This window comes from Mustela putorius, unplaced genomic scaffold (genome assembly GCF_011764305.1).
Source record: "Mustela putorius furo isolate JIRA1106 unplaced genomic scaffold, ASM1176430v1.1 tig00000430_pilon_pilon_pilon, whole genome shotgun sequence".
Classification (NCBI taxonomy): Eukaryota; Metazoa; Chordata; class Mammalia; order Carnivora; family Mustelidae; genus Mustela; species Mustela putorius.
The window spans coordinates 15,556,935-15,701,113 of NW_025421377.1; the positions used below are offsets into that span (position 1 = coordinate 15,556,935).

The window sequence follows — 144,179 nt, forward strand, 5'->3', positions numbered from 1 at the left end:
TAAGCTAGATTAAACAAAACATCTAGAAAAGAAGACTAAATTCTTAGAGACTATAAGCCTACTCTTAAATAATCCATGAGTCAAATAAGAAAAATATAAATTAAAATATATTTTTACTAAAATGTAAAATGTAAAATAATAAATGCATGACACATCACAACTTTGGTACCACATCAAAAGCTGTGGTTAGTGAAACATTTATTATAAAATTGAAAATGTTAAAAATAATTTTGGGTCCATTCTGAGAAAGTTAGAAAAGAAAGAATGGGGGAAAAAAAAGAAAATAGAAGGAAAAATATGATCATTACAATAGATGAAGAAATCATTTGAGGAAACTCAATACTCCATCATGTGGGGGCCAAGGGCAGGCAGCCCCAAGATAGGTCACTTTGACATGAACATTATTTTGAGTTAATATCTATCAAACCCAGCAGATTAAAGAAAATCTCTTTACTTTCCCCTCAATTGCCTCTTTGTACCAGGAAGAGAGCTATTAACAGAGATTCCTCTTTACTAAGAAATTTATCTGCACAGTAGGACAACCTTTGTTTTGGAAACATCTTTTACCTTCCTGACAAGGATCTTTCTCCCCTTTGTATCCTCAAGTCCCTCTCTGAGCATATGTAAGTATCATGTTGTCTGTCTTTGGAATTTCCATATCTGTGTGGAGTCTCCACTTGTTTGCTATCAAATTAGATTTGCTCCTGTTAATCTGCCTTATATCAATTTAATTCTTCACCAGCTAGAAGAACATTGAAGGATAGAGGAAATTCTTCCTCTTCAACTATCATAAACATTTAACAAACTAGATATAGATGTAATATTCCATAGTCTGATAAGGAAGACTTACAAAAACCTAAAGGAAACCTTATAATCAATGATAAAACTTTGGAAATGTTTCTAAGTAAAAATGAAAATTATCTCTCATTTATACAATATTGTACTGAAAATTTATATATTTGCACATTGCATGATTAATGCCAAGAAATTCCAAATTATCTCCAGAAAACCATTAGAAATAATGTAACAAATAGCAACAACAACAAAAAGAATAATGCAAATACTTAAAGGTAATTTTATTTTTCAGATTTTTATTTATTTGACAGACAGAGAGATCACAAGTAGGCAGAGAGGCAGGCAGAGAGAGAAGGGGAAGCAGGCTCCCTGCTGAACAGAGAGCCCCATGAGCGGCTTGATCCCAGAACCCCAAGACCATGACCTGAGCTGAAGGCAGAGGCTTAACCCACTGAGCCACCCAGATGCCCCATACTGACATGCCCCATGTTCCCATACTGACAAGTGGAAGATTAGAAAGAAAAGATATACATTAAAATAGTGATAAAAATATTTGTTAAAATATATCTAATGAAATTCATAAAGATCTCTACATGGAAACAATTTTATTGATAAATTGTAAAGACCATCTAAATAAATTGAGAGATTGTGAATTATAAAACCCAGTACCTCAAAGATCATTTTTTTTTCTTAAATTAACCTAAAGATTCAATAAAATTTCCATTTAAATTCCAGGAGATTCTTTTTAATTTACAAAGTGATTCTAAAATTAAAAAAAAAATATGGCCCAAATATAACCAAAACACTCTTTAAGAAGAGGAAGGAAAGTATCACCACTTCCTCATTGTATAAATTTTGGAAAACAAAGAAAAGTCTAAATAAAGAATTAAAAACTAAAAAAAAAAATAAAATAAAAAAAAATAAAAAAAAGAAGAGGAAGGAAAGTGTGATTAGGACAAATGTCACTTGGAAAGATGATTAAATGAAGATAAGGTAAAATTAGTGCAAGGTTAAACCTGAAGCCAAGCACAAAAAGCATGTCTGACCAGTGGAATAAAATTGTGAACCTCTAAAATAAACTTACATATATAGTCACTCAATTTGTAAAGATATATATTGGGGTTAGGGCAGAGCATGAATTCCTCCAAAATACCTGGATGCTTAGTAACATGGAGGTCGCTGGGGGCAATGGAAGGTTTTGGAGAAGGGATAGACCTTTGGAATGCCAAGGCTTGCGTGATAACTCTGCTGTAGGAATGACCCATGGAGTTTCTTCCCCAAAGCTATCTTGGGCCAAACAGCAGCCCTGTGATCTAAGAAATGTATGCGTTGTCTCCTAGGCTATGTTTTTTTAGAACTCTTAGAACATGCAAATTAGCACATCATATCTTTCATTCCTGTAAACTGATCCTCCTAGTTCCAGGAAAACCCCATGATGCACATCACGTGCTTGAGAAACAGTGTTAAAGACTTAAGATTATCCTAAAGGACCAATAAAGGTGTGAGCAAAAAGAACAAAGGGTCTTCATCTCTGACCATTGACCCTGTTGTCTTTTCCTCTCTTTGAAAGCAAATTTGGAGTAAACTTTCTTCCATCCACACAGTGAATACTGGTCATTCCTGGCAGGTAAAAGGCAATGGGCATTTTTTTTTTCTTTATAAACAGTTTTAGGACATTAGCTATCTGTAATAGAAATGCATTTTGGCCTCCATCTTAATCTGAATACAAATCTATCCATTCCACATAGATTAGAGCTCAAATGTGTAAGATAAAATATTAAAGTTTCTAACAGAAAACTTTAAGAGGCAAAAAAACTTTTGAAAAAGACACACAAAATATATACATATATACAAGAAAATGATTAGACTATATTAATGTTAATGTTGCTATTAAAATATGCATTGAGGGACTAGAAAAGCAACTCACAGAACAAGAGAACACACTAGTTCATAGATCCATAGAAAAATAAAGAGACAACAGAGAAAATATAGATGGGTATAAAACAAGGAACTCACAACTTAAATACTAAAGATATCCTATATATCAATAAGAAAGAAATTCAATAGCTTTTTGGGTAAAAGACAACTGTTCACAAAAGAGGATACCCATATGACTATTAAGCATATGAAAAGGTGATTAACTTCATTAGCTACCAGAAAAATGCAAATTAAATACACTGTGATATATCAGCACATACTCAACCAAATGTAAAATGGAAAATACCGTTTGTTGGAAGAACTGAATGTGTGAAAGCTATTTATTAAAGCTGAAAAATAAGGATACCCATTATACAGCATTATATAGCAATTCAGCTGCTAGATACATATTCAATCAGCCTATATATAAACTATATATAAACTATATATAAATTCTAGTGTTAGGTTATCACAAATAGCTCAGCTATGAACATACTAATACTTTTTTGGATATATATATATGTATATACCCATGAAATTTAAATACCCATTAAAATTAAATGCCCATGAAAATTAAAACCGATAAAAAAAATCAAATAAAAATCAAAAAGGTATCACACACTAGTTAGAAGAAAAATATGCAAAAATACATGTAACAATACTTATTAACCTTGTATGGTTTGAATAAAGAAACACAGGAGTAACTCTTAATACATGTAAAATTAATCTGTGCTATTAGAAGTCACATAATTTTACTTTTAGGATGGATAGGGACTATAAGGTAGGTAGTGGGTAGGGTACTCAGGGCTGCTGGTAATATTCTCTTTCTGCAACACCCTAAGTACATTTAATATGAAAAATTAATTAACACTTAGAAAAATATATATTTTTTGGTATATGTATATAATAAAATTTCAATATAAAGTTTAAAAAAACTTTAAAGGAGTTCCTATTGTAAAATAATGTATGCAGATATTTAGCCATATAAAATCACATGAAAAGTTCAACACATGTTAAGTTGATCGGTGATTGTATGAACATATAAAATATGAGGAAATATATTTGTAAAAGATGCTAGAGAAAGAAATGTAGGAACCAGCCTATGAAGAGTTTGGTATGTTTAATGATGGTTATTCTTTTCTTTATTTATAGTGAAATAGACCATACTTGTACATGCAAAAAAATATAGAAAGCATAGGACAATAGAAAAAATATCAATCTTCCTAATCCAAAATAATTCTTAATATTTTGATATCTTTTTGTGGTATTCTTGCTTTTATATTATTACTCTGTTTATATATAAATATGTTTGATCTTATCATCTTTGATAATTTTTTTTTTTTTTTTACTTTGGTGTTGTAAAATGCCTGTAGGTTTAGATAAAGTGCTTATCCAGTTTTTCACTCTGTTTTATTCATTTAATCTCTCACATGAGGATTTAATTATGCCAATTAAAATTCATAAAATATATATTTTAAAGCTACATGGTACTCCATGATTTAGAGCATGAACTGATTTGTTAGATCCAATAGCCATTTAGTCTACCTTTAATGTCTGCTTATGTATTGTAATCATGCTTATGCATATATATTACTATGCCTGTATCAATACTTTCTGGATGAAATTCTGGAGATTGAAATATTATTTGATGCACAGTGTTAATTTGAATATATATCCTAATTTTAAGATATAATAATAGCCTGATTGATTTTGGTGAGAAAATGACTGGAGATTTCTTTGGACCTAAAATCAATAACTAAGATTTAATTAATTTACCTGAATTTATTTTACCTATGAAGCTGTTATAGCACTTTTTGTCCTCATTATGTCCAGCTTTTTGTATAGCAATATTATATGGCTAGTCTTTCCAGAACAGTTTGTATTCATGGTTGCACAGTTCAGATTGGTCAATACATATGAAACTGTTTAGATATGGGAGCTATCAGAATTTTCTGGAGTGGTATCTTCTTCAGGGACAGTTTATGTACCCAGAAAAATGAGGTTTTGTGTCCTTCCAGGCTTTTCAAAAAGATGCATTTTCAACATGGGGGCTTAAGTAAGTAGGAGAAGAATCAATGAAACAAGATGGGATTGGGAGGGAGACAAACCAAAAGAGACTCTTAATGTCACAAAACAAACTGAGGGTTGCTGGGGGGAGGGGTTTGGGAGAAGGGGGTGGGGTTATGGACATTGGGGATGGTATGTGCTTTGGTGAGTGCTGTGAAGTGTGTAAACCTGGCGATTCACAGACCTGTACCCCTGGGGATAAAAATATATGTTTATAATACATAAAAAATTTTTTAAAAAGATGCATTTCCCATAGGCTTTAATAAAGTTCTGCATATTCTAACAGAATGTCATTCAGGGACATGTTTGGCAAATACAGGTATGCTAGTGGTTATGGGAAGCTCTTACGCTTACAGATTAGACTTATTGGCACAGGAATGGTTTTAGCTCTGTTCACTCAGTCCAGTAAATGACTTCTTAAAGATTCGAAATCTAGGTCCACCTTGCCTTTACTTCAACTCTTCCCTAGAATCTCTGACGTCCCATGGATGGAGGTAGGGCTCTTCCAAATTTTCTTCTTTATAAAATGAAAGCAAAACCCAGAGCATCCCATAGCAACTAAACATTTCTCCTTTTGGATATTACCGGATTCTTCTAAATGTCCTGCTGTGTCCTCTCTTTATCCACAACTTTTTGCACATAAGAAACAATTAATTTTTAAAAGAATATCACATCACATTATATTATTTATTGTCTTGCATCTTTTTTATTTCAGTTAGAATAAAATCTAAATATTGGGGCAACTGGGTGACTCTGTTGCTTAAGCGTCTGATTCTTGGTTTTGGTTCAAGTCATGATCTGAGGGTCATAAGATGGAGCCCCAGGTCAGGCTCCCTGCTCAGTGCAGAGTCTGCTGGAGATGTTTTACCCTCTTTCTCCCTGCCCCTCCATCCTCCCGCTGCTTAGTCTCATGCCCCCCCCTTTCTCTAAAATAAATACATACAATCGTAAAAAAGATCTAAGTATTATCCTCTTGTAAATTAACTTGATGCAATTTCTTTATGTGTCTCCTCTAACACATATGTATTCTCATATTCTATAGCAGAATTGAGTTTTCTACAATAATGCATCAAGTAATGTGAGATTTAGAGGCCTATGGGTCATGCATGACGTGTGTCTCCACTATTTCTCCAAACTCAGTGGCTCAGTGGGCATGACTCATTCTCTTATTAAGTATATTCCATTTAAACTGGATAGCTCACTGATCTTCAAGCATGCCAAGTTTTTCCTGTCTTGGTGGCTCTACACACACACACACACACACACACATAGTGACTATAGGTGACTGAGTGTGTGTGTGTGTGTGTGTGTATAAAATTTCATTTGCCTAAAATATTCTTTCTGCCGTCTTTCACCTTGCTAAATACTCTGAATGTCCGCTAAAAGGTCATCCCCCTACAGAGTAAATTCTTGACCACAATATCTGCCTCATCTTATCCCTCAAATTCCTATTTTACTTTCTCATAGCACATAAATCATTTCCTTATACCATTGATCACAGTCCAAATTAGTTTGTCACTCATTTATTTATTTATTATATTCCAATTTTGTATCTCAAATGCTCCAAGAAAGAAGAAATTTTAATTTGTTGAGGAAAGCTCAGCCCTGTATTTTAGGTACCACATACTCATAAATATACTTAATAAATTAGTAGAAATTATGTTATATAAAAAGAAACTTGGCCATATAATTCAAACATGGATTTTATGATATATAATTTTTGAGAGCAATAAGAATTGACAATAATTTGAAATAACAATTTTCTACAAGAATATTCGGAAAGGATATTATAGGTTACTTACCTCAAATATCTCATTTTATAGATAGGAATGCTCATATCTAAACAGGGCAAACTTTAGCCAGTGTCAGATATTTCACAATAATTCCTAAGGGATTTACTTCTTATTTCTATAAACTTCTTAAAGTAATAGTATTTGTTTTTTTTTTTTTTAATCTTATTGGATTATAAATCCTATTATATTCTCTTTTGAACAATAGATAAAGTGTAATGATTTCCTCTACTCGGAGCTTCTGTCAGGAAGCGTGAGAAAGCTTGTGGAAAATAAACCATCTGGTGACTGGTTAGTAGGGAGGAAATCAGGAGGGGAAGAATGAACTGTAAGAATTTATCATAGAAATAACACTGATTTCCAGGCCAGTGGAATTACAAAATACACAGGAAATTATTCTTTGTGATTGTTTTGAACAATTTCTTTTTAAAGATTTTTATTTATTTGTCAAAGGGAGAGAGAGAGAGAGAGAGCAGAAGCATGGGGAGGAGAAGGTAAGGGAGAAGTAGGCTCCCGCTGAGCAAGGAGCCTGATGCCGCACTGGATCCCAGGACGCTGGCATCATGACCTGAGCCAAAGGCAGCTGCTTAATCAACTGAGCCACCCCAGAGCCCCGGTTTTGAACAATTCTTATATTTGTTGTAAATAATAACAATTTCCCCCTACCAGTCTTACAGAACCTCATTTCTCAAATAGTCAAAGTGTATGTAAATATGTCTTCTTTATGTCTTCTCAATAAAATTAATCTAGGATGATTATAGTTTCATTTATTAAAAATATGTCTGAGCATTTTTCCTCACCATTATCAAGCACCATTATCAAGCTAAAGTTAAAAACCAAAATCTCGTTTTAGCAGGGAACTTCTGCCTCTGGAAATGCTTTTATGCATTTCGTCAACCAAACCTCCTCTGAAGGAAGGCTAATTATAGGCTTCAGTATGCACCTGGGTGAAAATTAACTTTTAAGCAGCCTTTAAAATAAATGGTTTTTAATTATTATCATTATGCAAAAGCTGCATAAATGCCCTTAATTGTGCTTATAAAGTAACATTTGCTATAATCACTCTTAATATCCAGGAGGAACAGAAAGGTTTTCCTTTCTTCTTTACTAAAATAAAAGTAGAAAGAACCTTATTATCAATTCACAGGTCATTTTATTTTATCTTATGAGAGTAAATGTTTTAATTGCAATACATCAACTACTAAAACTTAACATGTACTGAATACTAGTTACTTAAAGTTGAACTTAAAATACCTTGAAAATATGCTTAATTACTGAAGATTAAAGGTCAATATACAAGATATTCAACTATAATGTTATAATTTCTGATTTGATAATGTTTGGAGATTAGACATAACATGTCTATAGGGAAGATAAAACATGCACATTTATAAAATAAGAATATGCTTCATTTACTTAAAAGTCATTTGACTTGACATATTTTTTTTCTCTTAAGAAATGATAGTGCCTGGAATTGCAGTGTGTGTGTCTGTGTATGAGTCAGAGAACAACTTTTGTTTCCACAAAGCTTACTAAAAAGCAAAATGCACTAAATGTCTATTTTTATTCAAAATTAGAGGCAAAACATTTTTTTTAAAAACACATGCAAACAAACTGAAAACACCTATAAAATAGCAGCTTGAGGTAGACATGATGAAGGGGTGGAGAGCAGGAGCAGTATGCTGTGATAATTTGGGGTAGCATAGCAGCTGACTTAACTTTTGTTGTTCTCTTTTCATTATTTTCTTTCTCCAGCTACTTTTTATAAGAAATATGTGAGAGATGAAGATGTGATATTTTAAAAACACTGTTTGCAAATTTTTATTTGGAATTAGAGAAAGTATTATTCCAGACAGTGATTCAAAAAAGTAACTATTAGTATAATTATTAGATTAAATGAACTATATTTTAATATAGGTAATCACAAATCCAGTATCAATCAGAAAATTCTGATTGTAACTAAATGTAATTACTGTGTATTTTAATGATTAATTATATTCATAAAACTGAAATCTGTTATTGGCTACCATTCTTAAAAACTCCAAATGGAAGGTGCAAAGCTATAGCTTAACAGGGTTCTTAATAATTATATTCTTTGGGTAAACGGTTTTAATGATAGAGGCTAAAATCTGTGATTATATTTTTGCCCTCCTACTTAAGTTTATTTCCAGTCTTTGTTGGGAATGGGGCCCTTATTTGTGAAGACATAGTAAGTTCTACGTTAATGGAGGGACCCATTGTGTGAGACTCATTTGCCAACCTGGTCTTTTCTACATTGCATAGTTTCATCCTCCCAAAGACCCTTAAACTGAGTTTCATCCTCTTAAAGACACTTAAACTGATCTGTCCCTAGATGTGTAGAAGGGAGTTATAAAACATCAATTAAATCAATAAATAACTCTATGAAGATATCATTGGACATGATTTTATAGATCTATAACCATTAATAATATATTTTTATTTTTTAGATTTTAGGCGGTTTTGTTTTGTTTTTATAAATGGTATGTTCTGCAAAAGTGATAGAAATGAAGAGCAATTTTAAGATATTAAATGGCCTGAGAGAAGACTGAGCATATAAATCAGATTCCCAGTTCCATAATTTGAACAGGCGTTTACAGCTTGAGGTAATCTTTATTGCTTTTTTATCCATGCAGCCAAGTAAATAAAAGAAAAAAAACATAAAAAAAAAAACCTTATAGTATCTTTAGATGTTTGAAATCAGAGTGTAGATGATATTTGGAGAACTTATGTATTACTTTGAAATAGTCATGAAAATACTACTATCAGGCTATTTTTATGTTGTGTTTATTAACCATAAAGGGCTGGTCGGTAGTTCTATATTACTATGTCAGTTCATGGAGAGGAAATACTCATTTTACATGTTTCCATTTGTGAAATATAGAAATAAAGGACACAGACACTGTGTCCCTACAGAAGATTTTTTTCTGTTCAGTTTTTCTTCAAGCAAACTTAGCTGTTTGAACATCTCATTCGTACAATATCCTTTTTGCTGAGGCATCATAACCACTCACCCATTTTAGAATAATAACAATGTGACTGCTGAGTTACTGATTCATTTAGAATAATTATTATTCTTTTTTTTTAAGATTTTATTTATTTATTTGACAGACAGAGATCACAAGTAGGCAGAGAGGCAGGCAGAGAGGAGGAAGCAGGCTCCCCGCTGAGCAGAGAATCCCCATGTGGGGTTCCATCCCAGGACCCTGAGATCATGACCTGGACCAAAGGCAGAGGCTTTAACCCACTGATCCACCCAGGTGCCCCTAGAATAATTATTATTCTTGTATTAAGGATAGATCCTATAGCCTGCTTTGAAATCCTAGGATCCAAGTTTTTGTTTTGTTTAATTTTATTTAAGTTTTTACTACTTCCAGTTAGTTAACATACAGTGTTAAATTAGTTTCAGGAGTATAATATAGTAATTCAACAGTTGCATATACTCATCATAAAAAGGGTACTCCTTAATCCCTGTCACCTGTTTAATCCATCCTGGCCCCGGTAACATCATCAGATGGTTGTCTTTCCCTTTGCTTGTTTGCTTTGTTTCTTAAATTCCACATAGGAATGAAATTCTATGGTATTTTTCTTTCTCTGACTCTTTTCACTTAGCATGATACTCTTTAGCTCCATCCTTGTCATAGTAAATGGCAAGATTTCTTTCTTTTTTATGGCTGAATAGTGTGTCTGTGTGTGTGTATCTGTGTGTACATATACCTATATTCTTTATCCATTATATCATCAATTGACAGACATTTGGGCTACTTCCAAATCTTGGCTATTGTAGATAATGTTGCTTTAAACATAAGTAAGTATGCATGTGTCCCCTTGAACTAGTGTTCTTATATTTGGGTAAATGCCTGATAGTGGGATTATTGGTTATATTTGCAGCATTAATGCTGATAACAAAATGGTGTACATTTATCAGGTTCTTCTTTTTTTTTAAATTTTTTATCTTATTTTTTTCAGTGTCCCAAAATTCACTGTTTATGCACCACACCCAGTGCTCCATGCAATACGTGCCCTCCATAATACCCACCACCAGGCTCAGGTTCCCTTTTTGAGGCGATGATTCCTCCAGGAAATAAAAATTAAAAAGAAATAAATTTCAAAAAGCAGGTCATAACCCATTAACCAAGGTGTGATTCTCAACTGTAAGGAAATGACTGGTATGAGATAGATATGAGGGAATGTAGCACCATGGGAAGAGAGATGTCTGTCCTACATGTATCCCATTTCTCCTTGCTGCATCAAAGAGCTTCTAGTGCTGTAAGAATGTGCAAACTTCCTGGATTGGCATCAATTAGGATCTAGTTAAGAATACATAACATATTCTTTGTCTTTCAACAAAGATAATTATCACAGGTGGTTGATTACATAGATGTATCTGGCGTATGTGGTTTAAAACATTAGTACCTCCTTTTAAGACTTTTGCATGATTCTGTGCTACTTTGCTGAATAGGTATTAGGGAGTTCAATTTGTTGTCTTCCTCTGAGATATTTTAATGCTATACATTTGGGAATGATAACAAAGCTTTTAAAATGGTGCTTTTGTTATCTTTTGAATAATTTGACACACATATTAATGATAGATACCCACAGATGAATACATACTTACACTTACCAAAATATTTAGTCAAATATGCATATAATCTAACAGCTTTAATAAGGCTATTTTTTTTAAAAGATTTTATTTATTTGTCAGAGAGAGAGAGAGGGAGAGAACGCGAGCACAGGCAGACAGAATGGCAGGCAGAGGCAGAGGGAGAAGCAGGCTCCCCACTGAGCAAGGAGCCCAATTCGGGACTCGATCCCAGGACACTGGGATCATGACCTGAGCTGAGGGCAGCTGCTTAACCAACTGAGCCACCCAGGTGTCCTGAGGCTATTTTGATATATATGGAGAAATTTGAAAGGCTCTAGAACAAATCTAAAGAATCCCAATTTAAAAGTGAAAAAAACTCAAATTTGAAAAATAAATATTTAACGATTTTTCTATCAGTCATCTCCCTGTCATATACATGCATATTCAAATATACACTCACACATATGCAAACAAGCTTTGAGAGGACATAGGACATATTTCCACTCTCAATCTCAAAAGATCTTCAGTGTATTCTGTCATCACATATAATCAATTTGAAATATATATATATTTTAATATATATTTATATATAAAGATTATTTATATGAAAATATAAATATATATTTAATATGCAGTATACATTCAAATGATTTAGTAAAATGTCTAGAAAATATTTTAATTTTTATAGTTTCAGAATGGCAACATAGAATGTATGTATGAGTAAATGAATATGATAAATTACATGTTTAACTTTTAATATAGGTAGAATTTTCATAAGAAATTGAAATGTACTTTTCAATAACATGTTGAACAATAAAGAAAATAATAAATTACTATCAAAATATGTAAAATTCAAGTGACTTAAATGTCACAATTTTTTTTTTAACCTTAGAATTCAGGTGTTTAATTGTCTTAAGCAAATAGTATTATAAAATATTGAATGAAGTAAAATCTTGTTTAAGGATCAACCTTTTGAAAATATATTGGGTACTATTTTTTATTAGTCATATTTGTAGTTTCTACTTTTTATTTGCCTCAGGTTTATCCTTCTAAAGATTTTTATTTATTTATTTGACAGAGAAAGATCACAGGTAGGCAGAGAAGCAGGCAGAGAGAGAGGAGGAAGCAAGCTCCCTGCTGAGCAAAGAGTCTGATGTGGGGCTCAATCCCAGGACCCTGAGACCATGACCTGAGCTGAAGGCAGCAGCTTAACCCACTGAGCCACCCAGGTGCCCCTGTTCTTCTAAATTTAGCTAGATTCTACCATTTAATACTTCTACTCAGTAAAAGTACTGTAGTTTTTTTTTTTTTTTTTTTAAGATTTTGTTTATTTATTTGACAGAGCGAAATCACAAGCAGTCAGAGAGACAGGCAGAAAGAGAGGGGGAAGCAGGCTCCCCACCGAGCAGAGAGCCCAATATGGTGCTCAATCCCAGGACCCTGAGATCATGACCTGAGCCGAAGGCAGAGGCTTAACCCACTGAGCCACCCAGGCGCCCCTCAGTAAAAGTACTGTAGTTTTTGAAATTCTGTTAAGTATAGTCAACAATTGCCCATGTCTGATTTATTGAGATTGTATAGTGTTCTTCTATACACTTTTCCTACAGTATGAATGGAATCATTGCTGATTTTCTATGCATATAAGAACTGAATTTCTTCAAATAAATCTTATGTTTCTTTTGTGCCCACAGAGACATCTGGATACTCATCAGAAGTGTAAAAATCCCAACTACAAAAAAAAAAAAAAAAAAGAAGAAAGAAATAATTATTCTTATTCTTTCTTATTCCTATGATAGATATAGCAAGTTATATTAGAAAAAAAATACCATATTTAGCTCTGAAAATATTTCTCAAGTACTTCATACTTCCATATCAATTTTCTTTACTCATATTAATTACCGAACATAATATATGTTCAACTATTTTTATTGTATGATTGAATAAACATAGAAAGTACATAGCAGAGGTCAAAATAAATCCACATTTTTGTTTAAATTTCTGACACAAAGTATTTCCAAATAAGGAATTTTTAACTCTGAATTCTTCAGTAGGAGCTTTCTGTATATATATAATATACATCTGCACACACACATGCATATGGCAAACTGTATTAATTATGATTCAAAAAATTTATACAGTGGAACAAATAATGGATGAAATGGATGTAATACATACCCTTTCCAATACATGCAGCCCATTTCAATTTAAATCTCCTATGTGTGTTAAAATGCCCAGCATTTAAGATCACACACTCATGCTCCCAGCCTTCCCTTCAGAGACATCATGGACACTTGAAGGACACAACACATACACATGTCTGTGTTCGTGCACAAGAGAGAGTTTCAAGTGAAGTGCATTATTACCACCATTTCTGTTAACAAATTCTTGGTGCTTAATAAATATGTTTGGGCTACATTTTCCAGGTTGGATTAAGCTATGGTTACCTAGATAATTTTGTTTCATTATATTTTAATACTGCTAAAAATATCCAAGATAAAAATAAACATAGAAGCCCCAAATCCTTTTGCATAAATGCCAAACTTTAGCACTATAGAAATTTGTTCTCAGAAACCACTTCTCCCAAAGGTGCATTTACTTAAACGTCAAAAAACCTAGGTCTTACCTGGCAGAGTTTGTGTCATGATTGTGAAACTAATCCATGATCCAATCTATTAGATTAAAACATAAATTAATAAATACCTAGATTAATATAGTAGTTTTTTTCATTTGTGATATTATATAGGTAATGTGAAAGCTTAAAACACAGTAGAAAAACTATGGGTAGAAATAAATTTCCCCCAAATAATACTTTTGTTGTTAAAAATGATAGTCATAATTCCATAAACAGCATCATATTCATAAAACAAAATGAAAGATTTTGTTCCAAACACTTTGAAGATATAAAAAGGAATCCTGAAATATCTTAAGACATTTTATATGAAGATTATATTTTTAAGTAAATACATGTGAAAATATTCAATTTTTGCAGGAAAAATTGTGGTTAAATGTTCCAATTTCCTATGTTTATAACTTGAATTGAAATCATATATCATAATTTATATCCCTGTGCCAAATCTACAGATAAAACCTGTTTATAATCATATATATTAAAGTTTAATATATATGTAAACACATAAACATATGCATTTAGCATATCATGGGATAAAGTTTAATTATTTACATAAATAAATAACATACCTCATAGGTGTAGTTAGGACATGAAACCAAGAAAAACATCCATGTGAAGGGGTTATAATTTGGACTTGGAAAACATGCATTAATTCCTTTTAGAAAGAAGGATATAAAATATCAATGATGATACATATTGCAAATTTAATCATATGTCTTATATAATTCTAAATTCCCTGGAATAACTTATACTACATAAAATGTCATCACGTATTTATAGAAACCTATTTCCTAAATTACTCAGAATCCCAGTTTCAAATGTTATGACCTTTTGACTCAAACAGAATATCTGTCATTTTGTATGTCTATAGCTATGTTACAATAAAATTACAGAATATACCATGATAATCAGTTCTTTAAATTCCAATATATAAAGGTTATTTTGCATAATAGATGCAGCTGAATTGCATAGTGAAATAGTAAATGTGCTTTAACAATTGCATGCCTCTTCTTTTTTAGTATCAAAGAAGATGATGTTTTTGGTTGAGATTATTAAATACTTCAAACCTCCCTTTCTATTTAATTAGTGAAAATCCAAAGGGAATTTTATAAGGATGTCATTTATATTAGAAAAGTGTGAAAATCTCTCATAAGAGGATTACAATGAATATTAGCATAGTTAATATTCAGAAATACCACATAAATTACTTCTGCTTAGCAATCAGAATTGTTATTTACAGGTTTCATTATACTTAGCATATTGTCACTTGATTTTTGTGATTTTTTTTTGCCTTCTAATTTCTTTCAAGAAATGTTTTAGATAACAAATTTATAGTGATTTCAAGTTGAGCTTTGAGCAGTGACATTTGTAAAAGTAAATATGAATTATTACTGTTTATTCTCCATAGCAAATTTAATCAGATAACACATCAACTAATCTGTTTTAGTTATAATTCTAAAGTCATAATGAAATGTCAGTATGTTGTTTTCAGAAATGTAACTATTGTTAAAATATCAAAGTAAAAATATATATTAGGTACTGTGCAGATTTCATGTACTGCTTATTCACGATAAGGATAAATACATATACCATTTAATATTACAGATTCTCTTGATAACGTACATGCAAGTGCCTTTTTGTAACATCCATATATTCATCAGAAGAAAGCTGATTGAGAAACCTACTATCCATGTTATAAAAACTGCATTTCAGAGGTGGAAGATGCACAAAAGATAATCTGGGTTAAACCTAGTTTATGACTGTTCAGCCTCTAGTGGTAGTGGAAATGTTCAGGGATTCACAAACATGCATTTCGTCTACTTTGTAGATTTAATAACCAATATGTCTTGGGACCCAGAAAAATATATGTATATAGATACTATCTCCTGTATCTACTTACTGTTAATGTTAAGATGTAAGTCTAGAGGTTACTAATTTAGTACTTGCATTCCCATGAAAGGTTTTCTCAATCAATAGTTACTATTTCTAATAGAACTTCTATTAAATAAAAGTCAGAAGATTTTTTACATTGCAGTGCTGCACTTCCCAGATTCTTCTTCAGGTATGAATTTATTCCATGGCTTCAGCAATAACTGCTGGCAGAAAACTTTAAACTCTCAGCATCTTCTATGAAGATTGTCAGGCAGAAGATATCAACCTCACACAAGATCATACTTAATCTTTGGTGTAGCCACAATCCAATATTTGACCAATGTGGTAAGTAAAGGATTCATCTCAGAATAACACTGATTGTTCACTGCACCTGTAGCATGCCCCATAGGTTCATCTGAAACTTCCCTTGAAATTGCAGACTCTCAATTTTCTCCCCAAACATGACTATTTTTTTTCCATTCATAAAATCACTCTCTAAGATACCTCCTGAATGCTAATCTCCACTTCAGCATCTGCTCCACTTCAGCATCTGCATCCCAGAAAACTGAACCAACAGCACTTTTTTTTTTTTTTTTTTTTTTTTTTTTTTTTTTTTTTTTTAGAATGGCATTTTAAAGTGGAATGACCTACTGAATAGCCTGCAATGAGTACTCCATCGTTGACTGTAGGTCCCAGATAGGGGTGGGGGGTACAAGAGTAGCTCTGCAAATATAAAGACTTTCACCAGTGGTATGCTGGCTGCTATACTGGTGGAAAGGAATGCTTTATTTGGTCCAATGAAATTAAGTGGGGATTACTCTCAGTGCTCTTGATAAAGACAGCTGAAATTGAAATTGACAATTGGCAATTAAAATCCAGCTGTGAGAAAGTTAGAGGACCTCATCTGAGAAGCTCTAATCTCTTGCAATGAGAGAAAGACAGAGAGCTGAAGACCAGGACAAGGACTTACTTGAAAGAGTAGTCAGGCTTCAAAGAAAAGAGAACTCTGATCCAAACTAGGTCTGCTAAGCCAAGGTTGTTGTTCACAAAATCTTGGAATATATAGATTTCCATGTACTCTCTGAACCTGCAGAAGTCATCCACTCACCCCTATTAAAAGTTAGCACACTCCCTTGCTTAAAGGCAATACATATGCCACTATGTTGCAAGAAAATCCCCTCTAGGATATTCTCCATGCCCTCTCTTAACTCCTAAGTTATAGGCTAGGGTTCCCATTCAAAATAACCTACTTGAGTTTGCTCTGGATCTGATAAGGGAACAACAACAACAACAAAAGATTATGCCCCAATGGACATACAAAACCCAGCTACCATGTGGTAGCACATTATGGCATATTATAGCATGTGATTGGGGTGCTTGATGAAAAAGGTATAATATAAAATTGGACAAGAGTAGGTTTATTATGTTGACACAGTCTTCTGAGATAAAGGAAATAATGTTCTTCTAAAATGGTACAAACACACTAATGTGCACCTGGAAGCATGAGCAGAGTAATGGCACACAGTAAGTGAGGAAGAAATGTTGGAATTCCATAGCAAGCAGGGGAAAAGGTATCAAATGGTCTGGAAGAGCAGGGATCCTAGACTAGTCTATATAAGGCTGAAAAAGGAAGACTCCTTTCTATGGGAAAATTTTTTTTCATGTCCCATATTTCCATGTTTTTTTTTTTTTTATGTTCTTAGAACTTAGAGCATTTTTCAAAGCTATAAGGAATGTTTTTGTGAAAGGGGCACACCAGCACTAAGATTAGTGTTGTTTTTCTGCAGTTCCAGTCTGCATATAAGTGATGTCATCTTAGAATTAGGATGAACTAGTAGTGATCGAGATTTAAGGATCCATACTTCCCCTTCTCCCAAATCAAGGCATTTTTAGTGTCAGTACTTAGCTGTCATAAGCCAGAATGTGTAGTAAATTCAGAAAAAGTTTGATCCACAAAGCATTATGGACAGTTAAAATAATGAAACATTCGTAGCAACTAGCTGATGTTTACTCAAGAGATTTGGGGCAGCTGACTTAATATAAAATCCTTTCCCAGTTTTTGGACTTCAACCAGTTGTAAGACACTAACCTCATTGGTGGAAGAGCACCCTGGGACCTCAGGAAAGAAGACCCTGCAACACTAGAACAAGTATCCATGAAAATTTTATCCTCCAGTTGAGGATTTAGTAGGGGCACCTGAATGATTGGCTCAGTCAGTTAACCATCTCTTGATTTCAGCTCAGGTCATGATCTCAGGGTTGAGAGAACAAGCCTCATATTGGGCTCCATAATGGGCATGGAGTCTGCTTAAGATTCTCCCTCTCTCTCTCCTTCTCCCCTTCCGCTGACTTAAAAAAAAAAAGAGAGAGAGAGAGAGAGAGAGAGAGAATATCTAGGTTATGCCAATAGATAATCCCTGAGACATTAAATGAGAATGTTGAGGGTAAAAGGAATCTACCAATTTGTAGAGAAGAAAATTAGCACAAATCAGTTATTTTACCAAGACCATGTACAGTGGTTAAGGCTGTGTACTCTCCCACTAGCATGTCTCTTTTACATTTCCCCCAGAAAGAGAGGCCTACTGGCATCTTCACAAGGCTACTACAAAAAGTATACAAATTGGATCTGTGGAAAAAAAAAAAAAAAGAAAGAAAGAGACTGTGATGGTTTCTGTGATACACTGTCAAGATCCCCAGCAGGTATGATGTACTTCTTCCATAAATGCTGGAGTGCTCGTAGCAGAAAGTTTTCAATTATCAGACCCTCTGAGAGAATGGTTTTTACTAAAGAGAGCTGCCTTATCCTTTGTCATTCACATTTCCCAGAGAGATCCACACCTAAGTTACCTTTTTCCTACTCATTCCAACATAAGACACAAGTCAGCAAGATTATCCTAGCATCAGATACCCCTATAGAATTGACTGAGGCCACCCATGAGACAGCATCAATTTCTCACTTAGCAAAATTCTCCTTGCTTTCTTCTTTTCCATACTTTGTAAGAAACTTCTTTTAAACTTATTCTATATCAGATTGTATCTACCAGGGAACACATTTTGTGACATCTTGTTTAAATAATAAACGTTAAATGATCTCCCTATACATAACTTAGGACTAAAGCACTTCTAAGGAAGAGATATTATTATAAATTTTAATTAATACATAATGGGGAGTAAAAATTCAAAAGTAGCAGAAATTTTTCAAAGCCAACAAAAGAACTGGTATTTTTAAAAAGGAGTTTATGTAAGAAAATAAGAATTTACTGTATTATAGAAACCTAGAATTCATGATAAGAAAAAGAATGTCTACTCTGAGAAATGGTCTGATACTTGATAGGTCAGAACACTGGATATGAAGAACTGAAAGGAGATGAAATGATTTGGAAGCAGTGAGACCAGATGGTTTTCATCTTAGAAAACACTGCTTCCATGAAAAGAAAAGTAGTATCAAAGAGCAGTACATGGGGAAGACATAGCTTGGAGGTTTGGAAGAGAAAGAGAAGAAGAAAACAGTTCTGGGAATTGTGAAGTTAGGATAAAGGAGTGTTTAAAGAATCAAAAGACCCAGTAAAGAAACCCCCCATCCCCTCCAGAATACACTTTAGGGACTCTACTTCAAGCTTCCCATCTGTTATTCCTCTTTTAGGACAATCCATACACTTGAAAATGAACAGAAGTTGATCGGCATTTGTATAAGCTTTCTATGTCAATAAAATAGGAAGGTATTTTCTCCAAGCTGATAAAAACATTCCCCTAAAAAAGAAAATTGAAAAATTTTAACAGAACATGCCTACACAGAAGCATTTGCAGATACCAGAGTACATAACTATTAAGAATTGCAAAACTCCCTCTGCCGCAGCAACATTTTCCTAGGAACAATGCAAAAGGAAAGGGAAGCAAGGGAAAAAATGAACTATTGGGTTTTCATCAAGATCAAAATCTTTTGCACAGCAAAGGAAACAGTTAACAAAATCAAAAGACAACTGACAGAATGGGAGAAGATATTTGCAAACGACATATCAGATAAAGGACTAGTGTCCAGAATCTATAAAGAACTTAGCAAACTCAACACCCAAAGAATAAATAATCCACTCAAGAAATGGGCAGAAGACATGAACAGACATTTCTGCAAAGAAGACATCCAGATGGCCAACAGACACATGAAAAAGTGCTCCATATCACTCGGCATCAGGGAAATACAAATCAAAACCACAATGAGATATCACCTCACACCAGTCAGAATGGCTAAAATCAACAAGTCAGGAAATGACAGATGCTGGCGAGGATGCGGAGAAAGGGGAACCCTCCTACACTCTTGGTGGGAATGCAAGCTGGTGCAGCCACTCTGGAAAACAGCATGGAGGTTCCTCAAAATGTTGAAAATAGAACTGCCCTATGACCCAGCAATTGCAATATTGGGTATTTACCCTAAAGATACAAACGTAGTGATCCAAAGGGGCACGTGCACCCAAATGCTTATAGCAGCAATGTCCACAATAGCCAAACTATGGAAAGAACCTAGATGTCCAACCACAGATGAATGGATCAAGAAGATGTGGTATATATACACAATGGAATACTATGAAGCCATCAAAAGAAATGAAATCTTGCCATTTGCGACAACATGGATGGAACTAGAGCATATCATGCTTAGTGAAATAAGTCAAGCAGAGAAAGACAACTATCATATGATCTCCCTGATATGAGGAAGTGGTGATGCAACATGGGGGCTTAAGTGGGTAGGAGAAGAATCAATGAAACAAGATGGGATTGGGAGGGAGACAAACCATAAGTGACTCTTAATCTCACAAAACAAACTGAGGGTTGCTGGGGGGAGGGGGTTTGGGAGAAAGGACTGGTGTCCAGAATCTATAAAGAACTTAGCAAACTCAACACCCAAAGAATAAATAATCCACTCAAGAAATGGGCAGAGGACATGAACAGACATTTCTGCAAAGAAGACATCCAGATGGCCAACAGACACATGAAAAAGTGCTCCATATCACTCGGCATCAGGGAAATACAAATCAAAACCACAATGAGATATCACCTCACACCAGTCAGAATGGCTAAAATCAACAAGTCAGGAAATGACAGATGCTGGCGAGGATGCGGAGAAAGGGGAACCCTCCTACACTGTTGGTGGGAATGCAAGCTGGTGCAGCCACTCTGGAAAACAGCCACTCTGGAAAACACTCTGAAAAAAACCTTGGGGAGGGTATGTGCTTTGGTGAGTGCTGTGAAGTGTGTAAACCTGGTGATTCACAGACCTGTACCCCTGGGGATAAAAATATATGTTTATAAATAATAAAAAATTAATAATTAAATAAAAAAGAATTCCAAAACTCAAAATAGATATGGCCAAGAAAAAAAGAATATGAAAGGCGATTGTACTCAAGAAAGAAATTGTAGAAAAGGAAAAAAGACTTCTCAGTAATACAGACATTTCGATTTGCCTAAGAGTGGAATGTTTAATAGAAAATGAAAGATATTAACATATAAAGATATAACTTATATATAATTTACCCCCTGATAATGCCCACAATGCAACAAAACAAATTTTAAACTTCTAGAAATTAAAAAAAAAAAAAAAAAAAAAGACATGAATCAACCTCCTGGAAGATTGCATCATGTTTTTGGGAAAATTGTCTTGAAATTATGGACTCTAAAACATATCTGACAAAATTAATAGAATTAGTGGTAAAGAAAAAGTCTTTTGAGTCTCAAGGCAAAAGGACCAAATCAATTAGTAGAGAAGACAAGATTAGATTGGCATCTGCTTTCTCGAGCTACATACAAGCGAGATAAAAGATGAAGTAAATACTGAAGAAAAGTCTTTTTCACATGAACAATTCCAAAGTCCTGTTTGACTTCAGAAACATAATGATTGAAAATTTTCATTTTCAAATCATGATACCATAATCCAAATAGATGAAGAAACTTGAGCAAAGTTTTCCTTTGTAATTCTATATATTATATGAAAAAAAAATATTTTGGAAAATGTTTCACCAACCTGCCAGAAATGTGCAAGTCAAGAAAATGTTAAGACAACCAGGTAGATGTTAAAAAACACTCGAGGCAATGCAGCTTTATATTTGCAACTAGACTGATAACAGCATGAATTCCAAATGTTGACTATCGCCATTTGAAATTATAATTAGGGGCGCCTGGGTGACTCAGTGAGTTCAAGCTTCTGCCTTCAGCTCAGGTCATGATCCCAGGGTCCTGGGATCGAGCCCCATGTAGGGCTCTCTGCTCAGCAGGGAACCTGCTTCCCCTCTCTATCTGCATGCCTCTCTGCCTACTTGTGATCTCTGTCAAATAAATAAATAAAATCTTTAAAAAATAAAATAAAATAAAATTATAATTAAATTATGTATCATACACAAAAAACAGTATGAATCCATACCTATAATTAAACCTGAATGAGAGGATTGATTTATGAAGAATATCATTATATAAACACTGTGAATTTTGTGAAATACTTTAAACTAACTACTAAATTCAAAATGTCCTCCCTGGCATTGCTATTTCAGAGCTATGGAATTTGCCAAACAAAGATCACTTTTATTAGAAAAAAGTTTAAGTCACTTGAAATAGAGTGGGATTATATAAATTTTAATGTAAATTAGATCAAGATTGGGAATCAAGCTATAATATTGGCATTTATCCTGGATTTTGTACTGCCTTAATTCTTAATCCTCTGTTTATTTTTTAGATTTAAGTGAGATTGCCATTTGACGTGAGGGCCATGCACATTTCATTTTAGAGAAACCATTATTAGAAAATATGATTTAGTTCAAATATTTGAAAAATTTAGGCATACAAGAGCTAGAATTGGGACATATTGTCATTAATGTTTCCAACTATTGCTTTAAAAATTGTTTACTAAAGGCTTTTAAAAATAGTAAGTAACATTGTTTAGAGAGAGAGAGAAAAAAAGGGACTAACCTGTATGATTGGGATGAGCCAAGATTACATTGATGAAATGATTTCCAGCTTCACAAATCTGTAAAATATTTTAAACTTTTCAGGGTGATCTATATATTCCTCTTTTAAAATCATATTCTATAGGGGAACCTGGGTGACTTAGTGTATTGGGTGGCTGCCTTTGGATCAGGTCACCATCCCAAGGTCGTGGAATCTAGCCACAAGACCTGCTCCCTGCTCAGTGGGGAGTCTGCCTCTCCCTTTCCATTTGCTACTCCCCTTGCCCCTCTCCCTGCCCCTCTTTCTCTCAAATAAATAAAAATTTAAAAAATTAAAAATTATATTTCATAAACTTACCAATATTCATGTGGTATATTAATTCCAAAGATCCAAGAGATATATTATTACTCTAACTGCAGGGAGAAGGAAATTCGTACCCTAACAATGATGAAAAAAGCCACTGTAGATGTATATTGAATTAACATAATGAGTCACATTGAGCTAGAAACTTTGAAGATATTATTGATCCCTTTTGATAACTGGGTTAAAGTTCCTTTGTTAAAAACCTGGTTGTGCTGATTCTATGCTTTCTACTTGTTTAATAGGTTAAGTTTCCATGCCATGAAGCGAAAAGTCAGGTCAGGAAATACAGACTTGGCATAGGTACGCATGCTCTAAATTCATTAGCACTGTAGCAACCCTGTTACTGCAACGGTGGTAGTATGATGCCCACCTGGTTTCAGTGTAGTTTAGAGAACTGAGTGTAAACCGTACTGTCCTACAAAGACACGTGCTGCTTGTCTGTCATCTGACCTTTCCAGTCAATAGGCCACAATGACCATCTAAGAATCATTAAGTCTTACTGACATCTCCAGGGTTGGGGTTAATAATGTTCCCAGTTTGCAGGAGCCCGAGTGGCTCCGTCGGTTGGGGATCTGCCTTCAGCTCAGGTCCTCATCCTGGGGTCCTGGGATCCAGTTCCATATGGGGCTCCCGGAGCAGGGAGCCTTTTTCTTCCTCTGCCCCTGAACCCCTGCTGGTGATCTCTAGCTTGCTAATAAATAAATAAAATCTTAAAAAAAAAAAGTTCCCAATTTGCAATGTGTCCTCAGAAATTAGTACCCTTTCTTTTGTCATATATACACCTCTCTGATTAACACAATGTATATATTCAAAATTTAATACTTTGTTTATTAATAACAGATTGTTATCCAAAACCGTTATTGCTTAAAGTCATCCAAATTTTCACTATAATATGTCCTATAAATTAAGCATGTTTTTAATTATGTATCTTTCATGCTATTAATCTCTTACCATATATCTGATTTTGTTCTTTTCAACAATTTCTGTATGGATTTCTTCACATGTAATAGTTTTCTAATTTTAGAAGAGGTTCCAAGTTTCTCAAATTATCATTAGGAATAAAAGCTGAATTTTACATTTTCAGATAATAATTTTATAGTTGAACTTATTTATAGGTGAATGTGGGGTAAGAGTGTGAGCCATTGTTGGATGAATTTGTACTCAAATGTCTCATCATTTACTTTTTAGAGGTTACATGATTAAGACATCTGAAATACCATTTCTTCACCTAAATGCTAATATTACATCCTGTCTCATGATGGTTATTTTAGGATGATTAAATGAAATCAAGTGTCGGATATATGAATTACCCAATAAAACTATGATAAATTTAGTTACCAATGTCATTAATTAAAACCTTCTTCAGAGAATAACTCTACATTGATTAATCTTATCTAAATTTCTATCTTACAAAATGGCAGCACTACAAAACATGTAATTACTAAATTAATAATTTGTCGTATTCTTATCTTTTGCTCACCTTTTAGTCAAATCTCATGTCATACTTATTTTTAATCACTCACAGGGCCAAATGCAAAATGGAATATCTGATAAAAATCTTATTAATAAGCCAATTAACTTACCAAATTTTTGTGAACAAACAATATTTTAAAAATTATAGTTTTTTTCAGGAGTGTCTGAGTGGCTCAGTGGGTTAAAGCCTCTGCCTTTGGCTCAGGTCATGATCCCAGGGTCCTGGTATCAAGCCTCGCATTGGGTTCTCTGCTCAGCAGAAAGACTGCTTCCCTCTCTCTCTCTCTCTCTCTGCCTGCCTCTCTGCCTATTTGTGATCTCTGTCTGTTGAATAAAAAAGTCTTTTAAAAAATTATGTTTTTTCTTCTGATAAGACATATTCATTTTATGATTATCAATATTTTAAACTCACTCAACCACCAAATTTTTTTCTCTTTCCTACTTTTCACAACACAACTAAATACAAACCATCAATCTTCTACCCAAAGTATAGGCCATGGAAAAATGAGCATTTAGGCTTCAGTTAGACCACTAGCCATATACTAATGTCATAATTTATCAGTATTTGCCCCTTCCCCATAGCACGACAAATAAAACATAAAACACACTTAAATAAATATAAAAGAATGAGATAAAAAAGTGGTAAATAATCCAACTTTTCCATCTGCTAACTACAGATAAAATGCATATCTATATACATTCTAGGGGTAGAGAGAGAAAAATCAGCTATATCTATATGTTGAGAAATAGTTTATCATCAATTTAGCAAATCTGTAATGTATTTTAAAGAGCAATTGTGACTATTTTCATCTTTCACCTTAAGCACTGGCTTTAAAACTATGAAGAATGAAAGTGTCCACTATAGCTTAATTGACCTGGATAAAAGTGGTTGATATAATTTCCTCTTGGGACTGAGCTGAATAAGATTAGGAAATTCAGTCAGTGCTATAAAATTCAATATATGGTTCTATAACTGAATAAAATTTCAGAAGCACATTAAATGTGAAACATTGGAACATTTTCCAGCATGACTTACACATTTCTCCTGGACTAATTCTTCAGTAAATCAGATATCTTCATTTGGCACATTATATATAAACACAATGATTTCAAAAATAATGTTTGAAGAAGTTGCTATCATTAGGTTTGATTTTTCCTTTACTTAAATATTAAATTATCTTATATAGTAAAACATACAGATGTGTTAGAAGAAGCCCAATTTACAGAGATCCACTTTTATGTAATTTCTCTAATGTTATTTATTGCAAGCTTCAGCAGGTGAATATTCTCTACTATATCAGTGAAAACAATAAGTTTATAAAATAAAATTGAGGGGCCCCTGGGTGGCTACATTAAGGTGTACCTGTGGCTCAGTTCATGATACAAGGATCCTGGGACTGAGTCCTGCATTCAGCTCCCTGCTCAGTGGGGTGTCTGTCTCTCCATCTCCCTCTGGCCCTACCCCTGCCGTGCTCTTTCTCCTGCACTCTCTTTCTTTTAAATAAATAAATTAAATATTAAAAATATTAAATATTATTAAATAATAAATACTATTAAATAATAATAATAATAACCTCAAACTCAACACTCAAAAAACCAGATAATCACGTCAAAAAATGGACATTGGGAGATAGAGAGAAGTGAGTTGGGGGAAATCGGAGGGGGAGACAAATCACGAGAGACTGTGGACTCAGAAACAAACTGAGGGCCTTGGAGAGGAGGGGAGTCGGGGGTTGGGTGATCCTGGTGGTGGGTATTAAGGAGGGCACATATTGCATGGAGCACTGGGTGTACTGAATAAACAATGAATCTTGGAACACTGAGAAAATACAATTAAATTAAAATAAAATAATAATAAAATCTAAACACACTAATGCAAAATTTTAACCATCAAATAGGCTCTGTCATTTTGTCTTAGTAAAATTGCTTTGGTTTCCACAGTAAAAATAAATAATCTTTATTCTGCGATCTAATAACATTTTTATAGGAATGAAAGTGATCTATATTATTTCTGTATATATCTGCTCTGCCCAAAGATTTATATATGTTATAATTATTAGTAATTATTGGAAGATATAAGTTTATAATTTGAGCAATGAAACAGCCATTTTATAAATATAATTTAAAAATTGAATCTGCTAAAATGTTTCTCTGATAATCAGGTTTGTTTTGAATTTTGAAATCAGGTAATTTTCTCTATTTCTAATGATAATAATAATTATTATAAGTCAAGTCTTATTTATCTTAATATTTCAAGAGTAAGGAAAATCTTGGATTACTCGATAGTTACGAAAAGTTTCATCATGATATGCATCAACTATTATAATCTTGAGAAGTTAGTCTCTACTCTAAAGGATAAAACACATTTGCACAGACATGCTATTTGGTAATATAGGCCAATATTACACAGTTTTTGCATCAGGAGTTTTATAACTAATGATAACATATCATGATGATAACATTATAAAAATTTTTCTAAATCCTAATCTCTACTTTTTTAAGTTAGGAAATATACATTTCAATAAAAAAAGGACAACATGCATTGTGTTCCAGAGTAACTATGTACTATGTTAATTATGGGTTTATCAGTAAATATATATACTAACCAACAGTTTTTTCATTAAGACATTTTTTAGATCAGCTTATAGAAAAATTAAAGGGATGGTTCCAAGATTTCTCATATATCCCTTCCTCCTAAACATGCATATCTTCTTCCATTATCTATGTCCTCCAACAGAGTGGTACTTTTGTCACAACTCATGAACCTACATTGACAGATTATAATCACGCAAAGTCCAGAGTTTACATTAGAGTTCACCCCTGGTGTTGTATATTCTGGGTTTGGATAAATATACAATGCCACATATCCATCATCATGGTATCATACAGAGTATTTTCACTGTCCTAAAAATCCTCTGTACACCTCTTCTTCATTCCTTTCTCCACAACTCTTGGCAACCACTGATCTTGTTACTGTTTCCACAGTTGTTTTTTTTTTTTTTAATTTGTTATGTCATATAGTTGGGATCATACCATATTTAGCCTTTTCAGAGATTTTATTTTACTGAGTAATATTCTTTCAAGCTTTCCCTGTGTTTTCTCATGGCTTCATGGCTCATTACATTTTAGCACTGAGTAATATTCCATTGTCTGGAGGTATCATAGTCTGGATGTATCATAGTCCATTCACCTACTTTGGCACGTCTTAGTTGCTTCCAAGTCTTGGCAATTACGAATAAAACTGTTGTAAAAACATCCATTTGTAAGGTTCTGTGTAGACATAAGCTTCTGATTCCTTTGGGTAAATACCCAGGAGCACAACTGCTGGATAATATGGTAAAAGTGTATTTAGGTCTGTAAGAAACTGCCAAACTGTTTACCAAAATGGCTAGTTCATTTTGCATTCCCACAGGAATGAATCAAAGTTCCTGCTGTTGGTCCACATCCGTATCTTCATTTGGTGTTGTCAGTGTTCCAGATTCTTGGCCATTTGAACAGGTGTATAATGTTATCTCATCTCAATTTGCATTTCCCTGATAGGATTCCATTTGGAGCATCTTTTCATATGCTTATTTGCTAACTGTGTATTTTACTGGTAAGGGTCAGTGAAGGTCTTTTGCCCATTTATTAATTTAGCTGTGTGTTTCTTATCCTTGCATTTTAAGAATCCATTGTATATTTCTGATAATGATCTTTTTCAGATGTATCTTTTGTAAATATTTTCCCTAAACTATGCTTTTCTTTCTCATTCTCTCTCTCTATTTTTTTTTTTAAGATTTTATTTATTTATTTGACAGACAGAGATTACAAGTAGGCAGAGAGGCAGACAGAGAGAGGAGGAAGCAGGCTCCCTGCTGAGCAGAGATCCCAATGTGGGGCTCGATCCCAGAACCCTGGGATCATTACCTGAGCCAAAGGCAGAGGCTTTAACCCAATGAGGCACCTAGGCGCCCCTCTTTCTCATTCTCTTGACATCATTGCTCACAGACCAGAAGTTTTTAAGATGAATGAAGTCCAACTTACCTGTTATATCCTCTGTGGATCCTTCTTTAGTGTTTTATCTTAAAAGTCATTATGGTACCTAAAGTCATCTAGGTTTTCTCTTGTATCATCATCTAAGAGTTTTATAGTTTTGCATTTTGTACTTAGGTGTGTGATCCATTTTGAGTTAATCTTTGTGAAGGGAATAAGGTCTGTGTCTAGATTGTTGTTGTTTTTTTTTTTTGTATGTATATATCTAGTTGCTCCAGCAACTTTTTTTCCATTTTCTTCTTATGCTAATTCTTTTTTTCTTATGCTAAGGGGATACATATATCAACAAAACAAAATCCAGGAAGTTGTGCAAACATTAGAAAAATTAGCATTTTCTATTTACTTTATATTATATAAGATTGACCTGTGAATTTCCTTTTTTCCCTTCTACATAATAATGATTATCTTATATGTTGATAATCTTAATTCAATATAATATTAAAAGCACTTGACTTAAACACAGGTGCTTTTCTTTCCAAACTATTTGCATATGTATTTCTTTTTTTTTTTTTAAGATTTATTTATTTTATTTGACAGACAGATTACAAGTAGGTAGAGAGGCAGGCGGAGAGAGAGAGAGGAGGAAGCAGGCTCCCTGCTGAGCAGAGACCCCGATGCGGGGCTTGATCCCAGGACCCCAGGATCATTACCTGAGCCGAAGGCAGAGGCTCCAACCCACTGAGCCACCCAGGAGCCCCTGCATATGCATTTCTTATGATAAATGTGAAAGGCACACACTTAGGCATTCAGTTATTGTGAATGAAAAAAATATTAACCTTGAAATATAGAATGTTATGTTCTCAATGATACAGTAGGCATCTTCAATTTAGGTGATATATGTGCAAACTCAAACAAGTCGTTTGTTTTTAAATCCTGTATTAGAATCAGTTTCCTGAAACTTACATCTTAATACCATATTTATTTGTGAAAATTAAATGTGTTTTGCCAATATGTAACATTATTAAGAAATTCAGGGCTAGCAGGACTTTTTAATTTGTCATCAAAATTTATAATTTTAGGAGATTGCATGACCCTTCTGTCTCATTTCTGAATTTCTATTTGCAACAGAATATAATTACATTCAAAATTTTGACTTTTACATAAGTTTTTTTTTTCATATATACAACAGTATCTATCTCTATATAGTACTATCTCTAAAGGAATAGGTTGTTCTTTTTATATTAATTTAAGTCTATGAATGTAATAGTCAATGTTTGTTATGTGCTTAGGAATGTGGAATTAAAGTTATCACACCTATTGTCTGTATTGAATTTAGACAATGCTACTATTTATCACTATTTGTTTTGATACCTTAGCTACTTACAAGACAGCAACTGTGATAAAATTTTATGACTTGCCTAATTCTCCTTCTTATTTTTCCTCATTTGAAAGGTATTTTAAAAAGTACTGATTAATAAAATCTTGTGTAAAGTTTAAGTACTAGTAGTTTAATTAGGAGGCAAGGTCTTTAAAAGTCTGCGTGGAAAATATATATTACAAACCATTAGAATTTTGCTTGTTTCAATTATGCCTCTTTTTCTCACTTAAAAAAAATACTATAACTGCTATGACAAGTGTTTTAAAATGCAGTAACTTTTCTTGCAGTGCCCGGATGGAATAGTCAGTTAAGCATCCACTCTTGGTTTCGGCTCAGGTTGTGATCTCAGGATCCTAAGACTGAGCCCCATGTCAGGCTCTGTGCTTAGGGCAGAGTCGGCTTGAGACTCTCTCTCCTCCTCCCTCTCCTCCTCCACCTCAAATAAATAAATCTTAAAAAGTAAAACAAACAAAAAACAAACAACAAAAAAACCCTATAACTTTTCATAAAAGTTTTCTTTATACTAGAAACATGGATTCACAGCTATACCATATTAGAGAAAAGGAAATAAATCAAGAATATTATATAAAATGGGAGATGTGTAAATATTTATACAGAAATAACAGAAAATAAGTTTCAAAAATGTATAGTGGCTAACATTATGAGGAGGAGAAAAATGAGGGAAAACAGATATGAATCTAAAATATATTTTTAAAAAAACCAAATATGTGGTTATTGCTTTTTTACCCACTAATTAATTCTTCCAATGGCTCAAATTTACTGAGTACTTACTATATAGAGATCATTTGACTTGATACAAGAGGATCAACAAAAAAGACATCAAAATAAACAAACTGAAACCTTGCTAATTATGAGCAATATACACATGTAGAATGTTAAAATGTGATGATATATTGACAAGAAATTAAGAATTATGAATTAAGAAATTATGAATAAAGAAATGATTTTTGTTCTTCATTCAAGCAAGGAGTATTTCTGTTATGCACAAAACTAGGTGTTTAAAATATTAAAGAAGGACCTGCCCCTGCCACAGCCAATAAGTAGAAGATGTTATTAACTAAAGTATTAATTAAAATACACACACACACACATAAGCATGAGAACTTTTAACAAAGTGGTGTGATCTGTGCCTTGTTTGAAATGGTGGGGTATAAGTTATGCAATACCAGCTTCACAAAGGATATAGACTTATATATAAATCAAGGGAATTTATCAATACATCAGGGACCAGGAATCATGGGAGTTAATCTATCAAGGACAATGAAGAAGAACATAAATAAAGAATAGAAGCATAGGTTACATAGTGGAATTTTATGGGGTAAGAAGGAAAATCTGTGTTTAATGAAATAGTGCATTTTGGAAATAATAATCTTTTGTATTCAGATTGATATGTTCCCAATTCCAACAATGCATATGTAAAGCTAAATAGAATGATCTAAATAACTGGATTGAGAACGCTTAGAAAAGACATTTCATCCAAAAAAGCAGACTGTTTTCATTCAGAATAAGTTAAATTAACATTATGCCAAGGGGCTTTTTAGATGTCCATCTGTTAGGCTCGAAATACTTTTGTTCTTAGAGGTTTGTAAGTGTATAGACAATAGGGAGAATTACTAAGTAGGATTTTTTTCAAATTCTACTAGATTCCCAATTATTCTAATCATCCTTCATAGATGAGTAGAACATTTTGATTAAGAGATTTAGTGAGCTAAAAAAAATTTAGAGAGCTAATGGCTTGATTCAGGGTAATCATTTGACTTACTCCACTTAATATCATGAAGTATATAATACAAAAAGAGATCATATTTTCTACATGTGAAATCCTCAAATATAATTTGTTGTGCATTCTTTTTTTTTTAATATTTTATTTATTTATTTGACAGAGAGAGATCACAGTAGACAGAGAGGCAAGCAGAGAGAGAGAGGAGGAAGCAGGCTACCGCTGAGCAGAGAGCCCGATGTGGGACTCGATCCCAGGACCCTGAGATTATGACCTGAGCCGAAGGCAGCGGCTTAACCCACTGAGACACCCAGGCGCCCCTGTTTTGCATTCTTAATAGCACTACAATTAGAGCGTGAATAGCAAGTAATAAAAGTAATACATACCAAAAAATTGATAGCAGATACTGCGACTTGCCGGTTTCCAAACGCTAGAAAGTAGAAAAAGAAGATCTAATTCAAACATTCATATTTTGGATTGCCACACTATAAACACAACTAAAGCAATGTTGATTGGGTATTACTACCCTCTAATCCAAAGTACACCGATGTATGTAATTGACCCTTTGGGATAATACTTATACAATCTGAAGGGATAAAAACATTTTTGCTTTCAACATACACTTTTTTTCTAAGTCACCTAATTATATTTGAAATACAACAGGTATCTATTTTAAATTTCTATTATTAAACTCTTTAAAGGCAGATTTAATCTTTCATTTGTTACCTTAACAGCCCGTAATATAGCATAATATATGATGGCACCCAATGATAGCTCTTGTTTTTTAATGTTTAATAACAAAAGAAATATGCTAATAAAAACAACTTTTATTTTTTGCATTGATATTTTATGATAGGTAATATTTTAAGTATTTTTAAGTTTTTCTGCTAAAAACAAATAAATGAGGCAAGTATTAATGTTCTCATCTTAAAAGAAAAATATAGGTTATGCAAATTCCCAAATAATATAGAATAAGGAGTGAAATAGAATTTAAGACATTGTCCTAAAGTTACTTTTATCATGGCAGAGAAGGTGGAATATACAAAAGTACCAAAAATAAATTTTTTGATAAGCTCATCATCTGTATTAACAGTTGCATTTCCTTTTCTTTCACGTATGTGTACATATAAATTGCGTTTATGTAAACACATTTACAAAATTGCAATGTCTCATTTTAAATCTTGCATATTTTATAAGAATATATTTAAAGGCTTTTCTAATATTATTAAACTTTCATGATAAAAGCTATGACAACATCTCATTGTAATGTATAATGTGGCTAAGTTTAAAAACATTAAATATTATCTAATTGCTGCATAATTAGTGCTACTTTAATTTTATATATGATAAGTAATACTGCTTCAAACATCTTTCTTTATAAGTCTTTTATGGAAGTTCCAGTTCCATGGACTAGAAACTTAAAGGATAATTTAGTCAAAAGTTATATAAGTATCTATGTATTGATATATGTTATATATGTTATATGTATGTTATATATGTATCTATGTATAGATATAGAGATATATACACAAATACATATATAGCATATATATGTATGTATATATATATGCATATGCACATATTTAAAATATGTGGAAGTATTGGAAGTTTTTTTTTTTAACAAAGTGTTTATATCTAACTATGAAATAAAATACATTAATACATTAATGAAAAAAATTGGAAAGCAGATAAAAATGTAAATGGAAATAAAATATATTAAAATCCCATTATCCATGGTAAATCAGTTAAAATTCAGATTTTCCCCTGGGAATATACATATTTGTTATGTACACGAAAGTGTTGGACACTTTTATAATCACTTATTCCTCAATATTATATTTGCCATACAACTAAGCAACATTTGCCATGTAATTAAACATTCTTCTCCAGCTAAATTATATATATATGTGTGTATATATATATATACATATATGTATGTATTATATATACTTGTATTTTTTTATTTGTGCCTATTTCTAGACTAGACTTCATTCATTCAATAATACTTATTAGGAAAAGGACAGGCACTATACTGTGTGCTTGTGATAAAATCAATTATAAACTAAGCCAAAAGCAACTCTTATTTTAATAAAAATTACTGTCTGACAAGGAAGCAAATAATAATCACAAGTTAACACAGGAAAATTTGCAACCCTGTTAAGTGTTACTAAGAAAGATCTCTAGGATTTAATGTGAGAGCTAAAATGAATGATTTAATCAGGGAGATCAAGGAATGCTCTCAAGTACAAGGATGAACTCTGGTTTAGAAGTTCAGAACATTTCACATAGCAGGACAGTAAAGACATACCTTGTTTTCATTTTTAAATGAGAACAAATAATGATGTGATAAAAACAAGTACAGGGACAAAAAGTACAATTTTAAATATTTTTAGCTTTTTATTTCCAAAAAGCAAAGTTACAGAGAGTGTAATCTGAAACAAATTTTCTAGAAAAAAATTTAGCCATCATTACAACTTTCTGTAATTTTTTTAAAGATTTCATTTGTTTATTTGTCAGAGATAGGGAGGAAGAGAGAGTGAGCACAGCAGGGGTAGGGGCTAGCAGAAAGAGAAGGAGGGTCCCAGCTGAGCAAGGAAGCAGAGGTGGACTACATCCCAGGACTCTGGGATCACAACCTGAGCAGAAGGCAGAGGCTCAACCAACTGAACCACCCAGGTGTCCCATAACTTTCTGTAATAATTTTTATAATTTTTATAATATTTTACATTTTGCAAGAAAAAAAGGTTGTTTTTCTTTGATTGCTGCTGATACTAATATTTATGTATTAAGTTTTCTGAACATATGCATGCCAGTTAGCAGTTAATGGAATATTCCTGCCATTGGGAAGTTTTCAGTTATGATAATTTGTTTCTTATTTAGTTTAAAATATTTTCAAGAAGTATGAAAAATGTTTTCCTTAATGGTATATGTGGTGGAATTACATAATATATTGTTTTATATTCAAGTTAAGGTGTGTAAATGTACAGATATTATTAATTTTATGCAGTCAAATCTGTTGAGACTAGGACTATACATGGTATTTTTTTCACTTTCCAGTTGGAATCAGTATTGTAATGTTACATATGTTTTCACAGAATTTGGGGTCTGTTTACATTTTATGCATTTAAGAGTCTTGAGAAAAATAAAATTAGACTTTCAAGTCCTCATTTTCCTAATCGTAATAGAGAATATTAACACTTACATAATAATATTTCTTATGATAAAAGAAATAGAAAATTTTACAACTATTGACAAACATTAAGTTTTCAGTAAATATTTTGCATATGTTAACAACAATCAGCTTCTATTAGTTTGCATCACATATGTGAATGCTGGGATGCCTGGGTGGCTCAGTCCATTAAGCATCTGCCTTTGGTTCAAATCCTGCTCCCAGGGTCTTAGCATTGAGTCCTGCATTGGGCTCCTTGTTCAGCAGGGATCCTGCTTCTCTTTCTCCCTCTGCCTGCTGCTCCCCTACTTGTGCTCATTCTCTCTCTCTGACAAATAAATAAATAAAATATTAAAAAAAAAAGACATGTGAAGGTAGTAGTATTTTTCAGAGGCTCCTCTTATTCTATGGAGCAAAAATATCTGTCTGTAATATTCTAAATTTAGTAGGTACCTCTCTGATAAAATATTTTTAGAAACTGTATGATATTAAGTAATTTTCCCCTTCAGTATTCATAGTTGCTAGTATTTAGAAGAATTTAAGTTTTGAACATCACAATGATTTACTTTTAGCATGCTCGACTAGATTTGCTGATCTTAGTACAGATTCTATTGTTGGTATTTCAAGCCCAGTTATTAAGATGGTTTAACTTATTTTATCAAATCTAAAATAAACCCTGACTACTACCTTTATTTCCATTTCAAATTTCATAAACACCAGAAACAGACCAGAAAAAATAATTGTCAGTTACCTGTGAAACCTCAACCCTATAGCACTAGAGCCCTGTGTGTGCCTTGAGGGCTGCAGTAAAAACCGAAGAGAGAAAAGTGCACAGCAAATAAAAGAAATGGAATTCTGTGATGAGAACAGCTATCCAAGTTTAGGGACTGAGGATTTAGGTTTGGTGCATCGTGCTTTCCCCCAAAGTGCTTCACCTGAATCAATGATCAAGACATTTAAAAAAGTTATAAACTTTATGTTACAGAAACAAATTGCTTCTATTTTTTTCTTATTGAATTACATTTAATATAATAATTTCATATTTATTGCCTATTTTTAAAAACCTGATAGGTGAGTTTATGTGATTATGTGATTATATGGAATTTTTCTTCTTAATCTTCATTCTTTCATTTTTGCTATCTGTCATTTTAGGAGGTTTACAATCAACTCATATTTTTGCGAGAGTTCCTACAGAGAGAAAATAAATCAAAGCATGTCAGTCAAATTTGGTCTTTTAAGTCTACATAAAAATGTAATGCAGTGTGCTATGGAACCTATTTAAAATTGATATTTTTTCATTATTTGCTTCTTTTTTAAAGTATGCCAGGTTGTTCATCATTTCTGTGTAGTTTAGAAGAGAGTTCTGATGTTGTCAAATCAGTATTGTTTCATTAGAAAGAAATCCTACATACACGGTGGTGTGTACTGTGGGTGATTAATGTAGTAGGCAATCCAAGAAGTAAATCCCCAATAAAAGGCACAGCCCTACAAATAAAACATAATATAAGTTAGAGAACATATATAATCTATCATATCATTTGAAATCATCCCATACACCTACACGACACACTGAAGCTTTTCTTTTTTTTGGTATGAAAAATGGTATGCTCTAAGCAAGATAAGAAATGACTCCTCACCCAATAAAGTAGCATTTTACAAGTACATATTTGATATCACTAAGGAAAGGGATTACTTTGTTCAACCCTTATTAATATAAATGGGTACTTAGGATATAAGGCAAATGTAACAATATATTTTAGAAATATTTTTCAATGGTCTTTGACTATAAAGCAATAAATATGGATGAAGTAATAAAATAATAAATAATGTATTGCATAAAATATACTAATACTCATTTTCCAACAGTAAGTGAATAAAATAATGAATTATTTAATCATTAGTAAAACATATCTTGACAGACTGTAAAGGGAAACATTCTAGTTCCAAAAATCCTAGACTATAAAACTGATCTTGTACTGATATGATAAATTTTAATATCTTGTGCCAGAATAGAAGTTAGTCTAAAGGACTTTTGAGGTTTCTAAGAATTTCAGAGTTTTTTGTTTTATTACCATGACAACAATAGAAAAACAATAGAAAGAAACAGGTATTTGCCAAAAAATACAGGAAATTTTTAATAAGGAAATATTTCCTATGGAAAGTAAACTTCAAATTGGAAATAGAATTGGAAAATTGAATTGCAGCATGTCATCCAATGTATATTTCCACTTCAATATTTCATAAAACTTCCCATTTTCTTGACAGCTATTTAATGGGATGGTTATTAACTCCTGAATTCACCATTTTTGGAAGAACAAAGACTGTCATCTCACTGACAGCTGTCATAAATACACGGTGTTGTTTCATCAATGTTATCACACAGATGTATTTTTATAGGAATGTTCATGTATGACATCCGTCGTCCTCAAGCAGCATGTAAAGAATCTGAATTCAGTGCTAAGTATTTCCAAAATTAAGAGTGCCTGAGCGGGGCACCTGGGTGGCTCGGTGGGTTGAGCCGCTGCCTTCGGCTCAGGTCATGATCTCAGGGTCCTGGGATCGAGTCCCGCATCGGGCTCTCTGCTCAGCAGGGAGCCTGCTTCCCCTCTCTCTCTCTCTGTCTGCCTCTCCATCTACTTGTGATTTCTCTCTATGAAAAAAAAAAAAAAAAAAAAAAAAAAAAAAAAAAAAAAAGAAATAAAAAAAAAAGAGTGCCTGAGCATGCATGGCTTGTAACAAAAAGACATGGCAAATCTTTAATGTAGAGTTATTGAACACTGCTCCAGTGAAACAGGTCACTCAGGAAGTGGCATTTCAGGAGCAGCTGATTAAGATATGATGACACAGTTGAACAGAATAATCTAAGCATGAGGAAAATAAATATGATTGTACCATTTTATGGATGACCCAATACACAAAACTTCCCAATAATAATTAAAATTATCAAACATATCAATCTCACCTTTATCAAATTTTTCAAAGGCGTATGTCCTGCAGAAACTTTATGGACAAATAAGGTTTCCAAAAGGTATCGGATATAGTGTATACAATGACAGAAGCAAGCCAAGCTGGAAAGAAAGGAAAACATGAACATAGTAAGTTACCTTCCAAAAGTCTGGCTTGCCTTAGACACAGGACAATTTTTGTTAGTTTACTAAAATATTATATATTTATTAAGAAATGTTTCTAATAATCAAAACATGAATGCTTATTTTAATACATTTATTCTAGGAATTTTCTAAATTTATTTCACAAAAACAGTATTGTCACAATAGTTTCTATAAATTTACTTCTAATGATGCTCAAAACATTTTATTATACCAGTCATCATCTGTATGCTCACATCTACTCCAACAATATATAATTATTATAAATGCACTCATAACAAAATGCCTTATAAATGAAGCAGAAAATATACAAGGTTTTTTCTCTAAAGCTGATATACAATGTTACATTAATTTTATATGTATAACATGGTGATTTAAGAGTTTTACATTATGCTATGATCCCCACAACTGTACCTGTCATCTATCATCACACATGCTATTATAATATCACTGACTGTATTCTTTATACTGTGTCTTTCACTCCTGTGATGTATATACTCCGTAGTTGGAGGCCTGTATCTCCCATTCCCCTTTACCCATTTTTCCTGATTCCTCAATCGTCTCCCCTCTGCCATTGAAGACAACATGGATGGACCTACAGGGTATTATGCTAAGTGAAATAAGTCAGATTGAGAAAGACAAATAGCATATGATTTCATTCATGTGGAGTCTAAAAAATAAAATGAATAAACACACAAAAAAGCAAAATCAGACCTATAAATACAGGGAACAAACTGATGCCAGAGAAAAAGATGCACAAGTTTTAAAAATATTCAAAATCTACTTAGAATTCATTTGACATTTTATAGTATTCAGAATAGCTTTTTATCGTCTGGTTGTCCTTTAGCAAGAACCATACATTGAAAGGTTTGAATATATTTATTTATGGAGTCAGTACAGCTTTTGTTTCCTTTAGTTTATGTTTGTTTTTTCCCTCCCTAACAAATTGTAGTATTTTCGTTGTCTCTTTGTGTGTTTCTTTTTGTTTCTGCTTTCCAATTGAAAAGCTCTTGTTGTCATCTATAAATTGCTTTAAAAGTAAATGTCAGATATGATTTATAGAAGTATATTTTATGGCTTATGCTTAAAATATATTTTTGTTAAAATCCATATTGATTTTGATAAAATATAAAATTTCAAAAAGTGTTGTTGCTATTCAAGAAAATCAATATGGATCAAAAATTGCACACTTAAATCAATAAAGCTTGAACAGAAAAATCAGCATATCATTTACTGTATGTACAAACATTGAATATTCATGGGATTTTATTTTAACAGAATGAAATAATGATTTCTGGTTAATAATAATAGTGACTTTTGGAAAAATGAATAGATAAACATAAACCAACCTGCCTAAATCATCAGTGAATTTACTACTACTCACTAATTCATAAAAAAAAAAAATAAGTGTGCACCTATTAAGGGAGAGGCATTTTCTATGTATGTATTTCTCTAAATAATAGACAAATTCTGTGAGAAATCAAAAACAAAGTATGGATATCCAGGGGCAGAGCTTTCTAGACAGGAAGACAAGAAAAAGGAAAGGTTGTGATTTAGGAAAGTTTGAGAATTGTAGGTTCAAAGGATTCATAAGGGAATCAGTATCTCTCCTACCTTTTTTGTTCTTCATAGGAATATATACTTGAATGATAAAATTTTCTTCTTTCTAAGAAAGCATAAAGTGAGGTTACGTCCAGCTCTTTAGCAGAGGACTAAACGAGAAATTTTAGTTCATGCTATGATTAAATTAGTTAGCCTATTTTTCTGATGTTATACTGGTATAGTACATACAGCTCTATCTTCTCTTTGGATGCATGTTACTCTCATGGTTTGTCTCCCCCTCCATTTTCCCCAACTCCCTTCTCCTCTCCATCTCCCCGTGTCCTCCATGTTATTTCTTATGCTCCACAAATAAGTGAAACCATATGATATGTTACTTTGCACAGTGTTGGTAACTCACCATGTTTGATTTCATTGCAAATATTTCCATTTAATTATGGTTGACTTCCCTTCAAATATCCACTATTTCTCTGTGCAGTGCTAAACTAGGTGAATATCCATGAATAGGTTTGAGTCCAGTTCTTTTTCCCAATTATAATTAAAACAAACAAACAAACTCATCCCTTATCACATATGTTTCAAGATAAGAGTACTGTGAAAGAAAACACAGTCTCGGGGTCACTGGGTGGCTGTTGATTAAGCAATTGCCTTCCACTCAGTTCATGGTCTCAGAGTCCTGGGATTGAGCCCAGGGGGCTCCCTGCTCAATGGGGAGTCTGCTTCTCCCTTTTCCTCTGGTCCCTCCTCCTCTCCCAGATCATTGGTTCTCTCAAATAAATAAAATCTTGAAAAGAAGAGAAAAGAAAAAAGAAAGGAACAGAAAAGAAAAAGAAAAGAAAGAAAAGAAAAGAAAAAACACTGTCTCAGTTTTATAGAACTATGCCAAGTTTCTCTTGTGGAAGAATATGAAGACAATGTTCGAATAAAATGCTGAAGACATAAGAGATTTTGCTATTAACGGACTTTGAATTGCAGAGGTAGAAGAATTCCAGGAATTGGGAAGGACTCTGTGAAAGCAGCACAGAGAACTGTGGGGTTTATCAAGATGTATGAGAGAAGAGGGATGGCTTGAAAGTATGAGGTTAATAATGTGGAGGACCTAAGCAGAAATTTAAGTGTCCAAATAGACATATCTTCTTGCAGTCAAGGCAGATGATCCAGCTGTGTGCCCTATGTATAGGAAAGGTTTCTAGGACTGCTCTTCCATCCCTGATGATGCAGTTAGAAGTCCTTAGGGAGGTGTGGTCTCAGCCTCAGTGCAAGCAGTTCATTTGATCCCTAAGGCAAGAGAGACCTTGACAATTTCAAGTATGTGTCCCCTATCTTAACTACTGTTGATTGACTAAAGTTCAAACAAGTTTAACTGGATCCGTTTCACCAAACGGTGCATCCCCTTTTCATTACTTGATGGGGATGGAGGTAATATAGGTAATACTGCCTTAGTTCCAGGGTGCAAAAATTTCTAAGCGATCCGAAGAATTTTGTGGTAGTTGAGTCACATGTAGATCTAAGCTAGCAGAAAAATATTTTTGAACTCTGTGAAATGATTCAAAGCCATTTTTGAGAATTAACAGAGTGTGGAGCAAATGGACACAGCATTTGAAATTTCATCTTCTTAACTTTGAGAAATAGTAGTCACTCATCTTAAAGTTGGGTTGCCTCAGAAACCATGTGATTATTTTATAGATCTCTGCTAGACACTTAAATTTCACAAGTAGTTTGTGTGTTTGTGTGTATCTGCTCTGAAATGATTTCCTACAAACTTAACATATTTGCTATTTTGGAACAACATAGTGCACATTTTTATCACTGAGATGTTATAAAACATTCTGTGTTTGTGTTTAAGAATAGTAACCAACTGTCAGTCAATTTCTTTAGAATGCCACTAGGAAAATAAGTGGTTTTTTTTTGTTGTTGTTGTTTTTTTTATGATGCGTTATATATCTAGTAGATGTAATATGTTGATCTAAAATATGAGTACATTTATATTGTCTTTATATTGTCTTTATATTGAACTTTGCACCCCAGACTTTCTAAACAAATTGGTCATTCCCTTATTCCCTTCACTAGAGAGAAAATTGGTAATGTTCCGCTAGGCCCTGCACAACTTGACCATCATCCCTAAGAACCAATTTCCCTTGCCTCTCTTCGCTTCTGCCATACTAGATTTCTTTTACTCCTACAAAGCACCAAATTTCTTTGTACCATAAATCATGTGCACATGAAATTTCCTATTTAAAATCTGATTCATTGCTCCAGAAAACAAAGAAATAATTCAAATGCCACTTTCTTAGAAAAGCCACCTCAGAACTCCCACCCAGGTCAGGTTCCTCTCTTTAATAACCTAGAATTTCTCAATGTGAAATAAATATGTTTGCAATTGGTTCATCTATCATTCAAAATATTCCTATTGAGTGTTTCCTGTAAATCAGGTAATGTTAAGCAGTGGAAATAAAATGGACACCAAAGTACATCCATTTTAGGACTTTATAGAGGGAAATACACAAACAAGTGATTATGTGAACATATAATTTTAAAGTAATAAATTGTAGAAAGGAAGAACATTTCAGTGGCATACTTGCATTGGGAAGAATAGGAATAGCTATCATGGGTAAGAAATACTGAACTTCTATTTCAAGCTTATGTAAGAGATAAGAAAGAGCTTACTGGGATGAAGGAGGAGGGATAATGTGTGTCAATGTCAATGCGTGAAAGGGAACATAGTAGGTATCGGAGACAAGAAAGTGCAGCTGTGGTACAGAAATTAAGTGTAAAGGAAAGCTCTATATGATATGAGAAAGTTAGGAGTCGTATCACTCTCTTTTAGTATCCTTATGACCTAAATATTTTTTCTTAATTTATTTAGAGTTTAGTCATTAAATAAGGTTCTTTTTTATGTTTTTAACAAATTGCTAACACCACATCTCAGTGTGGTGTCTTGAATAATAATTATTCTCTTACTTTTCAATTTGGTAGGTGGAGGGAGAGAGAGACACACAGAGAGATTATTCTCACAGTATGTTATATATTCTGCTTGGATAATCACCCTCACCTTTTTCTGTACTTTACTTTTACTTTTTACTTTAAAGTAAAATTTATTTTGAATTTTGACTTACTAAAGGTAACATAAAACTCTTCTGTTTTTTCCTGTTTTTTAGGTCATTGTTTCTTTCCTATAAATGTTGCCCATGAAAAGTACATATTTTATTATTTTATTTAGTTTTATATCTTAAGCCCTTTATATATGACCTCACAACTTTATAACTTTAAATATCCAGATTTCTTTCACTGTGATCATTATGAACTAACATTATCTATGCCTTAAGGTATACTTACTTGTTCCTTGTTTATAAATTTGCAAGCTCATGTGTATACATTATTTAAAGTTACTTAAAATATATTTTCTTAAATGTAACCCACTTTAATTTGGTTTATAAACAAACTTTAAAATTTTATCTGTGTATTAATTTATCTAGAGGTACTACATATATTACGTACTGTACCACTGGATGGCGTAATCTTCCGGAGCTCTCCTTCATGTCATATATGTATGGGATCCTCAAATAAAAGAGGAGATATATCAGCAGAGGTCCTGTGTATTCAGCCAAAAATACCTGAAAATAAGAAGCTGATTTAAATTAAAAAATAAATTTTTGTAGATATTATTAAGATTTACATAAAAACACAATAAGCATGTCTACAGACTTAGCCTGCTGAATGAACTTGTAAAAGGGACACATAGCATTATCTGTTCTTTAAAATGAATTATACTAGGTGCTAATATAATTCACAAGGAGTCTTACTTAAAATAACTAGCTAAGACTTAAGGAAAGGACAATTGTAAGTGGTGAATTTAAAATAAAAACAAATAATGAAACTAATGTAATTATTTCTTCATAATTTGTACACAGTGGTTTTCATTTAACCAACCAAACTATCGTAAATATATTTCTTTGTGTCTCCCCAGACCCATTTACACTCCATCTTCAATGTGAACTGTTCTTATCACTGAATGGAATTAGCCTCAGTGACTTTTATTTTTTTTTTCCCAATTTACACAGCTGGGTCGTCTTGAATTTAATTGATTTGACATCGATTCAAATTGAAAAAAATTAATTTTCTCTTCTGGAAATTTTAGACTTTAATTCTAATGAGTCTAAGTAGATAGTTAAAAGGATTGCCTTCTGAATTCTGGAGTTGAGTCAACCTTATATATGGAGAGAGATATCTGATCTATAGAGAGATAATCATTAAGATTTGGAAAGATAATTGGAAACAAGATTGATTGTATAAAGATTCTCTGGCAACTGGCTTTCTGATAGTTTTCTAAATCTATGATGGTCCATTATTAGTTTTCTTTTGATGCTAAAACCAGGTTAAAGTCACTCTGGAATTGATACAGAAAAAAGAAAATAATTTATCTCTGAGTGTTCAAAGAGGAAGAATTCAGACATGACAATGATAAATTCAACTGCCATTACTGCTTTGCTTTGTCTTTGCCAAATCTCATTTTCTAAGAAAGAAAAACTTAAAGCTGCACGTTTTACTCAAATATCCAGGTGTGCATGTTGATTAGAAATTATGTTATTTCCCATTAGAACTTTGTATAACTACATGGTTAGAATACATGATATATATGCATGTTTTATATATATATATATATATATATATGTATGTATTTATGTCTGTGTGTATGTATACACACAAGTATAAATATTTTTTTAAAGATTTTATTTATTTATTTGACAGGCAGAGATCACAAGTAGTCAGAGAGGCAGGCAGAGAGAGAGAAGAGAAAGCAGGCTCCCCGAGGAGCAGAGAGCCTGATGCGGAGCTTGATCCCAGGACCCTGGGACCATGACCTGAGACAAAGGCAGAGGTTTTAACCCACTGAGCCACCCAGGTGCCCCAAGTATAAACATTTTTATACGTAGGTTTCTTAAGGTATACTTTTTCCATCCCATTACACATGGAAGACTTTTATATGAGGTAAACATGCAACATCTGATTAAGTCAGTGCAAAGCAACTTTTTTACTGTTAAACTGTATTAATTTATGGCATACAATATGCCTGACTATTCAGAGGTAAAGAAAAGTATTTACCACTTTTGCATGTCTGATAATAGAGTTCAGTTAATACTCCTGAATTAGAGTAATTATTTTATTACAACAAAAAGCTAAAAATACTTATTTCAATGCCATCTCTAGTCAAGTTAATTTTGAGCAAATCCTCTAGTAATATATCAGTAATGAAAAATGTTATGAAAAATAGTTAACCTTGACCACATGTCATTCTTTATTAAGTTAATAAAAATGCTATCACAAATATGAAGTTTCTTTGGATCAGGAAATTAAACTACAGTCTTATCTCCATCATACCCTAAAAATAAATCAGGAGAACCTGCTGGCTTACAGTAATATGTTCAGGGAGGCCCAATATTTTATCATAAATATTATTCATGCTGAAACATGGAGGTTAAAACAGTAGTAAAGTATGAAGGCTATATCCTGACCTGAAAGCAGTAGAGAATGATAAGAAATAACATTTGGACAATACATCTTTCAAAAAAAAGGTCCATTTGGGTGCAAATAGGAAAAAAAAGGGGAAAGAAAATGTTTTATTAAACTTAGAAAATAATCAGAAAATGGCTGTAAAGTAAATAAAAAACAAGGACCAGATAGAGAAATATTAATAAGACATACTTCTGAAAAAAAAAAATTCTTCTCCTACTAAAAAGAAGCAAATCCAAAACCAAAGCCAAATAAATAAATATGACAGTTATAAGCCCTAGGATATCAGATGAATTTATAAAGACTAGGAAGTCCATTATAAACCAAAAGTTTGCTAGAAGTTATATATTCAAAATAAGCATATATACTTTCTTCTTACCTTGAAGATAAATATATATAACATCTATATTATATAATATATAATCATAGTTATAATTTATATATAATGTACTTTTATATGTATATATATAACATAGCTATACCATAAATAAGTTATAATTATATAATTATATATATTATACTACTTTTAAATTCCAATTTATGTCTAATATGAAATTATTTTCATGCTTTGCCTTTATAGAATGATCACTGTACTAAACTAATGTGCTGCTTTAAATGTAAAATTTAGGGCGCCTGGGTGGCTCAATGGGTTAAGCCGCTGCCTTCAGCTCAGGTCATGATCTCTGGGTCCTGGGATCGAGAGTCTGGCATTGGGCTCTTTGCTCAGCAGGGAGCCTGTTTCCCTCTATCTCCCTCTCTGCCTGCCTCTCCATCTGCTTGTGATCTCTCTCTGTCAAATAAATAAATAAAATCTTTTTAAAAAAATAAATAAATGTAAAATTTAAACTGATAGAAGGCATAGGATACAAGGCATCCTAGGTAACTGAGTTTTTTTTTTTGGAACTTCAGTGGAATATTCAACTTGGGATGTCTAAATCGAAAAAGGAAGAAGACAATAAGATGTTTTAGAAATGTAATTTGAAACACACAGCTACAATTGTTGAGAACTGATTAGAATCTTTGTGCTTAGACTGAGCTTAATGCATTTCATCCTCTCGAAGAAAAGAAAACTTCTTAGTGCTATTATTATTGGGATGGTGTTGGCTTTACTTATTTTTTAAAATTACAACTGACAGTTGAAAACAAAATAAATTGCATATTTCAGAGTTGTTGAAAATTACTGATAAAATAAAGTGGTACCATCCTTAATCTTCTAATGATGGGAGAGCTATTTAAATTATGAGAGAATTTCTCAGCAGTGATACCACTTTGTACTGAATGAAAATCACTGAAGTTAATATAATATTAAAAGAAGTTTTTCTTTTGTTTTGTTTTGTTTTAATTCAACCATTATATTCATAACATGTAAGGAAGAATTTTATTCTAGGTTATTCAAACCATTGTTATTCAAACCATTCAAACCATCAGCTTGAAAACTTGATCAAAATGTTTTTCAGGGTTCAAAGAGCTACTGAGTCATTGAGAAATAGAAGGTCAGGATTTTTTAAATAGGACTCAAGAATAGTGATGGACTCTAGGATTTGAAGTCTGATAGCATCCTAAGAAGACTAAATCTTTAGAGGGTGCCTGAGAAGGGAGGGACAAAAATTGTTGGTTGGCACCTTTTAAAGACAGAAATGGTCTTATAAAATCACCAGGATTTGGGTTAAGATCTAGAGGCATGATGAAGCAGAAGGAGATCTGTCTTTACAGGTACTAAAGCTCAGCCTGAAATCATTACAGCCATCAACTGGATTAAGACACCTAGACCAAATGGCATTAGTCTACCTGGAGGATGATCAGTTTGTCAAACTGATGATCAGATTTGTCAAATCAGTTTGACAGCAGAGTAACATGATTCTAGGCCTCAAGTTGCCTTTACAAGATGTTCATGGGTGCCTGGATGGCTCAGTTGGTTAAGCAACTTCCTTGGGCTCAGGTCATGATCTCAGGGTTCTGGGATCAAGTCCCACATAGGGGTCCCCTTTTGCTGAGGGGAGCCTGCTTCTCCCTTTTCTTCTGCCTGCCACTCCCCCTGCTTATACTCTTTCTCTCTCTATCAAATAAATAAAATCTTAAAAAAAAAAAGACACCAAGTTGTTCCTGCACTAGGTCAGAAATATAAATGTATAACAGGAGTAAAGATACTGTAATCATATCCAAAAGAAACAGGAGATATTCAAAAGAGATAAACCGAAGATCTACATAGTAGAATTATGAGACACATTTAAAAATTATCTTTTATATACTCAAAAAAATAAAAAAAGTTTTGAGTATTTTAGCAGATACTTGAGACCTCCAATAAGAAAAATATGGAATTGAAATATGAATCACAGGAGGAGAATACAAAGAGAACAGTGGAAAATGAGATGCTAAAGTGATTATGATAATTTTTCAAATTAAATATTTATACCAAACAGCATAACACTATAAACCCAAAGCAGGATAAATAGAAACATAATTGTAACTATGGGCATCATAGTCAAACAGTGTCAAACAAAAGAGAAATTTAATTTGAACCAGGGAAAAGACACATTATTTCAAAAGAGCATAGTGGACTTTTCAACAGGAACTTGGGAATCAAAAATCAAAATAATGAAATTTTGTAAAGTGAAGACAAATATAACTGCTTATATGGAATTATTTTTTCCACAAAAACATTCTCCCCAAATAGTTAAATAAATACATGTTAGGATAAACCAAGTTGAGAAAATTCATCAACAGCAGAACTAGAATAAATCACTAAAGTCGTTCTCCATGAAGAATGATAATGCTCACAGATATAAACTCAGCATTAGAAGGAATAACTAAATTAAAGTAAAAATTATAAATCTAAATAATTATTGACATATAAATTTATAATAGTGGATTTTTATTTAACAGTACCTAGAAAACTAAAATATACCACAATAGAAGGTTAGTTAGAAAGAGATTAAATATCATAAAGTCATTCAATTATCTATGAAGTATTTTCACATCAGTAAACCTAAATTAAACAAATTTTATTAGTGTTCAGTATTTTAAAGATGAATGTTATAATCTCTTGGGTAATCAGGACAGTTGGTAAAAAATATATATATACATATAGCCAAAATAACCAAGAGGGTAATAGAAAATAAAACACGACAACTAATTCCAAATGGGGATAAAAAAAAAAAAAAAAAACAGAACAGGAGAATTGTAGAACACAGGAAACAAATTGAAAGAAAATACTAAGCTTGGTGATAAAATTAGGTATTTCTTTACAATAAAAATAGACTCTGATTAAAATGTAAAACATAAAAAACTATTAAACTATTAGAAGAAAACACAAGAGAAAACTCCCAAATCTAGAACAAAGCAAAGGGTTTTTACATATGGCAGCAAAGACAAAATCCTTAAAACACTAGCAATTTACACTGCACTAAACTTGAAAACTTTTTGCACAAAAAAAAAAGAAAAGAAAAAAAAAAAAGATGGGACGCCTGGGTGGCTCAGTTGGTTAAGCAGCTGCCTTCAGCTCAGGTCATGATCCCAGCGTCCTGGGATCGAGTCCCACATCGGGCTCCTTGCTCCGCAGGGAGCCTGCTTCTCCCTCTGACTCTGCCTTCCACTCTGTCTGCCTGTGCTCGCTCTCACTCTCTCTCTCTTACAAATAAATAAATAAAATCTTTAAAAAAAAAAAAAAAGAAAGAAAAAAAAAGACAACCATAAATCTTATTCAGAGAATGGAAAGACAAGCTAAGACTAAGAGGAAATATTTGCAAACCACTTAGCAGACAAAATACTTTATCTAGACTGTAAAAGGTACTCTTAAAACTCAACAGTGTGTACCAGATAAATGAAAACTTATGTTCATAAAATACCTACACAAAACTGATAACAGTTTTATTTATTGTGAAATACTGAAAGCAACCCAAATGCCTGTCAGGGGGTGAAGGATAAACAAACTGCTACATTCCTACAACCAAATATTACTCACCAATAAAAGGAACTGAGTATTGATACATATAATAAACAGGATGGATCCCCAAAACACTACACTTAGAGAAAATTAAACATCAATATAAAAAAAAATTGAAAGACTGTCTAATTTTGTTTATAGCATTTGACACAGGACAAAAATAGAGAAATGAAGAACAGATTGGTGGTTGCCCCAGGATATGGAATATGGAAATGAGTGTATAAATACAGAGATTAATATGAAAGAGTTCTTTTGTGGGGATGAACAATTCTGTATCTGATTGTGGTAGTAGATATCTGAATCTTTGCAAGGTATAAATTGCATAGAACTATAGGACACACAGGAATGAACATAAAAATGGTGAAAAGTGAATTGGATCTTTAATTAATAAGATCTATATATTGAGGATTATTATACTAACCTTCTATCCTGTCTTTCAATAAGTTCAATGAGGCAAATATTTTCTCAATATTCTGTGACAGCACACTGCTACTTGATGAAAAATATTCTTAAAATCTTAATTTTGACCTTGCTATAGAGATTGTATCAAAAAAAAAAAAAAAAACCCAGAAATCCAAGAAAACCTAACCCTATGATAATGCTTTTATATAGAAGTATTTTATAAATGTACAAGAATGTTATGAGTGGTAAATATTGCTTTTATTGTATAATTTAGTAGATATAAAGTGGGTATGATTGCAATGTAATGTGTATATTTTTAGCATTTAATAGGATTGACTCATTTGGAGCAAAAGATGGTGTGAACAATAGGGTTGATTTAAAAATATTCACTCTATTTCCAGAGTTCTCTTTGTCACCTAAATGATTTTCCTTTCAAATAAGCTGTAATTTTCTAGTACAATTGTCCTAGAATTCCACCTTAGCACTTTACTTACTCTGCTCAGTGCTTATCCAAATGATGCAGTTGGAATTTCTAATGAACTCACCATTAATGTCACTAGTCATGACAAAACTTCTGTAGACAGAATTTCCTTTTCATCATAATATGGACAGAGGCTATGAATATTTTAACCTTTGGATATCAGAAAGTGCTTGTCCAAAATCTCCTTTAGTAAAGGTCTGTTGATATCACATTTAAGTATTAAACCCTTTGCTTACATAATTCATGCATTAGCAGGCTTTTTTATAAATATTATACTTTACAAGGATTCAGAATACTCTAAACTCAGGTTTTTTTATGCAACAAACTAATACTGAAAAGCTCAACCAAGGAACTTTGAAAACTAAAGGAACTACTTTACCAATAACACCAAAATATAAATAATGAGCTAAGTACAGAAAAATAATTTTTATTAAAGGAGATATTGTCTGAAAAATAAAAGCTGTGACAATATTCTAATAAATGCAAACTTGAATTTCTCTATTTGAGAATTAAGTTATAACAAATTAGCTGTCTTGTGTTTGCAATAATTTTAAAAATTGAGTGTTTTTATGGAAAACTTAAAGCGCTATGTCTGATTATGTGGATTGTTAATGATGGCAAAAAGAAAAGCTATCTGAATATATAAAATATTAAAAGTGCAATCCCATCACAGATATGAAGTAGAATGTAATTGGACAAACTTTAAAACTCTAAAAAAAATAAATAAATAAAACAATTGAATTGAAAAAAATAGAATGATTGCACTATCCTTTGTAAGTCAGTGTCAAAATTATTTATCAATTAACTTTTTGCCACAAAATGTCAGTTAGTATTTCCTCTTGATACTAAAGCTACTCCATCTCTCAATTCCATATCTCATGAATAGGTCAATGCTTTCGAACTAGTGTTAAGTATTTTCTCTGTTCCTTAATCCTCCATATCTTAATCTCTGTTTCTTAATTCTCCATACTGTAGTCTTCACTCTTCTAATGCCATTGGAGTCAGTTGCCACCACTTTGAAAGTTCCTCCTTCAAGGAGAGCTGAAGGCATTCCATGACCACTCAACTCAAAGAAGTCTCACTACTGCATTCTGATTTTCCAAAACCTTTGCCTTAGAACATTTCTTATTGAATATTCTATTGCCTCTTTTTCAATGTCAAAAGACTCTTCTTATCTCTCGGTTCCTAGAAGGAAAAAACTGAATAAATATTATTTAACTAACAATGCACAGAGGATGCAGAAAAAGAGCCAACATTTCAGAAAAAGAATTTATTCTCCTTCCTCCAACGGTGTATTTCCATGGCTCTAATTCCTGTATAAAATTTTGGCCACAGTTCATCGTAAGCACTTAAAATGCCGTTCTGTACAGTATTTTGTTTCATTATGGATTTATTTGATAAAAATAGTCCTGTCAAATTTTTCCTATCAAAATGTGGGACATGTATATTGCATTTCAAATTGATACTTACAGTAGTCCAACTGACCTGTTGACCTAGGTCTGTAAAATAAAGAGTGACAATGGAGGAAGCTGCGATGCTTTGAATCGATATGTAGTCCTTCAAAAAAGGCCCACCTTAAATTATAAGGAAAAATATTTTAATATAATTTCAAGGCATAGTGATTTTAACAAATAATTTTTAATGTGAAAAATTATGAATAGTAAGGATAAATCATACATAGAAATTGCAATGTATAATAAATATTTAAAGTAAAGCAAAATGTAAACAAACCCATTTTATAAAATATCTAACAATTTTTCTTTTTTTTTTTAAGATTTTATTTATTTATACGACAGAGATCACAAATAGGCAGAGAGGCAGGCAGAGAGAGAGAAAGGAGGAAGCAGGCTCCCTGCTGAGCAGAGGACCCGATGTGGGGCTCGATCCCAGGACCCTGAGATCATGACCTGAGCCGAAGGCAGAGGCTTTAACCCACTGAGCCACCCAGGTGACCCACAATTTTTCAAATATATGGTAGTTTCCCACCTCTACCTAAACAAAGTGCAGCCTACATCTAGCTACTATCCTGTTGTGTTCTGAGAAAATGTAATATTAGATAATATCATAATTGAATATGATACAAGGTATTTTTAAAGCATAATTTGGTAGGAGGCACCTGGGTGAGTCAGTGGATTGAGTGTCTACCTTCAGATCAGGTCATGATCTCAGGGTCCTGGGATGAAGCCCTGTGTTGGGCTCCCTGCTCAGTGCATTTCTCTCTCTCTCTCTCTCTCTGCCACGCTGCCTGCTCATGCCCTCTCTCCCTCTAAAATAAATAAATTATATATATGTATATATATACATATATATACATATATATGTATTTTTAAAGTATAATTTGGGGTGTCAGTATTCATAAATGTCAACTGTTCTCTAAATTCTTTTATTATATGATAAACTAGGGCAAGTAGATTTTAGAGGTCATTGTAATTATCAACAGACTGACTTGATGTATGTTTTTAAAGATCTCTATGGATGCTGTGTGGAAGCTGGGAGGAAGGGAGGTAAGAATACTTAGGAAGAAATTCATCAAGAAGAAATTTTTTGGATTAAGATGGCACTGGTAGAAATGTTAAAAGTTCATCAATTTTAGATATGTTTTCAACACAGAGCAGGTTCAGCTTGAGAAGAAAGTATTTCAGTTAAATAAAGACAGCTCTTAGATTTTTGGCCTGGGCAATTAGGAATATTAAATTTCATTAACTGGCAGGGAGAAGACTGGGGAAGGAGAAGGATTTGGGGGTAGAAATTAAGATTTCAGTTAAGGTATGTTAAGTATGTGATATTTATTAGACATTCAAGTAGGAGCTAGCAGTTGGGTAGGTGTGTCTGTAGATATTCGAAAGTCATTAACATGTAAAGCCATGCCATGTGATGAGATTATTTAAGTGTTCAGTTTGAAAAGAAAATGGAAACTGAAAGAGATTTCTAACACTATGGCTTTCAAAGTAATAAGAGAAACATAGAGCAAAGATTACTGAAAAGGAGTTTCTCATGAAATCAGAGAAGAATAAGCAACTAATGTCTTAGAAGACATGTGAAGGAAATGTTCCATTCTTAATAATAAAAACGAGATAAGCCCAACATGTGTGTCCTGAAAGATATGTACAAAGATGTTCATTTTAGCATTATTTATAATTACAAAACAATTGTAAAACCTTAAATCTTCATAAATGAGACAATGGTAAATATATCTTGTTTTATTTAAAGAAAGATATACCACACGGAAAGAAAAGTGGACTAGGGCTAAATGAATCTCAGAAGTATAAAGCCATTATTATTGTCATTGTGGTTGTTTGTATTTTTATTATTCTTTATGCCAATCTATCTGTGATTTATCTTTATCCCCAGTCATGAAAAAGTGCCATTTCATTCTCTATTTTTTTTTTTTTTTAGATTTAACTTATTATTTGAGAGAGAGAAAGCAAGAGAGAGAGCATGAGCATGGGGGAGGGATAAAAGGAGAGAGAGAGAGCTGAGCAGGGAACCCAGAGCCAAAGTGGGGACCCTTCCAGCACCTTGGGATCATGACCTAAGCTAAAGGCAGATGTTTAACTGATTGAACCACTGAAGCACACTCCATTCTCTATTTTTCCAAGATACAAGAAATATTAATTTATGACTATTTTTAGATGATTTTCAGAATCCAATTACAATGATTTACAATTACAGATATTTTATAGTAAGGTAAAAATGTGCAATTTTTATGTGTTAATTTTGAAAATGATATTTGATAAAGCCAATATTATATGGTAAACTATCATTCCCTTGTCTGGGTCATGTTTTGTGGCTTTATAAGAGGGATTACTCAGGTAGGCCTGAGTTAATCATGTATTATTTGAATCTGCATGAATAGGTAAGTGAGAAGAATTCAGATTCAAAGTACTAGAATCCTGGTACTGTACCAAAAAGATTGCTGGATGAAGATGGAGAGAACCATATGGCCAGTAAAGCAAATAGCCTCTAGGAACTGTAATGGCCTATATAATGCAACAAGTAGCAATGAAATAGGAACCTCTGTCATAGAGCCACCAAAAAAAAAAAAAAAAAAAAAAAAAAAAAAAAAAAAAAATCTTCAGACAATAAGAATGAACTAAGAATGAAAAAAAGAAATAGAATTTTCTAAAAGTCTTAAGATGAGAATTCAGTTCAGCCAACACCTTGATTTTGACACTATGAACAAAGAATCCTGCCATACTGTGTCTTCAAGCTAATAAATGAGTGTTATTTTAAGCCTAGTTTATGGTGATTTGTTACACAGCAATAGGAAGTTAATGCAACATGGATCAAGGTAAAGACTTCAATATACAAATGGCCATTATCATTTTGACAATCATGTATAAATGTTAATAAAGACGAAATAATCTGAAATCTCTGTACAACCTGAAAGCGCTGAAAACATCTTTCCAACATACATCTATTGACACCTTGGGGGAGGGGATTAGTTTCTACTCCTGTATCACTCTTGATGACTTCGAGAAACAGACTATTGACATATTTTTAAAATGAAGTCCCATCATTATGGCATTTGAGTAGAAGGAGAGAATCCAGGCGTATCATTAACCATACTACTCAGACTCAGTAAACAGGGAAACCTGTTTTTGGAGTTCTATGCCTATGTCCTTTACCAAAGGGAAACAAATGTGTAGCGCCAAGAACATACTCATAAAAAAGAACCAGTGCCATGGGTATCAGGCTTCAGCCACTTAAGGCCCCTAAATTTTCTGCCAAATTGTTTTTTAAAAAATCTTCTTTTTTGGGCTTTTCTTCCCCCTAAATGGGCCAGATGCTAGGGTATATACCTAGGGGGTTGTCAAGGCTCTTATATAAGGGGCATGGATGATTAGAGCCAGGATTAGGAAGGAAATGACCAAGTCTACCCATGTTTTACCTTTCTATTGTAGAAATCCAATGAGTTTAAGTGTTAGAAATTCAGCTCTGTGCTTCCAGAACATTATTAAGTATATTAATCAAGGAAGGAAGAAAGGACAAATTTTAGTTACCAGTTTCTATGACCGTTGTATTACAGTTGTGACTGTAGGTTCTTACCCTTCTCATATGCACACCATTTACAGTATGACTTTTAGTATCCCCTACAAGAGTTGATGCCTATTTCTGCACTCCCTTGAATATGGCTTAGCCTAGTCAATCACTTTAGCTAACAGAATGTAGGGCAAGAGATAGGACACTTCCAAGCCTGGGCCTTAAGAATTCTTGAGTGCTTATGCTCATTTGTTTGCACCCCTGAATCCACCATGAGAACAAGTCCCAAATATTCTGCTGAAGCATGAGAAACCAAATAGGGTGGAGAGGATTGGCTACAGTCATGGCCACCCTAGATCAACCAGTCACCAAGAACCCACCAGCTGACTGAAGCTGATTGAGTGGACCCACACAAGTAATGCTAAGACCACCTCAGCTCAGCACAACCACTGAGCTTAAAAATTAAAAAAAAAAAAAAAAGTTGTTAATTGCTCTTAAAGTCTGTTTGTTATTTCCTTTTATGTTTTACTGCTGTCTTTTGTGTGAGGAAACTGTAAAGACTAAATCTGCATGATGTCCTTGTTCATAGTATAAGCATTCTGGGAAATATGGCAGGAAATAAATGTAATATTTAGGCCTTATCTAGTTTTAGTGTTAAGATTTATTTCCCTAATATTAATACTTATAACATCAGTTATAACTAATTGATGAAGTTATCTACCATGTGTCAATCATTATAGTGCTTTATAAATATGACCTTATTTAACACTTATAAAACACAAACCAAACCATGGGTTAAGCTCTTTATTTATTAGCTCTACTTCATGAAAGAAGATTCGATAGATAGGTAAGAAGAGTCAGGTTTCAAAATTCTGTGTTACTCCAAACAACCTCTTTGTACCACATCCTGTTATCTTGCTAAAATAATTGACCCTTTGTTTTTTTTTTCAAATATGTCATCACATTTCTATTCAAGGACACTTAATGACTATATTTCATTCAGATCATATCCTGTACATATATGGGAAGGGAAAAAAATAAATATATGTGAGGAGAAAGTAAAAAGTCACATTCATTAGAAAGAATAAACAGAAATTCCTAGTTTCTTGTAGTATCCTTCAAATTGAACTATATTTTATATTGATGCTTATGGCATTCTAGAGTCTTCATTATATAAAAGTCAATTTAGTAAAAATACTATATAATTTGATGTTATTTGAACATTCATGTGTTGAAAGGAGTTTATATAATTGTCATATACTGGGCCCTGCAGAGGCAAAAATCAGGAAGATAATGAATCTTCTCCTTTAATCTCTAGCCAGATAGGAATTTGTCTTGCACATTTGAATTTGGAAGAATTTGAGATCATGAAGAAAGTATGACTTCCAAGAAAACCATGATTCCTATTTCTTCAGCGTAGAGGTCTTGAAGAAACCTGGAATGTCTAAGAAACAATGAAAACAAACAAAACACCTTAGAGAGATGTGAGGAAATCATCATTTGTCCTAAGTCCTGAGTATTAGCAAAGGTACCAGAAAAAAGAAAAAAAAAAAAAAAAGCAATTCATCACTGTATGGAAAAATTTAGAGACTGAAATTCCTTAATAGATGCCTCTTGTAAACTTACTGTTATTGACTTCGTGTAAGTATTCTTCCAAAATTTATATGCTACCACAGCTCTTATTTAACAAGTCCAAATTTAAGGTCAAGTTGATGTAATATCACTGACTATGATTCTTTTTTTAAAAAAATATTTTATTTATTTTTTCAACAGAGAGAGATCACAAGTAGGCAGAGAGGCAGACAGACAGAGAGAGGAGGAAGCAGGCTCCCTGCAGAGCAGAGAGCCCAATGTGGGGCTCAATCCCAGGACAGAGCCCAATGTGGGGCTCCATCCCAGGACCCTGGGATCATGACATGAGCCAAAGGCAGAGGCTTTATCCCTCTGAGCCACCCAGGGGCCCCACTGACAATGATTCTTAGTAACAGTGACTTTGAAGTGTATCTACTTATAAATTTTTTAATGGAAAATAGGATTTAATAGTTTGAGAAACTTGAGGCTTAATACTGGATATGATATTTTCCCTTAAATTCATTCATTTTTGCTCTTCCTTAGCTCATTTATTCTGCTGCAAAAAAGAAAGAAAGAGAGAAAGAAAGAAAGAAAGAAAGAAAGAGGAAAGAAGAAAGAAAAGGGAAGGAAGGAAAAAATTATTGAGCAGTATCCCTGAGAACATTTTAAGTGATAATAGAATGAGGGAATAAAGCAGTAAAACTTTTAGAAACAGAGAGATGTTAGCTCATATCCTGCCTCCAATGTCCATGATGGTGGATATGTGAAAATTATCTCCTTGAGACTAAAATTTCTCATGCAAAAAATGAATCACAAACTTATGTGGAGAATCAATATAACTGACTTAGAGCACTTACTACAAAGCCTACCATTTAGTAAGCGATAAATAAACATTATCTATTGGTGACAGAAAATAGATTCCAAATTAAATAAATAAATCAGTGAAAATTCATTCTTACCTTGTTCTAGCTGAAGGCCAACTTGGGAAGGATACCACTGTGGACCTTTCAATGAAAAAGAAAGCATTTAATTGTTAGCACAAGTGCAATACACGGTTTAAAATCTAATATTTTTGGGGTAGATCCCTGATAGTGCAATTGCTGGATCATAAGGTAATTCTATTTTAAACTTTTTGAGGAACTTCTATACTCTTTTCCAGAGTGGCTGCACCACTTTGCATTCCCAACAGTATGAGAGGGTTCCCCTTTCTCTGAATCCTCACCTACACCTCTCGTTTCTTGTCTTGCTAATTTGAGTCATTCTGACTGGTGTCAGGTGATATCTCATTGTAGTTTTTTTTTTTTAATTTTTTATTTTTTATAAACATATATTTTTATCCCCAGGGGTACAGGTCTGTGAATCACCAGGTTTACACACTTCACAGCACTCACCAAAGCACATACCCTCCCCAATGTCCATAATCCCACCCCCTTCTCCCAAACCCCCTCCCCCCAGCAACCCTCAGTTTGTTTTGTGAGATTAAGAGTCACTTAATGGTTTGTCTCCCTCCCAATCCCATCTTGTTTCATTGATTCTTCTCCTATCCACTTAAGCCCCCATGTTGCATCACCACTTCCTCATATCAGGGAGATCATATGATAGTTGTCTTTCTCTGAAATAAGTCATTGTAGTTTTGATTTGTATTTATTTGATGATGAGTGATATTGAGCATCTTTACATCCTTTCAGGTGTCTGTGGGCCATGTGGATGTCTTCTTTGGAAAAAAATCTTCTGCACATTTTTTAATTGGATTATTCATTTTTGGGGTGTTGAGTTTTAATAAGTTCTTCATATATTTTGGATATTAACTCTTTATCAGAAATTATCATTTGCAAATATCCTTTCCCATTCTGAAGACTGCCTCTTAGTTTTGTTGATTGTTTCCTTTACTGTGCAGAAGCTTCTCATTTTGATGAATTCCCAATAGCTTATTTTTGCTTTTGTTTCCCTTGCCTCAGGAGATGGATATAGTAAGAAGTTACTATGGCCAATGTCAAAGAGGTTACTGCCTCTAGGCAGTGATCTGTTACTCCTCTAGGATTTTTATGGTTTCATATCTTACATTTAGGTCTTTAACTGTATGATCCAGCAATTACATTACTAGGTATTTACCCAAAGAATATAAAAATACTAATTCAAATGAATAACATGCACCCCAATGTTTATAGCAGCATTATCTTATCTACAATAACCAAATTATAGAAACAACCCAGGTGCCTCCAACTGATGAATAAATAAAGAGGTAGTATATATGTTGGATGGAATATTGGCCACAAAAAAGAATTAAAGCTTGCCATTTACAATAATGTGGTTGGAGCTAAAGAGTATCACATTAAGTGAAATAGTCTGAGAAAGACAAATGCCATATCATTTCACTCTTATGTGGAATTTAAGAAACAAAACAAATTATCATAGGGTAAAAAGAGGAAGATGCAAACCAAGAAAAAGACTCTCAACTACAGAGAATAAAGTGATGGGTTAACAAAGGGCGGGTAGGTGGAGGGATTGGTTAAATAGGTGATGAGGATTAAGGAGTGCATTTATGATAAGCCCCAGCTGTTGTATGTAAGCACTGAATCACTACATTTTATACCTGAAATCAATATTACACTGTATGTTAACTAACTGGAATTTAAATAAAACAAATGAATAATCCAATTTAAAAATGGGCAGAATATATGTATATACATTTTCCTCCCCATGCCAAGAATCTAATAGTTTCTTCTGGAAGACAGATTCAATCTTAGGAAGTGCATAAAGTAGTTATTCAGTGTCATAAGTGGAGATAAATCTTGGCAGTGTGCTGATAAGCATGGTGGATAGCTATGATAAGAGCTTTAGGGTTTTTCTGTTTTTGTAATTTTTCTAATTTTTTCCTAATTTTCAGTTTTTCAACCTGGGGACTGGTTACATAGATGTTCAACCTGTGGGCATGTACTAAGGTATATGACATAGAACTTGTGCACTTTATGTAAGTTATTCTTCAATACAATGTTTAAACACCTTCATTTAAAACTAAGGAACATTGATCTTATTTTTTTTTATATTGGTACCTGAAAGTGGGTTATTTTCTTTACCAAGAGTAATATATACTATTAGAATAATATTTATTATTGACTTTTAATAATTGGAAGCCCATTGATCATAGCAGACCATCACTTTAGTATATTTTCCTTATACTGTCATTAGGAATAAATACATAGTTTACTAAAAAATTCTACCTGGATAAGAAAATCAAAATACATTTACCAAACACAGCCCTAATAGAAAAAAATGGATCACAATTACCAAAATATATTTATTTTCTCTTAAAATGAACTCTGCTATCATTTTAAAGATTTTATTGAAAATTTAACTCTTAACTTTGATATCCAGTATTAAGCAAACTAACTCGGTTTATAATAAAAGAAGAGTACCATCAAAGAAACATTCTACATTGCTCTTTTGTTTTCAAAACATTGCTTTTTAAAGTGGCAATAAGAATGATGATAATAAGACATAACTAGACTATCTCAATAGATTCTAAATTTATTGCAAAAAGACAATGTATATATGCACATTATCATGGACAAATAACTATAAGTCAAAATTGTAATCACATATTTAAAACTATTTAGGAGGCGCGCTTGGGTGGCTCAGTAGGTTAAAGCCTCTGCCTTTGGGCTCAGGTAATGATCCCAGGGTCCTGGGATTGAGCCCCACATTGGGATCTCTGCTCAGGGGGAATGTGCTTCCTCCTCTCTCTCTGCCTGCTTCTCTACCTACTTGTAAATACTGTCAAATAAATAAATAAAATAAATAAAATATTAAAAAATTAAAAAATAAAATAAATAAAATAAAACTATTTAGCATATCCAACAAAATGTGATAATAGTATTACAAATGAGCAGACACAAAATTTAACTTAGATATTAATTTTTTAAATTAGAGGATATGAAGGTAAAGACACTTTTGTATTTGTATTTACTAATAAAATTATTATTATTTATGTAGCTATTGGTTGTTCTGGAATGTATACTAACATTATTTTCTGAAAGATATTTTTAAATAATTATTTTTGTTACTCATAGTGAAAATCTGCTACAAAGAAAATACAATGAAAATGCATACAACAGAGACTTCCATAGATTTTATTTTATTACTCTCTGCTCAGTGGGGAGCCTGCTTCCCCCCCCCCCGCCTGCCTCTCTGCCTACTTGTGATCTCTGACAGTCAAAAAAATAAATAAAATTTAAACAAAATTAAAAAAAATAAAAAATAAACAAATTTGTCTGACCTATTCACTGTGACCTGCCACTAGATACTAACGTAGCAATCAAAGCTAATCTTGGAGATGACAGTTCCAAAGATTTAGAAACAATGAAGTCTTATTTTCCAAATAATTAATATATACAAGATAGGAAATAGATTCTAACTGTGCTGAAAAAATAACAATGACTCCTGTCAGGGAAAAAAAAAAAAAAAAAAAAAAAACAGAAAACAAGAAACAAACAAAAAATCCTCAAGAAAATGTAGCATTATTATTATTTCTTAAAATAATCTCTAGGCCCAGGGTAGGGCTTGAACTCACAACCCTGAGATCAAGAGTCACATATTGTACCACTCCAAGAAAACAACATTATGAATTAAAGTGTACCAACTGTTATTTCTAATAAACCTCTTGAAAGAAAAAGTAAATCATATGTGTATATAATTATATAGTATATAACAATAATGTACTTACATAATTTATCGTTGTTTATATACACAGTAGCTTATTTGACAAAAGACTGAATACAATTTATAGAAATCAAATTTATCATCAACTTATTTTTAGTAATAACAAAATAATGGGATGATAGAACAGACAACTAGACCAGGCAGAAGAGAGAATTAGTTAGGTGGAAGATGGACCAGAGGAAATTACTCAGAAAGTAGAAACATGAAATGATTAAGAAAATATGAAACAGCTCAAAAGAAATAGGGGTTAAAAGTGAAAAATATATTAAGCATATGCAAGCATAAGAAAAAATATTAATTACAATGGTAAAGTATATATATTCCTCCCATACCTCATATTGAGGACAACTAGAAAAGTATGGAAAATATTTTCTCAAATTTTCCACAAAACATGAAGAATTATGAAACCAAGCTCTGGGAAGGCAGAAAGTCCAGAAAGCTGAGTCTAGCAACTGAAGCACAATCCCCTAGAGATATCAGCTTTTATGGGAAGAAACAGCTGAGCAGGACTTCCCACAAACTCATAAGCCTAAGGTAACAGAAGGAATGGGCTACATCCCCAATTGAGAGGTAGAAGCCCTGGTAAAAGCACAATATCCCAATTGGTTTTGAAAAATAAGAGCAAATCAGAAATAAGTCAGTTCCTACAAGAATTGAAGCTGAATTTTGAATCATCTCATTTCCTGTTTGGATTCAAGTGACCTGTAACCTCCACAGTCCTGCCCAAGGAAGCAAAATTAATTAACCTCTGGAGGCAGATAACTCCATATAGAGTCTGTTATTATATTTATGTATTTTCACATTTTTCAAATTTTCATGGATGGCAATTAAACTGATACCAGATTTCTAAATAACAATAATAAAATACATTGGACAATTCTTCTAAATGGTGTATCTTTTAAAGAAAACACAGGGACATTACTAGAGTGAGAAATCTCACACTCAGTAGACTCATTCTGCCTATTATTAGTTGAATACCTAAAGGACCAACTTTTAGAAAAATAAGTTAATTCAAGGATGAAAAGATAAGGTAAACTAAATGTTGAACAAAGGAAATGGCATATATGGGGATACTTCCATATAAAATAGCAGAATATATATACATATATGGAATTCATTTATATAAAATAATATAGATAACAGTAATAATAACATATATGCATACACAGAAACAAAATACTGGACAACAATAGCATACAAAATGGAAAGCACCCCTAAAATTGAAAGCATTCTTAAGACTTAGATAATTCTAATTACATTGGATTATTAAGGAAGAATATAGAAACATTGACTAATCTCAGATTTTGATAAAAAGATTTTTCTTTCTTTCTTATTTATTTATTTATTTATTTATTTATATTTGAAAGAGATAAGGAGGAGCAGAGCGGGGGAGAGAGAGAGAGAATCTTATGCAGGCTCCACAGCCAAAGCAGAGCCTGACATTTGGCTCAAACTTATGACCCTGAGATCATGAGCTGAGACAAAATCACGAGTCAGACACAACTTATTGAGCCACCCAGGATCCCCAAAAGATTATTTTTTTTTAAATTTTGACAGATATTGTAAACATGTTTCTATTAAGCCAAACTTTTTCTTATTAATAACTTCCACATATATTCCTTTTTCTAATATCCAAAGTATACAACTGTCTCTTTTCCTCTCAGTCAAAAGATACGCTCTGACTGAAAACTTCTTATATGTGCAAAATGAAATTAAAGTATAGGAGATATCAATCAAGTAATAGAATGCTAAGTAAGAAACATGATGTCATGACAGAATGTCCTGTTCTCTTTGCATTGACTCCTTGGTTACACTACTTTATTAATTAGTACTGCTATAGTCCTTCCAAACACTATAATCCTATAAGAAAGCCTGAACAAAAGGGAAGACACATGAATTCTGTTTCCTTTTTTATAATAAATAAGCACCAAACATATTATACAAAGCTCCTTATGCACTAAAATACTGGCTGTTGATTTAATATTGTTGAGTCAGTTGTTTCATTTGGTACAAATGATTCATTCAGCACAGTACTTCACTAGAACTAAATGGACCATTCTTTTCCTTGTAAACCATTTATTTGCAGTCTTATAAATGCCAACTACATAATTAAGTGATCAAGATAAAATAGAATCAAAGAAGCCAGTAAGGGGCGCCTGGGTGGCTCAGTGGGTTAAGCCGCTGCCTTCGGCTCAGGTCATGATCTCAGGGTCCTGGGATCGAGGCCCGCATCGGGCTCTCTGCTCAGCAGGGAGCCTGCTTCCCTCTCTCTCTCTCTGCCTGCCTCTCCATCTACTTGTGATTTCTCTCTGTCAAATAAATAAATAAAATCTTTAAAAAAAAAAAAAAAAGAAGCCAGTAAGATATGATATGTGTGATAGTGTTTATACATCTGAAAAATAAAAGAACCATTTCTTCTTTCATCCCAACAACAACAAAAAGTTTTAACACTAAAGCTGGCACCAACCAATGTATATAATTTTGCTGACCTTGAAAAGAAAATGCATCTGCTAAAGAATTTGCTATTATGAAGTGCTCAAATAAGAAAGACAGAGTGCTATCACACTGTATAATCAGCAATCACAAGCAAGGCTTCTGCAGGAAAACAGACATGGTTCTAAAAATGGAAAATTTAAAAGCTGCATAAAAATATTCAGAATTATAAAAGAGAGCATGAAAGGAAGAAGCATAAAGTAACAAGCCAATTTCACAGTAAATACAAAGCATAAAGCAAGAATAATGTGGGGCCAGGAGAAGAGCACACAGATTATAAACAGACTATTCCTTTATCCTCACCGACTTAAATTCATAACCAGTTTGTTCTCCAAATTACCTACCATACTTCTAAGAAATTACCAGAATTGATCATCATGCCTATATACCCATTTACACTGGACACCATTAGCTATCAAGTCTCCCAGAATATTTATCAACATAATGATACTTCTTCCAATTTTGCCTTGCACAGACCCAATTGTCCACCTCTCCATGCCTTCTAATACTCCCTGAATACACTTGAGGGCACTTACAGTCTGGCAATAGCAAAAAAATTTCTGAATGATCAATTTCCACTCAAAAAAGTCCCTCCATCTTCTTCTTTTAATAGAAAACTTCTCTGCATGATTCTTTTTTTTTTTTTTTAAGATTTTTATTTATTTATTTATTTGGCAGAGAAAGATCACAAGTAGGCAGAGAGGCAGGCAGAGAGAGAGAAGGAAGCAGGCTCCCCGCTGAGCAGAGACCCAGATGTGGGACTCTATCCCAGGACCCTGAGATCATGACCTGAGCCGAAGACCGAGGTTTAACCCACTGAGCCCCCCAGGTGCCCCTGCATGATTTTTAACTAAGTATTTGTTCTTCACGGTAAACCCTTCCAATTAGAGGCATGAAAATGTCTTAGGAATCCTTGCTATTAAATGTTGTTTCCAAAATATTTTCCTCCATTCTCCTTGTGGATTTCATATAATCAAACCTAACTTTATTTCTTTCTGTTGGCTTCTCTCTTGGACTGGTCTTTCCACTTAAAATATTCATTACTTTAGCTCAGAACATGCTCTCCACAACTACTCATTTATTATTGTTACTGACTTCATGTTATTTATTTATTTGTTTGTTTGTTGATCACATACTGATACACATCACATCACACACACACACACACACACACACACACACACACATTTTACAATAATGTTGCTACAGATACCCTCAGGCACTTGGGTGGCTCAGTTGGCCAAGCGACAGCCCTCAGCTCAGGTCACCACCCCAGGGTCCCGGGATTCTTCAGGCTCCCTGCTCCCCCTCTGCACCTCCTCCCACCAGCTCTCTTACTCTCTCTCAAATAAATAATCTTTAAAAAAAATACCCTCAATATTTTATCTGGATTCTTGGGTGTTTTCTAAAAAACAATTACGTGTTTATTTTTGTTTTATTTTGAAGATTTTATTTCTTTGACAGAGAAAGACAAAGTGAGAGAAGGAACACAAGCAGGAGGAGTGGGAGAGAGAGAAGCAGACACCCTGCTAAGCAGGGAGCCTGACCCTGGGATCATGACCTGAGCCCAAGGCAGGCACTTAACGACTGAGCTACCCAGGTGCCCCAAGACCATTACGTTTTTGCAGATATGCAGATAATACCTTAGTTCTCTTAATCTCTCTCTCTCTCAAATAAACACATAAATAATCTTAAAAAAAATACCCTCTCAATTTTATCTGGATTCTTGTGAGTCTTCTAAAAGACAATTACATTTTTGCAGGTAATACCTTTGTTTCCTTTCCGTGCTTAAGATGTTTTCAGCGCCATTTTACGGAGCTGGTTCCAGACTGTATAATTGGGCTTTGGACTGTCACCACCCTAACTCACTGACCAGTCATCACATCACTAAAGCAGGACAGCTAGACATTATGTAGGCACTTAGTTGATATTTTCAGAAAAACAATGCATCACCTATGAATTGTTCCTGCTGCAAAATTTGGATCTGAATTCAACAAACGTTTGCAGCTACCTTGTAGGTGATAGCAAACACAGGGAGTAGAGAGGGAGTAAGCAAAATGACACTATGAGGAAGCAACACAATTATGTGAAAATTATCCAAGAGAATGACTTAGTCACCTCAATAAATAGTATCCAAAAAACAAAAGTGGAAAAAAAAAAAAAAGCCTGTTGGAACTGAAGATTCCTATGCTTGTTCTTAGCCAAAAGGCCAAGAAGCAATGGAACTGAAAATTTCTAAATGTGAAACCTGGAACTTTGGATCATGATTTGAACCAAATTTAAGAAGGTATTTATGAGCCAGTAGGGGAAATCTGAATATGGATTAAGTATTTAAAGCATTGGTTATTTTCTTAGGAATTATAAAGGCAAGGAAATGTCTATATTTTATTTATTTATTTATAGATATTTTATTTGAGAGAGACCACTCATGCGCAGAGGTGCAGAGGGAGAGGGTGAAGCAGACTCCCTGCTGAGCAGGAAGCCTGTCATAGGGCTCAATTTCAGGACCCTGAGATCATGACCCAATCCAAAACCAAACATTCAACAGACTGAGCCCCCCAAGCCGCCCAGTGTCCATATTTTTACTAGCAGCTGCTTGTGTGTGGCTTAGTGGGTTAAAGCATCTGCCTTCAGCTCCGGTCTTGATCCCAGGGTCCTGGGATGAGATAGGGTCCTGCATTGGGCTCCCCACTCAGCGGGAAGCCTGCCTTTCCCTCTCCCTCTGCCCCCAACTCCAGTTTGTGCTTGCTCTCTCTTGTACTCTATCTCTCAAAAAAAAAAAAAAAAAAAAAAGACCATGGGCTTAAGTCTAGTGTGCCTCCATTGTGCCACAGGAGTGCCTTGTAACTCTGCAGATTTGGATCTCTGTTGTGAGAATCACATAGACAGCAGTGGCAGAAGCAGCATAATTGTTTTATAGAGTCTTAGTGCACTATCCGCTTGAGGAGCATGGAGCTCAGTAATTCAAATCTTCATATTATGATGGTTATTTAAACAGTGGCTGTCTTTGCCTGACACATGTGACTACTCAGCATCCAGGATATCACAGAGGTAATCTTTACCCTGAGTGCTCTGCAGAGCAGGAGACAACATCTAGTGAGACCCTCAAACAATCAGTCATGGGTTAGAGACTTTCTCCTGAAACTACACAGGTAACAGGTAACAGCTGATGCTAGAATCTAGACACACAATTCGTTCTACAACCTGCAGATAGGTCTAGACTGAGACACATGACCCAGAGCCACATTAGAGAAGAGCTCAGCCCTTTCTTCTATCCCTAACGCCAATGATTATGAAAACATCTGACACAGGACAGTTGAATTTAGTCAGTTAAGCATCTGCTTACCCCTCGAGTCATAATCTTAGGGATCTGGGAGTGAACCTCACATCTGGCTCACAATACAGCACTAAGAGCTCCTCCTCTTCCTGCGAATCAGTAGCATCTTGTCCATCCTCTGAGTGCCACACAGAACATCCTTTCTGTTTACTGCTGAGCTCTGAATCTCTGTAGGTGATTTTAGTATAACTTTAATTTCCTGTCTTTTTGTTCCTCAATTTACTCAAATTAAGATTTTCTATCTATTCACTCACTCTTTCCCTGAGTCTTTAAATATATATATATATATATATATTTTTTTTTTTTAATTTATTTATTTAACAGAGAGAGATCACAAGTAGGCAGAGAGAAAGGCGGGGGGAAACAGGCTCTCTGCTCAGCAGAGAGCCCAGTGAGGGGCTCGATCCCAGGACCCTGGGATCATGACCTGAACCGAAGGCAGAGGCTTCAACCCACTGAGCCACCCAGGTGCCCCTCTTTCCCTGAGTCTTATGCTCACCACTCCTAAACACAAATTTCAAGCATCTTTCTCATCACAGCCATTTCTCCTTCCTATTTACTTAAACTACTATTTCTAACTAAAATATTCTTTGATTTATCAAGTACTTTCCAACAATTGCATTCTATTATTAATTATTTTTCCCACATGTTCATTCATCTCTAAGCTCAATTCTAGGGTCTAGAGCTGCAACACACAACCTAATCAATGATTAACTACTTTGTACTACTTTTCCTCTGTCTCACTCCTGGGCAAACACTAAATAAATCTTGTTTTACTCAACTATTTGATTTCCTGTATAAAATTTGAGTTCTTTGGATGACTCCTATACAGAGAATCTCCCTGATGCTATCCGATCCCATATCAATCCCCATATCAATCCCATACTTTTTTTTTTATTACTCTGCTTTTGATCTTCCTATCTAAAATGATTTTATGTACTTCTAAAGTTTTTTTGTACATTTTTTAATTGTACAACCTCTGTGAGAACAGATAGACATAATTTTTATCACTATTGTATATGCAATGATTAGAAGATATTAGAAGATTGCCTGGCACATAGGAATGTGATTTTATAAGATTTGAATAAATATATGGCCTTTTATTGAAAAAGAATTGGTAGAAGTTATATATATATTTAACCAAATGTGATATTAGTTATTACATAATAAATCCTTTTCTCTATGTAAAAAAGTCAATGTTTCTTTGCTAGTTAACTACGTTTGTAGACATTCATGGTCTATACTTTACTCCTTACTATAATCTACTAGTCGTCTTATAATTTAAGCAAGTTATTTGCTTTTCTTACCTGTTAAGGGAAAAAACCTTCTTAAAATATAACAAAGGCACCTAACTATTAGGGATGTTGTGAGTGTTAAATGAAATACTATTTACAAAGTACCCAAAACTACTATTAACTAGTTTAAAATGTGATATTAACTTTAATTTTAAAACAAAGCAACATAAAACCTTTCAATCATTTGTACAGATATAAGATTTTCTGATAACAAATATATACATTCTTGGAACATAGCTTCTGCAAAATCATACCCTGAAAATAATGGGTTATGAGAAGTAATGAGGGGTATATTATTTTAAATCTGTACAACTCTGTATTGTAATCACTAAGAGAAACCAATAATAATTACAATAAAAATACCACACAGTTGAAAAGATGTTTAAAATAAATGAAAAAAAAATGAACTACAGAAAATGTGCGGCTTTACTTTGTTTTAATAAAGTAAAAGAAAGGTTGATGAAATTGTGTGTAAGAAATATTTTCAACAGCTGAATAACAATAAGAGGCAAAGAGACAATCCACACTTCCAAGGTAGAACATGTAGGCAAATTGAGCCAGGTAAGAAATAGGTATTGTGATATAGTATCTATTGGTCCACAAAGTAATGTGTTCATGTTGTGTTCTCTGCATTTAACTACTGTTCATTCCTCCTTCAAAATGATACTACACTCAGAAAAAAAAAATGTATATGAATAATTGTAAATTCCACATTAGGCTAATATTATTCTATTTATCAATCATATGTGAACTGATTATTGTCACAGAAACAATATAGCAAGTAAATAATCAAATAGAAATAATCTCATAAGGAAAATACAGTTGTTATCTGGGAATAATACCAAGAAAACATTCCTCACCCCACCCTTCAAATTATCTACTAAATAGAGTTTTCTTTGCTGCCACCAAGAAACATATACACATGTAGATATATAGAGAGTGAGAAAATTTTGAAGGCCTTATATGCAATCAGGAGCTTGAACTTGATGTCAGAGAGATAAGCAGAGATAAGATACTAGAGCCAATAAGTGTGTGAGAAAAATATATCCTAAAGACTATTATTGGCATCTGCATGAAAAATTACACAGATTTGAACTGTGACTATAAGAAGGTAATGTGCTGATTTCAGATATACCATTTGTACAGAATTGGTATTTGTCTTTAGTAGCAGTCAGTTATTTAATACTTAGACACTACTTTCAGAAAACTGTATTTTAACACCCAACCTGAGAATTTAATTAAGTAAATAAAGGTATAATCATACATATGGCTGTATGTACATATATCTACACAGTCACACATACCTATGCACATACACATATAGTTTTTCTTATAACTGGTCTATTTCATTTATTTGGGGGCTAGGCTAATACATTAATTTTCCATTTCCCAAACCCAGTAGTTCAAATATAAACAGAATGCCTAGGATGGGGGCACCTGGGTGGCTCAGTGGGTTAAAACTTCTGCCTTCGGCTCAGGTCATGATCTCAGGGTCCTGGGATGGAGCCCCGCATCGGGCTCTCTGCTCAGCGGGGAACCTGCTTCCTCCTCTCTCTCTGCCGGCCTCTCTGCCTACTTGTGATCTCAGTCTGTCAAATAAATAAAATATTAAAAAAAAAAGAAAAGAGGAATGCCTAGGATGAGTATGGTTTCTCATTATCAAATTGTGGCAAATAGTGAGAAATCCAAAAACAACTTTCAGCAGAGGCAGATAAATAATTCAGTCAAAATCTTCTATGTTAATAAACCTTGAGCATTTTAATGGCATTTTTACATTGCAAAATAATTCACTATGGAATAAATTCATTATATATTGTCCCTTGAGCTACTTCATTTCCCTTTTCATCCGTTCTTGAAGTATGGGAATATACCTTGAATGTTTCCAGATTGAATTTATTCCTTTAGCTTTGTGTGTCAAAATTCTAAGAAATTTGCTGAGGTGTCTGCAAAAAATACAATATATTGAAAAGCTACATTGGCAGTTTATTATTATATGGTTGAAAGTTCTGGGAAAGAGTTTTAATTTCATTCACTCATTAGTGTTAATTTCTAAACCATGGGAATTGTTGAGAGCACACAAAAAAAGAAAAAAAAAAGTATGTCAAATTAAATGGAAGAATGTTGAAGACAACTTAGGAAATACTAGCTTTTAAGAAGCCAAATGAGAAGTCCTCAAAGAGTCTGAGAATGAAGGGTCAGAGAGAAGACAAAAAAAAAACCAGAAATAGACCCTCAACTCTATGGTCAACTAATCTTCGACAAAGCAGGAAAGAATGTCCAATGGAAAAAAGACAGCCTCTTCAATAAATGGTGCTGGGAAAATTGGACAGCCACATGCAGAAAAATGAAATTGGACCATTTCCTTACACCACACACAAAAATAGACTCAAAATGGATGAAGGACCTCAATGTACGAAAGGAATCCATCAAAATCCTTGAGGAGAACACGGGCAGCAACCTCTTCGACCTCTGCCGCAGCAACATCTTCCTAGGAACAACGCAAAAGGCAAGGGAAGCAAGGGAAAAAATGAACTACTGGGATTTCATCAAGATCAAAAGCTTTTGCACAGCAAAGGAAACAGTTAACAAAATCAAAAGACAACTGACAGAATGGGAGAAGATATTTGCAAACGACATATCAGATAAAGGACTAGTGTCCAGAATCTATAAAGAACTTAGCAAACTCAACACCCAAAGAATAAATAATCCACTCAAGAAATGGGCAGAAGACATGAACAGACATTTCTGCAAAGAAGACATCCAGATGGCGAACAGACACATGAAAAAGTGCTCCATATCACTCGGCATCAGGGAAATACAAATCAAAACCACAATGAGATATCACCTCACACCAGTCAGAATGGCTAAAATCAACAAGTCAGGAAATGACAGATGCTGGCGAGGATGCGGAGAAAGGGGAACCCTCCTACACTGTTGGTGGGAATGCAAGCTGGTGCAGCCACTCTGGAAAACAGCATGGAGGTTCCTCAAAATGTTGAAAATAGAACTGCCCTATGACCCAGCAATTGCACTATTGGGTATTTACCCTAAAGATACAAATGTAGTGATCCAAAGGGACACATGCACCCGAATGTTTATAGCAGCAATGTCCACAATAGCCAAACTATGGAAAGAACCTAGATGTCCATCAACAGATGAATGGATCAAGAAGATGTGGTATATATACACAATGGAATACTATGCAGCCATCAAAAGAAATGAAATCTTGCCATTTGCAACAACATGGATGGAACTAGAGCGTATCATGCTTAGCGAAATAAGTCAAGCAGAGAAAGACAACTATCATATGATCTCCCTGATATGAGGAAGTGGTGATGCAACATGGAGGCTTAAGTGGGTAGAAGAAGAATAAATGAAACAAGATGGGATTGGGAGGGAGACAAACCATAAGTGACTCTTAATCTCACAAAACAAACTGAGGGTTGCTGGGGGGAGGGGGTTTGGGAGAAGGGGGTGGGATTATGGACATTGGGGAGGGTATGTGCTTTGGTGAGTGCTGTGAAGTGTGTAAACCTGGTGATTCACAGACCTGTACCCCTGGGGATAAAAATATATGTTTATAAAAAATAAAAAATTAAAAAAAAAAATCTGTCTTAGAATCAAGTGGACGGTGTTAGAATCAAATAAACAGAAAAAGACAATGAAAGCTGTATACCAAGTCAAATGCAATTGAGAGTTCAGGTTACACATAACTAAAAATGATCTACTGCCCCAACAAAAGGGAAACTGCCAGTGATCTTAGAAAGGTCTTTGGCATACTGACAAAGTAAAGTGTTTTGAAGTGAGTGCTGAGTGACGGAGAAAGGAAGAGTCATGGTATTGCTATAAGTGGTATGCAAGTTGGGGAATTCTTGATGAAAGAATTTTTAGAAAGCTTTTGAAGATACAGGAAAAAAAAAATACTCAAAGGAGTAAATCGACTAAGGATTTAGAGAGACGATTGCCCAGTGGAGCTAAGAGTGTGATCTGGATTAATCTGTAAGGGAGCAGTTCAGATAATATACAGTTTTAAGTTAGAAACCGATATGGATCAACTAGTAAGAGCTCAGTTTAGATAAAGTACAAAATATAATTTAAGCTAGATGATAAATCAGAAGAAAGATAGTGTTCTAGAGACTGTATCTCTCTGAGTTCCAGAACAAAAGAGTGAAATGTTTAGAATCATAGATGGACAAGTTGTTTGTTTGGCTTCAAATATTAAAATTATAACTAATATCAAATCACATGGTGTGGACAAATGGTAAGTAGCTAAAGCAGAGTGGAAGTGAAAATTCCAGAAAAAGCAAGTAGTTTTGAGACTAGCACATTGGATTATTATCACTTTAGATGTAATTTTCAAAGTAATGCCAGGGCTTAAAATGAAGGAGAACTCTAATAGCCAGAATTTATTAGATGCCTCAAAGAAAATAGAGAAAGTTTGGGTAGGTAAGTACAAACAAAGAAGAATGAATAGTAATATACTCAAATGACATGCATCTTACAGCATGGAGATTTTAAGTGAGAGAAAACTTTATGACTTAAATTTTTAAAGTAAACTCGATAAAAGATGAGAAATTTGAGAAATAAGACAGAGGATCACAGGGGAAGGGAGGGAGAAATAAAACAAGATGAAACTGAGAGGTAGACAGACCCTAAGAGACTCAATCTCAGGAAACAAACTGAAGGTTGCTGGGGGGGAGGGTGGTGGAAGGCATAGGGTGGTTGCGTGACGGACACTGGGGAAGGTATGTGCTATGGTGAGTGTTGTGAATTGAATTGTATAAGGCTGATGAATCACAGACCTGTATCCCTGAAGCAAATAATGCATTACATGTTAATAATAATAATAATAAAAGATGTACTGCAGATTGTGACAAAATTATAGATTTCACTTAATAAACATTTGGCCAACCTCAAAAAGATACTATAAAAATGTCAAAACTATTCTTCCTACATTAAAGCTTTGACTTTTTCACATTATTTATGTACATCTTGGAATTTTTTTTTAATTTATTTGAGAGAGACAGAGAAAGCATGAGAGGGGAGAGGGTCAGAGGGAGAAGCAGACTCCTTGATGAGCTCAGAGCCCAATGCACCACTCGATCCCAGGACTCTGGGGTCATGACCTATGCCAAAGTCAGTAGCTTAACCAACTGAGCCACTCAGGTTCCCCCATCTTGGAAATTATTAACATTAAGTTTTTAGACTAAAAAGACACTAAAGGGGAATTAAGATAACCTATTCTTAAGAACATAAAGCTATAATGAGTTTTGACATGTTAATAAAAAATTTTAAAAAATATTTATAATGTATATTGTTTGGAGTTCTTTTTTTTTTTTTTTTTTTTTTTTTTTAAGATTTTATTTATTTATTTGACAGAGAGAAATTACAAGTACACTGAGAGGCAGGCAGAGAGAGAGAGAGAAGGAAGCAGGCTCCCTGCTGAGCAGAGAGCCCAACGCGGGACTCGATCCCAGGACCCCGAGATCATGACCTGAGCCGAAGGCAGCGGCTCAACCCACTGAGCCACCCAGGCGCCCCTGTTTGGAGTTCTTGAAAATGTTTTTTCTACACTAAAAATGTTAGTTAAAATATTTCTTTTTTCATATAAATGCATTCGTTAATTTTTTCAAAACAAATTTTAGATAATCTCTATATTTTCTCAGCTCTATAGTAGAAAATGTAAATATTTTAACTACATATAAATTTTATGACAATTCTCTACCATGTGATCACACACACATATGCACCCCTGAGGTCTGTATATTAAAGTGCACATGGTATACAGATAGTACATAGTATCACCATACTATCACTTAGGAGATACTATAATTAAAGCTTTATCAATGTGGATTTATTCTAAGAATGTTTTACTCCAACCCATTTCATTAAATAATTAGTACTCATTAAAGTAACTGGTGGAAAGATGAGAGTGGTATGCAGGCTCAGTTTTGGTAATTACTGGAAAATTAAATGCAATGGTAATATGGAAATGTTTGGATTATTATATATACACAATATCATGTCCCTGAAAATGTTTGTAATTCAAGCTTATGAACAATACATGAAAAAGATATCAAGGAGTTATTTAACCAAAATTATCAGTAAAAGAATGGCAAAATCATGATATCAAAGAAGTAACATAAAAGAAATTCTCTAGCATTTTGATATTGTTTTGTAAAAAATTGAAGAAGATAATAAAAATAAATATGAAAGAAAGAAAATAGCTCTATAAATTCACTAATAATAATATACGATTAGAATATAAAATCCTAAAAATAAAATATAATTAAAATGGTGAGAATTTGGTACTCCATCCCCTATACCAGGATAAATTACAGATTTTCTTTTAAAGTTAGGTGAAAAATAAAACTATAACTGACAAGTGTGAGAATAAGGCATAAATCAATGTCTCTAAAGATTAGATGATGAAAATAATACTTCTGAATAGGCTACACAAAACAGAAAACACACCAAAATAAATAATTAATTGGAATAATAAAAACAATTTTTCTAGCAAAATTGGGGGAAAGTGTTTATGTCCTATATACTAACCCATAAAGATCTTCTATCTTGTTAAGAAGCAAAAACATCAAAGTAGGTAAAGATATGTGTTAAGACCATGGACAATTTCCAGAAAAAAATATTAAAATCTCAAATAAGAAAATATTAATTCACAAGTGAATCAATAAATACTGATTATTTTTTCCACACATCAAATATCAAAACTTATTAACTTGTTAATAGCCAGGGCCATTGAGGAAAGGAAGGAAGGTCTCTAAACTACTGTTTTAAGTCTATAAACCAGGAGAGAAAATTTGGCAATACATGTTAGGATTTCAAATAAGGTTTGTTTTATGATAGCAATCTTTTCTGTTATTATTTTTACAAATACACCTAAAGAAGTTCAAAACCATGAATTATTCTGGTCAGTATCTTGATGCATGGTACATGTTAAATGTTCAATAAATATTTTTCAATGTTCAACATTGTTGAGTAAGTAAACATAATATTTCTTTATTATAAAACAATTTGAATGTGTATCTAAAAAAGTCTATCAACCATCCAAAGTATATCTCCAGTGATGATCAATATATATCTAGAAAATATGTTGATAGAAAAGCTATTGGAGAACATTATGTAAGATATGTGAAATTGTATATATAGTCATAGAGAAGAATCTCTAGCTTTTAGTAAAGACATTAATAATATTCTTTGTGAGTTTTTGTATTTTTGGAAATTTATTTGTGTGTTCATTATTTTATTATAGTATAAGGTGAAGCTATGGTTATCTTGCAAAACTAATCTCATTAATTGAATCTGATGCTTTGCCAACAAAATACATACATATCAAACCAAAAAATGATACATGAAAATGAGACATTTGCAGCCACTTGGGTGGCTCAGGAGGTTAAGCATCTGCCATTGGCTCAAATCATGAACTAGGGTCCTGGGGTAAAGCTCCAGGTATGGCTCCCTGCTCATCGGGAAGTCTGCTTCTCCCTCTTCCTCTCTCCCAACCATGCTCTCTCTCTCTCTTAGATATATAAATAAAATCTTAAAAAAAAAAAAGAAGACATTGCACACTAATATCTTTTGGGATTATAGAAACTACTGTGATACACGTTAGCACATCTGAATTTAACAATGAGATTATTTATTTTTCAAAAGATTTGAGGTAAGATCCAAGTAACTTTAAATATGACCTTTTTATGAAACATGAAAAATTAAAGATATTTTAATCAACTAGATGACAAAATATATAAGAATAACCTATTTTAGACATTTTCTTGTAATCATGAAATATCAGTAATAAAGCATTCAAAAAGGTCATTTTCTTGTCTTTAGATTGTCTGCATAGAATTTCAATGTGACACATTCTAAGTTTTTTTGAAAATGTCCTTAAGGGACAAAGTCTCAGAAAAGAGAGGACTAATGTTGTTAAGACATGTCTTAATAGGGTCCCTTGCTATTTTACATTACTCACAACATTTTATGTCCATAATCTTTTATGTTCATAATTTAACCAAAAAACAGTAGCAAAAAAGAAAAATCAAAAACAGAGAAAGGAAAAGAAAGTAAAAAACAAAAAGAACATTGCCTTTTCATTAAAGTTTGCAAGATAATGACATCATACCAGTGGCTTTAGTATTCTGTGTGTTTTCTGGTTTTGCATTATTGAGAATATTCCCTTATACGGTATCATAACTAGTCCAGATATTTCACTGTCCAGATATCTATTTCCTTTGAATTTAAATTTCTTCACATAATCACATATTCAAATATAAATTTGAAATCACTCATTTGTTAAAGATAGAATATCTTTATTCTATATTTGGCAAGTCTATAATATAGTCACTTGCTCAAGTTCAAATAATTCTATCTCAACCATTTTGAACTTTGGAGATTATAAAACAAAATTATTTTATAATATCAGCTTTTGGGAATATCAGCCTGTCGTTAAAGATGAATCAAAGCAGCCCTAATGTTGCAGAGTAATCCACAGATTTAAATGTTCCAATATGAGAGATGAAACAACTTACAAACAAGATCATACCTCATGCACTTTGGGAATTATATTAGTTATGATAGTTGTATTATATGAAACTTGACTGGCAAATGGGCATTTGTTCCTAACAACTTAGTCTCCTAAGATTCTGCAAACAATAATGCATCACATAGGTAAACTGAATTTTTGACACTTCTATGAGTTTCTGATAACAGTAAGTATACAGCAATGTAAATTTGACCAGTATTTTAAAGTAGTCACAATGAGAAGAGGTCTATTTTCAACACCTGGTGCATTAATATATGCCAGTGGTTGACCCTATGATTGGAACTGAAGCCACAAAAACAATTTTGGCTTAAGTAAGGAAGTTAAGAGAAGTACTTATGACAAAGGCTTTTAGTCAGTTAAGACAACAGAGAAAACAATATTGTATTTTTCTATATATCATTAGCTGAATTTCACAATAGAAAGCATTAATGAGATACCATAAGAAACCATGTTCTGAACAATATATTATTCCACTTTGTGGTTGCAGTACCTATGTACACTGTAATGAAATAAATGTGACATGTAGTGCCTTTTCAAAATATTATCTCAAAACATTTGCAGTTCTTAATATGTTGGTGGATGATACATTTTTTAGTTCCCTTTTTTACCTCAACTTGCCACTTTTGAACAAATTAATCCTCAATATCTCTAAAATTTCAAGATTAGAGAAGCAATCTTCTTCCAGTATTACTTTTTTTTTATGATTTCATTTCTCTCTCTTAATATATAAGTTGTTGACTATTTTGAAATAGACTTGTGAAAAATAAAGTTGGATAATCCTGTCAATTCCTTTTAAGAATCAAGAGAGCAGGGGTGACTGGGTGGCTCAATGGGTTAAACCTCTGCCTTCAGCTCAGGTCATGATCGCAAGAGTCCTGGGATCGAGCCCTACATCAGGCTCTCTGCTCAGCGGAGAGCCTGCTTCCCCAACCTCTCTATACCTGCCTCTTTGCCTGCTTGTGATCTCTGTCTGCCAAATAGATAAATAAATATATCTTAAAAAAAAAAAAAGAATCAAGAGAGCATCTGTGACCATACAGAGTAACATTTACTAACATTAATGTAAAATAAAATTTTAATTATTTTTTTTTAATGAATGAATTCAACATTAAGCAATTCTGGAAAATCATTCAATTTGTGTGTATGTGTGTATGCTTGTATAGACAGATGTGTTTCTGTATGCTACAAAGTCTTGATGGTTAGACAATGAATATCCATCTATAGCAGTACAGCATAATACTTGATAATTTAACTTGAATGAGTATTTGTTGAAATAAGTTGAATTAAATAATTTTTGTTACTCAAGTAGCAAAAAGAAAAAAATACATATATATTTTTTAAGATTTTATTTATTTATTTGACAGAGAGAGAGAGATCACAAGTAGGCAGAGAGGCAGGCAGAGAAAGGGGAGGGGAGGAAGCAGGCTCCCTGCAGAGCAGAGAACCTGATGTGGGGCTTGATCTCAGGACCCTGAGACCATGACCTGAGCCTAAGGCAGAGGCCTTAACCCACTGAGCCACCCGGGCACCCCCCAAAAAGGATTTTTTTTAAAGATAAATTGAAAATACAAAAAACCTGGGTGCCTGGGTGGCTCAGTTGTTAAGTGTTTGCCTTCAGCTCAGGTCATGATCCCAGGATCCTGAGATGGAGCCCCATATTAGGCTTTCTGTCCTGCAGGAGGCCTGCTTCTTCCTCCTCCACCCCCACTCCCCCTGCTTCTGTTCCCTCTATCGCTGTGTCTCTCTCTATCAAATAAATAAATAAAATCTTTATATAAAAAAAGAAAATACAAAAAAACCTAAACTATAATTTTGTGAGACAATCATGTGAAAACTTGAAAAATATTTCCTATTTTTTAAGTTATCAAATATTATTTGGCTTCAAATTGTATCAATTCTTTCTTTATTGAAGAAAACAAGAATATGTGGAGTAAAAATTGTTAAAATGATGTATATAACATGCTTAATAAGAAGAGATATTTTGAAAATCCTATTAAATTTTAAATGGGTTAAATGAGATTTATAAAAATTCACTCTTTTCCTGAAATATTTTGCATGAGACTTATCTAGAATGTGGTTAACTAATATATTTCTTTTGTTATTTCTAGCTCAGGGAGACCCATATAATCTATTTTTTTTTATGTCAAGTAGCACATTCCTTAGAATTTCTTCAATGACAAGAACATCAGTATTTTTTTTAAATTTTTTCAGTACATCAGTATTAACAGGATTTATTAACTTATCTCAATCTTGAAATTTAACTGTAATATTAAAAAAATTAGTGAGATGTTTGCCCATGAGTGTAGGGTCTTACTGGACTGTGGTGATTAGATTTCTAGAAGGGAACTAGCCACTTAATTCCCATAACATTCACAAAATGTAACCTAGTCTGTTAACACAAGACTGAATAACCAGTCAAATTTTTCCATATCTTTATCTAAATTCTTGGTGAGACTCATAATTTCTGCTGCTGAGGAAACTATTCTAGAAAGAATATTAACTACTTATAGAGTTAATAGTTCGCTTTTTAAAGAAAAACATTCTGCCACTTCTTCCCGTGGCTACATTTATCATTTTTCTAGCTCCTTTCATAGCGAGATCAGGGAATTCTACAGCCTTGTCCAGGAGGCTCCTTTCAGGTTGCTTAGAGAATACTCATCATTCTATACTATGTGTCATAAATCCTTCTACTGTGTTATCTTTGTTTTGAGTTATTTTCCTTGAACCTTTCAAAGTGTATCATTGTTTATGTCCTCCTGGCCTTTTGGCAAAGAATTATATGCATTTCAACTGCCACAATAAATTATACATCCCTTTATGTGTCTGAAACTGCGATTGGGTTGCTAATTCCATTGCTTTTTCTTGCTTCTTCCTCCTACTCCCCTCATCCTCCCCTGACCTCATGCTCTCTGGGGGAACTCAGAGACAAGTAGTCCAATAAATTATAAACATCATTGAAACTTTGTATGGTGATACCAACTAATAGATAAAACATAGGCCATGGGTAAAATGACTTGGTTTGTCTTTCAGAAACTTCTTTGATGACACTGAAAGAACGCACTAGATACACTTCAACTGATTATTATTCACTTTTTACTTCAGTTCACATATCACACTATTGCTGAGATCAGTCTTACAGGAGAAAATTCCATTGACAATTCCAAACCTTCTTTGCACTCACTCCTCTTATTGTTATTAACATTATTAATCATCATTTTTATTAACCATTGTTTTTAATTTAACAACTGATCTTATATGGTGCCATGTGACATTAGAGAGATTTCAATTTTTATAACCAAATGTGAACTATGCATAGAATTATACTAATATTATTCATTACATAATTTCTTAAAACTAACTTTCAAGTTAGTACTCTATTTGCAAATGGGGGAATTAGGATAACATTTCTGAAGTAAAATATACAGGTAATATCTGAACTTCTTCCTGGAAAAACAACTTAAAAATATGACTCAGTAAAATAGAGACAATGGAGATTAGTGGTTTGAGTATAGGTTACAGAGTCATATTCCCTGAGTTTGAATTCCAGCTTTGCCATTTATTAGCTATGTGACCCTGGGCAGGTTATTTAATCTTTCTAAGAATTTTATCCGTAAAACAAAAACTAAAATACTACTAGATAATCAAAAAGTTGTATTTTTAAATATTTGCTGCCCAGAAATATTCTTACAATATTAGTAACAAGGAGTGACTATTTGATAAAAGTTGGCTATATTTATTTTCCTTACTATAAACATCAATGCAAAGGAACTAGAATAAGACATACAAAGATATTATAAGGCACAATATTTGATAGCAACAACTAAACTTTGATGTCGGCTATAATATTTCAATTAAAAATGAGAGTATAATTAAGAAAAATCAAATATTTTCATAGAGAACAAAAAGGCATTTATATCTTGATGATTTAGTGAATCTTTTAAAGATAGATTATTCCAAATAATATAGAAAAACATGAGCACACATGGGGAAGGGAAAGGGATACTTTAAGAGACACTTTAAACTTAATAAACAATTTTTAAAGTGATTCAAATGTCCAAAAAAAAGAAAAAAAGAAAAAATGATGCTGTAATCATTGACAGAAAGTATGCAATTTAACAATAAGAAATACATTTGAAGAAGAATTAGAGGTTTTAACTATCAAGGGACAGTTATGTGGAGAAAAAGTTTACAGGTTTTAGAAATAGATTTTTCAATAAAAATATATTTCTGTAGCCCAGGGATGGCAATGAAAGCTAAGAGAGCTATGTTTTTTAGGAATAATGTTTGAAGAACACAAGGATACTAATACTTGAGACACATTAATTTGAAAAAAGAAGAGAAAACAATAACAAGATAAAATCACAGGAAAAGAGCTTTTCTTTTCATTTTCCTTGCCCTTCATGGTTTCCTCTAATTATCTTAAACATGGTTGTTTATCAATTTTGACGATTATGTTACCAGTCCATAAAAAATTGGTGAGTAGAAAAATTCATGGAATACTTATCTCATGGTGGTATTATTCTGATTTTGGAGGGCTTAAAACATCTATTTTGGGTTTGGCAACCAATCTCAACATGTGTCAGGGGGAGGGAGGGTGTTCCTCCATAACTATCCGCGGTTGGGACACCACCGTGGCATCCTACAATTTAACTAAATTCTGACTCTGTATACCTGGAGGTACTAATAGATACCACAGGTTGAGTTCAGTCCTATAGGACTACCTTTCTATTACTTCAAAAGCCAGTTGCAGGGGCGCCTGGGTGGCTCAGTGGGTTAAGCCGCTGCCTTCGGCTCAGGTCATGATCTCAGTGTCCTGGGATCGAGTCCCGCATCGGGTTCTCTGCTCAGCAGGGATCCTGCTTCCTCCTCTCTCTCTCTCCCTGCCTCTCTGCCTACTTGTAATCTCTCCCTGTCAAATAAATAAATAAAATCTTAAAAAAAAAATGCCAGTTGCAAGTCCAGTTTGTCACCTGTTCTTCTGACCAACTGCTTATAAAACAGTTTCCCATGATCTCTTCTTCAGGTATCAATAATTTGAGAAAGCTGCTAACAGAACTCAGATAAATATTTTACTTATTAGGTGACCAGTTTATTACAAAAGGATATAACTCAGAAAGAGTCTGGTGGAAGAGATGAATACAAGGATGGAGAAATGTCTCAGATCTTCAATGATTTGTCCGAAAAAAAAAAAAAAAACAACAAAACATACTTCCTGAATATCCACATGTTCTCTAGAAGCTCTCTGTATTCAGTCCTCTCGGTTATTGACAATTGATTCACACTTTAGACCTTCCCCTGCCCAGAGGCCTGGGGGTGAGACTGAAAGTTCCAAACCTCCTAGCAACAAGCCCCCATTCTTAGGTGTAGTCCAAAATTTGTCTCATTAACATTACAAAAGACAATTTTTGTTGCTATCATTACTTAAGCTATCCCAAGGTTTTTAGGAGCTCTGTGCCAGAAACTGAGATGAAAACCAAATATACATTTCTTACTATAAATCAAAATGTCACAGCATCCTAATTTTTTTCTGATAATTTAAGAAGAAGCATGATCTAGAAACACTAAAAACCATTTACTACCTACAATTTTCCAAAAAAAAAAAAAAGAAGAAGAAGAAGTGTTCAAACCTTAGTGTCAAATAAAGATCCAAAACATTTCTGATGAATTATCTAGAAAGAAACTAATCATCAAGTGTTTGGTACAAATGCTCATATTAATCAAAATCTCACATGGTTAATCTTGTCAATTATATACAAACTTTGATATATGCTTTGAAAATATAAACATTGATGTAACTCTGAAAACATTTAACAAATCTTATGCAATTCATTATTACATAAAGATTGAATCCCATTCAGTATTCTTCAAATGTTCATTAGATTTTATATCCCACCAATTTTAAAATTGGATTTGTCAATGTTAAATGAACAAAACTTTTAAAGTCTCTAAAACATAAGAGAGTTTTAAACAAAGATTACAGCAGAAAGAAATAATAAGAAACAAAGAAAAGTAGAACAGATCAATGAAACTAAGACCTGGTTCTTCAAAACAGGTAATAGAACTGATAAAACCCTAGCCAGATTTATCAAAAAGAAAAGAGGAAGGACCCAAATAAATAAGATCACAAATGGAAGAGGAGAGATCACAACCAACACCAAAGAAATACAAATGATTATAAGAGATTATTATGAAAAATTATATGGCAACAAACTGGGAAATCTGGAAGAAATGGACAAATTCCTAGAAACATACAAATTACCAAAACTGAAACAGGAAGAAATACAAAATCTTAATAGACCCATAACCAGCAAAGAAATGGAATCAGTAATCAAAAATCTCCCAACAAAAGTCCTGGGCAAGACGGCTTCACAGGGGAATTATACAAGACATTTAAAGACATTTAAAGAAGAGTTAATACCTCTTCTCCAAAATATAAATGGGAAGAAAACTTCCAAACTCATTCTATGAGGCCAGCATTACCTTGATTCCAAAACCAGACAAAGACACCACTAAAAAGGAAAATTAGAGGTCAATACCACTGATGAATAATAGTATTCAGAGCACAAAAATTCCCAAAAGATACTAACAAATCATATCCAATAGTACATTAAAAGAATTATTCACCTTGATCAAGTAGGATTTATTCCTGGACTGCATGGCTGGTTCAATATTCACAAATCAATCAACATGATATATCACAGTACTAAAAAAAGGATATATATGTGTGTGTGTATTTGTGCATGCATGTGTGTGTATGTGTGTATATACATATACATATGCATGCACACATATACATATAGGTACATATATACATATACATGTGTGTATGTATATATGTACACATATATACATATATGTACCTATATGTGTACATATATACATACACACACATATATATGTATATTTACACACATAAATGAATATATAAGATATATTATATATTATTATTTACTATTTGTTTATTATTTATATATAAATATATATTTATATATAAATTTTTACTTAAATTCTAGTTAGTGAACATATTGTGCAATATTGACTTCAGGAGAAGAATTCTACTAGAAGAATATATATATATATATATATATATATACATACACACACATATACACACACATACATATATATACATATATATAAATTATAAATATATACACATATATACATACTTAATTTTTTTTCAAGAGAGAGTCTTATTTGAGTCTAAGTTAGGATAGTTGCCAGGGAAACATGCTCTTCACAGGAAAGAAAGTGCTCTGGAGAATGAAGAGTTTTTATATGGTTATATACTTTGTACTTCTTGTAAAAGTTCAGAAGGTTATAGATTAGCATATAGGCAGGAATCACAAGTTTTAATGTTAAGGAATTGAGGCAGTAGGAGCACTTACTGATACCCATGGAATAGATAGTTTTCCCTTAAGCTACTCATTTATAAGCAGGTGTACAAGGTATGCTTAGGGAAGCCATTAATCAGCCTTTGGTTTAAATGAAGTTTATATACAGTTCTGTTAACCTAGAAAGAAAGCTAAAATGGCTTCTCTTGTATACCAGATCTTTAGAGAGTTTTTTCCTCATTCATTTTAATTATAACTATGGTATTTACTTTCACCAAACAATCACAGAAGTCATCATTCACAATAAGTAGTTGATGGCTAGTTCTTTTAGAGATTATGCATGAAATTATAATAGTATTCAGAGCACTTTATCTTGTTGTGATTGCAAATCACTTTTAGCTACAAAATCAGTAAAGGTTTTTAAAGATTTGAAAAAAAAGGTGTTTTTTTAAAACTATTTAGATGAAATCCTACCTTTATACAACTTTGTACAGTAATGGTATTTCTAATCTCTGCTTTAGATTCCTTGCCTTCCTTCCTAAGACAAGTAATGACAGAGTTCTGAAAGCATATATTCACTACACCTTTGCTTTTAAAAATCTTTAAATTCTATTTATTAATATATCTTCTATTTTAACCATGTTATTGTATTCATCAGTCTTCTAAGGATATCTAGACTATAAGAACTTAAATACTTTTGAGTGTGATAAAGCATAACAAAATAAATTGTAACATTTGGGCAGAATTTTTCCACTATAATTACTTGTTTTTCTCGAAAACATTTTGATTGTTGATTGATCAAAGCCACAAAGTGGAATATAACATTACAGATTTAAATTAGTACATACACAGTTGTCTGTGGCTTCTTATAAGTCCTTATAATGTTCTAAAATATTAACAATTGTTCTAATAAAGTCATATTGTACCCCAAAAAGAGACTGAAATTAAATTTAAAATAAATAAATCATGGAATAGTTGTTGATTTGAGTAACATGAAATAAGGTTATGCTACTCAGCTTTAATATGTAATAGAGTTTTTTTTTTTTAATTATTTATTTGACAGAGAGAGAGCTAGACAGAGATAGATCATGAGCAGGGGGGAGGGGTAGAGAGAGAAGCAGACCTTTCTGAGCAGAGACCCAGATGTGGGACTTGCCCTAGGACCCCAGGATCATGACCTGAGTCGAAGGCAGACATTTAACCATCTGAACCACACAGGTGCCCTGAGTTTGTTTTTTAACATAGAGTTTTTATTTTTTAATCTTTTGAAATCTTATAAAATATTTACATAGTTTTAGTCAGAGTGCCACCTAGATTTCCATGATTCTTAATTTTTCAGCTCAGCCCAAACAAGATTTAATTCTTCTGCACAACCTTTGTGAGAAAATGAGAGTGAACAGAGTATGTCCTATAGGGCCGTGAGTGTGATGGTCTCTGAGAGTCTCTAGGAGAGGCTTCAAGATACAAGCAAGAACAATCATCACAAGTATGAATAAAAGCATGTGTGGAGGTACAGAAAGACTGAGTATTGAGGCTGAGGCATTTCACAATTTTTTTTTTGGAGATTACAAAGGAGAAGAAAAGAAATAGATGAAATTGCATGTATGTGAACACATATAATTTAAAGTTTCATTAGAATCTCTTTCTCATGAAACCATTGTTCTTTCCCTCTTATTTTAACAGCTAATATTGTAATTGTGGTCTCCTTCCTATTCTATTTCTTCACTAGTCTGACTGCTGTGGTATCATCAGGGTAATCTAAAAGATGACTCTTAAAACAAAGCCGAACTAAAAAATTACAAAACCAAGAAGAGGAAAAGATAGTCACTTTACAGGGCAAGAAAATCACAGTAAAGAAAGTTTGAAAATAGAACTAAGAAAAAGGTAAAGCTAAACAGAATCTCCAATTTTATTGACTTACAGATAATTCTCTGTAATGTAACACAGCAAAAAATGTTTTTGTGCTTTGTAAAACTTAAAAACCAGTAAGTTTTTGAACTGAAATACAATGAATGAAAATGGTTTGAATACTGTATTTCTTTTTTTATTAAAATATAACTGATACATAATACATTATTTTCAGGTGTGCAACATACTGACTCAATACCTATATATATTATGTAATGATCACCTTGAGAAGTAAAGTTATCATCTGTCACCATACACCACTTTTATGTCAACTATATTTCCTATGCTGTATAACACATCTCCATGTGTTATTTATTTCATAAATGGAGGATTGTACTTCTTAATCTCTTTTACCTACTTTATCCATCTCCCTATTTCCCTACCCTCAGGCAATCAATTGGAGATTCCGTTTAATGTATGTACCAAATAATAAAAAGCAATCAGAAAAGTGGCACTAATACTAATAATTTACAATGGTAAAAATGAAACAAAACAAAGTTATGTCTTGATTGCCTTAATATTTTATGTTTAGGATATTTAAAACCTGATAACATTGAATATCATGTTAAGTTTCATAAATATATTCAAATAATAGTAGTTTTATGTATGTAACTACAATTGTTAGATTTTTTATAAACTTACTTCTTTACTTTCTGACATAGAATAAATTTTGTATTATGATACCTGTGATTCTGTTTATTTGCAGGCCCTGCAGTTATAATAGGAATTATTAATCTTGTAAAGAAGGAAACACAGTCACCAGAGGACTGGGTTTCCAGAGGGAGAGCTCTCCTTATTTGTCTTTTATCTTCATTCTTTTTTCTCTCAGGTGTTTTGATTGATCTTGATTTCTGGTCTCCCTGCAATTATTTGACTTTGTTTTTGATTTGACTTTGTTTAAGTTAAGAATAAACTTTATCGATGGGCGCCTGGGTGGCTCAGTGGGTTAAGCCGCTGCCTTCAGCTCAGGTCATGATCTCAGAGTCCTGGGATCGAGTCCCGCATCCTATGTAAGAGAGATTTGGCCAGTATAAATACTTGGAGTAAAATTTTTTATTAATATTTTCCTTACATATAAGAAAATACTTGGTCTCAATAACATCTCTCAAATAGAATGTTTCCTGATATAACAAAAATGTTCAAATATGAAGGAGAAAATAATTTTGTGAAAAACTAAGAGTATTGTACATTATAGTTAGATATGAAAATGCTCACAGTCAAGAAGTATATACCATATTATTTCTGAGTTTCTATAAAAATATGGTCTCCATACACTTTTCCATTCTAATATGGAACTTATTCTTACAGATACATTTGAAGTAATTTGAGAAAACTGTAACATAAATTCTAAATTATATATAAAACTTACATTCTTTATGGAATTTTTGTTTAACATCGTGAATAGTAGATGTTTGCACCACCTAAAAAGGAAAATAAAATATTTAGAGAAAAATATGTATTTATTTCCTGTATTTTAAGAAGAAAACATAATTTATTAAAGTATAAAATTATTATGAAATAACCAAGGTGGTTTTTTTTTTTTTTAGGTTTTAATTTTTTTATTTTTATAAACATATATTTTTATCCCCAGGGGTACAGGTCTGTACATGGAACTAGAGCGTATCATGCTTAGCGAAATAAGTCAAGCAGAGAAAGACAACTATCATATGATCTCCCTGATATGAGGAAGTGGTGATGTAACCAAGGTGTTTTGTTTGACTTTTTAATCATTACTGCTTTGACAGCCTTGAAATATTGCATCTGTATGGCTTTTTTAAATTTTGTTTTTGTATGATGCAATAATTGTGTTAATTTATGAGCTTCTCTAAATGTACATCTCAAAAATATATTTTTGAATCTTCTTTGTCCATGATATTCAATTTCTGCTTTCCAAACTGGTAAGATTACCAATTAAAATATGACTAAATATATGAGATAGACAGAAGGTAAAAGAGTTTGTAACAGAAGAGCTTCAGTATATGAAGTTGATTTATGGGCAACAGAGGGAAATGTTTACCTCAGAATATCATAAGGAAAAATATCCTATCCAAGCCCCCTCATTGGTAACATTATTAAATATCCTATCCCAAAATGTTATAGTTCTATCAAAATTAATGTTATATATATTAGATGAATAATTAAGTTTGTTATTGTTATGACCATCTGACTTTGTTCATACCAAACTTGCAAACTGAAATTTTTCTCCACCCCTGATCCCTTTCACTGGCTTATTAAAAACAGCAACAACAACAATACTTGAGGATCTATTGCAAAGGACATATCCATGACCATATGTTCTCTAAACACATATAGACTATTGTGTTCACAGTGTATTTTATTGCTACACTTAAATCTTACAGCTATTTTGGGAGAGTGAAGTGAAGAATAAAGTGCATAAAGGATGGCACAGAATAACACTCCAGGCAATTCTAATTAACATTATTATATGTAATATTTAAATAAATATTAAAAGTATGACAATGAGTGCACTGATTGTACCATATTCCACTCTCTTATTAATAGACTTACAACCAAGGGTGTGCTACATTATTCACAGAATTTTTTTTTCTGATTTCTTCTATGTGTATGGTTTTCTAAATAAAAATGTTCTTAGATTGAAGCACAGGAAGAATGATGATATTAATTTTCATTTGGGTAGTGCTGTAAATAAGCAAAGGAGCTTAAAGAATCTGTTTGAAAATTCCAAATAACTCCTAATATTGCTCTCGTTCGGAAGATGGTAGACAATATTTTTAAAACAGTTTTTAGAGAGGGTAATATATATTTATATACTTGAACATAACTATATTTCATTTTAATATTGATAATTTAGCTTTATATATGAATTATATTTTTAAAACATGGTGCTTTGTTTTAACATTGTTCATGGCTTTATCTTACCATTACTTAATTACAGAACAATTTTATATGTTGCTTCCTCTTGTAAGAATGCCTAAAATCCACATACTATTTTCTAGAGTATCAATTATTTGTCCACCCTTCATTTCAAGAGCCATTTAATCTGGAAAAACAAATAATTTTCATGATCAATAACTCCTTAGAGTTCACTGTTACTCAACTATCACTTGATGAATGCATATTATCTTGTGTTTACATGCTAGTTGTTCCAACTATCTCTGAAGTCCTTGAGTACAATGACCTGGTGTTATTTTAGTCTGTGCTTCAATATCTAGTGTACCATATTGCATGTAATAATGTTTAAAGTCACTTTTGTTGAAATAAAAAAATAAAGCTGTGAATGCAAAGTCATGTGAAAACAGAAGTTTTTAAATCTGGTATGAAAAGTCTTTCTCAAGTACATTTCTGGGGAAAAGCTACATGCTTTACCAGAATAATTTAAATGAAAGTCTTCTAATTTGATATATGCATTTTTTCTCTGAATTTGCAAATTTTCAAAACGAAGATTATACTTTCCTGAAAGAAACCTACATGCAGAAATGGGTTGTTCTTGCAAGCTTTTAACAAAGTTTTTAATTTACTTTTTAAAAATTACATTTGACTTTCACATGTTAGAAAAGTGCTGATTTTGAATAAATCTTTGAGAACTGCCCTAGCTGGAGCAATTTTAGTCAAATACAGAAGAAAAAAAATAATTAACTATTAAATGATTCAGACAGTATTGCTCAATTAGCCACAAGACTGTGCTTGATCAACTCCTCCAGCCCTTCAGTTGTACTCAGAGCACAAAGAGAGGAAAAGATGATAATTAACAGAATATATAAGACTTTCTGATTACTAAAATCCATGTCTCTGTAGCTTCATCAGGAAGTTTATTCATAATAACTTCTACTTTTTAGCAAGTTTTAATACCTCTTAAAAAAGACAAACTATCATCACAATAATTTATTCACTTTTATAAATCACAATTAATTGTGCAGATGGGAGAGATAAGTATTCTGACATCTGAAATCCTGAAATTCTCTTCATTAATGTTTCTTTCTCATTAGAGGAAATTAATCTTAAAATGTTAAGTAGACAAGGTAAATGGTGTTTGTTAGTTGAATCAAAATTTACTTCTAATTCCAACTGATCATGATTGAGTTTTGGGTCATTATTACTTTATCCAATATTCTAAATTGATAGAGTTTTTTTTTTTAAGATTTTATCTACTTATTTGACAGAGAAAAAGAGATCACAAGTAGGCCAAGAGGCAGGCAGAGGGAGAGAGGGAAGCAGGCTCCCTGCTGAGCAGAGAGCCCACAGGGAGCCAGATGTGGGGCTCAATCCCAGGACCCTGAGATCATGAACTCTGCAGAAGACAGAAATTTAATGCACTGAGCCATGCAGGTGCCCCTGAATTGATAGACTTAAAGCTTTTCACATTGAAGTGAAATCTAGGATTTGCTTGAATTTGCCACCTACACACATACTGCAATATTACACAATTAAACTCTTTTGTACTATTGCTACTTTTTAGAACTAAATTTTAGCTACTCTGTCAGGATCTCCTTGAAATGAACAGATGTCTTCAGAATACTGCTTATCCTGCTTAAAGAAATGAAAATTAAGGGATAAGGACAAACAACAACTTCTTTGAAATTCATTGGACAGTAATTACAACGCACAAACCAAAAATTGTCAGTAAACTTTGTGTAGAAAAGAAATGTGTCCAACAATAAAGACAGAAAACAGAGTAAAAGCTGAATTGAATAGAAATGAATAAATACAGAGGCATGAAAATACACACACACATACACACACATACACACACAGGCAAAATATCTGGTGCAGTTTTGCTAACTGGCATGAACATTTTGTTCCTGGTTTTTGAGATACATGGAAGAGTATTAACCTAGAGAATCATATTTTAAGATTAATTAATTCAAGAAGGAGAAAAATATTCCTCTAAGAATTTCCATTGGAAGGTTTTACATTAGCTAATGGAATACATACTTGCATATACTGCATAGATTTTAGTTGGAATGGATAAGAAGTACTCTGAGTGAACAAATATTATCTTACTTATAAATAAACTTCAGATCATAACTAAAATATTTTTATGATACATTTTCAGCTTTATTGAGGTAGCACTGAAAAATTAAATGGTAAGATATTTAAAATGTGCCATGTGGGGATTTGATATACACACTCATTATTTGTTAAAAAGAATTTCCCCCATTGAATTAATTAACACATTTATCACCTCATATTATTTGTCTATGGTGAGGACATTCAAGTTCTACACTTTCATCAAATTTCAACCATACAATATAGTGTTATCACCTATAGTCATCGGGTTATATAATAGATTCTCTGACTTTATTCATCTTATAACTGAAATTTTGTACCATTTTGCCAACCTCTCTTCTTATTTCCCCCACCCTCCAGCCCCTGGAAACCACTTTTCTACTCTGTTTCTAGGAGTTAGTCTTTTTGTTTGTTTGTTTTGTTTCGTTTTGTTTTTATTTAATTCCATTCATAAGTAATATCATCCAGTCTTTGTCATTTTCACTGTGACTTATTTAACTTGGCATAAGGCCCTCCAGCTTTATCCACATTACTATAAATCACAAAAGTTCCTTTTTCTGGTTGCTGAATCATATTCCATTTTATACACACAACCCCACCACACACACATATATACACACCATATTTTCTTTATTCGTTCAACTGTTAATAGACACTTTGGTTGTTTCCATACTTTAGCTTTTGTAAACAATGTTGCAATAAAAAGGGGCTACAGGAATTTCTTTGAGATGACAGCTTTAGTTTCTTTGGATATATATCTCAAAATTGGATAAATGGATCATATGATAGTTCTATGTTTTAATTTATTTTATTTTATTTTTATTTTTTGAGAGAGAGACAGGGTGCAAGTGTGTGGGGGAGAGACAGATGGAGAGGGAGAGAGAGAATCTTAAGCAGGCTTCATGCCCAGCTAGTCTGAGGTTGGGCACTTAACTCACTGAGCCACCCAGGCATCCCTATTTTTTTATTTTTTATGATAGTTCTATTTTCATTTTCTTGAGGAACCTCTATACTGTCTTCCACAATGACTGTACTGATTTACAGCCTACCAACAGTGTACGATGTTCCTTTTACTCCATATCTTGGCCAACACTTGATATTTTTTGTCTACAGTTGCAAAGTGATATTGTATTGTGGTCTTAACTTGCATTTTCCTGATAATCAGTGATGATGAGCATCTTTTCATGTCTGTCGTGTATGTTTTATTTGGTAAAATACTATTTTAACCTCATTTGCCCATTTTAAAATTGGATTATTTGATCTTTTGCTTTGATTGGTATGAGTTCCTTGTCTATTTTATAAACAAACCCCTTAGTGGACATGTGGTTTGCAAATATTTTCTCCCATTCCATAAGTTGCTTTTTCATTTGGTTGATAATTTCCTTTTCTGTGATTTTTTTTTTTTAAGTTTGATGTAGTTCTTCTATACAGTTTAAATGGAAGAGGAAAAAATGACAATGATATAGAAAACTTCTCTGTCTTTGTTCTAAGTTTTTCTAATGATTAAAGGACCTTTAGTAATGAACTGACAAAATCATGAAATGATATTTAACATTTAAACTATCACTTTTTAAGAAAAGGTTTAATCATGCTAATTCAAGTTTCATTAAATGCATTCTTAAAATAGGTTGTGCCAGGGTGCCTGGGTGGCTCAGTGGTTAAGCCGCTGCCTTCGGCTCAGGTCATGATCTCAGGGTCCTGGGATCGAGTCCCGCATCGGGCTCTCTGCTCTGCAGGGAGCCTGCTTCCTCCTCTCTCTCTCTCTCTGCCTGCCTCTCTGCCTACTTGTGATTTCTCTCTGTCAAATAAATAAATAAAATCTTTAAAAAAAAAAAAATAGGTTGTGCCAGAAAAAGTGGTTGAAAACAACACACACTTATTTTTCTCATACACTACACGTATATCACAGACTGGCTGGTGGATCGACTGCGCATTTTCCTCACTCTAGGATCTATACTGAAGAAGCAGACATCATATGGAACATTGCTTATTTCCTAGGCAGAAGTTGAAAAAAAAAAAGTGGTGAAATTAGATTATGTTCTGAAAGCTTCCCTCAGGAAATAAATGCATGTCTCTCACCCTCATTTCAAAGCACAAAACAAGTTACTTCAAAGAAGTAGGCAAGTTTAATTTTACCAATTTCCTGTGTGAGAACCTGCCAAAAATTCTTAATAAACAGCGTTAATGTTTACAAGAGTTTATCCTTCCAATCATCAAATATTTGACCCTATATCCCTTACATTGCAAAAGACACACCTTATGTCCTCATCTAAGTATTCATCTTCTTTTTTTTTTTTTTTTTTTTTTTAGTATTCATCTTCTTGATGGAGAGATACAGATATATAGGTAGGTTAAATAATATATATTTTAAACATTGTTTCTTAACAATAACTTTTATTAATTTCTTTCAAAAGTTGTTTTGAAGGACAGGCTTCTAGAATGCACTTTTCTCAAAGGCTTAAATGTAGAAAAGGCAACCGTGTAATTTATAATCTCAATGGAGACAATTTTAAGTGTAAATACTAAATACAGCATGAAACTTGAATAAAAATGTATAATACAGGTAAGGAGTTCTACCACTTTCTCTTCTGAACATAAAGTGCCCTAAACAGCTATTATGGACCTAAAGAATCTGAGTATTACTGAAACCTAGAATTTAGATCAATTTCAATGCTTCATATATATTATTTGCTATTCTTTCATCTATTACTTTGATATAGATCATCATGTTTCATCACTGATATGCATTTGCTAGCTAGTGTAATGTTTTAATTAAATTGTGTATCTCGTTTTTGTTTTAAATTAGTGTGTAATGGAGAAACCACATTGAAAACCATTAAGAATACTGCTAACAGTCGTAACTAACATCACTGAATGCTTAAAAAGAGTCCACCCCAATTCCAAGACCTTTACCTTTACTAAGTAATTTAATTCACATACCATCTTTATGGCTTCAGATACAACATTATTATCTTCATTTTACATGAAAGAAAACTGTGACTCTGAGTAGTTAAGTAATTTATCTGGGGACACAGGTAACAATTTACAAGAATGGACTTTGAATGCAAATACCCTGGTTCAAAACTTACTCTTCACCATGGTACACGACAAAACAGAGTGGGTGAAAAAGGTGAAGGTAGGGGAATGGAGGAAAATGTATTGAATATTTATCATTGTAAACATTGCTTTATTAACTATACAGATAGCACTTGGTCATCATAAGCAATCTTATGAAGTAAATGACATTGAGACTTTTTAAAAGATGAAGAAATTGTAGTCATGAAATATGAATATCTTCCTGAAGTTACATGACCAGTAACTTAAATAATATGAATTAAAAAAAAAAAGAGGAAGTATTCACTGTCATGTCATGCTATTCATAATATTAATTCCAAGCATTATATTTTAGATATTTATTTTACAAATCAATTGCCATTATACAAATGCAAATAACATTTTATTTTGTTAATATAAAAGGATCCAAGCTAACAACAATTATGATATGTAAATATGTGTGGAGTTTTTTGTTTCATTCAAGAGTATTAATTGAGCACCAACTATGTACCAGTAAATTTTCTACGTCTTAGAGCAGAAAAACTCTCTCTTTCTCTCTCTCTCATTCTATTTTAAAATAATAACCAACACTTACACAGTGTCTTATATGTACCAGGTACTTTTCTATTCAGTTAACTCATGTGAACTCCTTACAACCCCGAGTTAGGTCCTGGTTGACAGAGTGGAGACTGATGCACTTACCTGTTAAGAGAGCTGTGTCCTGTCCCATAGCCAATAAGAAGCAGAACTGGGTTAAATATAAGTAGTTTTATACCTGAAAGCACTTTCTAAAATACTATGGCACAATGGCACACATAGAACTAATATTCAATTATAAAGAATATTTAAGAAATGAGATAGAGAATAAATACATATGTAATATATTCAAGGATGATAAGTTCTAAGAAGAAAACATAAAAGAGATAAGATATCAGCATAATGGAAAGAAGAAATATGATTCTGATAGGAAGAAAAAGATAATATGAGCAAAAGCCCAAACTAGAAAGCAAACTACGCAGAGAGCTTGAAGAAAAGTCTTCCAGCAGAGGTAGCATGAAGGACAGAGACTGTGAGGGATCACCACATCCAGAGTATTCGAGAAACAGCAAGCGGGCCAGTGTGTTTGGAGCAGAGTAATTCAGGAACAGAGTGTTTAAAGACATGACCAGAGAGATGAAGGTTGGAAGTAAGAAATAACCTTCAAGAATATGGGATTTTCTTGGCTTTTCTCCTGAGTGATATACGTAGCTGTTGGAGGGTTTTCATCAGAGCAGTGACATGTATAACTCAAGTTTTAAAAGAATCAATCTGGCTGCTGTAAATTGAACAGAAGCTAGGTGACGATTAAAATGATAATGCGATAATTAACGATTCACCTATAATAACAAATTGCAAGTTCTGTTTCACTTGGTGATGCTGTGGAACAGGTATGAGCTATAAGTACAGAAGATACAGACTATAGTATGTTTATTGTTTTGCTACACATGCCATGGGGTTTGGTAGATCAGTTGGTATGTTGGAAGCGGTAATGATTTGAACTAAGATGGTAAAGTTCAGAGGTATATCATATATAGAATAAAACGATTTACTGATTGATTGAATCTAGTACAGACAGGGAGAAATTCTAGAGAATCGAAGCAGATTGATAAAGTAAGGTGAGACTTTCTTTGTCAGCTCATTTAAGAATTAGCTTCACATGTGAATTCTCTACTGATGGAAACACTTTGATCATCTTGCAATCGCTTGCTGAGTGTTAGAGTCTCCAACCTCCCAAATGAATAACCATGAGGCAACAGCAGGGGCCCATCTGAAAAAATATCACATTCCATCTCACATGCATTATGTATTATAGAACTCCACATGTTGGTCCTTCCTTTCAGGATGGATGTGATGGTGAATGATGTGAGTATTTACAAAAGACATAATCTGGCAGAGGGGATATAGTGTCATTGTGTGCAGAAGAGAGCTAAACTGTCAGTCCAGATTTTTTTCTATTATAGCACAGTATAGATCCAAGAAGAAATCGCTCAAAAAATAAGTATTTAGTGGAACTGTACTTACATATTTAAATCATGATATACATGGACCATTAATTTAAGTTACAGGAATTCTATTGCCAATAAAAATCTAAGAAGACATTATGTTACCCTGAAACTAATAATACAGTTTATGTTAATTAAACCCAATTTAAATAAAAAGGAGTCTAAAAAAGAAAACATTATATCTATGCAATGCCAGAAATGCTGATTGAAAGTAAAAGCAAACAAGACAATTATGGATCTCTTTTTTTTATAGTTGTAGAAAAATGTACTTGATTTTCTTTTTTATTCTCATTTTGAAATTAAGCAGATTTCCCTTTAGCATGCAACAGCTCAGGGTTTGTGGTTGTTCTTGCTGCTTATATGCTTCTTAAAATGTTGAGTTAAAATTCCCGAGAAACTACTTTTGCCTGAAGAGATATTTGATGTATCTCTTCAGGCAAAAGTAGTTTCTCAGGAATTTTTGTGTGAAAGCTTTTTGAAATTTTCCTAACTGTACAAAAGTAGTAGAATATATCTAGAACATCTCAGGCATTCTATGTTAAAGTCTTTATTAAATTAAATTCAGGTTACAAATGGATTTTATTAAATGAAGTTAATGAGATAATAAATAGATATTAAATGGCACAAAGACCAGTACTGACAAATGAAGTACTTAGTTATATAGCCAGTAATTCATGGAATGTTTTGTTAAAAGAAATTATAATTACATTACATTTTTATTTTTAAGAAATCAAATAGCCAATAATTAAAAAGTCAGAAACTCCCAAACATGAAGTAATATAAAATGTTTATTTTGGAGGCAGTGAAAATATGTAATAAGGCAACTTCAACTGCAATAAGAAAAAAGACAGGTGATAATTAATACACGGTTTTCACAAAATGGTGTTAAAATGATGAGTTTATAAGAAGGCAGAGGTACAGCTTTCTTGACTTAAGAATAAGATAAATTTTCAAATAAAATATCCAATATGTTGATATAGTAGTCAGTTCACAATAAATCTCTCTAAAAAGAGAACTAACTTCTCATAGGAAAATAAATGAGTGTGACATTCATAGGCTTTATGTGGTGACAGACTGGTGGACTCAGGTTACTTAGTTGAATCCCAGTAGATCAACAGGGATTGAAAATTATTTGATGACTGTCAGTTTAAAAATCCACTAATAAAATATAACATATTAATGCTACGGAGCCTGAAAAGTTTGCACATTTGAACCTCTAAAGTGGGTAGAGACTTCTTCTTTGCCTTCCTTCCCCAATTCTCCAGAGGTATCTCTGTAGCTCTGTGCCTTCGTTAAAGGCTGAAAAGCTGAGGATATAAGGCATTTAGAGGAGATAATTTCTACTTTAGGAGATTTCCCCTTACTGTTAAGAGATACCCTCAGGATGATCTGTCAGATTGCCCTCACTGTTTATAACTGGAGGAGGTTTCTAAAGCCACTCTCAGTTTCTGCAGTAAAAGAGAAAATTGCCCACGTGGACCCAGTCAGCAGTTCGTTCATGCCTCTATTTTGGCTTGTGTCATATTATCTTGTGTTGGACAACTTACATGTGATTATCCATCAAAATACAGAGACTTTCCGAAGAGGAAGGAACATATTTTTGGTTTGGTTTGGTTTGGTTATCATGATGGTGTTCCCAGGGTCTATTATAGTTGAAGATCGGTGCTCTTCAATATATATGAAAAAAAAAAAAAAAAAAAAAAAAAAAAACAGGAAAGAAGGAAGGAGGGGGAAGGGAAGAGAAAGTTCATATTCTAAGGTTCTGCCCTTGAAAGATACTCTTGTAAGAACTTGAAAATCCATTTTACTTTATGGGTAATACCATCTTAAAACAATGATTGGCTCCAAACCTTTGAGCTCTTATCATGTAGCCATGCAAATAGCACAGTTTTCACAGCAGATGCTAAGATGCAATATAAGCGAACATAAATCTAAGATCACTTACATTTATGTATAATTACACAAATTCTAACAGAAATATAAATTTCACCACTGCTATTTTCTGTGTTATTAAGAAGCACAAATGCCTATTATGAGGATATTAAAAGGCTTAAATAATAGCAATGTCAGTTTCCACTTTCTGCAATATTATACCTTCAGACCTCATGCCCTGAGGCCTTTAGATAACTGAAAAAACAAAACAAAGCAAAAATGGAATGTTGATTTCTTAACATTGCCTTAAGTTATTCCTCATTTGTTAAATACAACTGTTACGAGTTACAGTACAGGAAAGAAAGTTGTTACTGGATAATTTTGAGCAGTAAGGTCTATAAAAGGAACAATTAAAAATAGTATTTTATATTTAAGTAACATTAAGTTCACAGCAACTCATTCAGTAATGATATTGATAGCTCTTTACTGGGCTACCCAAAAGTACCAGTAAAATGTTAATCTGGTGAGGTACATGCCTAAAAGATAATTTCTTTTAGTTTATTTAGAGAAAGGAATCAAAGAAAAGCACAAGCATATCAAAGCAAAATTATTTCTCAGAAATATGTTATGTAGGCACAACTTTTAATCTTTTTTTTTGTTTGAACTGTTAGATAATGAAAGAACTAGGAATCCCTTCAACATGAACTTTCTGATAACCAAGACACTCTGTTCATCTTCAGGTTTTTTCAAGAGTTTAGCTAAGCTGAGATATTGCCGCTTTGCTGTCTGTTTTGTGTGACCAAGCAGCCTGCAGTGACCTTCTCCTGACACTAGGCCCTCAGACAAGGACAGGCCCAAGATAGCAGCCCTCGGAGTCACAACTAAATGTCCATTCTGATGGAATGCTTCCAACAGGCTTTGGGACTAACAGTCTTCCCTGTTTCTCAATGACTTTTCTTAATGTGCCCTTATGGTAAGACTTCTTTGGGGTTTACTAAACCCCATCTTTTGGTTTGAATTATTGACTAACTCAGCCTTAATCCAGGAATCCCCAGCACTCCACTCACATAACCTAATAAAGACATGTGCCTCCGGTCCTGTCTGTCTCTATCTGCACCCTGTCTCCTCCTGCCTCCCGTGTAGCTCCCTGAAACCTGCTAGGGACGCCCTCCAGAGCCTGTGGGTAATCAGCTTCCTTATTTTCACTTCTCTTGTGGTCTGTTGTCAAACCTCAGCTCACCACCTGGCACCCTGGGTGTTAATTTGACAAATTTGTAACAGGTTTGGATATAGAAGATTGTCTTGATTCATTATAAGTTCAAACAGCAAAATCCCTGTTAAACCAAACCTAACTGAAATAAAATAGTAATGGAATATCATATTCCCTTTATCTACAATAAGATAGTAATGGGATATCATATACCTTTTACCTACAATAAAACAGTAACGGAATATCATATTCCCTTTATCTACAATAAGATAATAATGGGATATCATATACCTTTTACCTATGATAAAATAGTAATGGAATATCATATTCCTTTTACCTATACTACTGCATTCTATTCTATCGTACCCAGATGTATACACTTGTCTAATCTATGTGGATCATAACAACATTAGATAGAAACTACAGTATATTTATTACATAACTATTCTCTTTTGTTACATAAAGGGTGTTGACTAGTAAAGATTAAATCAGAAATATATGTGTATGTATTAATTACTTTAAGGCTCAGAAATGTCTTAAAGATGTGCCCCATATTTGATTTAAATTGTTTTTTATTTACTCCTTCCATATGGGTTATAAGTACATACAGAAAGAAAATAAATTAACTTCCACACTTTTATTACAGTGTGAAAATTTTGTTAAACCTTCCTTCATTTTATAGTTTTTAATATATTTAAATGATATGAAAACTTTTGTTTTATTTTAACATTTGTAGACTTTAATTCGTTAGCAATATTCAAGGTTCTGTGCCATAGCATTTTCTTATGTAAATCTCTACTAGAAGATGGCATTTATTCAGATGATTCTAGTGACATAGCTGGTCTCAGTAAAATTTTAAGGGAAAGAAAAATAAGGACATTGCCCAATGTCACAAGCTGGTTAAGTGTGAGAGGTGCTTGGGTATCATCAAAACCCAAGCAAAGACCATGGTGCTATGGTGCCTCCTAAATGTGGCAGGTCTGAACAGGCTCCCAGAAGAGGCTCCCAGAAGATTTGCTTCTCAGTTTTACTAAGCTCTCTGTCTTCAGTCTTTCTTTTATCTTCTTTTTTTAAATTTTTTTTATTTTTTTAAATGTTTAAAAATATATATATATATAGAGAGAGAGAGATATGTATTTTTTATTTGACAGATAGAGTTCACAAGTAGGCAGAGAGAGAGAGGAAGGGAAGCAGGCTCCCTGCTGAGCAGAGAGTCTGATGCAATGTAGGGCTTAATCCTAGGATCCCTGGATCATGACCTGAGCTGAAGGCAGAGGCTTTAACCCACTGAGCCACCCAGCACCCCTGTCTTCAGTCTTTCTATTATCCAGTCTATCTTCCACATTGTTACCAGATTTAATTTTTTGAATGCTGTACCTTACAATATTATCTCCCTGATTTGAAAGAAAAGAGAAAGGCCAGATGCTAGAAAGTTAACTAGGCCTCTACCCTCCATTCCAGCCAAACCATCTATTCTGTTAGTTCCATTTTGCATCATCACACCATCAACTTAATTACAGTAACCCAGAAAGCTTGCTTACTACTTTTCTGCTTCTTTGCCTTTGATATGCTAATTCTTCTTCCTGGAATGGTCTTTGTCCACCACTCATATATATATATCTCGCATTTAGTAAGTTAGCTTATTATTTTTTATACACACACACATACACATATGAACTGAGGTATAGATGGCATACAATATTATGTTAGTTTCTGATGTACAGCATAATGATTGGACAATTATATGCATTATGAAATGCTTACCACAATAAGTGTAGATACTATCTGTCCCAATACAAAGTTATTTCAAAATTATTTATTATAACTCCTATGCTGTACTGTTCATCCCTACAGCTTATTTATTTTTTAACTAGAAGCTTGTACATATTAATCCCCTTCACCTAATTTGCTTATCACCCCAACCTCTGGCAACCACATTTGTTCTCTGAATTTACGAGTCTGTTTCTATTCTCTGTTTTGTTTTTTTAGAGTCCACTCAAAAGTGAAATAATATGGCGTTTGCCAAGAAAAGAGCAAAATGTCCTCTAGGTCCAACCATGTTGCTACAAATGCTGAGATTTCATTCTTTCTCATGACTGAATAATATCCTGGCACGTGTGCAAGTGTGCATCTGTGTGTGTACCAACTTCTATATGATTTCAACTATTCCTGGACACTTTGGTTGCTTTTAGACCTTGGCTATTGTAAATAATGCTGCAATAAACACAGGAGGACATATATATATATATGTATGTGCGTGTGTGTGTGTTTCCTTTGGGTAAATGCCCAGTAGTGGAATTATTGGATCATATGGTATTTCCATTTTCCACACTGGTTGCACCGATATAAATTCCCACAAATAACACATGAGGGTTTACTTTTCTCCACATTCTCACCAACATTTGCTATTTCTTATCCTTTTGAAACTAACCGTTCTGACCGGTTTGAGGTGATAGTGTGATTTTGATTTGCATTTTCATGATGATGAATGATATTGAGCATCTTTTCATATGTCTATTGACTGCATGTCTTCTTTGAAAATATGTCTCTTCAGGTCTTCGGTCAATTTTTAACTGTATTATTTGATTTTTTGTATTGAGTTGTATGAGTTCTTAATGCATTTGAATATTGACCCCTTATTGGGTATATCATATATCTTCTTCCCTTAAGTAAGTTATCTTACTGTTTTGTTGATGAAGAGACTTGCTCATTGTATATTCTTGTTTCCTTTGTCCGTGATTAAGTGACCACATAAGTGTAGGTTTATTTCTAAGTTCTGTATTCTGTTCTGTTGATCTGTGTGTTTATTTTTATGCCAATACCATACTGGTTTTCTGTTTTATTTTGTTTATTTATTTATTTTTAGCACACTGTTTTAATTGTGACAGCTTTGTAGTAGAAATTTGGGATTGTGATATCTTCACTATGCTAATTCTTCCTGGGATGTTCCTTCTTGTTTCTTTTTATTTTTTGAAGTTTATTTATTTATTTATTTAAGAGAGAGAAAACAGTGCACGTACAAGCAGGGGAAGGGATAGAGAGAGAAGCAGGGAGCCTGATGCAGGGCTCAATCCCACGACCTTGTGATCATCACCTGAGCAGAAGACAGAAGCTTAATTTACTGAGCCACCCAGGCACCCTCTGGGATGTTATCTCTACCTTACCCATGCTAATTAATTGTAACATACATATTTTTAAAATCCTTTTGAGTCCTTCCTTACACTCAGTTTAGCTTTTCTCATCTTTATGCCTAAACCTCTATCAGATAAAAAAAAGTATTCTTTCTCTAGTCTTCATAATATAATTTGTGTTAAACTTGTATATGCTATTTGCCATGTTATAATTTGTTTTAAAATTCGTAATCTATCTTTCCAATTTGACTCCTGTATATAGAGGCAAGGAAATATGTTTAATTTTCAGCCTCAAGTAATCTAAAGTATAGTAGCTACTCATAAAGTAATTATTTATCTAATTTGAATAACATATTTCTTGGATATATGACCTTTGAACAATATTGGTTTCAACCGTGTGGGACCACTTGTTCACAGATTGTTTTTGCAGTACAGCACTGTACATGTATTTTCTTTCATTGTGGTTTTCTTAATAATACATATTTTCTTTTATCTAGTAACTTTGTTATAAAAATGTTGTATATAATACATATAATATTCAAATTATGTGTTAACCAACTATTTATCTTATCAGTAAGGCTTCCAGTCAATAGTACATTATTAGTACTTAAGTTTTGGGGGAGTTAAAAGTTAAACATGGATTTTCAACTGCATGGGGGTCAATACCCCATATCCCAAAATTGCTCAAAAGTCAACTATAGCTACAATTTCATTGTTAGTTTCTTTACATATACTGTTATCTGTGTCTTGTGCACTTTTTTAAACCTGCATTTCTAAAATTAACTATTTTAATTCAGCTTTGACTTAATAGGAAACAGGATTTCTTTTAATAGTATAATACTCCCTCATAATTTTCTTCCTTAGCATTAACGTTTCTCTTTTCATCCTATATTTACATTTCCTAGAAAAACATGATTTATTTACTTTCTTTGATCCAAAGACATGTTATTTCAGCTATAATTTTTGTAGTATATTTATAATTCAGATGTTTGGAAGTTATTATTTTACCTTGTTAGTCAAGAACATACAATTTTTAGAATGAAATACAAGAGGAGCCTGGCTATGACATTCCAATTTTGCATCCAATACATATTTATTTATTGCACAATAGCACTTAGGTCATTTTCATGTCATGCAGCTCAATGCTTCCTAATTGCGTAGAACAAAATATTACTCCTTAAGAAATTCTATGATATATTTGTAAAATACAATGAAATAAATTGCTAGAAAAAATTAAATTTTAATAAACTAGTTATATTTCTCATTTAGAAAAAAAAATGTATAATTGAACAAGAACAAAATAAATCTTTCAAACTCTTGGGATAGCTCACAAATGTTCATTTCAAATACTAGGCTATTTAATGGAAATTTCAGCCAATAGTTCCTGGGACATATAACATATCTGCTTATTGGGGATGGTAAATGGCACACAAAGAAATTGTCATCTCAGTTCTATCATGAGGAATGGACAGAAGATTGTGACAGAACACTCCAGGCAGAGGAGTCAAATTTTACCCAAACTCAAAGAATGGAAATTTACAGTATTTTGGGGGGGCTGATGAGTAATACAGAATGTTAAAAATGGAAGAATGAAGAAGGGTAAAATATAAACCAAAGTATGTGAATCAGACTACAGGAGTCAATATAGAGTTGAAGAATGAAGGAGGTGACACAGTAAAGCTTTCAAGACTTCTGCTGCCTATGAAAGAAAGGCTTCCTAGGAAACTCAAATGTCATATTACCCATAGAGTTTCATCTAGACTGGATTTTTCCCCACATCATTGTACCTAAATTGATCTGCTTAAACTAAACAATGAACATTATCCCACTTAATACAAGGGGTACTTGTTTTATTTCTTTTTGCTTCTCAGCTGTATCCACTGGTTTTTCCCTTCTCACTGAAGTATTTCTTCTAGGTTTCTGTGAGGAAAGAGTTACCATATTTCTTCTGTTTCTCTGGAAACTTCTCCTTATTTTCTTTTTCAATCCCTGCTTTTATTTAAGATCTGTACATACTGGAATTCCTCAGGCCTCTATCATTGGTTCTTTTCTTTCCTTATTCATTATATTGTTCTTTCTAAATTTTTATCTTCTATACTACAGTGGCTGCAAGAGACACCTATACATTTGTAATCCCCAAGTCGACATATTTAAACATGACCACTTCCCTGAGTTCTAAAACTTCAAACCCAAGTGCCTGCAGGTTATCTCTTTTTGGATATTTCACAAAGACCTCAACTTAAAAAGAACAAAACTGAGTGCTTGCTTCCTACCTGCTTCTCTACTTGTCTGCACTAAAAACAAGAAAGCAAACAATCGCACACTTGAAACTAATATTACACTGTATGTTAACTAACTGGAATTTAAATAACAACTTGAAAATGATTAAAAAAAAGAAGAAGCAAAAAATAAACAAAAACCAATAAAAATGACTCCGTAAATTATGCCGTTCTCAGGATCTCAGTTGCTCAAATAAGAGTTTAACATCATACTTGCATCATCATTGGCTGTTATTTTTTACAAGCAAAGAAGTCCTGTTCTATCTCCTGTATCTGTCATATTCTCATATTTCTCTTCCATTGTACTCACACATAAACATCATTCCTCCAAGGAAAATCATCTGTTTCACAGATTATCTCCCTTTGTTTACCACTTCAAATTACTTTGTTTCCTCTCACTCTGTAGATACCTTTGCAGTTAACATTACTTATACAGTGCTTGGCTTCCACAGGAAAGAACAGAAATCTATGAGAATAAGAATTGCATATCTGGCCAAGTTAGTGCATTATCTTGAACATGTAATAGAACACTAGACAAATGTCTTAACAAATACCTATTGAATTAATAAAAGGTTCATTGTGACACTATGAGACATCAAAATATACAGAGAGTTGGAGAACCAGTGAATCTGGTAAATTTCAACTCTTCTCTTTCAAGATGCATCCCCCAAAACTTATTCATCTATGTTTGACCTTCTAAAAGAGTATCACTGCATCTCATATATTACAGGAATTAAAATGACATCTTCTTTATACCTTCACCATATAAACAGTTTTCTTCCATGGTGATATATTTCAAAAATGGAAAATGTAGACATAATTTAATTGAATACATTCAATAGTTTATATTTGCTTTAAAAATGCTATACCTGAATAGTTTTCTAAAGTATATTCATTTTTCTCTACTATATATTGATGTTCAATTCTTATATATCCATTGGCACCTTTCATGGTTTATCATGGCACAAGTACCCAGTGCATATTATAAGATAGTTGGACATAGGATGCTAGAAACTGATGTTACAAAGATGGTCCCTATGACCATACTTCCTAACTTTTATAACATTTTATTTATTTATTTGACAGAGAGATAGCAAGTAGCCAGAGAGGCAGGCAGAGAAAGAGAGGGGGAAGCAGGCTCCCTACCTAGCAGAGAGCCCAATGTGGGCTCAATCCCAGGACCCTGAGTTCATGACCTGAGCTGAAGACAGAGGCTTAACCCACTGAGCCACCCAGGTGCCCCCCATACTTCCTAATTCTAAGGCTTCCTAATAATTTCAGAATGGAATCATAATGACTGTCATAAAAAATGACAAAGTTATTACAGTTATAATATTAATTTAATTATTTTCCTCATCAGTGGAATAATAATATTACTGATATACTGCCATTATTTAAAAATATAACATTCATTTACAGAAAATCAGACATGTGGTAGACACATTGCTATGTTTTTCATATTTACAAGAATATAAAAACCCTAGATATTCCTGGAAGATACATACTTATTGTGCTTTGATTTGTAATTTACCCTACTTGTAAAAGCAAGAATTAGACTAGTTAAGTAACACGTTACAAGGATAAAACATTAATAGTTTGCACAGCTCAAATACAGACACAGATGCCTGACTTCTGGGCATAAACCACTGCATCACATTGCCTTTCATGGCATTATGTATTTGTTAAATAAAATAGGTTCTTTTCTTCGGAAAGAAATCTAAGGCAGGGCAGATGATACTAAAATATACTAAGATCAAAGTACACTGATTCCTTTGAAATTAGAATTTCATGGTGTAGTATGGAATTTCCAAGTATATCAAAAAAAAGGAGTGGACACTGAGCCTCCTCTGGGCTCACAGAAAATGATTATGTTAATTACTTATTTGGGGAGGAATCATTCATCTCAATTCTTTAATTTTTAATGACATAAACATGTCGAGCGTATCTGTTGCTTAATTTATTATTATATAAGATACTTTAAAGATATTTTTAATTTCTAGGTTTGAATGTTAATTAATGTTATTTTATGTCTCTATATAAAAAATAAAAACAAACTTTGGAAACTTTTTTTCATATCAAATAAGAGAAAAAGATATTCTTCAAAAATAGCACCTTTAACAAAACAGATGAACCTAGGGGAAAGAAAAAACAAGAAGGGAGGCAAATCCTAAATGGGACTCTTAACTACGGAAAACAATCTGAGGGTTGCTGGAGGGGAGGTTGTGGGGCATGGGCTAAATGGATAATGGGTAAGAGGGTGGGCACTTATGAGGCCGGGTGTTGTATGGAAGTGCTGAGTCACAAATTCTACTCCTGAAACCAATATCACACTCTATGTTAACTAGATAAAGTAAAATAAAAATTTGAATCTTTAAAAATAGAAAACAAACAAAAAAAGAAGATGCTGATTGAAGGATGAAAAAAAAAAAAAAAAGAAAGAAAGAAAAGAAAATAACACCTCTGTCCTGAAACACATTGTCTGTATCAGAAGTCAGAATCAGATGTTCTGTCTCAATCATGAAATTAAAGAGAGCATGAGAATTTGGGCTAATGAAAGTATTAGTACAGGGCACCTGGGTGGCTCAGTGGGTTAAAGCCTCTGCCTTCGGCTCAGGTCATGATCCCAGGGTCCTGGGATGGAGTCCCGCATCCGGCTCTTTGCTCAGCGGGAAGCCTGCTTCCCCCTCTCTCTCTGCCTGCCTCTCTCCCTATCTCTCTGCCTACTTGTGATCTGTCTCTGTGTGTCAAATAAATAAATAAAATCTTACAAAAAAAAAAAAAAAAGAATGAAAGAAAGTCATTAGTATCTGTCAAGTGGTAGCATATAGTCGCTAAGATCAAAGCCCAGAACATATATTGACCAGTTCAAAGTTTGGTTCTAATACACACTAAGTTCTTCATTTCAAGTGTCTGTGCCCCTGATCTTCCTTTATAAATGGATGAATAGTAATACTTACAACCTTTTTACAATAAATGATGATAAAGGGCAGAGATACTGGGTTATATCTCAAGACAAAATAAAAACAGGTTCCTATTAAAAATGTGCTTTATCTCAATTCAAAGTTCATAAGCTTCCATACTCACAGTAAGAAATAGGAAGAAGAGGACTGAGGTGGAAGAAAAGAAAAAAGCGGCCGCGATGGGAGGAAGAGGTGAATGAGAGAGGAGGAAGGGAGGAAGAAGAAAAAAGAAGAGGAGGAGGAGGAAGGAGAGGAATAGAAGAAAAATGATATCGCCACTTGTATATACCTGAAATTCTAAAAACTGCCAGAAGATATTTTAAGACAGATGCCATTCTCATTTTATAAATGAACAAATTGAGGCCTATATATTGTTAGCTGCATGCTTCCCAAGGTAAAATATTAAATGGCAGCATTAGAAATTAAGAATTCTTGGGCGCCTGGGTGGCTCAGTGGGTTAAAGCCTCTGCCTTCGGCTCAGGTCATGATCCCAGGGTCCTGAGATCGAGTCCCGCATCGGGCTCTCTGCTCAGTGGGAAGCCTATTTTCTCCTTTCTCTCTGCCTGCCTTTCTGCCAACTTGTGATCTCTGTCTGTCAAATAAATAAACAAAACCTTTAAAAAAAGAATTCTCAAAATTTCTAACTAAAGTATCAAAATTGCAACTTTTATTCAATCTGACTACCCTATAATTCTCTCCAGTATTTTCTGGTAAAAACTGATATCTGATATTTTTACCATTAGAGGGATTAGGAAATAACTGAGTGCTTTCCTTTACTTATAACTGTCTTTCTTTAACATACAATGGTTTATTAGTTTCAGGTGCACCATACAGTGATTCAACAATTCCATACGTCACCCAGTGCACATCACAGTAAGTGTACTCCTATAAGTAGTCTTTAAAATGCTTTTTAAAGTTTTGACATAGAGCAAATAAAATAATAAGAGAAAGGGGGCTCTTGAGGTCAAGTTCCTTGGAGAAAAGATTAAAGAAAAAAGAATGGGAAGATATTGGAAACATTTATCAATCCTAGCTTTTAGAGTTCTTGCAGTGCTCTTGAATCATCAATATATCACTAGATAAGCTTCTGACATTTTACAAAATAGAAGTGAGACAGGGATAGTGAGCAACTGAAAATAACTCACTGTTAAAGTTTTAAAAACTATTTTTCATATATATTTTATGGTCCAATAAAACCAAGAATGGTATTTATATTTTATGTCAGCTCCCTATCTTAACCTTGATTAGTCATATTATTTTAATCACAAATGGGATATAACTAAATTAGTTAAATAAATATCCCCATCTTCATTGTCTGCCTTATGAAAAGCTTATTAGCTTTTTATTATCAGAGCATGACCGTCAGTAAATTATACACTAACACAAAGTTAAATCCTATACATCTTTGTTGGGGGCAAACCAGAAAGAACTTTGGCATTTAGTGAAATGGTTTAATCAAATGCCTTTTACGGTGAATATATTTTTTCAATAATAATTTTATTTAGAGTATAGTAAAAAGTACTTTCAAGTATCCTACTCCTCCAGCCCAAAATGTCACTTCTAAACATGTGGGCATTGTCAAATCCACACATTTCTTGAACTGGCATCATTTATTCAATACATGTTGGTTAAGCACTTTTTGTGTGTATATTTATTAAATACTTTCTGTGCCAATCACTGTTCAAAGTGTTGGAGATACAGGAATTTGAAAAATAAATCCCAGATTTTGTGAAGTCGGCATACCAGGAGCAGGGTAAATAATAAACAAAATGAAAAAGGAAAAATAAACAGTGTGTTAGAGGGTATTAAGTAGTAGCAAAGAAATAGAACAGGAAAGGGTAATAGATAATACTGGTATATTTTACAATTAAAAAAAAAGTAGTTAAGAACAGCCCCCAAATAAAAAGTGACAATTAACTAGATCTAAAGAAGACACTGTCTAATTTTATGTAGGAAATGATAGTAGCTGAAATGGTGTAACAGGCTAGTCCTGGTTGCTATGTAAGCAATGTACTGAAGGTGCTAAGAACAGAAGTGGAGGAAAGATTTAAGAGTGCTAGCAGTAGAGGTGGTAAAAATTTGTCACTTTGGATATATTTGAAGGTATCACTGAGAAGATGGATTGCATGTGGGGGGAGTGAGATTAAGATAAGAGTTATGATGTCTCTTAAGTGTTTGGCTTGAGGTATTTGAAGGATGTAGTTGCCACTTACTGACTTGGGAAACTCTGTGATAAAATCCGGGGGTGAGGTCAAGTGCTCAGTTTCAGATACACTATGTTTGAGATGCCCAGCAAACATCTGAATGCATGGACAGGTAGTACATAAATAGATGCACAGAGAGATGTATAGGTAAATACATTCACAGCGGCATGCATAGGTGTCTACATACATAAATAAATGAATTTTCATTCAGAAGAAAAGGAGGAGCTGAAGTTACATATTTATAAGTCATGAATAGATAATATTCAAAGCTATTGGACACAATAAGATGGATTAGAAAAGATGGGGAGAACTTCTGATGACCGAGTTCATGACAATGCATAATCCATTCAGTCAGATGACGAAGCAGCGGCAAGAGGAAAGAGAGAAACAATGAAGTAGGTTTTTAAAAATATGTGTCTATGAACCTGAAACTCACACAGGAAAAGTGTTTTAAGAAGGAGGACATGCTTATCAGTAGCAAATGTTGCTGACACACTAAAATAAAGTGTGAGGAATAACGTTTGGATTTAGCAAGGAACTTACCACTGATTCACTGGTGATCTTGGCAAGTTCAAATTCTTACAAGCTATGGATGTAAATCCTTGAATGGAGTAGGTTTAGGATAGAATGAGAAGAGAGAAATGTGGGTAGACAATATGAACAGGATGAAAATAATCAGAGAAATGGGCAGAAGGTGGAGAAGATAGTGAAGGCAAAAGGTTTGGGTTTTTTTTTTTTTGGTGTGTGTGTGTGTGTGTGTGTGTGTGTTATGTGTATGACATTAAGTAAAAGAACCTGATTCAGTATATATTCTTTGACCCCAAGAATTCTCTCAATGCTTTGTTTCATGAATATGAAACAATTTTGCCAATTTTGAATTTTAAATTAAAGTATCTAGATGTAAACTAAATTTCTACTAGAGTTCAGCATATATTACTAAAATACATACATTCCACTCAAGGTCGTTGAATAGCTCTATCTAACCTAAACATCATAACAATTCATGTCAATGGGCAATTACCAAGAGGTCAAATTTAAAGTCTGTGCCAGTATCACAACGCTCATCACTTATTTTTTCGTGAATATTTATGCACATTAATTTTATCTCTCCAAATGATTATTAAAACTAAGAAAAATACAGCTTATCCCACATTATGTTCAAGTCACCATGCTAAGCATGCTACATATATTATTCCTATTTTTCAGTCTAAACCTACAAAAATATGTTTTATTAACCTATTTTCTAAATAACATGGTGGTGATCAGCAATTCAGCAACTTCCCTGAGCCTTGATCAATATGATTGAGACAGCAGGGATTTGGTCTGGATATACTCAGTTCCAAAGTACATGACCTTTAACTTTTACTACTTTTCAACACAGTGCTTACTGAAAGACCAGGACTCAGTCATAAACAACACTTATTTAGTATACTGAGTAGAGCCAAGAACAAGTTTAAGGCACTTAAGATGATCTTACTGCTAATATAGCTGTTACTTTGTCCAAGAAAAACAGTATCTTGAACAACAACAACAACAAAAAAAAAATCAACCTTTCTCGTGTTTATAAATTTGAACTTTTAAGAGTCATGGAGCAAAAAAGATGTACATTAATCCAGATTTTTTTCTTTTAAATGTCTTGCATTATTGAGACAATTTATCAAATTACAAACAAAAATGAAAGAAAACAAAATCCAGTTCTTCTAACAAGCCAAACATTTCTATATTGTGAGTTGCACATCAGATGGTATCATTGTGCAATCAAGGCGGTGTGTAATCCAGAAGTAATCCCCTTGTTGGCCTACTGACTTTCCCCAAAGGTTTGCCACTGGAGATCCAATTACCAGAACTATTCAAATGCAGGCAAAATTTCTGAACCAAAATTCCTAAGGCAAATCCTTATTTCTATCTAAAAAAAATAAAATGCTGGCTCTCTGCCTGCTTATTTTATTTAATGTATGTATGTATGTATTTTTGCAATAAATAACTGAAAATGTAAAACTCCATGTTTTACCTTCAGATACAATCTCAATTTCAAAATTTAAATTTATGGGAAAATTAGTTTGCAGCCCTTTCGCAGGTTCTCATTACTTTAAGGTAGATTTTGCATCAAAGTTTAGACACATACCAGAAAGGACACAAAAACCAGTCTTATTTTAGAATCTTGGTCTTTGGGAATCCTTGACCAATTTAACATCCATTTTATTCATTATCTTTTTGCCTTCAATCTAATAAATGATAATAATAAACACATTTTAATTTTTATAAATAATATTTTATATTATATGTTTTATGTATTTATATTTGTATATTTATCATATTTAATATTTATATATAATATATACTATTAAAATATATACTATATAAAATATATGCTATATTATAGTATATTATATATTATATAAAATATATTATATATAAAATATACTATATATAATATATTAAATATATGTCTATATGATATGATGTAATGTACATTATGTTATACATAAAATATAAAATACAAAAATAATAAATATAAAAGTAAAAATAAAAAATGAAATGGAATAATAAAATAATAAAAATACATTATTGTATTTTTCTTATGAGTTTTAAATTTTCAAGAGTGACATAATGCAAACATTAGCAATTTGAATAATTGTTTCAGTTTGTTTTCTTATTCATGTATGATATCTAAAACCCCAAAATTTTCTTGAGATATTAAAATAAAAATAAATTGTAGCATGCATGAAATTCATAAGTGTTATTAGCAATACATATTCATTATTTATATATCATTCTAGTGGTACTATAGAAAAAGAATGTGATTTAGAATTGCATGGAAATAATTCTGAATCTCTTGCATTCCACTTATGACCTGTATGAATTTGTAACAGTTATTTTTTATTTCCATCTGTAAATAAAAGTTAGTGTCACCCAACAAACAGGTTGGCCATAGCGTCATAACTACTAAGTGAGAAAATACACATGATCTTCTGTAATTAAAAGCAGTAAACAGTTTTGTCTCTTGCCTTCTTATCTAGAATTATAGGTTGAGTATAGTTAAAAGAAATCAGTGACTGGATTTTATTTTTAGAACAATAACAAAAAACTTATCTAGAATGTCTTTAAAGAAAAATAAATGAAGATATATTGTTTTTAAAAATACCAATCTTTTGCAATAAATTAAACTACCAGTGACTTTTCAAACTTATGAAACACTGAAAACGTTTTAGATATTATATACACATATGTATATCCATGATGTACACGTATATTTATGTGTTAATTTTCTAACTTTATCTTGCCTGAGTGACAGATTTGTGATATGAATATAAAAGTGTAACATATTAAGCAAGACTGTTTTTTAGGAGCTTAAGCACTTTGAAATAAGTAAACTTTTCATAAAAAGTGAGATGTTCATTTTTCAAGACAATTAACTCCAAATAATTTTTAATCAACTAAACTTTATCATATATGCTAAATATTTTTTAGTAAATTTAGCACCTTTTGCTTGTTATTTTCTAGGAGCACTAATAACACTCTATGGTAATTTGAATATGTAATTAACTACATGAAGAGAATAACCTAGAGAAATTGTGTTATGACGCTGAGAAGTTGAGTACTGAAAATTTTACCTCTGGACAACTGTCAGCGTTAGCAAGAAAAACCAGAACCCAATAATTATTTGCTACCATTTAAACTGATTGTGAAAGACACAATACATATCTTCTACTGGAACAATGTATGAAGTATCTATCCTACCATCCATAAAACTAACATTAAAAGCCAGGAATATATTTTGAGACAACCTTCTAAGCAGTGAATGAACTGGTCAGCAATCTTTGGGGCAGACAAGAGAAATTCAATGAATGAATGTCACTTACCTTATCCACAATACATATCTGCTTTCTTGTTTGTGCATCAAGTATTTCAATCTCAAAGTGCAGAGTTTTTGAATGTTTAGATACTGGAGCTGCTTTTAGGGGGCCTGTTGAGAGCACAAGTTGCGACAAACAGTGAAAGTTTCTCAAGTCATTCCTCAGCATGGACCCGGTAACTCCTTGGGAAAATATTTCTCTCTTGCGTTCCGAAGGAAGGGACTTGTGCCTTTTGAACATTGTGTGAACTAGTAGGAGAATCTGTCATGTCAACAGAAGACACTTGCAAGTAAGTTGCCTTGCACCAGTTTAAATACTGCTGGTGAAACCAGGAAAGGTCAAGTGCTATGCCTTTCCAAGAGTTCAGTTTTATTTAGCCGGCTTGAAAACAATGACTGATCTATTTCTATATATAACGTGCTATTGTAAATTGCGGCAGTGTAGAGGATTACTTTACCAGCATTCCAATTATTTCTTGCTTTCTCCTTTTAACTCTGCTTCTTAATATGGTCACTACTATCTGAAATCCCGAAGCGAGAAAAGAGTAGAAAGAGTTTTTATTATCTTTGAATTCTGTATGCACTAATCTTCAAGCACATATATTATTATTCACACATTCACATTTAGATGTATTTAAAATTAGCAAAGGACTATCTTTTAGATAAATTTAAAAACATCTATTGCATAATTACATAGCAATTTTTTTATAAATGCTGCCTAAGATAAAGATTTGTGGCATGTTTTAAATACATATACATAAATGCAAATATATAAACATATTTAATATAGAAATATCAAACATGCTATATATAACATAATGTAATGTAAGTAATATATATTATATATATAAATGTGTATATATATGGAACAAATGGATGAATTCTTCACTTTCTACAGGGAATAGAAAGTTGGCAAGTCATCCATGAGATCAGAATATGTCAAAAGCTGTTTTATAACTTGAGGGAAGAGAAGTAAATTTCATTTGAACATTTCTACACATTATATATTATTGACAAATCTCTGAATTTATATACAAAATTAGTACTAAACAGTACATGTACCACAACTGTAAACTATGGCAAATTGAAATCTCAAAATGAACAACAAAAAATGTTAAACAACCTGGAGAGATTTGTGTAAAATACTCCAAGTACTCAGATACCAGTGTATCTGATGGACGCCTGGGTGGCTCAATCAGTTAAGCATCTGCCTTCAGCTCCGGTCATAATCCCAGAGTCCTGGAATCGAGTGCCCCATCAGTCTCCTTAGTTGGGGAGACTGCTTCTCCCTCTGCCTGTAGCTCTCCCTGCTTAAGCTCTCTCTGTCAAATAAATAAATAAAATTTTAAAAAGAAAAAAAAAGAAACACTGAAAAACATTCAAAACATATTGTCACTGATTCAAAGGGATATTACAGGAAAGTCTTCTGAGATGTCATTTCTAATGATACATGAAAAGCAAAATGGTTAACATTACAGAAAGTTGTGGGGTTCCTGGGTGGCTCAGTCCATTAAGTGATTGAGTTGAGTTCAGCTTAGGTCTTTATCTCAGGGTGGTGAGTTCTAACTCCATATTGTGGGGCCTACTTAAAATAATAATAATAATAATAATAATAATAATAGAATGGTGAATCTATACAGCTATGAGGCAAATATTTACTTTTATCATTAAACAATCTAACATATTGATTTTTTCTAACATATTGATTTTTAATTTTGACCAAACATTATGCAATAGAGAGCCATTTACACATGGTTCGGTTATCATTTTTGTCCTCTAGACAACCATTATACTCAATATTTAATCTTTTGAAAACAGAGAAGACAGGGATATATATATAGATCTCTGTGTGTGTGTGTGTGTGTGTGTGTTTGCATGTCCATGTAATTACAGACACATTCAGACGCACATGTATGGTGCAATTTCATCACCCCAGTTGAACAGAACTCAAATTTGGAATCATCCTTAACATCTCCCTTTCTCCCACACCTCAGTTCTGATCCATCAGAAATCCAGAACACAGGGTGCCTAGGTGGCTCCGAGGGTTAAGCATCTCAGGTCGTGATGCCAGGATGTTGGGATCGAGTTCCGCATGCCAAGCAGGGAGCCTGCTTCTCCTTCCTCTGCTTCTCTCTATATTTGTATAAATAAATAAAATCTTAAAAAAAAAAAAAAAGGAAATCCAGAACACAGCCTTTTCACCACCCCATGCTACCTTCAAAACACCAATCGCATCTGTATTGCTTTTCCAAACTAGTCTCCCTGTGTCAACACTGGCCAATCTAGAACCACTTTATTTTTATTAAAGATTTTGTTTATTTTTTTGACAGACAGAGATCACAAGTAGGCAGAGAGGTAGGCAGAGAGAGGGGGGAAGCAGGACCCTGCTAAGCAGAGATCCCAATGTGGGGCTCAATCCCAGGACCCTGAGATCATGAACTGAGTCAAAAGGAGAAGCTTAACCCACTGAGCCACCCAGGCGCCCCCAGAATCACTTTAATACAACAGCTAGACTGATCAGGGTCTATGCTAAAGCAGATAATGCAATAATCTGCTAAGCACACAGCAGAGTCTTTTAACAACAACAACAACAACAAAAAAAAACTAAAGTTCTATGTAAATGTCTACAAGGTCTGCATCATCAGTACCTTGTTATATCATTGATCTCATCCCTTAAACCATCTACAGTGCCTACAATAGTGTCTGGCACACAGTAGGTGCCCGATAAATATACACATTTACAGTCAGTCAGTAAGTGTATCTTGGAGTTGTGGGCAGATTGGTGTGATGCTAACAGAATGCTCAGATAAACTATTGTCTTATATTAAGATGACATAAAAACAACCTGCATGTCTCCTCAAATATAGTTTCTGTTTTTAAAAACAAATAGTCTAAAGGACAAATTGAATGATCTCCCATTGACAAAGCTGGAATAATTCAATTAAGAAAATAAATATTGATGGTAATGTAATCTAACTCAAAGAATATTATAAATATCCATGAGTCTATATTTGTATGAATAAATTATTTAAAATAATAAATAAATAATTAAATAAATGAATAGGGATAAGGGACAATTTTCCTTACCCAACAATTACAAACAATGTATATGGATACTTTCCTCCTGAGTGTGGGTTTCACTTATAGACACACTTGTAAAAAATAATAAATGGAAGGGAAAATGAAAACTTTATAGAGGAGAAAACTAGCAGGCAGACAGAATTTCCACTGAGAAGTCAAGTTGAATATCACCATGCAGACTTATATTGGTCTCATGTACACCCACTAATGTCATGAGAGAAAGATACTTCCTCCTTTATTCTTCTAAAATTCACTTTCTCATTATAACTATGAGAAAACATCAGACAAACACAAACTGAGAGACAATACTTAATAGTCTTCAAAACTGTCAAACACTTGAAAAATAAGGAAAAATTAAGAAACAGTAATAGATCAAAAAAGAATATATAGTAACATGACTAAAAAAATGACATGTCATCGAAATTGTTTTCTGGAACAGAAAAAGAAATTAGGAAAAATGGTTAAAAGAGAATGACATTTGTAGTTTATGTGACAGTGTTGTGCCAATGCTAATTTCTGAATTTTGATAAAATACCATGATTGTAAAAGATGTTAAACTTAGGGGAAGCTGGATAAAAAGTACACAAAAAGCCCTCCTTACCTCCTTTACAATGTTTTTGTACACAAAATTCATTGTTTATGCAATACAAAGCATGAAATAAACACACACCATCACCAACATGTAAAATAAGGAATGGATAAAGAGAAACAATGGAAATGAAAGACATCTTAATGAGTGAACTGTGCCAAATACCTCAAGTAAAAAAATTTGGGGAGAGAATGAAAAATTTTTCAGATATTATGCTATTCCTTATTGCATTATGTATTTTTTAAGTAGTTTTAAAAAGAAAATGTTTTATATTTGGGGACACCTGGGTGGCTCAGTGGGTTAAAGCCTCTGCCTTTGGCTCAGGTCATGATCCCAGGGTCCTGAGATGGAGCCCCTCATCGGGCTCTCTGCTCAGTGGGGAGCCTGCTTCCTCCTCTCTCTCTGCCTGCTTCTCTGCCTACTTGTGATATTTGTCTGTCAAATAAATAAATAAAATCTTGAAAAAAATGATTTATATTTGCTAAGTTGTGCTTATAAGGTTATTGCTAAATAGATCCTAATGAAATAACATCCCTAATTAATATTTGTTTAATATTAGACCTGGGATGCACCTTGGTAAAATAGATTCCAATTTAAAATATGTTTAAAATAGAAAAAGTTTGGGCATCTTGGTGGCTCAGTCAGTTAATCATCTGCTTTAGGCTCAAGTCATGATCCTGGGGTTCTGGGATTGAGCCTCATGTTGGGCTCCCTGCTCAGCAGGAAATCTGCTTGTCCCTCTCCCTGCTCATGAGCTCCCTCTCTCAAATAAACAAACAAACAAACAAATAATCTTAAAAAGATGAAGTGTCAAATAGGAGTCTTTATTCTAATTGGATTTATTTATAATGAAGTTTGAAGGAAAAGGGTTAAGAAACTGTTCTCTTTTTTTTTTTTAAGATTTTTTATTTATTGATTTGAGAGAGACATAGAATGAGAGAGAGAGAGCACAAGCAGGTGGGTGGGGCAGAGGAAGAGGGAGAAACAGATTCCCAACTAAGCAAGGAGCCCAATCCCATGACCCCAGGATCATGAATGACTAGAGCTGCATGGAGACTTAACCAACGGAGCCACCCAGATGCCCCAAGATATTATTGTTCTTTACCGTCACAGTTTTCATTTACTTTTGACAGAAAGTTATTCATTTCAGCTCATTTTCCATTCGAAGTATCATTTCTTCTTAGGTTATTCAAAATAATTAATAGATTTATTTTTAAAGCAGTTCTAGTTTACAGAAGAGAAATACTTCATTGAATGTACAGCATTTCCACATTCTCCCTGTTTCCCCACAACATAAATCTTCAATTAGTAACGTCTTGTATTAATGTGAAATTTTTGTTAAAACGGAACTAATAATGACAGATATTTATTTATTAAAATCTGCAGTTTGTTTTAGAGATTAGTCTAAAACTAAAACTTAACTAATTAGTTAAGTTTTTGCTTTGTTTTGTTTTGCAACTACTACATTTATTATGGTGCAAAGTTTGAAGTTGGTGGTTTTTCTTTTTTCATTTTATTTTGTTTTATTTCTTTTCAGTATTTCAAAATTCATTGTTTATGCACCACTCCCAGTGCTCCATGAAATACATGCCTTCCTTAATACCCACCACCAGGCTCACCCACCCCCCCACCCCCCTCTCCTCCAAAATCCTCCGTTTGTTTTTTAAGTTTTTGAAAAAGATAAAAAGTCATGTATCCACCTTGACAGTATTATGCATAATCGTTTCACTGACCTGAAAATACCTTGTACTCCAACTTTGCACAGTTACCCCACTCTAAACCCCTGGTAATGACTGATCTTGCTGTCTTTAAATTCACTTTTTCCACCATATCAGTAGTTGAAATTATATAGTATGCAGTATTTTCAGAGTGCCTTCTTTCATTTATCGGTATGCTTTTAAGTTTCTTCCATGCTTTTTCATAACTTGAGATCTCTCTCCCTCTCTCCCTCACATGTGCATGTATGTGTGTATAAGACCTTAGTGTAAGGACATAACACATTTTATGTATTAATTTATTTATTGAAGGACATCTTGATTGCTGCTATAAGATTATATGAATATAAGTTTCAAATTACTGGGTTAAATAACTAGGACTGTGATTGCTTGATTGAATGGTATACCTAAGTTTAGCTTTGTAAGAAACTATCAGACTGTATTCCAAAGTGGTTGCACCATTTTGCCTTCCCACTTGCAATAAATGGGAGTTTGTTTTGTCCCATATCCTGACCAGAATTTGGTGTTGCCAATGTTCTGGTTTGGGCCATTTTAATAAGCGTGACTTGGTATCTCATTGTTTTAATATGCCATTTTCTAATGACAAATGATGTGAAACATATTTTGGAGCATCTTTACTTATGCTTATTTGCCATCTCTATATCTTCCTTGGTGAGGTGTCTCTTCAGAACTTTTGTCTATTTTGTAATGTATTTTTCTTATCATTGAGTTTAAGAGTTCTTTGTATATTTTAGACATAAGTCCTTTATCAGATATGTGTTTTTCCAAATATCTTCCTCCAGTCTGTGGCTTCCCTTCTCATTCTCTTACTATTACGTTTTGCAGAGCAGAAGTTTTTAATTTCAGTGAGATCCAACTTATCTTTTTTTTTTTTAATTCATGGATTATGTTTTTGGTATCGTATCTAAGAAGTCTTCACCAAACCAGATAACCTAGAGTTCCTCCATGGAGCACTGGGTATGGTGCAAAAACAAAGAATTCTGTTATGCTGAAAATAAATTAAAAAAAAAAAAAAAAAAAACTAGAGTTCCTCCATATTATCTTCTAGAAGCTGTATGCTTTTACATTTTACATTTAGGTCTATGATCTAATTTGTGTTAATTCATGTGATTTTTTTTTTTGCTTGTAAACATATTTTATTCCAACAGTCACTTATTTATTAAAATTTACATTTAAATTCTAGTGAGTTAACATGTAGTATAATATTGGTTTCAGGAGTAGAATTTAGTGATTCATCACTTACATATAATACTCAGTTCAACACGGTAAGTGCCCTCCTTAATACAAGGCATCCATGTAGTCCATCCCCTGCACAGCTCCCTCCAGCAGTCCTATTTGTTCTCTCTATTTAAGAGTCTCTTATGGTTTGTTTCCTCTAGCTCTCCTTTCCACCCTCCCCTATTTTCATCTGTTTTGTTTCTTGAATTCTACATTTAAGCAGAACCATATGCTATTTGTCTTTCTCGGACTGACTTATTTTGCTTAGCATAATTAGGTGAAATATTTAAGGTTTGTGTATAGATTCATTCTCTTTGCTTGGGGTGCTTAGTTGTACTAGCAACATTTGTTGAATAGACTACTTTTTCACCATTGCATTGCCTATAATTGGTGGATTGTATTTGTGTAGGTCTATTTCTAGGCTCTCTACTCGTTCCATTGATCTGGTTATTCTTCTGCCAACTTCACATCATCTTTATTACTGTAGCTTTAGAGTAAGTCTTGATGGTGAGTAGTGTCAGTCAACCAACTTTGTTCTTCAGTACTGTGAGGGTATTCTGTCTTTTCTGTGTCTTGGTTCAGTTTTTTATCACAGATATTCCATTTGTTTCCAAAATTGCATTGTATATTTTCTAAATCATAGTCTGTCAAATTTGAATATCTGCAGATTAACAATGGAATTTCTCCTAAAATCATAGGATTGGGGATTTGCAAAACTGATATGCCTTTGCTCTGAATCAATGGCAAAAATGCAAAAAAAAAAAAAAAAAAAAAAAAAAAAAAAAGAAAGGAAGGGACCTTAAGCCCATCAATGGATGAATGATTATTACTCCTTCCTATAAATATAATATAAATTAAAAATATATAATAAATATAAAAATAAAATATATAAATATAAATATAGAGAAGTAGTTCACTTCTCTATTTTAACATTCATTGTCAGATGAACACCAAACAATGGAAATTGTAGTCACCTTTACATGTTTGTGACATTTAACCAAGAACTGTCATGCAACTAAGTTTCATGAGGCAGAAATCAGATTTAGTTTTGTCCACCACTCTACCTTTAAGGCATAGAATAATTCCTGGCATATAGTAAGTATCCAACATTGTTGAATAAACAAATCATCATTTAAATTAAGTTTTTCCCTCCAAACCGGGATATTAATGAATGGTATCATACTAAAGTAGTCACTAGAGTTTAAGAACATCTTTGAATGCTTATGGGAAAATCTTATATATTAGTTACAAAGAATTAGAGTTTAAGAAGGTAAGGCATGAGCAGAATATCAAAATATACAACAAGGTACGCTATTCTTAGAACCTAGGCAAATATATAAACAAGCAACATGTGTCTAGGAAATAACATTATTTAGTGGAAATAGTATGGGTTCAAGAAGTTACTTCTAAATAATTATGGGATCTTAAGTTTCTATTATCTTCACACTTTGATAATGTTACAAATTTCATGAAATTTTTATGAAGTCAAATAGGACAATACATGTGAAGTACATAGAGAAGTTTCTGAAAACTAGAAGACATTCAATATATACTCACAAGAGTTTCATGCTCTGCTGACTGAGCCAACCAGGCACTCTCAGTGTATACTTACAATGTACTTTCTCAGTGTTGGTCTCCAAAATCAGATTTATGTCTCCCAAATCAGATCTATGCCTTTCTTCACCCCATCATCTTATTCAAGCATTCAAATTATTTCTGCTCTCTACTTTTCTAAACCTGAATAGTTATAGTACTAGTTCAGAGGAAAATGAAATTTATTCATAATAACCACAGTGATGGACAGTGTTCTAACCTAGTTCCATTGACTCCCCAAAATATCTGCAAGTATATTATCCTCTTCCTCTGTGAAGTTTATATGGTCTTATTTTTTCTCCAATTTTCCCAGTTTTAGTGATACCAATGAACTGTTAAATGGGCTCTGAATCAGCAGGCTAAAATCGGATAGGAAGGACCTTAGTAATACGGAAATAAATTACTTTCTGAGTCTCCAGAGGATATGAACTTTCCCAAAATAATATTTTATTTTCTGATCTATTTTCAAGCTTCTGAAAGTCCTGAAACTACTAAGTGGTTAAAATCACTCATGTTAACATTTCAACTGATACATAATAATGAAAATATATGCATAGTAACTGAAAAACTATTTTGGTCACATGAAATAAACCACTCTAAATACTAATGGGACAGAAGAGAAAAACAGATTTTTGATCAAAAGATTAGGATAGTTGATCTGAACCAATTATCAATTAAAAAATAATGGTAAATGCATCAGTTCAAATTACAGATAAATCATAGTTCCTCTATTCAAAAAGACAGTGTAGCTGAAACATACAGGAAAGAGCTCTGGTATTAAAGAAAGAGACATTGAGGGGCGCCTGGGTGGCTCAGTGGGTTAAGCCGCTGCCTTCGGCTCAGGCCATGATCTCAGGGTCCTGGGATCGAGCCCCGCATCGGGATCTCTGCTCAGCAGGGAGCCTGCTTCATTCTCTCTCTCTCTCTCTCTCTCTGTCTGCCTCCCAGTGTACTTGTAATTTCTCTCTGTCAAATAAATAAATAAAATCTTTAAAAAAAAAAAAGAAAGAAAGAGACATTGATTTTTTTTTTAATAAAGATTTTATTTATTTATTTGACAGAGAGGGCACAAGTAAGCAGAACAGCAGGCAGAGGGAGAGAGAGAAGCAGGCTCTCTGCTAAGCAGGGAGCCTGATGCAGGGCTCAATCCCAGGACCTTGGAATCATGACCTGAGTCGAAGGCAGCCGCTTAACCAACCTAGCCACACAGGCGTCCCAAGAAAAAGATATAGATTCTTATTATAAGTCTGCCAGTAGGTGCTGTGTGATTTTGGATAAACTGGGTGGCCTCTTTTAATAGTAGTTATAACATTCATGAAATGAGAAAATTCTCAGCATGATCTCAAATGATACCTGTAACTGATCTCCAAGTTTATTTATCTTTTTTTTAAAGTTTTTATTTAAATTCCATTATGTAAGTGATGAGTCACTAAATTCTGCACCTGAAACTAATCCTACATTGTACCCAAGTAATATTTAAAATTTGTTTCCTGTTTAAAGTCAGCCATAACAAAATACAAATAAATCTGCATAATAGTCCTTCCCTCACAAGGTTATTGGACAGTTAAGTAATTTTTGTAAAAATGTACGATGAAATCCGTGACATTATTATTAATTAATAAATCAGACTGGAGTGAAAATAATCTGTTCTTCACCAAGACTATGATGGAATTAATGGTTCATCGAAAGGCACATCCATTTGACTAAGATTTAATCTTTTCTTAAAGAAAACTGAATAAAACATAGCTCATCTTGTGTGTCTAAGGTTCAAGGTTTTTTGTAAAATTAAATTTCCATGGAAGAGGAAAACAAAAAGAGGGGAAGAACTTAATTTCAGAGTTTCAAGCTGGTCATGCATTGCTGTTTATCTTGGTTGTGTTTATCTTTTTTAATTTTGATTTGAATGTTCACTGAAAGTTTCCTTTGAATCATTTATACAAATTACAAACTCATCAAAAACCATTCAATCTCAGTCTCTAATTCAGCTCTGCCTGCTTCATTTCCCCTAATTGCGCACTGTGCTTTTATTAGGGCAGTTGGCTATGCTCTCTCTTGCGTTCTTTGAATCATTCCTGGAGAGTTTCCAGATCATTCGGGCCTGGCCTTCCCCCGAGCCTGTCTTAAGATTGCAGTTGTTCGCTGATGTGTGTTGGCACAGGCTACCCTTTATTTTGGGAGCTGAGGCCAAGCCTATTTCCCATCCTTCTTTCGGGGATTTGTTGTCAGGAATGGTGTGGGCTGTAGAGCTTCTTAATCAATGTTCATAAAAGAACCTGAAAAAAAAAAAATAAGAGCAACAAAATTCAACACTTCTTAGGTAATTTTTCCCCCTCTACTTTGATAAGTTGTGGGGAAATTGTGGTCAAACAAAAATTTAAGGTTGAGTTTGAGAATCAAGAACTCGGTTTGTTTATTTCTTAATACATGTAGCTGATTTTTTCATTCAGGTGGTAGGATTGAAGCAGGTGAATTTCTTTGTTTCCATAGATCTTCAAGAAAATGTAAAATACATCAGAGACATGAAAATGAGGCAGTACAGAGTGAGGGTATTAATCACCCTCATAATTTGAAATTCAATATTATTATTTTTATTCAATCCTTTAAATGCACATTTAAATAAATTTAAGTAATTAGACCTGAGGTGTTTAAAGTATATTTTCAACTGGAAGCAGAGCGATTGACTATCTATATTTGAACTATCTTGTTTTAAGATTCTCTGGCATTGTCATATTATTTGAATTTTATTACATCTTATACCACAAGTTTTACATAGTTTAAATCTTCTTTGGGGGCGGCGGTGGGGGGGTGGGGTAGTGTGTACTTTGAAGTACTTGGAGCACAGAATTGCAGAATGCTAACCTCAGGGTTATGGTCCAGGCAGTGAGCTCCCTGCTTATCCATACAGCAACTCTATAGGGTGGGGTTTATTCTAGATGCAGAAACTGAGGCACATAGAATTTACGTAACTTGACCAAAGCCATAGTCAAAAAGTGTTGACAAACCAGGCTAAGTTCCTAATCACTTCCCGGTGTCACTTCTCATGACCACACCCATTATATGTAAGGGTCTATTATTTATCTTTACATTCAGTGCTTAAAATAGAACTGCGACTGCAAAATGGTAGACACACATGCATTTTTCAACAGCACACTTTCAAAACTCAGGGATCCTTCATGTAGGATATCATCCGTTTGTGGGTACGAGTGTGTGTGTGTGTGTGTGTGTGTGTGTGTGTGTGATGGTTTAGAGCAATTGGTGTTATTCTTTGGCAGGCTCAGTCTTAGTGAAATAGCAAATGTGGGGCACCTGGGTGGCTCAGTGGGTTAAAGCCTCTTCCTTCGGCTCAGGGCATGGTCCCAGGGTGCTTGGATTGGGCCCTGCATCGGGCTCTCTGCTCAGCGGGGAGCCTGCTTCCTCCTCTCTCTCTCTCTGCCTGCCTCTCTGCCTACTTGTGATCTATCTGTCAAATAAATAAATAAAACCTTAAAAAAAATAAAGAAATAGCAAATATAATGTCCCCTGACAAATGCATAGGCTCACTCTCCTCCGGCTTTTATTCAGTCTTTGTTGCTCCCTGAGTCACTCGCCCTGCATTCCTACATCACAGTTTTCTGGGATTTACCTGAGTCAGAATGATACCTGGAGTTACTCAATTTCCTTAAGGGCTGAGGTAGACCAGTAATGGGTCATTATGTTTGCTATATTAGAAAATTAAACTGCACTGTGCTGAATAGTCATTTTTTTCTGTCTTCTGATTTAATATATTATGCAGTTTTTAATAAAAGAATTGTATTTTCTTAAGTTTCAGAATTTATCCTAGTTAATCTATCTTAGAAATAATAGGGCATAGTTCCTAGTATGCAAAAATGAAAGGCATTCAATAAATTTTAATGAATAAATTAATAAATGGAAATAAAATATGCTAAAGATAGATAAAATATAGTTTTGTGTTAATAAGTATAGTCAATAACATTAGAATATTGAGTTAGAATGTATAGGGACAAGAATATTCCTTTGATTATATTAGGAAAGAAAAGATCCAGTCAAAAATAGTCATATTAAACTCTGCCATGTCTGTCTCTACTGGTAGAATGGAGAGAAACTGAATGAATTAAGAGGAATCACTTATCAGAAAGATAAATCCTGGCTAATGTATCTTCTAGTGGTCTATATAATCACATAAATAGTAAACAATGGCAATTCTTTTTTTTCCCCCCAAGATTGATTGGTTGATTGATTGATTGATTGATTGATTTATAAAAAGCAGGAGCAGCAGGCTCCCCACTGAACAGGGACTCAATCCTAGGACATTGGGATCATGACCTGAGTGGAAGGCAAACGCTTAACCAACTGAGCCACCCAGGTGCCCAACAATGGCAATTTTTTACAGTTGAATACCAACTAACAAGGAATAATAGAACTAAAAAGACACGACTTTGCTACCATCACAAAACTTTTTCAGGCAAAAGATTTTCAAAGGACAACAAAACAGGATATTTATATAGTTTTAAATACCTCCCCATAAAGTAATCACTAATCAAAAAGGAAAATGTAATGTTTCATTGAAGAAACTTAGTGGCCATCACCATACGTGATCTATTACTATAACATTAACAAAAATGCAATTAACTGTTATCTTATATCCCCTGATATGATGTACTTAGAACATAATATCGATTCTGTAATATTCCTCCCCCAACCAGTTGCTTATTGTAATCATAATCCTAAGAAAATATCAGATAAAAATAAACAGGACATTTGTACTAAATTCTTCAAAAGTTACAATGTAAGTCAATGAGCAAATAACTTCTCCAAATGAAGAAAGACTCAAGAAAAATGAACAATAATTAATATTTAATTTTTGAGTAGAGATGGGATCAGGTAGAAACTTTCAGTTATACAATAAATAAGTCATGGGGAGGTAACGTATACATAACAACACAGAGAATTAATCAATAAAATCATAACAACCCTGTATGGTGAAATGTTAATTAGAATTATCATGGAAATCATCTCATAATACATAAAAATACGGAACCACTGTGATGTATCCCTGAAAACAATAAGAGAGTGTGTCAATTATACTTCAAAAAAAAAAAGGATGAATTTGATATAATTGAAGAAACCGTGAATTACATATAAAACAACATTATCATATAGATTTAATGTGCTAAGTTAGATAATTTTATCATAGTTATGAAAGAGAGTGTACTAAGGGAATAAATGTTGAATTCTTTAGCGGGAAAGGACCATGATATTTTAAACTAACTTCCAAATAGTTTAAGAAAATATGGTATAGACACACAAGTTAAAAAATGGCAAATCTGGCTTACAGGTGTTCTTTGTATTATTATTGTTACTATTTTTTATGCTTATAGCTGTTGAAAAATAGGAAGCATTTTTTGTTAAATGAAAAGAGAGTAAGTAATCATGAAACAGTTTTTTTAACTAAATTATGCATATGTTATTTAATGCATTATGCTGGCAGCTTCTTCTTTTTTCCCTAATCCACAGCATAATTATATCACAGTACTTTCATCAAATTTCTAAATGTTCATTTTTCTCTTAGCAAAATCCACCTCTGACATTCCTTAGTATTTGATATTCTCTGTGTTGATGCTTCTTGAAGTGGCAAAACCAAATGATCTACCAATCCAGTTACTCTGATAAAAAGTAATATTAAATGGGATGTTGACATGAAAAATATAGATTTGGTACAAAATGGAAACTATTTTATCTGATACAGTAAGAAACACATGGGTCATGAAGCTATTCCCATAGCACTAAAATTAAGAATGTTTACATTTTGCAGAGTGACAATATATTTTGGGAGTTGAAACCTAGTACTAATGGCTACTTTAGAAGGCTGAATTCTGGAATTTTCTCTTTAAAATTACTTTCCTTTATATACTTACCTCTAGTGCTTTTATGGTAAATACCAGTGTTATGTTACATAAAGTGTCAAAGTTTTACATCAGTAAAACAACATATTCATCACATATGCAAACAGCTCAGAATCACATCCTCATTCTATACTACTTATAATTTCAACTTTATAAAGTATGGCTAACTTTTAAAGATATTCTATTTAGATTACTAGAGCAGATAATATTCATACATGTTGCTTTTCTTAGATTCGTAAGTTTTGGGTTTGAAGAGAATTCAAGAAAGACACATCCGTTTCTTGGGATGTTTCTCTCCTAGTTAAAATTTGAAAAAGAAAAAATTAATTTCCCTTGAAAAATATTGTTTAATCCTCATATTCAACTGTATATTCAAATTTACATTGTATATTCTACAGTATATATTTTAAAAAATTGAAACACATGTTTTTCTAGGTTTCTTAATAATTATACACTGTAAAAATAACTATTTAATAATTTCATATTTTAATTGAAGATCTAATACCGACCTGCAACAAATAAATTGACATTTTTAATAAATACTCTGGCTATCATTAGTTATAATCTTTAACTGTCTGTGGTAGGTCATATTGCACTTTGAAAGTTCCATTATGTGGAAAACCTTCCAGCACATTCTGTTGTTTTGATTGTGTCATCATTAATTTAGCAAATGACTAAGTCATATGCTATGAGATAAAGCTTGCGCTTTTCTTTTTTTTAAGACTTTATTTATTTGACAGAGAACACAAGCAGGAGGAGCGGCAGACAGTGGGAGAGGGATAAGCAGGCTCCCGGCTCAGCAGGGAGCCCAATGCAGGGTTCAATCCCAGGACCTTGGGGTCATTACCTGACCAAACACAGGTGCTTAATTGACTGAGCCACCCTGGTGCCCAGAAATGATGCTTGCTTTTAATATACAAGGAAGGAAGTAGCTATTTTCTTGCTTCAAATTATGTCCACACAAGTTCAAAATGCACTTCAGAAAACCATATAGATATGTATATATACTCCGATGTGCCCCAATGTTGGAAAACAAACGGCCAATAAAATTGCAATTTTTTTCGTAATGTCATTTTATTTCCTTACCAATAATCTTATAACTCAAAAACAGTCATGGGCCATAAGTTTTATCTTCATTAAATACAATTTGGCAGTGCAAAAAAAGTATTTAGGCAATTTGACAAAGTTATAAAGAAGGCACGACTAGACTTGACCCCATGTTTTTTGAGGAGAATTTAATGACCAGGTACCTGTATTTCAACAATTTTTTTTTTTCTGTAGAAGATGAGAAGTGAAAAATTTATAAACAAAATGCAGGTGTAACATATATCTTCCATATATGATGAGATATGTTAAGGACTTAACCCTAATAGGTTCCAGTCTATGTTTGTGCATGTTTATATAAGTATAGTGGATATTGTGTAGATAGGAGAAAATACACATATTTAAACAAATGATTATATGTGTAGGTTTTAATCATCTTATTTCTGGGAAATATATCATGCATACAAATACCACATATAACATACCTTTAAAATTTAAAGTGTTTTAATGAAGCAAAAATTCAAGTTTCATGATATAGCATAAAAAAAAAAAACATTTAAACTTCTCTTTGTGACCATTTGTAAAAACATGTCTCTTTCTCCTTCAGTTAACCTTTCCCTGAATTTCAGATTACTTCTCTCTCAATAATATATTGTTGGTTTCAGAGATCACTTCTCAATTGCTTTTCTTTCTTTCTTTCTTTTTCTTTCTTTCCTTCCTTCTTTCTTTTTCAAGATTTCATTATTTATTTTAGAGAGAGAGGGAGGGAGCAAGAGAAAGAGTTGATGGGGTTTGTGTAGAGGAAGAGAAAAACCCAGGCAGACTCCATGCTAAACACAGAGCCAGACACTGAGCTCAGTTTCATGACTCGGAGATCATGACCTGAGCTGAAACCAAGAGTCCAATGCTGAAAGACTGAGCCACCCAGGCACTTCTGGAGATCAATTTTCAGTATTTATAAGCAGCACACATTCTCTTAAACATTCAATTTTTGAGATTTAGGTATATTTATGTATGTTGTCAGGAATGATTCCAATAGAAGAAAATAGTCATCAATTATATTGGATATGACATCCCACTTTTTTGTATGTACTTAAAGTTGTGACTTTTTAAAAAGTCTTATTTATTTATTTGAGAGAGAGATAGCACGGGCTGGGGGAGCTGAGGGAGAGAGAGAATCCTCTAGCAGATTCCACACTGAGAGCAAAGCCCAATGTGGGGCTTGATCTAGTGACCCTGAGATCATGACCAGAAGTAAAATCAGGTAAAATCAAGAACTTAACTTACCCATCTAGTCGCTCATTTGTGATTTGATACTTCATATCCATATTACAAATTTTCCAGAATTTGGGAGTTTTGTTTTGAATCTTTCTTTTACAAACAATTTGCCTGTACATCAACAAAAATGCATGTACATCACTGTCGGTACGCACATGAAAGTGTTATTTCACTTGTGTTTAACACCCAGAGGTACAACAGCTGTGCTATAAGTGCAGGAAAAGTTCACTTGTGCTGGAAAATGAAGATTGTTTTCCAGAGCTGTTGCTTTGGAACATGCAGCAGCAGTGTCTAAAATGTCCACTGCTCCACTTTTTCTGCTTTTGATATCGGCATTTACATCATTTCCCCTCAATCTATTGTGTGTAGAATGGTTTTTCACTATTATATGAATTTTCATTTCCAAGATTATTCATGAGATTAAAGATGTTTTCAGATAATTGTTGATGATATGTCTTTCCCTTTTAGTTAAATCACCTCAAGATTTTTGTTTGTTTTCTAATGAATTCTTTGCTCCTTTAAATAATTTGGAGTCTTTACCATTTCGGTAGTTTAAATCTTTTACTGACTATGCATATTGTTAATATATTCACCAGACTTTTTACTTGTAATAGCTAAATCTTCTTAGTTTCTTGATTTTGAGGTGGTCTAATTTATCATTTTCATTCTTCTATACATAGCTTTCTGATTTTCCCAGCACCATTTATTAAAGACACTGTCTTTTTCCCACTGTATATTTTTTCCTGCTTTATCAAATATTATGTTACCATAGAGTTGAGGGTCCATATCTGGGCGCTCTGCTCTGTTCCAGGGGTCTATGTGTCTGTTTTCGTGGCAGCACCATGCTGTCTTGGTGATCACACCTTTGTAAAAAAAGCTGGATATCAGTCAACATGATGCCCCCAGTTTTGTTTTTATTTTTCAACATTTCCTTAGCAGTTCAGGGTCTCTTCTGGTTCCATACAAACTTTAGGATTGTTTGTTCCAGCTCTTTGAAAGAAAATGCTGGTGGAATTTGGATCCGGATGGCATTGAAAGTATAGATTGCTCTAGGTAGTATAGACATATTCACAATGTTTATTCTTCCGATCCATGAGCATGGAATAGTCTTCCATCTTTTTGTGTCTTCTTCAATTTCTTTCATGAGTATTCTGTAGTTACACATTTAGCACCTCACCATTAATAGCTGCCAGCCAGGGCAATGGCTACCAAATCACATAGCTCTCAGAGCTGGATGAGGCTTTGTGTTTGCAAGTGGCCTGGGGACCACGTTAAACAAAGAGATAGTGTTAAACAGAACCCTGCAGTAGCACCAGTGCAGAAAGAGCAGGCAAAATGTCAAGGCTCCCAGTTTCTTCCTGGATGGGGTTTGACTGTATATTTTCCCAGCTGCTGCCTGAGACACAGGCTTCTAATTTGCCTGCATCTGGGAGCTGACTGGGATCCCCTAGGAGCCTGAATGGGCTTATAGATACTGTGCCTCCCAGCTCACTCCAAAAATTAAAGAGTTGCCAGCTTCCCCTAGAAGGCGCATGTGCACAACCTGTAAGACTGCCACCCAGGGGACCGCCCCCTTTGTCATATAGCTCTGGGAGCTCTACATTTCTGGATCCCCCAGGACTCAAGGCACAAACAGGTAATTTTATATAAATGCACAAGTGGCTATTTCCCCTGGCTCAGCCCTGGACCACTGGGAAAAAAAACACCCAGCTCCCAATTTCTCCTGACAGGAAGTAGACTTTGTATCTGACATTCCAACTTTCACAACTGCTGAGAGAAAGGCTTCCAATTAGCCCATATCTGCGAGCTGACTGGGCAGGCAATTAGTTGTCCTCTGGAGGTCTGAATGGGCATGGGGGAATTTCTCTTTGGGACACTGACTAGAAATGGCACACCATAATCTCCTGGGGACCACTAAAAGCAAAGGCTAGGATTTGGAAAAGTACAAACCTTCTAGAGGTACCAGAACCCCATGCCAGGCTAAGGATTTTTGCATCTATATTCATCAGGGCTAATGGCATGCCGTTTTCTTTTCTTGTAATATCCTTACCTAGCTTTGGTATCAGAATAATGCTGGCTTTGTAAAATAACTTTGGAAATATTCTTTCCTATTAACTTCTCTGGAAGGATTTAGAAGGATTAGCATTAATTCCTTTTTTAAAAATTTAGTAGAATTCACCATCTGGTTCTGGACTTATCTTTGTTGGGCAACTTTTTAGTATTGCCTTAATCTCTTTATTTGTTATCAATCTATTCAAATTTTCTATTTATTTATGGTCCAACCTTTGTAGGTTATATGTTTCTAAAATGTATTCCTTTCTTCAAGGTTATTCAATTTGTTGATATATGACTATTCAAAACAGTTTATATTTATCCTTTGCATTTCTGTAGCATAAATTGTAATGTCTTCCCTTTCATTTCTGATTATTTTTCTTTTTTTTTTTAAGTCTAGCTAAAGACTTGTTAATTTTGTTTGTCATCTCAAAAAACCAATTCTTGGTTTTGTTAATATTCCTATTATCTTTCTAGTGTCTATTACATCTATTTTTGCTCTAAATTTGAGTTTAGTTTATTCTTTATTTCTCAGTTCCTTGAGGTATAAAGTAAGGTTGTTTATTGAAGATCTTTGTTTTGGGGGTTTTGTTTTGTTTTGTGTAGACATTTACTGCTATAGACTACTCAGAACTATTTTTGCTATATCTCATTAGTTTTAGTGTGTTTTAGTGTGTTTCCACTTCTATTTTCTCAATATGTACTTTTTATTTCTCTTTTATAATCTTCTTTGACCCATTAGTTGTTCAGGATTTAGAGGCGAAATGCTCTCAAGGATCCATATTTGTCGCTGTAGTCCCATGTGACCACCAAATGTCTCTTGATTTCTTTTTTTTAATCAGTGGTAGTCCTCTGCCACTTTCTACATTTTTGACCAAGGCAAGAATTGGACAAACCTCCACGAAATAAATAAACTAAAGTCATCAGTTAAATTCCAAGAGTTTCTACAATCATTGAAAATGTTTGCCTTCTCTTCCTCCTATTCCTTTTACAAAAATCTAATGCCCCCCAAAATGAGTGGCTTTTATATTTTAAATGACTAAGTGTAAGAATTAGCCTGTTACAGATTACATGATTTTATTTTGAAGAAGAAATCTTAACTCTGATTTTTTTTTAATTTTATTTATGTTTACAAAAGAGAGAGAGAGATGATGCATGTGTACATGAGTCAGGGGAAGGGGCAGTGGGAGAAAAAGAGCAAGAAACCTGATATGGGGCTCAATCCTAGGACCCTGGGATCATGACCTGAGCCAAAAGCAGATGCTTAACTGAAGAGCCACCCAAGTGGCCCTCAAATCTGAATTGTAGAAACTCGGCTCTGATAATATTTTTTCTTGAACAGGAAAATTTAGACCACTTACATGTATAATATTTTCCATATATTAGAATGATGAATATGGATTAATTTCTATTCTTTTTGAAATTTTCTCTCCTACTCTGCCTTTAGCCACTTTCTTGGATTGATTGATATTGCATACTTTGCTTTGTTTTTTGTTACACTGTTTTCTTTCTCCTTATTCTTCTCCTTGGGAATTTCACACTTACTTATATTCATTAATGAACTAAAAATTATGCACTCATATTGAGCTTAAAAATAGCATGTGAATGCTATTTGATAGATTTTTTTTTTCAGTTCTGAAGCAATATAATGAACTTTAGATTATTTTATCTGATTAATTTCTTTTTTTTTAATTTTTTATTTTTTATAAACATATATTTTTATCCCCAGGGGTACAGGTCTGTGAATCACCAGGTTTACACACTTCACAGCACTCACCAAAGCACATACCCTCCCCAATGTCCATAATACCACCCCCTTCTCCCAGACCCCCTCCCCCCAGCAACCCTCAGTTTGTTTTGTGAGATTAAGAGTCACTTATGGTTTGTCTCCCTCCCAATCCCATCTTGTTTCATTTCTTAACATTCATTCTATTCTTCTCTAGTATGCTTATTTTATATTGATTTCTTTATGCCACAGTTTGGTATTATTATTCAGTATTATTATAAGTTGTTTAGATTTTTTTAAAAACACTATCTATTTCCTTTGATCATGATTCTATCCTCAGACTTCTTGGATGAAATTTTATTTTTTTCCTTAAATTCATTCTTTAATTTTCTAAAGAGATAATTTACCAGAACAAACCTTGCATACTACTGTATATCTGGAAATATTTTCCCCCTTTTTATTAGCTTGGCAATCAATATGATATTATTTAAGATACTATTTTGTTGTTTATTCTTCTGTTGTTACTGTTATGGTAGTAACAGTTGTTTTTTTGTTTTTGTTTTTGGGTTTTTTTTTTTTTCATTTTTCTGTAAGTGATCTATCAGTCTTTCTTTTTCTTTTTCTTTTTCTTATTTTTCAGGACTCTCTAAAGATCCTCTTTTTTAATATTAAAAACATCTTATTAGACAAAAATTAAAATGTATGGAAAATTAACATCCACACGCACTCATCACTTGGAGTCAATATTTATTGATCTAGCCATCTTATGTCATCTCCACCCACTTCCCACCCATTATTCCCATCCATTTCCTTTTCATCTTCTGATTATTTCCCAGTTAATCCCAAATATCATAAACATTTTATATCCATGTTTCAAAAGTTAGCCTCCAGAAATATTTTAAAAGTACTTTTATCATTTAAATATTTCACAATAACTCCTTAATAAAATTTCTTAATAGTTTCATAATAATTCTTTACTAGAAAATCTAGTCAGGGTATGAAACTTCCTCCAAATGCCCTATGATTATCTCTAACAGTTTATTAATTTGAATCAAAATTCAAATTAGTTCCAGAGATTGAAATCTATATATTCAATGCAATCCCTATCAAAATACAACCACAATATTCACAGAACTAGAACAAACAACCCCAACATTTATATGGAACCACAAAAGACCCCAAGTAGCCAAAGAAATCTTGAGAGAGAAAAACACAGCTAGCGCTATCATAATCCCAGATTTGAAGATATACTACAAAGTTGTAGTAATCAAAAAGGTTGGTGCTGGTACAAAAATAGACGCATAGATCAATGGAACAGAATAGAGAGCCTGGAAAGAAACTCATGCATATATGGCTGATTAAGCTATGACAAAAGAGGCAAGAATATACATTGGGGAAAATAGTGCCTTCAATAAATGGTGCGAGGAAAACTGGGCAGCTACTTGAAAAAAAGAAATGGAACTGAATACTTCCTAACACCACACACAAAAATAAACTCGAATGGATTGAAGATCTAAATGTGAGACCTGGAACCCTAAAAAATCCCAGAAGAAAATATAACTAGTAATTTTTTTGACATCAATGGTAGCAAATTTTTCTTAGCTATGTCTCCTCAGGCCAGAGAAACAAAAGTAAAAATAAACTATTGGGACTCTATTGAAATAAAAAGGTTTTGCACAGCAAAGAAAACCATCAACAAAACACAAAAGCAATCTACTGAATGGGAGATGATATTTGCAAATGATATGTTTAATAAGGGGTTAATACCTAATATATATAAAGAACTTATACAATTCAAAACTAAAAAACAAACAAGCAACCTGATTAAGAAGTGGACAAAAGACTTGATAGACATTTATTTCAAAAAAAAAAAAGGAATACAAATGGCTAACAGACACATGAAAAGATGCTCAACATCAGTAGTCATCAGGGAAATATAAAACTAAAAATCTTCTCTTTATCTTTGGTTTTGGAGTTTCTCTGAGATATTTCTGGATGTGGATTTCTTTTTATTTTCCATTCTTGGAAGTCAACTGGGCTAACAGACTGAGAGAATTGATGTCCTTCAATTATGTATAAGTCTTGGTCATTTTTCTCCTCAAATATTCACCTTAGGATTAACTTCCTTTGAAAATATATTTTTTTAATGTTCAGTTAACATGTAGGTTCATTTTAGTAAATTTGTGTTATATGAAAATTTCAAAAAACACTTTTAAACACAATCCCCAAAAATGATCACTGATAACATTTCAGTATATGCAACTATTTATACTTTAGTAAAATTTTAAAAGTATATCATAAACAATGTAATACAAAATTATTTGATAAACTATTTTCCAAGTTTATAAGTATTGTTGTACAAGAAAATTTTAGTGACTTCATTATATTATATATCAAAGCCAGCTTAACCAATAATATATCTTTTAGAGATGCAGTTCTAACTTTCTATTCTTAAGCTTTGTTATTAGGAAATAATAATGATAAAAACAGGCAGAAATATTCACCCTTCGAGTATTTGCAACCTTGCTTGGTGAAACCAACACTAAATGACATAGAATAGTGTGTACATAATATTTCGTATTGTGCTCAATCCTGAGAAAAGAATTTACAGATTAGCAGAGTTTGCTGTGTGAAATGTAAGTGACCAGGAAAGGTTTCTCTGAGAAAGTAGTTTGTTGAAGACATGAATCAGAAACCAGTCACATGGATATCTGGCAGAACATTCCAGAAAGAAAGAACAGCAAGTACAATTCCCAAAGTGGCAGCCTACCATGGGGATGAGGCCAAAATACTGGATTGAAGTAGACATGAGAGGACAGTTGGGGGTGACATTGGGAGGTAGCAGAGGGTCAGGTCATGCTGAATTTTAGGAGTCCTATTTGGAATTTACCTTTTACTGTAGAAGAAACAATAAGTCTTCTGGGGATTCTTTAAGGAAAAAAGGAGTAGCACAATCTGAATTAGTGCTATTTTGGCTTTCTAGTCAAGGATAGAGCAAAAGGTGGACAAACACAGAAGCAGTGAGATTAGTTAGGCGGTTGCTTTAATGCTCAAGGCCAAAAATAGGGATTTTACTAAGGAGGCAGCAGTGGAAATTATATTGTGTTCAAATTCTGGAGCAAGAGGAAATAGGAATTGCTGGCAGGCTGGTTATGAACAATTAAGACTGTGGAAAGAGAGTGTTAAGAGTCAGACAAAGACATCAGGAGATCATATTTATTGGTAGCATAGTGCATATCTCTACTCATGTAATTATAATGTCTTAAACATGAAAGGCTCCATCAACAGTTATGTAAGTTTTATATTTTTTTCTGTTTATTATCAAGTAACTTTCCAGTATGCTTTTTCCTAATTTATGACTTTTATTTATTTATTTTTGTTTATGCATTCCTGACCTGTGCAGTGTGACTATTTCCTTTCACACTCCTGAATACTAACATTGCCATTTTTAATTCCTGTACATTTTATGAATATAAGAGCATTTCAAATTGATTTAATGTGTTCTTTAATTAGAACAAAACAGATGGATTTTAAATAAACTTAATTTAAAATACTTGAGCAAAAAGAAGGTAAGATTCTTCCTCCTTATTTTATCCTTTATTATTACTTGCTGTCCATGTCATTAATTTGTGTAGTAAATAGAGGTTCAGTCATTTGTCATTTCTTGCCTATAGGACATTGTAATCCTCTAACAAGTTTTTGAGAGTTTTCTACTATTCCTCTTGGACATTATTCCCCAATACCTTTTTTTTTTTTTTTTCCCCAGGCAGGACATTGATAGATGGCCTAATCTCCCCTGCTAACAACTTAGATTCTTGACTGAGTGGCTCAACTGGAAAGAGAGAGTAAATTGTAATACTCAGAGATATCTAGCAAGGACAGTTACATCCACTGGCAGTGATACTATACACGAGTAGGTGAAATGCATTGACTGACTATTCTTAACTATTAGCTTCCACAGACATGCTAGATGAAGCCCTATTTAAAAATTACTTCTCAGGCCTTTTAATGACCCATTCACATTCTCATACTTTTAAAATAATTCTACTTGCTTATATCAGCCAGAGTTAATTCTATTGCTTGCAACCAATAACCCTGATGGTACTGACTGCAATACCTCACTAGGTGCACATGGTTCTTGCATACTGATATCTGTCAAATACTTTAATGGGGCAAGGGTATTTTTATTCATTAGAATTCCTCTTGAGGACCACATTGCATATACTTAGAAGAAATATTTTGTTAAGCCACTTGGAACTGACAATGAGATCTTCACTAAATGATTAATCGTAACACAAGAAGAGAATTGGGTTATTTCTGAGAAAAAGAGAAAGAGAATGCAGCTAGTGAGATGGCATAAGGCTCTAGACTGGACAATTTGATTTTTCCTTGTTAAAAGCAGAATAAGGAGCACCGGGTGGGTCAGTCAGTTAAGCCTCTGACTCTTGATTTTGGCCCAGGTCATGATCTAGGGTGGTGAGTCCCAACGTGAGGATTCCCCCCCAGTGCAGAGTCTGCTTGTTTCCCTCTCCCTCTCCCCTCCCCCCGGTCATGTGCACTCTGTCTCTTTCTCTCTTTCTAAAGTAAATAAATAAATATTTCAAAAAGCAAAGCAAAACAAAAGAATAGTTAAAATATTAATACAGCCATCAAATTTGAAAATATGGGCCAAATGGGAGTTAGAATCTATTATAGCAATGTGAATATATAATGACTCAAGATAATTGTTCACAGTAGTGTTATAACCATATTATCAATAAATATGCAAGTCATTCTAAAAGAAATTAATAATAATATATTATATTTAAAGACTAATTCTCAAAAATTTTGTCTCTGTTACTTATATTCTTTTCTATCATAAACATAACTGAAGTATGTGAGAATTAGGCCTTTGTTTTAGGAGGCTACTTTGTTTAGATTATTTGAATGCATTCCACTATCTTTTCAGTTACAATTCATTCATTTTGAATTCTTATTTTGAAAAAAATGGCACATGTATACAAAACTGAGCAGAAATTGGGTGTGATAGGGTTCCCCTGGATCAGAATATGTTGTTCTATTTTCACAAAATATTACTTATCAGTATAAATAACATTATGTCATATATTGATGAATACTACTTTAATTGCAAGTGACTGAATCAATGTTAACTATGCGAAACAAAAAAGGAGGGGTGAGGGAGATTTATGGTTGAGACACAGGGATACTTCATGAAATATACAGGGGAGTTGAGCACAAAGTGTCTCATTGAGCAAACCCACAACTGGGAACTTGATAAACATAAATAGGGCTAGTGTATTTGTTTGAGTTCGGGTTTTTCTATCTGCTTGTGACTTCTGTATTTTTCTGTAACTTCATTTCATTTTCCTTTCTTTCTACACATTTACTTTCTATATGTTACAGAAAACCAGGCAACCTATATCTATTTAGAGATTTAGCCACTATGAGGAACACATAAAACCAATGAAACTTTGGTCTCCAAGTTAAAAAAAAATCCTGAAGAAGGGACATTTTCTACCAATTGTTAAAAAGGCCACATAGCGGGGCGCCTGGGTGGCTCAGTGGGTTAAAGCCTCTGCCTTCAGCTCAGGTCATGATCCCAGGGTCCTGGGATCGAGCCCCACATCAGGCTCTCTGCTCAACGAGGAGCCTGCTTCCTCCTCTATCTCTGCCTGACTCTCTGCCTACTTGTGATCTCTGTCAAATAAAAAAAAAAAAAAGACCACATAGATATAAAATATCTTTTGGAATCAGAAATTATCTATGACTTAGTAATCCAGTAATTATTACAATGCAATCACTATTAATTTATAATTTCTCTAACACCCCAGTGTGTCATACATGTTATGTGTCCTGGGCAGTACCTTCGTATGAATTCTCTGATAGATTAGTCACTAACAGAATTTTATGAAATAATGTCCGCTTTAATTTTTGAATCCTAAAAATGTTTAATGCAGTGTCTAGCACAGAGAAAGCCTAATAAAAATGTATAAAATACTAAATGGTTCAGTAAAAAATCAGTAATCTACTGAAGATTTAATTTTAATAATAACACTATACACTGCTTTGAGTTGATTCAAGGTTCAGCTGATTATACATTTATTTTATTTTAGTAACACTGGAGAGTTTGATCTCCCATAAAGTTTTGATCTCCCATAAAGTTTAATCTGTATTTGTCTAAAACACAACTTCTCTGTTCTCTGTAAGCTTACTACAAAGACTAAACTTACCCATTGGAAGCAGGAGTGTTCCATAAAGTTATTGAATCAAAGAAAACAAGACAGAAAATGGAAATCGAAATTAGCAGCAAGAAAAATTATGGTGTCAGATGAAATTATCCAGAAAAAAAATAATGTATTTAGCAATTTGACTGAGAATATATTGTATTTATTTCCTCCAAATTGAATCATAATATCTATTTTGCAGCCTTGATAATATATGCATAACTGATAACTACCAAATATGCATACTAAATCATTATCACAAAAAAGTACTTGTATAAAGAGCCCTTTAAATACTTTAAATAAGTCATAAGTTTAGCTAAAGCTTTTAACTATCCAAACATATCTCAAATTTTAATATTCCTTCTATAAAAACTCCCTTTTATCTAAATATTATTAATGGAATAAAATGTCATCCTTTCTTTTATCTCCAAATGTCTAGCTCTGTAATATAAAATTAAAAACTCAAAAAGTTAAGGGAAATACAACACTAAAATAAAATTCTGCATCTTTCTTGAAATTTTACATTTCTTTTAAATTTAAGCAAAATAAATCAATACACATGCATTTTGCATATGTTTCTCACTTAAGCTTGTACAATAGCACTAATAAAAAATTAATTCCGTGCCCTCCTGCTATTCTTGACAAAATGGCTAGCTTCCGGGGAAATTCACAAGATAAGTCATCTGGCTACATTCTCATAAAAACACAGGCTGTGAGAGGCACTAACTGCATTTTAGAAAATGATCGTGTTTATAATACATATTTTAGTGATTTTTCTTCCAACTGAGAATTATTTTCTATGAAATCTCAGCACAGCAATAAGAAAAATAGGCTTCCGTGAATGTAGGTATCAAAACACCTTCTTACAAAGTCTTTTCAAAATTCCTAGGAAAGCTTCTGAAAAAGGAACACAATATATTTAAACCCTCAAAAAGAGAAACACACATTTCAGTTTCCAACAGAAATTCAAACTATATTTCCTGTTAATGGGTAAAAATTCAGTTTGTATGCAAACTTTCTCACACCCAAGTCCCAGTTTGATTCTTCCAGTGTGAGTAGCTAAGAAGTCACTTCTCTGAGTTCATCAAGGCTTCAGATCATCAGCATAAACTGCCAGGATCCTCAGACAATTGTTAAATTGTGTTTCTTCATTATGTATTTATGCACTTTGTTCCCAGTGGTTAATGAAAATACATAATTAAACCCTAAAGGAATAAAGGAGAATCGCCTTATATAAGAAATGAACAAATTTAAAAGTGGAGATAAACACAAACAAAACAAAACAACATACACAACAATACCTTACAATTAACATTCTTCTTTGGAATTGAAAGGATCAGATACATATTTATATTTTTGTATTTAGAATTACATAGTACAGCACTAGAGTTAGAATTTATAATTCTGAAGGTACGCAGAGGAAAAGAGAAATTATGAAAAGAAAAGTTTTGGTTCACTTGGTTTTAACAGTTATGTTTTGTAACACAGGTGGCCCATTCAGATGGTGGATATAAAAAGATGATTTAAATTAAAACCTCAGTAAACTGAATACTGGAGTTTCCTTGGCTAGTATCACAACTCTGCAATCTATTCACTTCTCTCATAATGAAGAAAGGGAGATAATTATTTTCAATCTCACGTCAAAAGGACCTTATGAAAGGAGCAAAGAGAATTTGATACTTGCTGAAGAACGCGAAGGGTTAGTTTCAGGTGAGCTGGAGCGGCACCTTCTCGAGGACAGCTCCTAGAGTGTGTTGGGGCTAGGAAGGCTTAGAGCTGTCTTTCAGGAGAAAGAAAAAAAGGCTGGAGGGCAGCTATTTTTATATCTTTCTCAGTTGACGGCCTGAGGAGGCCTGCCTGGACCCTATCAGGAGAGTTAGGGGAGGAATTTTAAGTGGCCATCTGGTGGAAATATAACTTCTCTTAAGCGAAACACAGGTGAGGGGTCCGCAGCGGAGGACAGATTGAAAAGTCTACAAAGCATTCCATGAAAATTAGAGCATCAGTTACAACCACTGCAGAAGTCTCAAACGGAGCATGTTAAGGCAGAGGGAGAGTATAAGTTTATCTCCATGGAATCAGAATGTGCCTATAGTATATTAAACAGGTGCCTCTAGAGAAACAGACCATAGGACCTGTGTGTGTGTGTGTGTGTGTATTAGTGTACTATATATATATATATATAGTATATATATATATATATCCTATGAGATATATATATATCTCATAGGATGTGTGTATGTGTATATGTGTGTATATACAGTATGTGTGTATACATATACACATATATCAATGCATCTAAGTGTTTATCACCTGTCTGTCATCTATCTATAAAATAGAGAGAAAGAGAGAGAGAGAGATTTTTAAAAACTGTCTCCTGCGATTACTGAGGCTGACAAGTTTAAATTCTGCAGGCTAAGCCAGCAGGCTGCATACCCAAAGAAGAACTGCAGTTTGAGTCCAGAAGCGTTCGACTGGTAAAGGTTCCTCTTCCTCCAGGGAATTTTCTTTTTTGTATTAAAACCTTCAGCTGATTGGATGAGGCCCACTCCCATAATGGAAGATAGTCTGCTTTCCTCAGTCTATGGATTCAATGTTTTTTAAGTTTCTATTTAAATTCCAGCTGATTAATGTAGAATGTAGCATTACTTTCAGGTGTACAATATGGTGACTCAGCACTTTCATACACACCTGGTGCTCGTCACAGGTGCCCTCCTTAATCCCCATCACTTCGTACACACATCCCCCTGCCCACTTCCCCTCTGGTAACCGTCAGTTTGTTCTCTAAAGTTAAGAGTCTGTTTCTTAACTTGCCGCTCTCCATTTTTCCCCCACTTTGCTCATTGATTGTGTTTTTTGAATTCCACATTTGAGTGAAATTCTGCAGTATTTGTCTTTCTCTGCCTGACTGATTTCCCTTAGCGTAATACTCTCTAGCTCCATCCACATCATTGCAAATGGCAAGATTTCATTCTTTTTACGGCTAATACTCCATTGTGTATTTATATGAGTATATATATATATGGCTGAGTGATAGTCCAATGTGTGTGTGTCCTTATCTATTTACCAGTTGATGGACACATGGGCTGTTTCCATATCTTGGCTATTGTAGATGCTGCCGCTATAATCATCAGGGTGCTTGTATCCCTTTGAATTAACATTTTTATATTCTTTATATTCTCTAATTGCTGGGTTACAATTCTATTTTTAACCAGCCTATTGATTCAAATGTTAATCTTATATAAAAAATATCTTAATGGAAACATCTAGAATGTTTTCTCTTAATTTTATTTTAATTGCATTAAAGTTACATAGAGTGTTGTATTAGGTGTTTGATTAAATATCTGGGTGTCATGGCCTAGCCAAGCTGACACATAAAATTAATCATTACAAATAAGTAAATATTTTAATCAATAAAATGAATTTTTTTAACTAAAACAGACTGGAAGATTTTACTATATAAAAGTGAAAAGAAAAGCCATGGGATTGACCTTAAATTGCATCAATGAGATTAGGAAAATTTGTCCTAAATGCAGTCAGTCAGGGGAAAAATGATTTTGCTTCCATCAGACCTTAAAATAATCTAACATAGGAATGGTAACAAAGGGAAGAGGAATCCCCCTGCCTCTCTCTCTTCTCTCTTTCTCAGCTATTATGGATTCAAACATAGGGAAAAAGAAATTCTATTTCCTCCAGTAAAAATAATCTCATATTCATTTTTATATAAAAGTGTATCAAAGTCTGTTCAGTTTAGCCTACAAAAAGGTCAATTACAAGTCATAAGTATCAATTTTACCAGTCCTTTGGCCTATCTTAGTCCCTACTCTGGTTAACTCCAAAGTATTACCTCTTTTGTGCCTAATTCTAGATGGGTGTATATGTTTGAAAAACTCAGAAAACTTTACTGGTTGCACTCATTTTATATTCAAGACAAAAAATACCTAAGTTCTATATGTTTCCCAATTTGTCCACCACATTTTTCTACTCGACTCTCCCACTTTCCTAGAAGCATTTTTCACGGATTCTCTTATCTCTTCAAGCCTCCAGAAATTCTTCTTTTCTTAAATTCTACTGATACACATGTTACTTATTTTTCAGTGAAAATAAGAGCAATTAAAAAAGATATTCCACACATTATTTTTACACATAAATAAATTTGCTTCCACAGAAATTGCTTTAATTGTTACGATGGGTCAACACTTAGCAGCAACCTCCTTGGTAAATTCGATTTTATCCCTTCT

The 144,179-nt window shown here is 33.3% G+C and overlaps 1 protein-coding gene across 2 annotated transcripts; it reads right to left on the bottom strand.

Annotated features, from left to right (window-relative positions):
• Positions 1-12,601: 12,601 nt before the first annotated feature.
• Positions 12,602-113,828, bottom strand: TECRL (trans-2,3-enoyl-CoA reductase like). Of its 2 annotated transcripts, none has more exons than XM_004764297.3 (12): positions 113,502-113,828; positions 87,267-87,318; positions 57,214-57,258; positions 51,185-51,273; positions 42,861-42,976; positions 37,658-37,763; positions 36,108-36,180; positions 31,913-31,956; positions 22,621-22,678; positions 14,371-14,456; positions 13,796-13,841; positions 12,602-12,901 (listed from the first exon to the last, which is right to left on the bottom strand). In XM_004764297.3, exons 1-12 carry the CDS (start codon positions 113,733-113,735, stop codon positions 12,774-12,776), a joined length of 1,077 nt encoding a protein of 358 aa, XP_004764354.2. In that variant the 5' UTR covers positions 113,736-113,828; the 3' UTR covers positions 12,602-12,773. The 2 variants fall into 2 exon arrangements, with proteins under 2 accessions (XP_004764354.2, XP_004764353.1); XM_004764296.3 differs by having other exon boundaries at positions 51,170-51,273; positions 113,502-113,827.
• Between the last annotated feature and the right edge of the window lie 30,351 nt (positions 113,829-144,179).

Bases quoted from the DNA above. Each gene is read 5' to 3' on its own strand.
- TECRL (XM_004764296.3), bottom strand. From the start codon at position 113,735: ATGTTCAAAAGGCACAAGTCCCTTCCTTCGGAACGCAAGAGAGAAATA. The intron at 87,319-113,501 runs GTAAGTGACATT...TTTCCTTTTTAG, and splicing joins AGATATGTATTGTGGATAAG to GTGGTGCAAACATCTACTAT. The intron at 57,259-87,266 runs GTAAGTTTTATA...TTTCATTGAAAG, and splicing joins ACAAAAATTCCATAAAGAAT to GTCCACAGTGGTATCCTTCC.